General features: G+C 40.5%; 2 protein-coding genes and 1 long non-coding RNA gene across 3 annotated transcripts; all 3 read right to left on the reverse strand.

Moving 5' to 3' along the window:
- Positions 1-2,820: 2,820 nt before the first annotated feature.
- Positions 2,821-25,797, reverse strand: LOC121184801. Its single transcript, XR_005894317.1, has 10 exons — positions 25,375-25,797; positions 23,249-23,460; positions 20,135-20,212; positions 19,702-19,776; positions 14,928-15,089; positions 13,938-14,072; positions 10,363-10,467; positions 8,754-8,841; positions 6,175-6,359; positions 2,821-2,900 (listed from the first exon to the last, which is right to left on the reverse strand). It is a non-coding gene; the product is annotated as an uncharacterized LOC121184801 (long non-coding RNA).
- Positions 25,798-31,749: 5,952 nt separating this feature from the next.
- Positions 31,750-41,369, reverse strand: hspb8 (heat shock protein b8). The gene is made up of 3 exons (XM_041042873.1): positions 40,730-41,369; positions 37,400-37,463; positions 31,750-32,915 (listed from the first exon to the last, which is right to left on the reverse strand). Exons 1-3 carry the CDS (start codon positions 41,154-41,156, stop codon positions 32,741-32,743), a joined length of 666 nt encoding a protein of 221 aa, XP_040898807.1. The 5' UTR covers positions 41,157-41,369; the 3' UTR covers positions 31,750-32,740.
- A 3,615-nt stretch (positions 41,370-44,984) lies between these two features.
- On the reverse strand, positions 44,985-93,189 carry srrm4 (serine/arginine repetitive matrix 4). The gene is made up of 13 exons (XM_041042792.1): positions 92,987-93,189; positions 60,157-60,291; positions 52,995-53,078; positions 52,775-52,855; positions 52,657-52,683; positions 52,390-52,440; positions 51,497-51,580; positions 50,459-50,624; positions 46,714-47,036; positions 46,304-46,498; positions 46,058-46,159; positions 45,795-45,950; positions 44,985-45,327 (listed from the first exon to the last, which is right to left on the reverse strand). Exons 1-13 carry the CDS (start codon positions 93,187-93,189, stop codon positions 45,033-45,035), a joined length of 1,902 nt encoding a protein of 633 aa, XP_040898726.1. The 3' UTR covers positions 44,985-45,032.
- Between the last annotated feature and the right edge of the window lie 50,990 nt (positions 93,190-144,179).

The raw sequence follows: 144,179 nt of genomic DNA on the forward strand, positions 1-144,179 counted from the left end.
CATATTGTTGCTGTGCTTGTTTTTATTGTTGCTGTTTGGAGCCTCTGTCTCCGGGGACTTGCAGGTCACATGATGAGGAGGGTAGTGGGAGTCTGTCATGTGACACAGAGCTCGATACCTCCGGAGACCACTGTTTAACCTCTCCCTGGATGGGAGGAAAAAAGAGCTCACATTCAGCATATGTTTATACTGCACTGGCACACTGCCTGTATTTAACTTGTATTTAAACGTGTATTAAGCACACAGGCTGATATAACAGAGCAAACGTGGTTGTTACATAACTTGCAGCACCACTAAGGAGGATGTTTGGGACGTTAGCCCTTGGAGTCAAAGTAAAGCAGTTACTCAGTGGGTTAAATGATATAACAAATATGATGAGATCCCTCTAGTTAATGACACCGAATCCAGTTTATAATAAAACATTCTCACCTGGCTTTGAGCTCCAGGACATCCATGTAGCTCTGAGCCATCTCCTCAGCCCTCTCATCAGACGCAGCTCTCAGCTCCTGCAGCATGGAGGCTTTACTGCTGATTAAAGGGCTGGTGGTTGACGGCGGCTTGGCAGGACAGCTGGATGTAAAAGATAAGACACAAAGATAAACTATACTTATTGTTAGATTTAGTGTTGTGATTTATTTTTGTATGTCTTTCTCAGTTTTTGAAAAAGTTCTAAAAAAAAAAAAAGAACTTTAAAAAAAAAGTTCATCCTATAGTATATGCAGTGAGAGAATTAAGACAGTGACACATTACGTGTTGTGTTGGCTCTGGACTCCAGATCGTTAGCTTTAAAATGAAACAGTGACTGTGAGATTAAAGTCGCAACTCTCATTATCAAAATAAGGGATGTCTGCACATACATCAGCTTACTTCTGTGTAGGAAGTGTAACTATTTTAATAAATGGTCCCCTGGTTTTAGTGGACCAAAATTTATGAGAAATCTTATGAGTCAAATCTTTTGCAGTCACTGACTGCCCTGTCCAATTTTTCCGCAGCCTTGTTAAATTTTTGCTCATTTTCAGGGTTTTTTACTCTTCACTTCATCAACGAATGAATTAGTCAAGAACATTCGCTTATACTCCTTGGTTGTGCTTGACTTGCTCATCTGCACATTGATAATGACATTATCCTTAATGGATTTTATTTGAAATCTAGTGTGACAGAGCCAAAGTGTAAAGTGTAAACCCTTTGTGTATATATAATACTTAAGAGTACTTTTGAATCCATGTAGAAAATTTCCTTAATCATGAATTTACAGTTTTGTATCCCACACACATTCAAACTAACTGATCCTAACAGAATATAAAAACCAAAAAGTCGCATACTGGTGGTTATTTAAGCAATTTTCTGTCCTTTACTGACACATATGAATTATGGGTGCGGTTGCAGTTGCACCTGTTGGGTTGAAAACTCTTTCCCTTGGACTTGGAGCCGGTATTTTCGCTTGTCTTCTGAGGTAAAGGACATGTTTTGGACTCAAGTGCTGTCAAACTGGAACAGAGGACGGTTATAACAAGTAAGACTTGTTTAGAGAAGACACTGTGAAAATAGGGATAGGTCATATGGGGTAAAAGTGTCACGTCTATTAAAACTAAGATGGGACATAAGCCTGAGATATTTACCTTTGATACAGAATAAACCCTGTTTCCCAAAAGCACTTTTTAGTTCCAATATCTATGGGCTAAGGTCACATTAGCCTTAAGGTGCTTTTGTGACATGGAACCTATGTTTGTTGCTCTATAAGGAGTTGCATTTAGTGAGACTGGTTCTAATGGAGTCTTTTGTTGGTTTTCTATTTAATAATGTAGCAATTAACAGGCAGAACATTTTCACGTGTGCTCGTGATCTTTTGACATGTTTGATGTGAATTTGTGCCCAAAAATATCCATCTGTGGATAAACTAATGAAGGCTAATCCTCCATTTGTTGTGCTGTTTGTTATAATGTTATGTGCTGTTATATATATTACATGCATTTGGCTGCATGTAAACAAATTGAATTCAACTGAAGTGCATATAAACATGTACCAAAAATACAGTCTTTTTTTTTATGTTTTGTTTTTTTTTGTTAAATTTTGCACATCAACTATTTAAGGTCAAGTTACAAATACTGATGCAGACCTTTCTGGCACAAACTCATAATTACTGAAAGCACCACTGCCTAAGAGAAAACAGTCACCTGGCACATGTAATCAGTCACTCAATGGTGGTAATCATGTGATCACAACTTTAACAGCCAAGTAAATATCAGGTAGTAGAAAGCACCAATGAAATGTCCTTGACAACACTTTACGACATGCCCTTTAGTACCTCATCCACAACACTATTCCACCGATGCTTTACAGCAAATTCCTAACATAGCCTTTCATATCTCTGACTTAAAAGCAGTGAATAGGCCAGAGAAGGAATGAAGATGAAAGGGACTAAAAATAGAAACGCAAATTGAAAGGTTGTCACCACAGAATGAGAAGAGTGCAGGTTGAGCCGACACTGCAGCTTTCTTTTCCCTGATCTTTTAACACAAACATGCCAGGGTCACACAATATCGTCCTGGCCATGATCGCGTGGACCTTTGTCCTCTTTACGATTAGCTGGTGATGATCTGGGAAATAAAGCCTTTGCTACTGTTCCAGTTATTACAAAAGCCTGAATTGAGGAAGAGGAAGAACAACAGTCAGGGGTAGAATTTAAGGATTTATGGCAGTAGGCTGGAACTGATACTAGGCCATAACCTTTGTTATGTGTTTGCCTGTTTCTACAGTATTGCTAGTCAGGTTCAGGCTGCTCTCACACAAGTCACAAGCTAAAGGGCCAGCAGAACTTACCTGTCTGTCACACTGCTGGTGTGGGGGCTTTTGGCGCTCTTTCTTGAATCTCTGGTGGACACGCAGCAGTGTGCAAAGACCTAGAGATAAAAAAAAATAAAAATCTAATTCCTTTTGTCTGTTCTCTTTCTCCTCTTCTCTTGTAGCAGTGCAGGTATTATTAATATTTAACCTTCTCTAGCTCTCTGGTTTGCACAACCTAAAGACATAATTTTTCATTTGATGTGGATTGCGTAGGTTTGCTGGGGCAGGAGTGACACTTCTACACTATCATTCAAGAAATCACAGTGTTGCGCTTATTCCAAACACTCCCTCCATACAGAGCATTTCTCTGTCGTTGAAAGGCAATTCCACACTCAATGTGTGTCATTCTCTTCTTTGGTTCCCTGACAACCTGATGTTTGTTCAGATCCTCACTTCTTTTACAAAAAGCCTTGCAACATTTCTTTTTCTGTTACATTTCAATAATGAGCATTACATGTTATGTAACTTAATAACTGAAGCGCCTTCCCACTTGAATTGTTCATTCCTTTTTAACTTCCATCTGAAGCCCAATGAGTGTTCTTGCCCAAATATAAATAAAGATTTTGGCTTCATTTAGGCCTGATAGAGTTCATGTTCTGTGTTGGGGTCTGGAGATAATTCAGGGGGCTAGCAACATGAGTAGAACAGCCATATGTAAGAGGTTATAGAAATAATAGTAATGGAAATAGTTAAAAAAAAATAGTAAAAGTAAAAAAAAAACAAAACAGTATAAGTATTACAGCCACACTCAAGTGTCCACCAAATAAAATAAAGTTGCAATATGAGCTCAACATGTCTTACTGTGACTGATGCGTTTCCATGTATAATCTCATAGCTCCCCCTAGTGCTCACATGTTGTTACTACACCATGAAAATGCTTGAGAAAAGTTGATCCCAATGTGTGCTCGCACTGAAGCAGCAGCAAGTAGTTTATACATAGATGTCACACCCTGTGATGACACAATAAATCTTCATGAGGCTTCCCGAGAGTATAAAGCATTCATTAAAATGTTAAATACCAGCCTAAATGATTCAACTTCTCTATGAGCTGTGACAAAATTAATCACAGTGTGGCAAATCAGGGAGATGAGGCGCTTATTAAAATGTATGGCATGATTTCTCACGAGGAATAGCTATAAAAACCTGCAGCCAAAACTGTAATAGCCAATAACTTTTGCAAATTGGCTGGCTTTAGACTGAATAAATAGAGTTCTTTTTTTAATTATCCCAAATGAATGCATCGGATTAACTATCTGCTAAAAAAACTACTGGGGGAGACATAGAAATGCAAAGATAAACCCCCTAATTATTCAAAGTTTTACAATTCCTTTTTTCATCAAAGAGTTTGAAAAACTACTTTTTTTTTTTCTCAAAGTAAAGAACTCTTCTTTCAACTTCATTTACCAGGAAAAACAATGTAGAGTGGGCAGAGCTGCACATCTCCAGTGGCCAATTTCTGGATTTGAGACATAACTCTGGGGATTAGCTGGAAGAGCAGTTAATTGCTTTAAAGCAATGACGCTGAATTAATCCTTTGATTTTTGGACTCCTTTTATGATTAGAGGGAGAATGCGGGAAGAAGGGAGGGAGGAGGGAGAGGGGAAAAAAATGTGAGAAAGAGAGAGGAGAGAAAAAAAAAAAGAAACAAAAACCTGACAATGACTCCGGCAGCGACGGCTAGCTGAACACTCTTTCATCAGGAGGTAATGATATGAAACCTGTAATCTGCAGGAGGCGGGTATGGCGAGGGGGGGATCAGATAACTAATTATACTCCATTCTGAAGCCTGAAGCAGTGCACTCTGGGAAGCAGTGCAGGGCATAGGAGGGCTGAGCCCTCGTGGAAAGGCTCTGATCACCCAGCTGAGTAGTGTATCGAACAAACCCAACTCTTATTTTGGTTTCCATTTCTGACTCAGCAGGTGGTGGGTAAGTGTGTGTGTGTGTGTGTGCAGGAATTCAGGTGCCATCATGTTTTTTTTTTTTTCTACAAGGCTGTCTCTCCTTCACTCTCTCTATTCGCAAGGATAAAGTGACTTTTAAAGGCTTTCTGATCATTAGTTCATGTCAAAGAGCTGTTTCTATGACAACAGAGCAGAATTTTCTATGAAACAATTTTGAGAGACTGTACCCTCAGAGTGAGTGTTTTCACAAAGAGAGGTTTTTCAGCTAATTCTTTTTTTTTTTCTTCTAGCTCCTGTTCAGATTTAAGTTGGGTTTAGGGTTGAATCCAGATTAATGCTAACTAGCAAAACTTGTGAGATCATATTCTGACATGTTAAGTATACCAGACACTTGGCGTTCTAGTTGTTTAACTCATGGAAACACAGTTGCTGAGTGACAGACAATAACAATGATTAATGATTTTGTGTTTTCTGCATTACAGTGTCACTCAGGATGCCCCAGTTCTTGTGCACAAGCACAGAAATAATTTACCCAAAATAAAAATGTTACTGTTCTACAACCCTTTTGATTACAGTCATAACTCTGGTCTCTTTTCAAAGGTACGTCATTGTTTTTCACAACAACTGCTGTAGCCAAAAAACATTTTTTTTGGCATAAACAGGGAATATATAGGGCCTGTACTTGTACCATTTGTGTGGAAAGCTCTTTGGAGCCATAGCCACAAGTCTGGTACAGTTCTGTATCAACAATTACAACATGACCTGCCTTGAGGGCAGCTCTATGGAAGGGTTAAGATCAGGATTAGAATTAGATTAGTGTACAACACACTGAGGTGAAGATGGAAAGAAGGTAAAATTCATGCAGACATTAATACTGTAAGATAAGGATTAAGATGTAGTACTGATGACAACAGTTTGGTATTATTGGGAGAGGAACACAGTCAATGGAAAGTCCATATGTGCTTGTGTGTGTCTTTCACTCATGTCTCAGCAAAGTGACAGTGCTGATGGGAAATAGACAGGGTCTATTCCATGGCCTTCAACACGTAGCTGTGTCAGTGCATGCAGACCCTGGCCCTGCATACCATTCAGACTAAAAGAGCCCTATTTGCATTTATTTAAGTATTAAAATGTGTCTCGTAGTCAGACTACATTAATATTTATCAGCAGCACTGCAAACTAACATTTTTTTTTTATGTTGCTCTTGTCTCAGAGAACAATTTTCACAATTACATTACTCTTTGAGCTGTCCGTGTCGGTTTTATGAGCAGCTGGGTCAGTAGGGAAAGTGCTGGGGGTCAAAATATTCACCTCTAATGTGGCCTTTCACTCCACCCATTAATGTTTAATGCCAGTATAGTGATTTATTTATTTCTCTTTATGTCTGCTTCCCAAATAATAATTTAGCCAAATTTTCGACAACTTACACTCTGAGGAAGGCTGGTCTGTTTCCTCTGCTGCTCCCGGATACTCCGTGTCCTCCTGAGGGCCTGGGACCAGAGAGGACATACTGCTGCTCGCAGTGGTGAAGGTGAGGGCTGAGAGAGAGGCCGCAGCCATGAAAGAATACTTCCTGTGGGTGTGGAGGTGAACAGAGGAGCTGGGAGGACTCCTTGGATGGAGGGAAATGAGGGAGGGAAAAACATTTTGGCTTGAGCTGTGGTCAATACTCATACATATGTGTGATTCAAATGTACATTCATAGTTTTTTTTATAGAAGTGACATATGTGTTTACTGATCAGGACACAGAGGCACCCAAACACAAACACATAGGAGTGACAAACTGTTTGTTGTGGTCCCAAGTGCAGCAGACTTCAGACTTTCATCCCATAGAGGTCAGTACAACAAAGCTTTTCAGCCATTACAGATTTACTAAGGAGGTGCTATTCAGTAGTTACTTCTTTGGTCGCACCCTGATCTTTATTCCAATCTTCAAATCAACCTTCAAAGGGAAATCGATCTTTTATCACTGTTATTATGTTAAACAATTCAATGCTAAGTTAGACATCATCCATTTGTGGTGTGAAATGTATTTTACTTAGTTTAGTCGCCTTCTACATTTCCCCAGGTTGCCTTTTGAAACTCAAGCCATGAGAATGGTTACAAACATATGTCATCTAAACACAGTATAGCTGGCTACACAGGCATGTGTCAGTAATTGCTACCACACCCCTTCATCAAAACAAGCCGCCTCTACTGGCTGTGTTGTGTTTTTGCTCATGGAGGACAGTGTTAACAGAGAATTTCATCAGCTATAATTGTCTCTTTTCTCCATGTGGAACTGCTCTTGGTGTCAGTTCTGAGGGACCGACCAAAACCTGGCATTCACCAGTGCCGGTTTAGATCTTTCAAAGTTCTGTTTTTGCATCAAGATCCATTTTCACCATGCTAGAAATATCTCAGTGTGATGTCTAGCCATCTGTGTTTGGACAGTTATTCATAAGAAAAAGAAAGGAAGAAACAACATAAAACCCAGAAATGTTTTTTTTTTTTGTTTAAATAAAAATCTATTTTACTTAAAGCCAAAAGCAAAGACTTAAAATTCCAATCAGCTCCTCATGGGGACATCTGATCCTCATAAGGGCAGAAATATGCAAACACACAGTCATGCACACACAGACATGCTGCCACGCAGCAGCTTGGCACACACCCATAGGTACACCCATCTCTCAAATGAGGACGGCATATGATCAACAGAAAGGAGCCAGACACGTCTCTCCCCCCACCGTCTCTCCCCTATGCCCTTCCCTCTCTCCCACCTGTCTGTCAGAAAAGACCCGAGACTTAAGTGTGTGTGATGCTCCCATCAGCCTAATTATCAGGGTGGAAGGAAGCACTGCACTTCAGCAGCAGTAGAAACAGCTCTCCAAATGTCCTTTACTGCCAGAGACTGCCATCCCCTAAGGAACATGAAGACGTGTGTGTATGTGTCTGTACATGTGTGTGTGTGTGTACAAAGATGCATTTTGCTTGTTGAGTCAGTCTGTGGGTGTAAGCATGCTTGTTTGACTGTTTATGTAAGTGTGCCTGCGCATCAAGATTCAGATTTAGAGTTTTATTAAGTGTAATGCTCAAGCATGCGTGAGTAAAAGTTTTTCTTTTTTTCTCTGTGTGCATGTAGGTGTCACAGCTCAGGATTTCTCTCTTTCTGCAGACGCTGGCATGTAGAGGTCTTTGAAAGATAAGTTCTGGGCAAACTCTGACCTCCTGCTGAGATCAGAGTTTGACCAGAACTCAAGAGACTCAGGAGGGGGGGGGGCAGGCAGGGATGATTAAAAAGTATGTGGAAACCTGAACATTACACCAAAATGTGATTGTTGAATATTTTATTCCATAACCATGGGCAGTAATCTGCTTCCAATTTTCCGGACAGGCGTTCCACACTAAAGAAAGAGTGAGGTCCACCACCGATGTTGGGTGATAAAGCCTGGCTCACAGACGGACTGATGTCAGGGCTCTGTACAGGCCAGTCAGGTAGGGGGCACTGGCACGCTGAAACAGGAAAGGACCTTCCCCAAACTGCATGCTGCTAATTTACTAAATTATTGTTATTGTCAACGAATCCCATGGGGAAAAAAAAGTCAAGCAAAAAAACATAATCTCTCAATACTTTCCTTTTCCGTCTGGGACTATTTTCAGCTGCAGATTAATACAAATTTGGTGCTCTGGTGAATATTTATAGGAGCAGGACGGTATATGTGGGACAGACTAAAATAAACTACAGTGCCTGTGTTAATGGCAATGACGAGACGCGACACACAGTACAACAGTCTGGCTCAGTGATGTGTTTTAATAGTTTGTAGAAAACCATGGAGTCAGGTAACAATACTTGCTGGATTTGGACTTACCACAGAACTTGTTGACAATAAGGGGATCAAAAAAAAAAGAATAGCACGAGACTTATCCTTTAATTGGAACTAAAGGTGTTAGCCCAAAATGTAGTTGTTTTGAAAAACAACAGTGTGCAAAAGTAAAAGCAAGAGTGTAAGTAAGAGTGAGGAATACCTTGGTTGAAACAAACTGCTCCCATTTGCTCTCAATGGCTCTCTCCGTTTTCAGTGTCTTCATCGTGATCCTGCCTCGGCCAGGGTCTCTGCGAATGGAAAATAATAGCCGCCGATGTGATACATTGATCACTCCGGTGACCTTCTGCGACTCAGCGCTCGTCGAAACCGGCCTTCGAGGCAGAGACAGCTCAAGAGTCGCTCCAGCCATTATCAAAATCATAATTCATCTTGTAAAACTGTACGGTTTTTCAGATTGATGCTCAACATCAGAGCCTGGTCGAGGGCCCAGCAGTGGCGTAACCTTGTGATAATGTTTCATTTCATCCTCTCCTTGTCTTACTGTACAGTAATACCTCAGCTGGATCATTTGGCCCATAAAGCTTAAGACTTTCTGGGAAATTGGATTTGAAGCTGAGTGAAGGCCCCAGAGGCTGTAACATGACGACGTTTGGGTCCAAAAAAAAAAAATCTTTTTGTAGCTCTTTTTCCTCCCTTTACTTCTGTTCTTTTTCATTTTCCTATCAATTATTCAAGGCTTACAGTGGTGTGCAATAATATTTCTGTACTCTACAAGGAGCCATTGTGACTGAATGTGGCACAGTCGCCTTTAAACTTTATGAATTCATCTATTCTCCCAGTCCAGGTCTCCTCTGACACCTGAAGAAGCTGCAGCTTTAAAACATTATACCTTCTGTCTGTCTTATTACCATTAAAAGCAATAGAAAAAGGAACATGACAGAATGAGTGGAATGATCATAAAAATCATCACAAGTCAATATCAAGGCAAGAAAATCTAAGAAATGTAAAGAGGGAACGTTGGAGACTGTCTTTGAGGAATGAAAGTGGGCTACAGGTGCAATGTAACAGCACTCCTGTGGGTCAAACATATGAGTATGACCACCACACAGCTGCTACTTCTGCTCTTTCTCTCCACTTCCTCACTCTCGACTCCCTGTGGTGGGTCAATATCATGGGAGCTGGAACCTGAGGGGAAGGGGGGCGAAGATGGAAGAATGCAATCTCCTCGCAAAGCCTTGGACCCCCTCCGGAGCTCTGGACTTTATATTTCATCTAGCACTGTCAGCTGGTGCCCGCAGCTCCTGATCACCACCACCCTTCATCACCGGCCCTCTACAGTACGGATACAACATCTCTTCAGGTGGCTCGCTTAAAACAGCAGAGTGGATTTGACTGAAGTTACTCATCGGTCACCGTGCAGCGGTCAGCGCCAAAAATGAGCCAGTGGCTGATGGATATGTGACGTACGCTGCTGTGTTTTAGCCTCTGGACTTAGACTCCAAGCGCTGGTATCACTCTTTAATGGTAAATGACAGTTCATGTATTATGTTTGGTGCTTTTTGAGTGTATGAAACAGTCAGTGTCAAAATCCTAACGCTCCGTGTGCTTTTGCCTCTCATTGCTAACTGCGAATGCACTCTTCAGTCTGTATGTTTTAAACAAGACTCGAGACAGATTAGGTGTATTCTTGCACAGAAATCTAAGGCAGCTTTAAAAGTCAACATCTTATCCATGTATTCGCTCTAACCGATCACCGGTAAGTTGTGTGTGTGTGGGTGATGATAACCTTTGACCTCAGAATAACTTACTTGGGGTCCCAGCAGGCGGTGAGGGGGCCGATTCTGCTGGAACAATCCAGGGTCAAGGCCTCCAGCAGCCAATTCAGAGAGCAGAGCTGGCGGTAGATGACCTCCCTGTTATAGCACACAAAGACATGAACTTCAACATGTATCTGACATTTGTCTGCCTGTGAAAGTCCATCATTGTGGCTTTAAAATGACAAGGAGGGTTTAAATACTAAGCATGAATGCTAATTTTACTTGTAAAGAACTACTGACTTGATTGATAGTGGAATAAACCCGTTGGTTCATACATAAAAAATCATGAAAAGGTGAGTCTTTGAAGATGTGTTAATTTCATTAATGATAAAGACAGTCAGGCCAAAGTCAGCATCACTGCAGCTGAAGTACTGAGTGATAGACAGAGCTCTGGGCTCTTGTTGGCTTATTACTCATGCTGGATTTTGAAAGGAGTTTCTTCTCCTGATGTGCACTGATTAGAATAATGTCAGACTTTGTACTTTCTGTACATCGCTGCTGTAGCCTCTGAACAGCTCACTCAGGTTACTATGGAGGCGTCACGACTCCTGTTGGTAGCTTTGAAGACACTGACAAAGGAGGAAAGTTAATTATAATATATGAAATTATAATCTAATAGAATTATTTTTCTATGCGAAACATATTTTTTTGTTTTCCAAGAGTTCTGGCTCACTGCTCAAATTAAAGACCATATTGACTTATGATTCTTCTTCCTCTAACTGTGGTTCTTATCAATTTGTTGTGTTGCTTTATTGTTGGATGTCTGATTTTGGTTTATATGTTTAACTGCGGTCAGTTTGTTCTATGGTGACTGTGTGTTTGTGTGTTAGGCCTCACTGTAAAAGATTCTCTTGGTTCTCGGGTGTTGATCTTGAATAAAACTTGCTGATTAAATAAAATTAAATAATAATAAATAATCCTTCTGAAGCTCTGCATCAGTGCCACCAACAAAAATCCCTGCAGAGTTATTGTGTTTTATGAAATGTCTCTGATTCTGAACAGTACTGCATCAGTCAGCTGTGTAGTGCCCGCACCAATGTCCACTGAAAAAGCAATTATGCCCAGCATCTTTCATTTCCAGTCGAGGCGTCTACTGAAGGTAAAATAAGTGGATGAAAACAATGACAAGAGGCCCAACTCTTCAATACAAGAGATGCTGCAGCAGGAACAAATGCAAAACATGCCATCTCTCTGAAAGCTTGGTTATACTGTCACCTGCAGTCAAGCGGTGCCGTCCGTCACCCCGACACTTTCACGCTTCGAGGCTTTATGACCACATCCATTCCCATGATCTCTCCTAACACATCAAACACAATATGAATTCCGCCTCCTTTTCTGCCTCGCTCCCCCCCTGTGCACAAATGTTGCTGCCCCGGGTCGCTCCAAGCTCTTTTCATTATCAGCGAGGCCATTTGTCTGCCAGGCGGATAGTCTGCTAGATTAGGATCTGTCAGATGTCAGGTAACAGCCTTCGTACAGGGTTGTTATTTTCCACAGGTCTTGCCAGAAAACAAGGCTGTGTTCTGGTAGTGGCAATAACGCAGTGTCAGAGGAAATGCACGTTGAGATGGAGTTGATGTATAATAAACACAGGCTGTGGAGTGAAAATTTGTCCCTGTGGAACAATGCACAGACAAATGTAACGTAGGGAGGACGATTCCGGCATCTGTGAGGATGAATCCCCACTCTCATATTCAGCATTTATTTTTTTAGTATATAACTTATTACTAAAATGTTAACAACACACTATAATACAGAATAATTTCAATGTCCAACAACAAACTCCTGGAAGCTCAACCTGAAACTAAAACTATGAATTACTTTCCAGTTTGTTGTTTGTTTGTTTAACAATATTGTACTATGCTGTTAAGCATTCAGACAGTTTACGCACCTGTAATGGGTGTTTCATGGGCAGCATCAAAGTTATCGACAAAAACTTTAAGCCCCTAATATCTGCTTACATTTACATTATATTGTGCTATAAGCCAAATTAAAGTTTTATATCCTACTTATAAATGCAAGCCTTGTTCCAGACACCCACTTTGCTGCTCGTATTTCTTTCATTGATTCAAACAGTGTAAAGTATAATGAAAATTTGTAATTAAGTGACAGAAATTCAGTTAAATGATCACACAGTATATAAATGCTAAATGGGGTAACAAGTGTTGCCCGTTTGGGCAAGAGAAGTGCAAACATATCTTGGCTTTTTTAGCAGGCTATAGAAAAGTTGTGTCTTGTGTCTATATACTTTATAATTTGTTCAAAAGCTAGTCCTGGTAGATTGTAGGTAGCATTGCCATCAAATAATACAAAACACTAGATCAAAGAAATGCATAACACTCACAGAGCAGAAAAACCCTAAATGGTGTTTTTGTGAGCCTCGGTTCGGAGTGTTTTTTTTATTGTCAGCCAACACCTGAGTTTCTAACAAGGCAGATTTGTCAGAGAAAACTTTTTCTGACATGATTTTCAGAAAGGTTAGCTCTGGTTCACGCAGCATCAAAGGAGCCCGGTGTATGAAAGAAACACAAAATGAAAGCATCAGGAGTATCTGTCACTGTCAGATGTTTTGCATTAAATATTCAACTTTGGATGTGCCTGTTTGTTTTTCTTTGTTTGATGTTTGCTGAAGTGTAGTAACACATCTGTTTGACATGAATCAAACAGATGAACACTGACTGAGAGAAAAGGGTGGAATAAGTGCAGTGACACCTTGAAATCAAATGCTTTTCATACAGCTCACCTTCTTCTTCACGGTGATACAGGATTTGGTGATTCTTTTAAAAAAAAAGACATAAGCATATACCTGTGCCCTCATGCAAACAAGGAGTGAATAATTTGATTGTGATAAAAGGAGCAAACATTGATAAACAATTGAAACAAGAGGCACCACCTTCTTAGCCCTGATGTCTAAACTTGTGTTTATTTCATTCTCTGATTCCATAAACACTTCATTTTGAAGGTTAAAGTCTTGAAATTTTCTCTCTGGCCACCTTTAAGACCCTCCTGAATGAAGTGTTTTGCAGAGGAAATACAGGACTAAAGCTCAGATTGGTGAAGTAGAAAACACATACAATGTGTATACGCACTGTAAGTTTGAAGATTATATACTGAGCTTGACAGGCTGAAGGTCAAAGCAAAGCTGCTGCATTTCTCGTGTCACTGAAAGTAATGACAACACTGGTGCTTTCTAGCTGCTCTGGTAGAGGATGTGGTTTTGCACAAATTCATCCGCTGACAAGGAAGATCATTTAGTGGAACAGTGTTTCCGTACAATTGATGAACAAAATATTAAAATGCATGAACTGACTTAAGCCACCTCAGCAAGAAAAATCACTGAGATATGTTGTGGTATGTGAATGCATCACCAAGGGCAAGCTCAGCCTCTTCAGGGTCTGTGTTACCCAGAGTGCAATGTAATTCCTCTTAAAACAGCATTTTGTTAACAATACAATCAACCGAAAACACAACCCAGCTCTTACACAGCCTCTCATGAATGCTCATTCACAGGCTGCCATCTTAAATAATGTTAAAGGAATGGGGTATACAATATATTCCTCCCTTACCTCGGTGCTTCACTCAGCAGAGGGGAGGTTAGACAGTGATGGATGGGGGTGAAAGGTCGTGCTGACTGGGTCTTCTTCCTGTATGGCCTTGCTTCATTCCCACCTGACCAACTGGTTCCTGCTGGCAGAGGCCACCTGAAGGATAAGGATGGTGTTACTGTTGGAATTAGCACTGATTTGTAGGCACGATGGGAACATTAACTAAGTATGACTATATCCAAACCATATTAGGTTACATGTAGGTTTGACTAGGGTTCAAAATTTTTTGATCATTGATGTTAATTCTCTTTATTTGTATAAAGCTTCAAATGTTTGTGCCTATTTTTAACCATCTAATCTACAGCATTGTCATTTATAAATTATAGACTATTGCAAATAAATGTTAGAGGAATTTATGTAATACATTAAACTGTAGAAGAAACGTGTAAAAAAAATACTAACTTACAACTATAAGAGTCTATATTATATTTACAACATATAACACTCTCTATCCTTAGAAGAACCGTTCCATACAGGGTGAACAAAGATAGTAGTCGCACAATGTTTGAATTCCCAGACACAAGTTTATAGACATACTATGCTTGACATGGATCTATGACTACAACTGTTTTCTGAATATTTTCAGGGCATTTAATGCCTTTATTGGATAGCTGGTAGAGAAATGACAGGATGAGATGGGGAAAGACACAAAACAGCAAAACGCTGCAGTTCATAGCCAACACTGTAACCTTTTAACTGTCACGTTGCTCAGTGTTGGCAGGAATTTAAGCAAAAAAAAAAAAAAATGTAAGTAAAGTACTTAAAGTATAATATTAGGGAATAGTTCTTGCAAAGACCCTAGTTCCTGTGGGAATCTAACTGTACACCATAACAAGAGTATACAGTATACATCAAACACTACACGCATCATGCAACCAAGATGATAATCTAAGCCAGAGGGAGACACTGCAAGGTGAAATGAAACTGAGCTGATCTGAGTTGTTGCCTCACCCTTCTGAATCGCTGTCTGAGTCAGAGGAGAAACTTGGAGGTCGTGGCTCTGTCCTTAGCTGCTCCTCCCGCCTCACCCGCCGCCTCTCCTGCTCCTCCCGTTCCTTTTACTGCAGGAGGTGGAAGTAGCTCTGGCCCCGCTTAATTGCTGACGCCAAATGCCTGAAAAGCAAGGATATACGAGTGAGAGCCATAATTACAGGGCGTCACCCAGTGCTTTAATAATGATATATGTTCACTTTCCAACAACCCAAATGATTGAAATGAAAAAAAAAAAACCCAAACAAAAATAAAATGCACATAAACCACAAATGTCATGCCAACACATTAATCTCCTGCTTTTGTCAGACACATAAAAATACCATCAAAGCCAATGAGTTATGGTCAAAAGTACTCGCATGTCATTAGAATAATCCCTCGCAACCACGCACACGCCCACAAGCACACTGTAAATCATCCAAATCAGAGCACACTAAAGCAGCAGGCGGGCACAAATGACACCTAACTAGAGCATTATGGGAGAAACGTGTTACGTCTGGCCAGATTAATGACTTAATTATGGCGGTTTAGTTTCCAACCGTAACCTTTCCTCACATACTGTTTGCTTGTTTTTCTCATAGTGTACGCGTAATTACCTTTGCATTAATGCTGCTCCAGAAAATTAAAAGACGCATGCACAGAGGCAAGTGTTGAGGTGACATTGCCAAGAGACCTGCTGAGGTAACACACCTCTGTGTTTCTTAATCATTTCATATGAGTGGCTTTACTTCTTGTGAGTGGAGAAGGCAGAGAAAAGCAGGCCAAAGTGCTGGCTGCTGTGAAGCGCAAAGTGAGGAGTCAAAGTGGCGTGCACTGCACCTGCTGTATCACCTCTTATTTTTTTTTTTTTTGGAACAGACTGGGATTCAAAAGAGAATATTAAAAGGGCTGTATGTGCTTTAAAATGAAATGAAGGTTGTGGTTCAGCTTATACACAACCTGGCGGTGGAGGAAGCTCAGCATTCAACAGGATTTCCAATATGCCTGTGGCTCTAAGATAAGCAGACATCAAATCACAAAGACAATATCCAGGGAATAATGTAGGGTTGGGAAATAATTCAATATTAATGTACCTTTAGCACTTTGAGTGAAACAGTTTCGAGATGAGATGAAAATTGTGTTATCTTTTCCAACATCCTGATGTGTAAATGAATGTAATTAAGATCCCACTGATCAACAGTTGGTGGCAGTAATGAGTAAAGGAACATAGTAAAACCACCCAGAAAAGAATTTTCAGTCCAATAAAAATTGGCAGGAGGTACCAGTAAAATCCCTCATGCCATTCACCTGTGAGGGGAGCTAACAGAAAGTCAACTGGCTCGGCCAAAGAAGGACGCCAGTGCACGTGTGGAGCATGTGCTCAGTGAGCAGTTTACTTTAGAATCAATGGGGTATTATCTTGGAAGACGTTATACAGTTTTCTCATTAAAATCATGATATAAATTCTGCAGGTCCTAACATTTAAACATCAGCCTTGCAAATGCTTTATGTGGAGGAAATGCATTCATTATGTTTATTAGACCTAATCTGGCAACCCCAGTTGTCCAGAGCAACTTGTGAGCGTAACAAGAAGAAGCTTCAATTTCCTGATTATAAACACTGCAAGACACCAACAAGAACCGTGAGGGTCAGAGCTACTGTGACCTTACAATATTTTCATGACCTTTCCTTTCCAGGCAAACTAGAATTTCTGCCAGGGTGAAACCAGACAAGCAAAGACACAAACGCCTGCATATGTTCCAACCTTCTGCTGTTCCAGCTCTTATTTGTTATCTAGCGAGCAGCTGGCTGGTAATATTTCGCCCACAAGTGGAGCCAAGCACTTCAGCCTAGGAGGGGGGGCACCGAGCACTTGTGTTCCAGCATGCTAATTTGGCTCCATTCGGCGATACACCGAGTGCACACAGTTTAGCTCGGAGGCATGTCTGTTCCATTTGCATACCACCACACCCCTGATATTACTTATTAATCTTCAGATGTGACATCTAAGTCCAAAATGCAGCAGTCTTAATTAAAGTGTGGTTCTATCAGCATCGCTAATGACTCGTAGCTTCAAATGTGCCAAAAGTTTTTCCTTGGAGTAGCTGCTGGCTGCCACTAGTGTGGGAGGTGGCTCAGTGACCTTGCCTCAGACGTGACTAATTTTGTTAGCTCTTTGTGCTAAAGTGACTCACTTCACTGTAGTTCAGCTAATGCTTTTTTTAAAATTGGTTAATATCTTCAAACTGGCAGGCAAGTGGGTGTCTTTCTGCTTGTGTTTGATGCACCACATGTCACAAGTGTTTGTGACAACAGCACTAGTTGTGCCTGAGTTTAGCATGAAAGCCAAACAACAATATGCTGAAGGGAAACTTTGTGGGGTGGCGGGGGGGGGGGGGGGGGGGGGGTGGGTTTGGAAGTGGGAGACAGAAGAAAGCTGCCAAGTCAGACAGGCTGCAGTATTTGGTGTGACAAGAAAATAAAAGGCATTGAGAAGAAGAAATGTATCATCAATACAAACACATAACAAGTTATTCTTCTTTGTGAGAGCGAATCATGACCACAAATTGGAGGCTGTCTTGAAAAAGCTCATTAACGATGGCAATGCTTGGAAGGGGGATTTGATGAGTGGTTAAAAATTGATTGCAATGTAAAAAATGTAGACATTTGTGCACAGGGGAAGGGTGGTGTTGGTGGAGGGGGACAGATTTTAACAGATCAGATCATGGGAGCCCTTGGGTGGCAGCTTGTTGCCAGGCAACAAAAAGAGATAGGGTTCGTGGTAGGTGAGTAATCTCTTCAGCGATCAGACCGACTAAGATACTGTGACTCTACTTTGAATCTACCCATTGCTTCCACTCTCACATGATCATAAATTTCTGTGTGGATTTTAAGGCATCAGCATGGTGAATTTTGCAGGGTATGATACGCAAGCCACTGCAATGTGACGTGATCGACTTAAAAAACATTTCAGAATCAAATCGTAATTATAAATCTAGAGTAAGAATGTAACTTGGGAAACATTATCTGTCAGCTACAAGGTGATGAGAAACGGTGCTCGCAGTAGTGCTGACAAGACAGCGTGGGATGTTTCATGTCAACATCGCCAGAGACAAATGGCAGACCGCAACAACACAAGCTGGTGCAGTCATAAATGACGGAGTATCACAGGCAACGGTTAGAGCCAAAACACTCTCATTAAGCTTTGCAGTATCTACTGAGACAAAGCAGGAAGAAAACAGCAGCACATTCCAAACTGGACTCTCAATATAGCTGCACGCCAGATAATTTCATGGAGCATCACAGTTTGCCTCCAATATTGTGTGCCAGAAGCGAGTTACTGCATGCTCAGAGTGCAAATGGATTGGTAAAACCCATAAAATCAGAGGGATGCAAAGAAAGTTAAACAAAAAATCTGTTACGTAGCTGCACAAGATGTAAATAATATGATGGCTGTGGAGCAGGAACTAATCAAATTCAGCGGAATGTCTTTAAATTTGTGTCCTAATTTCAACCTCATCTTTAAATGGAAGAAAAAGAGCCAATTACTACAGCTGTGTCTGGGTTTTTGGGATTTTCTTAAATTATGTGACAAATCCCTGTCCTACAGAGGAGGATTAGGGTCATTTGAAATACATTGTTTGACATTATGTAATATTATTATCCCATTTTTATGCTTTTATCTTTTTTATGCATTCTGACTGTAATCAAAGAATTAAAATAATTTATTTTCACAATTTATTTTCTTTCTTAGGACAACATACATTTTATTGCTCTTATGTATCTTGGTCACTTAGAAACAACGACTGTGTTCAAATATTCTGATTTCCATCATGGTTTTATAAGTATTATTACCACAGAGTTAAATATAACTTACAAACTGATGGTTGCATATTAATTTAACCCAGTGGTTCTCAAACTTTTTAATCAATTTCTCTCAGTCATTAACAATGATAGGATACTAACTAAAAAAGGATCCAAGCTGAATCTGCATCAGCAAACCCTGCTTGTGTATTTTCCCTTCATAAATCATGTTCACTCAACTTAGTTTCACTCCTCTGCAGTGGCTCTATGCCCTATAACTTTTTGCTCTGGCCAAAGAAGCAGTGAGATGTATGAGCTTTTAACATGTGAACTGACAGAGAATGCGCTGCCATTTGGTCTAAAAGCCATCGCAGCCCCAGATAATTACTCCTGTATTCAATTGCAGGGATAAACAGCCACAATTCATCTGGGGGTTAGTTTCTCCTGTGAAAATGGCAACCTTTCCCCATAACACCTGTATGAATAATTCAGCACTCTGGGCTCTATCAGAGGCTGTCAGAAATGTCAGACGGTTGGAAGTACCCTTGGCTGCCCCCAGAGGATGTTGTCTCTACACCCTGTGTTGGGGTTAGGGGGTTGCACGCACGCTCACGCACGCACGCATGCACACACACACACACACTCAATGCACATACATACACACACTCTGGACCAAATGCCACAGCTTTTCAGTGCCAGGACTCCACTGCCTGCAGAACTCAGAAGCACTGAAAGCTGAGCATACCTGCAGTGAGCAAACTGCTGCAGTTTCCTTTTTTTCGTATATGTTATTGTTAAATGTGGCTTTTTCCATAAATAGGTGCTCCTGCAGTCCCCATCGGGAAAAAGCAGCGAGACACCACATATTTATATCAACAATGTTTCCTGAAAAAAGAAAACAGGGATTCGTTTTTTTCCATATTTGCGAACCACCCACAGATGTAACTCTCACCTGGCGTGGTCCAGATGCTTCCTCAAGGAAATGATATCTTCTCTTTTTCCTGCCTGCTTACGACAAACTGGCAAACTGAAAAGAAAGTGCATAACAACAAAGAAATAAAAACAAAAGGACAAGCAGCTATCATCCCTTTGTCTTCTGTGTTGCTCTGGAGCTCAGAGCACCTCTTCACCCATGAAAGACTCTGCCACATCCCCATGTGACCTCTGCAGAGACAAATCGGGCAGCAGGCCAAGAGTAAAAATTGTCTCTAATATGACAGTGCTTACGGAAATGACAGATAACCAGGCAATTAATCTCTACGTAATTAACTGCTATGAGTAAAAAAAAAACCTTATGCAAGATAAACTGATGTTTTCTACAGTGTAAATTAGATAACAGGGTGTGAGAAGAGTATAAATGTGGGCTCAGTGATTAACAGTCACACCTTGCTTCCTCCTGTGGAATCTGGAAGATTGCTGTAAATGGACTGGTCGCCTATCATCGGTGGGTCATCTGTAGTCGCCTATGAATAGACCATCAGAGAGAAAACAAAGAGGCATTAGCTGGATATTCTAGAGCATTTTTAATATTCAGATTTTTTCATTTTATTTACCTGAAACAGTGTAATGTTTGCCAAACACATCAGTCCTCACCCTCAAAGCCTTTCTCACTAATATAAAAACACTAATATGAAAACATTCAATTTACAAACAGGCTAAATCAGAATGACGCATTGATAGCAGCAGCAGACCTAATATCTAAGTCCATCTGTTTTTTTTAAGAACAGAAATTCCTCAGGGAAGTGTTCCTTAATTTACAATAAAACCTTAAACTATATAGTTGAGTAGTTCTACTGGGGTATCTAAAGTATTGGCAAGTTAAATAAAATGGTTCTCTCTTGGCAGCATTTACTGCACCATCAACAAGAACACTGTGTCGTCTACACAGGGGAGTCTTTCCTCCCTCACAATAGCAACTGGCACAACTTTTAATCGAGCTGCGGCTCAAACTTTGACCATGGATCAATGACTAAAAAGTGAGCCAAAGATCATCTGTTGTTCCCAATCAGTCTTGTGTCTACTTAATTTTACTCAAACCTCAACAGATTCATTTTAAGCTCCAGAAACCAAAGGATCATTGCAGAGTAATAGCCTTCACAGTTCAGATTAACGGTTCAAGTGTTTCTGGCCATGCATAATTAATCCCTTAAACTTCACTGACCCTGTGGTAGAGCAGGTATGCTGTGGAGCCAAACTTACAACTCAGATCTGCATACATTTATATCAAATTCTAATGAGGCTCCTAAAGTTTCCAAAAGTACTAAATATGTGCTGAATTGCAGGGGAATGTGTATAAAATGATTCAAAACGCATTTAGAATATTTCCATTTAGCTGAGAGGTATAGTCATAAAAAACACGGAGTGTAAGGTTTGAATATTTCTGTCAGTATAAACATGATTCATGTTGTAGATGGAACAAAGTGATACAGACCTTAAAGTTGGGATAAAAGTAAAAAAAAACGTATGTTAAAGGGTTTTAACCCATCACGTCAGCAGAAAATTGAGTTCCAGAGAGTTAACACTGAATTGTTGGTGGTTAAATGCTAAACAAATGCTACTCCCCTAAATGTCACAGCTTTTTAGACACATGGCAAAGCTACAGATGAACTGGACAAGGACCAAGCGGAGTTCAACTCTTCCTCTGCAACTTCCAAAGGACAAGAGAAGGTGTCAGAGAGCACGGAAATGCCACAGCCATCATATTTCACTGTGAGGTTTCTCTGAGCAGTCCTGCCTCCGCTCGGCCTGTGCTCCACCCCACCGTCTCTCTTCATCTTCCTCCACACCCTCCTTCCTCCTCATCATCTCCTTGTCCCCACACGCTTCTGCTGATGGATGAGCTCATTTGCTGCAAATCTCTTTCGAGTCAAACCGGGACACTGTTGTTTCCTTTATGCCACTTCAGTGGACACAGAGAACAGAGGCCTCGCCATATGAATAAATACTGTATGTGCCCATATGAGCACGCCTGTTCCATTCTTACATGTAATGGGAAACCTGATTACTTTAGAGACAGTCTCTTAGATTGTGTATTTCCAGCAAGACCCAGGAGTAAAACACAAACAGCAGACAGTGTTGTTAGTATTGCATTTGTCTTAACAGCACCACAGAGGGTTGAATCAAAAGCGTTGTAAATGCTTAACATAGTGCACGAAACAGCAGAAGATGAGATTGCCTTGTTTTCCCTCCTTGGTGATTTACACTGTATTCGGGGCCATTCATGTTCACTGTAGTCATAGAGACAATGGATTGGCAACAGGCATGGGTAAACCAATTCAGCGAATAAATTTCTTCAAGCAGTAGCATCGTTTTATGTTAGATCGAAGTTCAAGCGTCGCTCTGTATTATTCGTGACTCATTGCTGGCTGCAATAACTTATAAAACGGCTCTCCAAAAATATATTTCCATAGATAAACCAGTCCATTCTGATATGTCAGTTCTGATACGGACTACGTCTCTCTATTCGCCGGCCAGCCGGCCTGCCTCAGCGGCTGAGCCAGCCTCACAATAACTATGATGAATGCAGTGTCCACAGGAACAAACCAGCCATTTGACACTTCATCCCCCTTGATGCATTAGCTGCTAATATCCCATGGATACATGGCGGGCTGTTTGAAGCCTTGTGATTTGCTATGACTGGCCTCTGCAGAGTCCTCCCCTGAGCACAGGTGAGTGCAATCATCTTACAAATGGCAATGTCTTACTTCAAATGCATTTGTTAGGGGGAGCAGAATTTGGGGGATCAGACACAGCATCTGTGTAACTGATTAGGAAAACTGACTCTGCAGAGCCCACCGGGCCTTCAAAACTATCTCTGAGATCCTCTCCAACTCGAATCACACGGAGGCCTATTAAAGTAAACTGGGTCATGGGGGTGTGTTACCCGTCCACTGAGTGCGAGTCCGAAATATGTTTTCATCTGGACAAGAAAATTTGATTTGCAACACACTTGATGTGCTTGAGAGCAGAGAAAGATCAGTGTCCATTAAAAGTACTTGAAGTGACTGGTCTTGGAAGGGACTACTTCGTGTAGCCCGGGGGGAGGGGCTGGGGTGACTGATGAATGAGAGCTAGAAACCATGCCATGAAATGAGAGGGATCACACACACATACACAGAAAGATATGAAAATGTCACTTGAGAAGGGCATTAGCAGTTCAAGGGAGGAAAAGCAGGAGGGACCATGAAGACTTTCAGATCTTTAGCAGCTGCCAGATGGGATAGGATGAATCAGAAATCAGAGAGGAAAAAAAGATAGTGGGGAGAAAAAGTGAGTTTGGGTTTCTTTTTGCTTTTTTATTTTGGGTGAAATGAATAAACCACCAGTGATCTTTGAAGTTAATCCTAATTCAAGACATCAAAATGATTTGGTGATGATGTGCTTTCAGGGGGTGGAGAAACTCACCTGAGAGAGTATCTTCTGAAGTCTCTCATTCTCCTTTATTCTCACATACACAAACAGAGTGCACTCAATTTGACTGAAGTCAGTAACTGAAATACCTTTGCCACATGGTGTTGTCCCACATTCAGGATCACTGAGTTGGTGTCCAGATGTGAGGGGTGTGTGGACGCTTCACTTGATCTCCGGGGAGTTTGTCGTTTGCAGTGGCGGCTCCTGACAAATCTCTCAGGGGGGGCCAATTGTTGCGATGATGGCTAAGATGACCCGATCAATGGGTAAAATAACCAAAGTCACTTTCTCATTTCTACCTCTGAAAGTGAAAAAAGACATGCATTACAATTAATTACAATTAATCACAATAATCCCATTGTCCATCTGACCACATTTTATTTTTGGTAGCAGTTGTTGGCTTAACCTACTATTTGGCAATACACTTAAGAGACTGATGCCATATTGAAAATCAAATCAAATTATACTAAAATGAAATCATTACAAAGCATATTCAGTATATACAGTGATATTAAGCTGACAATGTGCAATCAATACAACTATTTACAATTCAACATTTAGAGAGTACAAAAAACAAGGCCGTTTTTAAGTGCTCCTCAAACACCTCATCTAGTGACGCCACCATAGACTGTATAAGACATGGACGTAGCACCCGTGACGTCACCCATTGGTTTCGGGGGTCGTTTTTTTGACCAAACCATTTGAGCTGCGCCATCTTGGATTTTAGTGGGAGTGTACTTCCCCTATTTGGCGGAAAGGCGGTTACTCTATGGGTCAGCCGGGGTCAGCCGGCCGAGAACCCGGCCACTTAGCTCGGAACAACCGAGCTAGCCTAAGGCTAATCATCTAAGCTAACAAGCTAAGCGGCAGCTACACGCAGCTACATCCACCACATGACTGTCCCCGAGTCCGACCCGACTAACTCGACCGCGACACAGAGTATACAACAGAGATCATAATGTTGCTGCTGTGTTTTAAACATGACTGTTTCAGATAGAGAGGTTTTAGGTGGAGCTGCAGGGTTTGGTGGAGTTGTGGGGGGAAATTTATTTCTAGCCTATTATTTAACTGTGAAACAAAAAATATGATTTCATATTAATAAAATATTAAAACGTTATGTGTATAACATATATTAAAACATTATTATTAATAATAACCACCCTATTAATGATAATAATAATAATATTTAAATGTTTAATATTTAATATTCACCGGCTTTCACCGCTGCCTCCGCCCACTATCCACGTACAGTTACAGCAGCACACAAACAACAGCAGCCGCTTACTGACAGAGCTGCTATGTCCATGCAATGTCAGACTTTTTAAACAGAAAAATAAGACGAAATAAAATTGTTGCCTAGTACTCCCACAATAAACGGACTCTGAGAGCACGGAACACACCGCAACAGCGTTCCCAACATCAGCTGCTCCGGTCCTCTATCTGTATCAGCAGCGACCATAAATCGGCAATGAGGTCATAAGATAGCTGCAAAATATGCTAATACATGCTAATTAGTCCAAACATCCAGGTAAAATAGTGAGAAATTTACTTACCGAAAAAACTGCAACACAGACTCCTTCGACGGTCGGTTAGTACAGTCTACACTACAACAAGCCATACTGTCACAAAAACCTTGGCAAACAAACACGGACACTGCAGCCCCCGTCAACCGCTGGAGGTAGCCGGAGGCCTCTGGATGTAGCCGCCTAGCCCAGCCGATGCTTTAGCAAAGAGCTAACTACCAGTGCCTGTCTATGGGGCTGTCACTCAACATAACCACGTCCTACTTTATGTAAGAATTTTAAGCCTAAATAACACTGAAACGGTTGTGGTACAAAAAAAATCACCCCCCTCACAGTGTTCACGGAGGTGGAAACTATCAATGGAGATCAAAAACAAAAGATGTACCAGGTTGTAAATATGTTTTTTTAGGCTGTAAATTTGGCTATTTTAACATGGGCGTCAATGGAGAATTGCTCACTTCTGGAGCCAGCCCCCAGTGGCAGCCTAGGAACTGCAGCTTTTTGAACGCGGAAGTGATCCTCACTGCTGGAACCTACAACTGCCCCCTTGGACGCCACTAAGTCGACCAGTCCACGAAAAATCCCTGGGTTGCTAGACCCCTCGAATCCATCCTTGCCTTACAAGGCTAACTCATGCCACGGAATCGGACACAGTCACTATGGCGGCCTACAATATGTTGGTTGTTGCTCACCTCATCGTTGTGACGACACACAGCTATGGTGTAGCTCTCATCCAACTGGGTGGCGATGTTAACTCTTCCAAAAGACGAAAGTTTCAGGCAGCTGTCCATATGCTTCACGTTTTCTCACCTTCTCCGAGAGATGGTGCATGTCGGTGTCTGTGTTTCCATCCCGGTGAATCAGAAGGCAGGGCTAGCAAAACAGCACGTTAGCTACTTCGCATCCAGCTAGCCACCTTTTCCGCTCATACCAGCTCCGTGAAAATCCGCGGCTGTAGGTTTTCCCCGCCTTTGTAGTCACCTGCTTGATATTTAAATTTGGTCTGAGTGATCCTAATTCTTTGATAGGCAATTTATCTTGGTTACTCCGACGACAAAATGGTAATTCCCGCAATGACACGATGGCGTTGCTCGTTGAAGTTGCAATGCTAGCCATGTTGATCTTGAACGTGAACGCTGAGCGCATGCGCGCGTGACTTCATCAGTGCGTATGACGAAAGCACGTTGGGGCAAGCCCGCCCCCCCCTCGAGCCCATAGAAATGCATTGCAGGGTCTACATTAAAAAAAAAAGTTAACATGTAAGTCTATGAGAGCGCCTGGGGCTATAAGCTTGTCAGCTGAAGTTGCACAGGAGCAGCTGACATGTCCCCTGCGTGAATAAACGGTGTTAACGACTTAAAAGTGCAAACACATTTTTCCCAGTGACCCCGTCTCCCATGGCTACGGTACGTGAAGCTCAGCCTACGAGGAAGTGAAAGTCACACCGTGTGGCCAAAAGTATGTGGACACGCCTGCTAGTATGATGTACCCTACGGTGAAAATTCCTAATCAGCCAAACCTTCGCAGTTATGAATATTTGAGGCCCCTCGTCTGGGGATGATGACTAGTTAAGAGCCATTTACAGTCAAACCTGTTCATCATGAGGGATTTTAACAGGTGGATGAAAGTTATGTATTACTGTATTTAGAAAGGTGTCGGTCTAAATTTTAGTGTGCCTTTTCAATCATTTTATAATGGATAATTATTTTTTAAAAAAGTGTACACAAACCAAGTACCTTAATAAAGTGGGTCTCAGACTTTTACTGGCATGTAAAAGTCTTCAGAAGACTGAATCAGCGGACATGCTGCAAACATACTTGACTATTGAGCCACATGGACAGTGAACGCCTGTGCTTGGCTACATTAACTTGTCTTCCTCAAAGATTTTATCAACCACCTCTCAGATTATAGATGTTGTGAAACCAACAATCCCAATCAAAATATTGTCAATCTACTGATATTACCTGCAGTAAGCTTGTGTGATATTTGGTTTTGTCAAAATCGCTGCATGCTCTCAAGCCAAGTTAATAAAGCAAGAAATCTACCTTTTCATGGTTCATCTCTTCAGTCAATGCAGCTGTGAGACCAACCTGAAAAGCTCTTGACCTGCTAATTGTAAAAATTACAGAATCACCTTGTGACCAATAATCTATTTTATGATGTAGAAAAAGAAAAGTCTGGAAAAGTCAGGAAAGACAGATACCAGAGTTTACTCTGCTGAGCTGGATTGACTCGACCCTCTGCCACTAATTAACAAGCAGACAAGAGGAACTAATCAGGGGAATCAGCTGCCGGTGTTTGCCTGGAAATCTGCATGTGAATGGCAGAAAAGTGTTTAAATGCTGTTTGCTGTTACTTACAGTGAGAAACCTGCACACACACATTTCACCAGGACATTTCACCTCACTGAGCACCAAGAAAAGCTGAGATTAGAGGAAATGAGGTCTCTGAAAATTAAGGGTGACAATCCAATTTAAAAAACACAATTTGCTAGTTTAACCGTTAATTGGGATATTATTTACTTGATAATCAACAGCGTTTCCCACGATCTTCTCGCCACTTTCTATTTCTGGAAGCATGTGCAGAGCTGTCCTTGTATCAGAATGTCCTTACTTTCTATATACAGTGGTGAAGAGTTACAGCTTTTAATAGAAGGAAACACAACTACTGTTACATATGGTCGTATATAAACTCTGATTGGAAAGTAGTTTTTTTTTCTTACCTAACCAAAAATATACTAATTTGTATATAAGTTGGGGAATAAGCAACACTCAAGTATTGGAGAGGACCTGGCATAATGCAAAATATTTTGCTTGTACGATTGTACCTAAATAATTTAAATTTCTCCAAGTATCATGTTTGTATGCAACTAAAGGTGTAAATAAAGGTGAACGGGGTGGAAGTTTCTAATGATGGTTGAAAGGAAAGCAATTTTTCAGGCAACTCCAGGAGCAGTAGCAGCAGAGAATCCCAATTTAACCTCTCACAGCGTATCCTACAGAAAAAATCTGCGGGTGAGGCATCACACAAAGTGTCAGAAACATCTGCTCAATCTGTTTTGTGCTCCAATGGACAATATGCCAAGATCTCAGGGCACATGGCCCTAAAAATGAAACACTGACAAGTCTGTCACACTTGATAAAAGAGGGAACAATAATAATCCTGTTGAAGCTGCCAAGTGAAAGAAAAATGGAGTGGAAGGGAGCTTTGTACACTCAATAGACACATGCCACTGAAACGTTTCAGATAACACAAAAAAGGCAGCGTTTTCTGTCCTCCTCAGCTTCTAGCAGAGGTATTTCATGCTCCATACAAACTGTTGCCACTCTGTGTCCTCTGAGGGGTGAAACACAAGGGGAGGAGACACTATCACTGACTCATGACAAGACTGAGGAGCCCAGTCACCTCTGACAGAATAGAGTTCACTGGGATGTGAGAAGAACAGTCTTCAGGCAACAGATGCAGCAGTTCAGACACAAACTAGTCTCAGCCAACTGCTCGCTATTTGCCATCATGCCCTTAAAAGTTATAAATACAACTAATTAGTCTGCCGCCTTCATCAGGCCAGCGAGAGGTAGCGGCCTTCCCTCCACACCCATCACCTCATGCCCACACACCCTTCTCATGGGACTGGCATGAGTGCTTAATAAGTGCTAAAACAGACAGGGGCGTTATATAAAGCCCCTCTGAGATTTCTCTGTCTCACCACACTTAGCTTTGGCGAATCTTTCTTTTATCATTCCCTCACTCATTAAGGCAATTTTAATCGCTGAAATTTCAGTGAGTCAACCCTGAGAGTCCAAAGTTACTTGCTCACTGTCATCACAAAAAGGGCTGCCAGTTTTCGTCTTCTCCCTGGGCTTTTTCCTGCATGATTTAATTTCTTGAAACATGAGTGAACAGGCCAAAACAGAGCTGTCATGTGGGGAGTATGGCAGGGGTGGCCCCTGGTACCCCTTGAGAAAATGGTGGCAGTCCAGCCGGCTTTTCAATCAGGATGTTGGCCTGCCTCCTTTCCTGGAGCCAGGGGACCCTCGGTGGATGAACGTGGACTGGCTCCAGAGGAGTTTGGCAGCCTCTGCTTGGCCAGGGTACATACCCGCTCCGCTGTTTGTGCCCTACATCTCTGGGTCGATGCATCATCCCAGCCAGAAGATTAGCGAGGAGCAGTACAAGTGGAGGGTCAGCCTGGATGTGGCTCACTTCTCCCCCTCAGAGATTTCTCTCTGCGTCAAAGATGGATTCCTGGAGGTCGGAGGTATAGAACATTGGCTTAGAGCACTGTTAATTAAACATCTCTGAAAGTTCACTTCACTCACAACATTGCCAATTATGTTTACACACAGGATAGTTTTTACTCTTATAAATAAATATTAATAATGTTATGTATCTAATATTATTAAATCACAGAGTAACAGTGTCATCTAGATAGAGTTCTGTCACAGTTCACAGAATAAACCCCTTAAAACTTAACACTGATAGAAAAGACGCTGAATTTAACAAAATTAGAAAGCTGCTTAAATAATGTGCCCGGGGAAATTAAAATCATGACTCTGTGGCAGAAATTAATTTCTGTGTTGAGTGGTTTCTCTGTGTTGCTCGATTCCTCTGCGTGTCCTCACATTCTCCCCCGTAAACGGTAATCCATCCCCAGGGAAACACGAGGAGAGGCCAGACGAGCATGGATTTATTGCCAGATGTTTTACAAGGAAATACAGGTAAACACTCATGTCAACCTGCAGACGATGAAATATGCACAGTTTAAACTATGTTAAACACCAGTCAGCAGCCACGAATGCAGCACGGAGGGTCTGTTTTCAACAGTATCAGATCTCCAAAATGCTCACTGAACTGAGAAATTAAATGCTACATACACCAGTTTCAGCATTTTCTGCACTGGCACATTGTTTGTAGTGGCATTGTAAACATGACCCTGTCACTTTCAGGCTGCTGGCTGAGGTTGACGCTACCAAAATCACGTCCACACTTTCCGTTGATGGTATCCTGACTGTGGAAGCCCCAGTTCCTGAAACCTCTGTCCCCACTGCCAGTATCATTCCCATAAAGGTGATTACAACTAGGAAGTTTATTTACATTTAAAGCAGTAGTTTGACATCTTGGTTTACATATGCACCATATCACCACTCGCACTTGCATCCGGTAAATGCAAGTCTAAAGCCAGCAGCTGTTTGCTCAGCTTAGCATGGCAGAAACACTGGAAACTGGGGGAAACAGCTGACACACATCCTGAAACAAAACCTGTCTTGTTATTTCTGATCAGTCAGAGTCAGATTAGTTGTTTCCCCCTGCTTTTTCAGCAAGGCAGTAAAAAAGTGCATTTCGTAAAATGTCAAGCCTTTCCTTTAAACTGGATATTTTTGTGACAAGCTCAGAACAATATCGCCTGATTGCATCCAGTTCCATATTCCTCTTGAGTTTCCACTTATGATAGGACCTGGCATTCAGATTTACTATTAAGGTGGGGCATGAAAGCTGAGCTACCTCACATTCAATCGTAACCACTCATTTCGTTTCAGTGCTGACATTTTATACATAATTATGCACAAATGCAGGTGGAGATGGAGGCTGCTGGAGAACAGGTAGAAAAACATGAGAAAGAAGAGACCTCTGAAATAGACCCAGATGGTAGCAAAGCAACAGAGGCCCCAGAGTTTCTGTCTGCAGAGGATCATGGGGAAGAGTCTCCACTAGAGGTCCACGGTGATCAGGCCCACCCTGGTAGTGCCACTGCTACACTTCAGAAGCATGAAGAGAGGAGGGAACAGGAGGAGGAGACCGATGAAAAGCCAGTTGGAGAGTCCCACCCTTCAGCAACTGCAGATGGCAAAGGCACAGAGAGTCCTCAAGATTCTTCTAAGCACCATGAAGCCCTGGAAGGCCAAGAAAGCCCAGATAGAGACACGTCCAAAGAGCCAGAACACAAAGAACCAGCCATGGATGGAGAGATCCAGGTAATGGCAGGCTCAGGGGAGGCTGCTGAGGAGATCACCCAGCCTGAGGAGGCGGAGCTGGGCAAAAGTCCACTGAGCGAGGTCCCGAGCCAGGAGCTGGAGGTGCCCGACATAAAACAAGAACACACAGAGTAGGCAGATTCACAGTATCACCAAAGTGTTGTGCACACCACATATTGACAAAACACTCAAACAGCCCGCATAGCTTCCTTTGCATCACGTCTACAGATGCATTTTAGTCAGATGATGTAGATGTAACAGCCACATAACCGTACTGCCTTTGGAGCTCCAATAAAGCAATAGCATGTGAAAATGTAATATACTGTGTTGGTGTCATTATGCCTACACGCTTTTAAGTTCTCTCAGCTTTGACATGAATTCTAGACTATCCACATGTGAATTTGCACGTGTTATAATACACACATTTGGTCACATTTATGAGCATCACATTCACATTTACCTCTCAAAATATGAATGCAAAATTTAAGAAGTGATTAATTATCATGCTGTTTCAGCAAAGATGTTTTGTCATTAATCAGATACTGTACGTTTGCACAGCTGCGCATTAGTCACTTCCACACGAGTAACTTGCCAAAGGAGAAACTGGCGTGATTCCAATTATGCTGTTGCCATGGCAGCACAAGTCCACACATATCGTCTAATACCAATAAATACAACAATTTATGAGAGCTGGCACATCACACAAAGCAGCACGTTGGCGCAGCCACGACTACGGAGGCCTTTTGTTGATTCCACAGTGTGGTTCCAGTTTGGAAACTTTTTAAATTCAAACTGATCATCCCTCTTGATTCCAATACACAGAGAAGATTACATTATTTTGCATCACACAACATGCAGTGGAACTGCCCCAATTTTTGCACTCGCGTTCAAAAGCTCTGGCAGCGCTGCCTGAGTGTGTTCGGCCCATTCTGCAGTACACAGCAGTGCCACTCTCACCCAGCGCTAAGCTCTCCGCTAATCTGCTGCCCAGTTCCTTTTGTTATCCAACAATAACACCACAGACTCCCCAGATCCCTGGAAGCAGGCCCGTGAGTGGCACGGTTCTAAATGAAAGACACAGATGTTAAGACACACTGAGAGATTGGCTGGACATTTTTATTGCATCAGCCAATAAAAAGGCATCAACAGAAAAGAAGGCCGGAAACAAACATCTTTGGCAAACACGTCAGTCCGTCCGCTCCAACAATCATGCAGCCATCTTTCTGAATGCTCAAATAGAAAAGATAAATTCACACCATATTGCAAAACCTGGAACACTTCAGTTTAATATTTATAATGAATTGGTACATATTTACAATACACTTTGGTAGAATACAGTATTAATGCACACAATTCACCCTCTACTGAAGCCACAAACCTTGCGTTTCTTGTCAGTTTAGTTGACATTCATTAACTAAAGGGATAAACAGCAGTATAAATGAAGGAAGTCAAGGCACCCGAGTAAATAAAGGCACGTTTGCCATTTTTTTAAACCAAAGAAATCACATGTGTATGTAATGTTATGTTAATATAAATACAAATATAAACTGATTCTTTCACATATATTAACTTACTGATAATAATAGTGTTAAAAAATGCCAAAAATGCACCAGTTTTATTTTCTCTTTGTGAATCTTTGTTTGCATCTTCTGTAGCAGTAAATGAAATATCTTTTTGCACAGTTCGCCTCACCAAAAAAAAGGTATATGAAGATGTGACCTCAGGCTTTGGGAAGAAGTAATGGTACTTTTTAAAACAATTAACTGAAAAAATAATCAGCGCTTAATCAGTAAGGAAAATAACTGTTAGCTGCAGCCCTAACGAGAAGTGAATCAGAATTTAATTTAGGCAAATCTCTGGTGTCTCCATAAGTGGAAAGATGAGGTTCTTCATTGTTAACGTTTGTAAAAATGTGTATTTACTACATAAAAAAGTTGTGCTTGGTGCAGCTTTAACATAAACAATGAGACTTACCTATCTCCTAGTGTATTTTGAACAATTTAATTCCAGGTTTGTAACAACATGAAGCTGAAATCAAACTTGTAACTGATTGTGTAGGGTGATCTGTTAGTCAGAAGGTTGGGATTTAGACCATGGGTGCCTCTTGGGGTTTGGGGACCTCCACCTCCTGCGTTTCGCCACCCTGGGAGCCCTCATCGCTGAACAGGTAATATGGAGGCGTCTGCCGAGCTTCGATGATGAGGACGCCTTCGGGGGACAAGGATGCGAAGACTGTCAGAGGGTCCACATCTATCGGGATCCTGATCAAACAAAAAAGAAGGAAGCTGAGAAAGAGTATATGGCTCAAGCGTTTTTTATGCAAGGACAGAAGTTTACATAATGGAAAATCTGTAAGTTGCTATGTGCATTCAACATAAAAGCACAAGTGGGAGGAACAAAATAAGGAGAGCAGTGTGGAGAAACAGGTATGTTACTTCATGGAGGTCATGAAAAACACTGTGATATTTCCCTCCATAAGAGCTTCTGTGCAAACACGGTTAAATGTAGGGATGTTTTTTATAGTCAAAGAGCCTCCAGTCGAATGATTTCAACGCTGTAAGTCTAGGAGAGAAAAAAAACGACTTGGCTCAGGATTTAGACTGTTATTAAATATGTTCACCCTGTCCTTCTTGGCTAGCACTCATTGCACAAAAACTATCTCACACCCAGGACTGAAAGACATCAGGAGTTTTCATTTAAAAATTCTCCAGCGCTGCAACAAAGAGGAGAGGAAGAAAACACACTGTCGATTCAGGTGTGAGGTTTGCAAAAATGAAGTCCAACTCAAATTAATAAGAGCGTCTGCATATACTTAATCTGCTGTTCTCATCTGTCATATAGGCAACACCTAATTTTGTGTCAGGGATTCTTTGCCTCCTCACTCCATTTTTTGACATTTCTCATGCTGAAAATGTTATGTTTTCCAGAGCAGAGTGGGATAACGGGCTCCCAGAACTTTCAGGAAAATACAAAATGTTGATGGAAAATCAGCCAGGGCTGCAGCCTGTTATTGCTTCATTTCATTAAACTGTATATACACTTTAGGAACAACAATATTTTATGATCTAAAATTACCATGCATATTTAAAAAAAAAATAATACACATGACATTTTGGAATGAAAGTCCTCCGAAACCTGCTGTAGAGGCACACACAGAGATCCAGGCAAACTCTGTTCTTTGTCAGAGAGAGCGGCCAAATATGGGTATTGTGGGTTTTCTGTGAGAGCAGCCAAGTGTCTTTGGGAGTTAATATAAACACCAGGCTGTCCTGTTCAGAGAAGGAGACTGTGGGTCTGCTGTCCATTTAATTAGCGAGGACTCTCAACTGGCTTCCCAGTCTACTGAGAAATACCCTAAGCCAGAAGGGACTATAGACGTCACCTTGCCGAAACAGACAGAAATAAAAGGTCAAGTCAGGTCTATTTGTGTGGTCAAATATCAGATACAATGTCTCAATGAGCTTTAAAGGTCCACTTCGTCAACAACTTCCAGACCTAGCACAACACCACAAAGAAGACAAGGAAAAACTTCCCCCTAAAAACTAAGGAATACACGGAAAAAACAAAAAATGGATAAAAACTTGGGACAGGAAAATTAAATAGAGACCCCCCCTTCTCCTCAAATGGCCAGGGGCGCTATAGGAGGCATAGGCTGGAAAAAGGCAATTACAAAAAAAGGACAAAGCTGTAACAATAATAGAAATACAGGGTCCAACTGTTGGATTATAGTAAACCCAATTTAGATAGAACAAGACCAATACACTACATCCAAAAAGATAAGCTGCAAGAAGTTTGTCCCTGAAAATGTCTTTGCATTGTTTCGAGGCTGTGGGCAGGTATGTAGGTGTGGGGTTGGGTGGGAGGCTATGTTGACAGGGCAGCTCAGAGGAGGGCAGAGAGTTGTTTAAATGACAGAGGCACAAGAGTACAACATATAAACATAAATATTACTGTAGATGCAGTCTAGACCCCAAAGCAATTTCTTAATTTAAGTGGTCTGATGTTTTTGAAAACAATTTCTGTCATCAACTTTTGGATGGCAAGAATATGAGTCTGCAGCTATGCTAGCAGTTCTGGACTTCATATCCATAATCAAAGTGATGTTTTTAGCAAAATGCTTACTAACCTTTAATTCTCCTGATGCCACAAATATGAAATCTCACGGTGCCACTAGAGGAAATTACAGGGGATCACAAGTCAGTGGGATCCATCCCCTGGGAACCAGATATTTCACTACATTTGCAAAAACTTTTACTCAGCAGTTCACAAGCTATATCAGCGTGAACCACAAAATTCAACCTCAATGTGATGCTAGATGAAAAGTGAGGGAAACACTGTGTTATGAAAATTCACCCTGAGGAGGCCATTAATGTGTTTACCAAATTTTAATAACAGACCATTTAAAATTTGCTGAGACAGTTACATAATTTCAATCCACCAAATAGTTGTTGGGATATTTCAGGCTGGACCGACCTACTGACACTGCCATACACAGAGCCACGACGCCAACATGGCTGATACTAATCTGCTGTTCAGTGTAACTTATACTTGGTCAACATACTGAGTAAAAAATGAATTTAAAGCTAGTTGGTGTAAGCCAGTAGCAGCCACATCGCCTACACGTTTCACTATCTACGCCCCACCCCCACCATCTTCCTTCAAGGAGCCAACTGCTGCAAAGCAAAGTTGCTCCTTCTGACAAAGTCAAATCACTCAGCTGGGCCCATTATGCAGGACTCCAGCGGAAACCTTATCTGTCCAGCTTGGTGAGTTTATTTACCTCTAGCAAGCGCACATTTTTATCTGAGACATTGATTTTGTACAGCTGCCAAAACACTGTCCAATATGCTTTTCCCCTGGAGAGGTGGTGAAGCAGAGAGAGACAGGACAGTGAGGCCAAACACGGTGTGTGTGTGTCCATGGAGAGTGTGTAGTCTGCAAAAGACACAGTACACATGTGGACTGTGTCAGTCCAGCTACAACATATGTCTCATGAAAGCAGAAACAGAGGCAGAACATGAGATTCCCACGCACCAACAGATAGGGCACATTGTGTTGCAGCTGCACTACGTGACCTGAGGTTAGAAAGCTACCTTTGCCCCCAGACCTGATTAAAAAACAACATATTTGGTTAATAAACGACATAATCTCACTTGTTTGCATCACAGAGTTCAACAGAAAAATGTTCTCCTGGACTCTGTTGCACTGTTTACTGTATCAGTCTATTAAGATCTACAATGATTCTTCTACATACCAAGGTGACGTCTGCCTTAAATTTATGTTACAGGTGGTTATTAAGTGTGATTGCTGTTGTTACGCTCTCTGTGAGTTTTTTAAAAAGGGATTTACAAATAAAGTTTATTCACATTACATGTGAAAAGAAGAAACAGAATATAAAAAAGTAGAAGACCTTCAATTAAAAGCTCACACTAAGCATGTAAAATAATGTCCACTCCTAGTCTACTGCATCTCTATCTTCGTCTCTCTTTCATATAGCCAGAGGATTTGTGTCTCCAGGGCAGTTATTTATATATGACCCCCCCCCCACACACACACAGACACACACACACACACACACTGCTCCCCCATCATATATTCAATCTGTCATTGGTCTTAGGTTTTGCTTTGCTGAGGTCCACAGGTCTGATCTGAGGGCTTTCCAATTAAAAGGATTGTGATATGCACGGTGCGGGGCTAGCACAACGGCTCACTAATTAGCCAACTGAAAATTAGCAAAACCGGAGTGACGCTCCAGCGAGACAGCGATTTGCACCAGTGATCAGCGCTGCTGTTTGAAGTCTTCCCAATGTCCAATTAAACGGGCTGAGGCAGGGAGACGAGCAGGTTGTGGAAACTTCTGTGGCCCGTTTAGCTCGGATGACTTACAACACGAATGCTGCTCTACACACCGGTACTTATCCATGTAGCGCCTGCTTCAGTTTTCCAGTCTTCGTAAGTGTGTTTTTTGTCAGCGGCAACTGTTTGTCGCTGACACGTTTTGATTGGGGAGCTGTTTGTCCACTCAGAGCTGATATGACTCTGAAGCAGCTGTTCAAAACTATTTTAAGTAAGAGGTGTGTACGTAGTATTGACTTTTACATTCTTAAGAGATAAATAAACATCAGGGATTCATGTAGGCTTTTGTCATATTGCTGAGTAAGAAAATTTAACATAAAACCTGCCCTTCTTCCAGGTTTGCTGCTGATAATAATAAGTTAAAATGAAAAGTTAAAATGTCAAGAAAACAAGACTGCATCCTCTAAACCTTGGTCCTGGTTGGGAACCACAGCCCTATAGCATTCTCATGTATAATAAGTGCAGTGGCTTAAGACAAAAAATTCAAGATATGATGATAAATATGTAACGTCATTACAGTGGTACAAAGTAAGATGGCCAGTTTAATTTGACACTGCCACCATATAAACCTCAACTCGGGTAACATTTCTATTAGTTACAGTTTATAGAGATAATTCAACAGTTGTCATCGTTCTCAAAAGCCACATCAGAGTCATATAAGCTGAATGAATGGACAAACAGTCAATATTATTCTAACAAAAAAAAAAAGAATGCTAAATGATTATACATGTTTAGATCTGGATCATGTGGTCATATATATTTTTGATGAAAACTGAAGCCCTTTGTGTAAATAATGTGCAGACATCCAGTGGGGAAAACAAGAGGAAAAGCAGAGTGCACACAGCTATCATTCACTGTGATACACTGAGTTCACTGGAATTATACTCACTGTATCTTCTTTGTGAAATTCTTTGTCACTATGCCTCCTTCTTCCTGCTTCTCTTCATGTTTCCCTGTTTGGAGATTAAAAAAAAAAAAACATCAGCATATAAGTGGGTGAGGTGAGTAACCTCGCATGACTGTAGCAATGATGACAACAAACTGAATTGCGCAATAGTTTACTGAGGTCATGGATCATTAATGGACATGCTTAAATAGGACACAGATCACATATAACAAAGATGAAAACAAATTTCATGCGGCACACACAATCCCAGCTGTGTTCTTGCTTTGAGACATCTAGGGTGTGTTGCAAAGAACATACTGAAATGATGAAACACCCATTCATTCCCTTTAGTTGATTCCAAGAATGGGTTTCCTGTAGAAAGACACTCACACATGTTGGTCTGAAGTCGGAGAGAACAGCCAGGCCTGGAAAGCCCCCCCTCCCCCCAGCCAAACTCTGTTTATGGCCGTTCTATCTCTCGGGCTTGCTAGCAGCTGCTCTGGGGCTGCTAAATGTCAACGCCGCTGCCAGCAGCATGGCCTGCCCCACCCCAGCTCGCTCGACTATGCGCTACCTTATACCCCCACAGTGACGCCTCTGCCTGCTGCAAGCGCTGGACTCCACCAGAGATCGAGGCTGGAACTAAAACTCCAGAGAGAACTCAGATAGGATCAGCAGTGAAGTCATGAGATGAGAGAGATATGATGAAAACCTCATCATGACTTCAGACGTCCCTCGGGTTGTATCCCTAAGTTATTTCATGAATAACAGTTTTGGTTAGAGACTCGTCAAAACAAGGCACTGCTTCTCCTTGTTTTCAGGTCTCTTACGACAGAGATGCCAAATTCCAGATGCTCTGTGTAATACTGTATGTTCTGGGAGGAGAGATGGCAGATGGTGCCTTATTGTTATGGATGAGGTTTTCTGTCAGTACAAGTATTAAGGACAGACTTGTAGTTTTCATATCTGCAGATGGAGAATGCAGGTTTTTGATACTTATATCACTGTGACATGGGGGAGGTACGCACTGTGTTTTCCTTCTATTAGTGCAGAGAGCCGAAAATAGCAGTTGAAATTATGAATCACTTTGCTGATTCAAAACATTTGGTTGAGAAAGGCTTAGGTTATGTTCATAGAAAACAACACTGTCGGTGGATGATGGGATGCTTTGATGACCCAATCATCCAGCCCCAGCTTGCTCGCTAAGAGGTTTCCGTCGTTCCTCATGACAGTCAACAGTCATCATTTGCATGGCTGGTTTAGAAAATCTAAACTATATCATTTTATATATTTGAACAAATGACCAATGTCGTCATTGTTCTTGTGAGAACAGTCCCTGTTCAAACTCAACCACCTATCTGCTAAATAGGCAGTGACAGCCCCATATTCATTGCATGTCAGCTTGTTTGTGTTAATTTGATCAACTGCAAATTTGCCTGGAGATATACACCGCTAAAGAGTGTCAAATGAAATGATCGGGGCCTTAAAGAGCAACTTAACACCCCATTTAAGCTTGAACACAACCTCTTTAGACACTGAAAAAACACAGAGTCCATTGTCAAAACTGACATGTCCTTGATATTTAAAAGTAAATTTGAATTTAACCATTAAGAGCACTCAGATAATTTACATTAATCATTAACAGGGTTAATCCAGCTGTTGCTACCTGCGGCAGAGTTGTCACATTATGATCGTCACTGTATATTTAAGCATCTTTCAGTAAGAATTTAACCAGACAGCAACGTGTTCACACACAGCTGTGCTGAATGCCTCTTTGTTAAAGATTTGTTAATTCTTGTACCAAACACCTCATACATGTTTGTATCGCACTCCCTATCACACTTTTAGAACAAGGGTCGGGTCACTGTGGCAGGCAGGCCCAACATGGCGCTGACCAACTGGCATACCAACAATGTGTTTATAAAAAACTCAGAGTACGGGGGCCTGCTGTCCTCTGTGCCCTCCTCAGTCCCCGGGTACCCCTGGAATTCGTCTTCGTCTTTTGAGGAAGTGACTTCTACAACTTACACCCAAAATAAATGACTGAGCAAGAACGTGGCCCCAACAGAGACAAAAGCTGCACGTGGACTTCTTCTGGGTCCTATTTCCAGAACATTCTCTCCAGTGTTTAAAGGCAGCAAACGGCTTGTCTTATTGTAAACAGAGACTGTTGTCACGGGCCTTGCTTTAAATCTAAATCGAGCTCATGGGTGACTGAGGGAATGATTCTCCCGGAATCTGAAACAGGTGTCTAAGCTTGAGGATCTGCTGACCAATGTGCGAGTCCCAGTCCCCAAAATCTGTCCAGCTCTTCCATATCAAGACTCATTAATGGTGAGACCATGTTACACCACAGAGGCTTTAACTGTGCTTCAAAGTGAAAGAGACAATATCTCTTGGCCAGATCAGTATGAAGATCCTGAGATTCTTACCTAATGAGGTGTTGGTTTGTTGTACATTTGACACTGTACAACAACATTTTGTGATTTTAAATGTATTTTACTTGTGCACAGGGATGAATGCAGTTCTTTTCTAAAGTTCTGTGTCTCACATGACGTTTTGTCTTTGCCTGTTTAAGATATTTTGTCTAAATGTGACTGATGAAACATTTGATGAAAATACAGAAGATATTGAAGGGGTAAACAGTGCTGTAGTCAGAAGCTTTAGAAACATTGAGGTCAGGAGTCCAATTCCCTCAATGAAATCCTACCTTGCTGGACTTTAGCCACCAAAAATGTATGTAACATTTCCCATTATATAATTGTTTCATTAAAATAAACTGTAAGCAATTATAAAATAAACAGTTATATTTTCTGTGACATTTTATCTGGCTAAATTTAGGCCTAGGTGCTGTTTACACAAGACCAAAAATATGCTTCTTATGGAGAAAACAATATGCTGATGTTTTTTGCTTTAAAAGTCATAGCTAAAGATACTAAATCTAAGGAATAGCAGAATATACCCAGATAAAATATTCCATGTGCCACTTCAATTTAATTAAATTCTGTAAACCTTCAAATTCTTACAAACAATATAAAGGACATGACCCCAGTGTGTTCGATTGCACACCCGTTTAAATGCGCTTTGGATAGCAGATGTTCTTTTTAAATGTGCTCTATAAATAAAACTGAACTATTTCTCATTTCAATATGAACTAATGGTTGTCAGTGATTAACGACTGGGCTCAACTCGACCTCCAGTCATCGATCATACGACATCACAGCTGTCACAAGTAACAAAAGTAAAGTTGTCCTTCCCTCTCAGGTCCCTGTCATGTGTCCACCTGAAAAAGTGGTTAAACCGAGTTCAGATCTCTGCAGCTTCTCAACTCACCTGACACTTCTACAAACCCGTCTCTCGTTTTGACGTGTAATTCCTCTGGTTTGAAGCTGTGGACGTTCACGCAAACTTTCCAGGGCTCCCCGCCGGTGGTGGTGGGGGAGCTCCGGGAGGAGGGCTCCCCGTACCTGCTGGTGTAGAGCGTGGGGCCTCCCGTGGACTGGCGCGGGGGGAAACCTGAGCGTAAAGTGCTGCTGAAAGGCGAGGGGCTGAGGCGCGTACTTAGCCTGCCCGGCCTCGCCCAGCCCGGCCAGTCCATCGCCAGATCATCGGGGAAAGGTGGCATCCCAAAGTCTTCGTCCATAAACCGAGATGTGAGCTGATCTCTGAACGGAGACTGATCCCTGAACGGCGATTCTCCAAACGGATCCCTGGGAAACCTCTGCCGGCTTCCCATAGTGTAGAAGTCTCCTTCTGCCATGTCCAACTGAGTTCAAAACAAGAAAACAAAAAAAAAGTTTTGTTCCAAAAACAACCTTCAACCAAAAACTTTTTTTTTCTCTTTTAATCAGCAATTTCCTGCGTCTGTGTGATAAAACTTTGTCTCTTTGGGATTAAGCGCATCACCGGTACAAAGCCACCTGCTGATCCAGCGACAAACAAACAAACTTCCACCTTCAAGTGAACTGGTCTAAATCCTGCTGGCTGTGGGTTTTATACTGGACCCGATTTCCCAGACGGTGAGTCGTCACAGAGCAAGTGTCGGGAAAGTGCTGGGAGGATCTGGAGAGCACTCACACTGCAAAAAACATCCACTCAAGAAGCGGGCTAATACTTAGTCTTTAGAACTTTATAGTAGCAGAAATGAGATAAAAGACCGGCGTGGTCCAGTCTAAATATAATAAATGATCAGCTGTGTAAAACACACGAAAAGACTTAAATCAAGATTGAATGACTTTTTGAGGCGGATATTTTTTGCAGTGTAGGCGCAGCAGCTGACCAAAGACCAGCCTCCCTTTTACCAAATTAAGTCACTGTCCACATGTCACTCACACACAGTTGGAGGCCCGTCCTCTTGGTGACTCACCGTCTTTTTAATAGCAGATAACGCAGAGCTTCGTGTCAAACACGCTGATGTCACAGTACGGATAAAACAGGACGGCTAAAGAGTCAGCTTTGTGAAGATGGCCTCCGTTTCCTGTGGTAAATAAGTTTGTTTTCACCTGTTTTCAGAACATAAAACAAGACCGCCTTGGCGTTTTATTCAGAACATGATTTTATATAGCTTATTCTGAACACGCAGGGGGAAAGGGGAAGTTGATTTCATGGGGTTATGGCAGAGACAATTCAATTTCCAGGTGACACATTATTACAACGTGGAGTTCACACTGACACAAGATAAAATGTGACAGTATGAAAAGCATATTCTTTTGCAATATGCGCCTTCATATGGAAAAAGAGGAGAATATGCATAATTTAACACTGAAACACTGGGTCACTATTGCTATATGACTTTGTTACTGGGGTTTTTGAAATAACAAAATATGTGATCAGAGGGATCTTATACACAAAGACATCTAGAGTCCACAGACTGATGCTCAGCTGGCACATTGCCTTATTTTCCTACTTCACTGGTCAATGCATCATGTCCATACCAACATTTTAACATCCAACAAGGCCCAGATCACATTCTGTAAATCAAATAATCACACTTTTTGTATAATTTATACAATTCAGATGCATATTTACACCACAGTAATTACATATTCAAAATTATTTTGCACAAGAACTGATGTAAACTTTACATTGTGAGGTGGGGGAGAGGGGACATTGGCCTGGGTGCCCATCTTGAAAGATTATCAACATGACTGCACAAATCATACACTGGCACCTAGTCAACACCGGGCTGACACAAGTCATCATCAGTTTATAGTTTATGGAGGACTTTTGTGCCAAGTTCTTTCCTCTTCCTCCAGCGTCATATTTCCCTCATTCATCCAATTTAGTTGACATTCAGGGAAATAAGCTGAGAGTAGTGAATGCATAGAGAGCAGTCTGTCAGGCCTGGAGCAGTTACACAGACAGGATGATGGATTTGAAATGATTGAGAAATATAACTCTCTTAATTATATGGAAAGGCAGTTTCAAACTTTTTGCAGATTCAAACTCTGGAGTCGAAATTAAGTTTACAGAAGTACTTTGACATTTTGGGAAATATGCCTGCTTGCTTCCTTGCAGAACTGAATGAGGAGATCAATGCCAATCTCCTGTCTGTGTGATAAATATGAAGCTATGATCAGCACCTGGTTAACTTAGGTTAGCAAAAAGGATGGAAACAGTGGTGACAAAATGAGCCCAGCGGCACCTCAGGACTTCACTAATTAACATATAATGCCTGGTTTGTTCAATGCACATCAAACCTGAAGAGTAAAAACATCATGCTGTGGTTTTACAAAGGTTATGTTTCAGACAGATAACCCCTGCAGAACCACAACTTGGTTTAAACCAAATATAAGGGCAGAGTTTTTCACCTTCACCTTGAAATAGCTGTTTCCAAACTTTATGCTAAGCTAAGCTAACAGGCTGCTTAGCTTAACATGATTATAGCCTCATATTTAACAAACGGACATGTGAGTGGCATTAACTCTTTTATCTACTGGCAAGAAAGCAAATGAAGATATTTCCCAAAATGTCAAACTTTTGGTTGACCAAAACAAAACAAAAACAAACCAAACAAAAAACAAATGCAAAGGTTAGACTGTTTTTTTTCTGCTACTCCAGTTTTTGCTCCTCCATCTTTTGAACATCTGCTTCTACTTTGAGGTTTATGCGCGAGTCAGGTGCCAAAACCAAAGGAATAATTTATAACAAACCAAAAATAAATTACAGCAGTGTCATACTAACGATAAATTGACAGTGTTGCATAGAAAGATTGACCACTACTGAGAGGGACAACAAACCAATAAATATTAAATAAGTAATAAATATGTATGGCGCTGCACAATTCAAAACTTGACCTTCCAGTGTGATATAACTCACAAAAACACAATTGATATATGTGTTTGGTTCCAGCGTTGTAACAAGAAAATATTATTCAAGTAAACTAAGACTCAATGCTGTTCAAAGGTTTAGGCTTATTTTCAACATGTTGCAACTAAATGAGGTACAGATTTTTCTTCCTGTGCTTCAGCAGAATCAAATAAACAAAAATCAAACCGATACATACAGTATAATAACTACAGCCCAAGATGTTAATTTAAGCTTTGAAATAGATAAATGTATATTATCTTTACACTTTCCCCAAAACAAATTCATTACATTTTATTTGCTTGTCAAGAAAACATACCTCCTCTGACTCCATGAACATTTTGTCAGGAGAAATCCCGCCCCCCGTCCCAGCCCACTGTTTTCTATCGCTTTCTCTTGTATTACGTGGACTGACATTTCAATTGTTTTCCACTTGATCAGAGGCAAATTTGACATTTGATCTGACAGGCAGTTTGCTCGCCGTCAGGCCACCCTCTCCGCTTCATTTTTCTGAGGAAACCCATTTTTTTCTCCACCTTGTGAAGTGCAGACATCAGAGCAATAAACCTTTCCCTCATTCCTGATAACGATCCCTCTGAAGCCATTTGTAAACAGTTGCATCAAACGGCTCAAACGTTACCTCAATTCCTCACCTCTCGGTGCAAAATCTAAGACATACATACCTGATATGGGACAGTCAATGTCTGATGTCCTGTTAAGCTCTGCCTCTCATTTGTTAAGTATTTAACTGGTGCATCTGCATTTGCATACGGCCAAAACATGTACTGCAAGAAAAAAATGAGTATGTGATTTAAGCCAATTAAACCCTTATTGGAACACTCATTACACTCATTACCCCTCATTAGGTAACATTTAAAAGAACCATCAATTCTAAAATAAATATCAAGTTTATAATTTTAAAGCATTAATTAAAAGAATAATTTAATGGGAAGTATACAAGCATAAAAAAAAATGGAGCAGAGATTTTGGCTGACTAATACAGGAATAGTGTTTGTTGTTATTTGCAGTTTCTACTGTAAATATCTAAGAGCTGAACAGTCACAGGCCATTGTGAGTGCCGATGCAAGAGGATGTGGAACAAGAACAAAACAAACTAACAAACAAAAAGACATTCAGCCTCCAGTGATCTCTGCGGGCAGAGAGAACAAGACGGCCACAATAAAAGTCGTGGCCCCCGCTGGGACATTTCCACTTAAGCGTCAAAGCGGAGCACGGAGACGAACACAGTCGATTGCTCCAACAATCACTGTCCTCGCTCTCAAGTGGAAACCCGACTGGCGCTTCAGTCCCTTAATGTTCTCTGTGAAACCTAATGTCTGGTTTTGTTGCGTTTGCTCAATGAGCCGCGGCTCCGGCTGCGACTGCGGGCCCCAAAGATTGAGTTCCAGGATGAACTGCGGCTGTAGCTCCTGTAGGAGGAGTAACTGTGGCTCCGGCTCCGGCTCCGGCTCCGACTCCTGCTCCTGCTCCTGCTCCGGCTAATGCTATGGATCGGGCTGCGACTGCGGCTGCGTGTGAAGAGGCTGCTCCAGGATGACACACTGGTGGACCGGCTGCTAGAAGAAGGACTGGGTCGGAAGTAAGGGATGGGTCGCTTCCTGGCACTGTGGAGAGTAAACAAAAGAACTGAGTGCTGTGACACTGACAAACACCAGTGTAAGAGAATTAAAGCAGCATTAAAGGAGCAACAACTGTATAAAATCTGCTATTGTAATCTCTCTCTTTTGTGCATATTTCATGGTGTACATCATTTTTCTTTTTCAAAGATAAGTGTGAAATAACAGGAAAGTGAAGCTAAGTGTGTGTGACAAGTTCTGTTCTTGTTATTTTTCTTTCATTTTAGATTGCCTGTGCTTGCCATCTGTTTCTGCAGCACCTGTGGTGGCTTTAAAGATGACGATTATCTCATCCCTGGGCTGAATGCCATTTCAAAGTACATAGCTCATCAACACAAGAGAAAGATTTCAGGCTGGGGACCTGACCAAATTGGTGGGAGGGGGGGCATTTTTTTCTGCCTTTAGGCAAAAAATGTATATTGTAGCTATAAATAACCAGGCGAGAAAAGCTGTACCTTGTGATTCGGCGTGCTTCCAGATGGCTTGGCGAGTCTCTCCTCCGTTTCTTCATAGGAGAGTAGGATTTACGTCTTCGTCTCTTCCCACTAACCTTATGTGCATGCTTCACATCTGCTTCTCTGTAGCTAGGTGCTCTCTTTCTGTCTCGTAGTCTGTGAAGCAGACATAACACTGTGAAAATGTCATCACCGACAATGTAAATATATATGTTCTTGTGCCCTAAGACGGATACATTAGCAGAACATTTCATAAAGTTCACCTGTCAGCACTGTATCTAGAGTAGCTTCCCCTGGAGCTCAGGCTGGCCACGCTACCTCGTCGCCTCAGGTCAGCTGAGTAACTCGAAGAGCGCGAGTATGAGCTGGCAACAAAAAAAAATAAAAAATAAAGACAGTTAGCCCCATGGAATTGAGCAAAGCAGCAGCCATTGTCATCCCACAAAATGTTGCATAGTTTTTTATGCAAATCCCTACTTATATGTACAACACGTAAGTAGTTAACCCACCTGCAAGATGATAGCGACGGGCTTCGACAGTAGCGTCCGGAGTATCTGGAACTCCCCGAAGATCTGCTCCTGCTCCTGCTGCTGGATGACCGGGTTTTCAGTCGCCTTCGAGATGACTCACTCGTCCTCTGTGAACAGCTGGAAGTTTTTGGAGGTCTCACAACTTCTACCCGACACCCCAAGGTTATCTGCTCTCTGCAAAGAAAACACATTAAGACGCTTCACTGCTTTGAGTGATAAAGCCCAAACTGTATCCTGGGTCGTTTTTAAGAAATGCTCTGCCTTATTCTCCCTCACAAGATGAATATTTCAAAAGAGGAAACAGAGCGTGGAAACACAAGATAAACAGCCTGCTATTTTCCTAGGAAACATTCATTGAGTTGGATTATTTATCGTGAACACAATATTACCTCTTTCCGTTTCCACTGAAAAGAGTTGCAGACAAACTGTCTTCCCCGTAAGGTTTGCATAAGGACGCGTAGCTGGTTACAGAGTTTCCTGAATCTGATGCATTGTCTCTGTCAGTGAACTTTAGCTTCTCTGGAGAGGCCAGACGTTGACAGTGGTTCCTCTTGCTGTCAGTGACACTTGCCCGGGAAACACCAGTTTTGCTCGATGGCGGTGAGGAGGTGTCATTCCCAGAATCGTAATTGTGCGGACCTTCGATCTGACTCGATAAATGCTGAGACCTTTTTCCTTGTAAAAGCTCGCTTCCAGGTTTTGATGACGAAATCTGCAAACAGACAAACAGGCTGCAGCTTAAAACGAAGCATGTGTCGATAAATGGAACCTGCTACCTGTTTTGATGCACTGTGAATACTCTAGTACAAAGGCACATATTCCCTTGAAAACACAGAGAAAAGATTTCTTTTTTTTTTTTTCTCGGGACAGAAAACTTTGAAAGATAAAGACATCATGCAAATTTGAAGCATGCGATTAACCTCAAAAGAAAGTCAGAACTCAACTAAAGTCAAAGAAATCAACAAGAAACAAATTTAGATAAAGTAAGTCTAAACTAAAATAATTATATGAAAGGAACAACAAAAGAGCAGAGAAGAAAGAAAAACTATGCGTGGAAGAATCTACCGGCTCTAACTCGAGTGAAGAGAAAAAGAGTAAACAATAGCCCCATTGAAAAGCCTCATTTAAAGAACATTGAACAAACATCACAAAAATGGGTATTATGTAGAAATGAAAAGGATTGCAGACAAAGAGAGATCCATCAGTCTAACTAAGAAAGCCCTCAGAATAGGACAGATGACTGTGCTCTTTCTCCTGTGAAAACTAAATAATTAGCCTGCACCGACCTACAAGTAAATCCCTAAATCTGCGGATAGCATCGACTTACCAATCAAGATTTCCTCCTTAAGTAGGTAAGGTGTAAGAAAAAGGGAAGAGCGGGCAACATAAGTGCATCATTAGAGTCGTAAATTGCAAGAAAAAGACAATAACCCTCTCTTCAAACCCAGAGCCAGTTAGACTTGTATTGGCATGTTCCCTTTTCTTTCCTTAATGGTGCATTGTTTTGGAGTTTTTTGGGAGCGAAAGTACTTCAGAGGTGTGCTTGTATGCGAGTACAACCACGGTACACGGAATTTAGACAGTTTTTTTGTACTGCAAAAGTCCACAGATGAACAAAGACACTGACTCTCCAAGGTTATAGTTGACTAATCTCATAAAGTTGTGATCTCTCTTTACTTATTGATTACGAGACACTCTACAACGAGAGGTATATCCAGTCGGTCCTCCCGAAGATTTTCCATTATCAAGTCTACAGTCGACACAACAGACCAACCCTGAGGGAAATTAAACAAAATCTTTGTACTTCTACCATCCTCTTTACCAGTCGAATCTACACACAATCTGTGTGTACTCAGGAGTAAAAGATTTCACTTACATTTTTTAAATTGAGGCATTCTTCATTGTTACCTCGAGATATTTTGACAAGGCTGCCTTCAAATAAACATTTCATCTCTGCCCTGCAAATGATTTTTGTGTGCGCTTTCTTTCCAGCACAAAAGAAATTCACCAATTCACCGTTTATATTAACAGGAAAATTGACATATTTTATAATCAACCACATTTCTGTTGATTATTCATGTTTTGAGGGTTTTTCTGTCCAGTCATACCTACCTTTCCCTTTATGGTTTGCTTTTTTGGGGGAAAGAAATATTAAGCAAAGATCATTCTGCATTACTTTTTAAATTATGTGCTGTTATTCACCAAATCAGAACCCATAAAGAAATGCAATCACCACTGAATAATTCTGATAAAAAGCTGACCCCTCAGTAACCAACAGTGAAGTCCTCCTGGAAGACTTTGGGATATTGAATGCCAGGCATGATTCAAAATATGGATTAATTTATTGAATTTCAATTAAAACCCTGTGGTGTGTAATTAAAAACATCTGTCTGGGCAGTTAGCATAATTTAATAATTGCTGGAGAGGAATTAAATACTTTTTATGCTCCAATAAGCATGAGACAATGAGTTTAAGGCCAGAGCTGTATTTACAAAGCTTTTTAGGAGAACATCACTTAAAGAAAACGGAAAACCAACCTGTAATAAACAGCATAACTCTTAAAATTCAACGTCTGTCGTCTAGAAATTGTCATTCACACTTTAAAGATGTTTGTTTCAGCTTCTACAATCTGAACAATAGAAACTGTCTGCTAGAAGAATAACATAAAACAGAAGCAATGACCGGAGGGGACAGAGAAGGGGCCAGATTGAAAAGGAAATGTTTTTTTTCCGGTTTCTGTATCATGTCCAAGCAGGGTTCTGAAAAAATTTTATTCTGTGTATTTAGAGCTCATAGACAAGGTAAGGTAAAAATATAATCTTTGTGCACTAGCAGGACAAGATGCGCCTGAGCCTCATTCACTGCTTTAAACACGAGGGTTTCATTAGGTCGGACTGTGTACGTAAATATAAAGAATCCAACCTATTCACAACTCTACAGCTTCCTATTTGCCTTTTTACTGTTGTTTTGGTCCAAAGGGGCAATTAAAACAAGTAAAAACTACTAATTACTCATTCAAAGTGGATATTGTTGATTTTCTTCCCCTAGTTCAACACAGTCTCCCTAAGGATTATGTTTATATTGGACAAATATGTGATTTGTACCCAGTGCCAATGTTGGTTGCCAATAAAGGAAACGGTTTGCCATTTTTGTAGTGTGGCAGAAAGTGATGATTTATGTTCCTTCTCTAACTGTCCCTAAACTAAAAGACAACAGAACTGCAGTCTGATACGCTTTTGATGACTTACACTAAAGTGCTGGCTGCCTGCTGCTTGCAGATCATGGATTTGACAAAAAAAATGGCAATAACAGTTTTTTTTTTTTTTTTTTAATCATTTCTGTTAATTAAAAACAAAAATTGCATCACTTTCTGTGCAGCATTACAGTTTACACCACAGATAAAAATAGGCAATTCTGAATGGTCTTAAACTAAACTACAGGCTTTGGTACATCCCAAGTGTTTTATTTTCCTCATCTTGACTTTGGTTGTGAAGCACAGAGTTTGTTAAAATAATTAATTCATTCATCAAAAAAACAAAAAATAAAAAAAAATTTCTCTTGAAAGTAACGTATTTTTGTTGTTGGTGTCAATTTTCATTTGAATTTTAAATTTCATTTCTCAAGAGGAGGAAAAATAAGCTTTCAAAAGACAGTATTCATACTGCTGTAATTTAGTGAATGACAGTGGTATCGTTATTATTATGGGAAGACTTCTCTACCAAGTACTGGGTGCTGTTAGTTTTAAAAACAGAAAAATAAGAATTGACAAAATTACAGGAAAACAAAGAATTCATTAAATGAGGTCAGAGTCAGGCCATGTAGAGTTTTTTTGACTTTGTAAACATTCATCCCTTGGAGAATAGCTCAGTGGGTTTAGACACAATTGTCTGAAAAATATTGTATTTTCTTCTTGACTATTTGAGTTTGAGTTTGCGTATTCAAGATTTTTTATCAAAACACCAGGATGCGAAATTGAAATATTTTTTCTTTTTGTTGCTGAGAATGATTTTCCAAACCCAACCGCCACACTGTGGGCATTTTATTCTGACAGACAATGAGCTATTTTACATGGCCATAACTGAGAAATCAAGCTGAGCCGCTGGCAGCATTGTCAGAGTCCTGAGGAGTACTTACGGTGCCGGTTGAGAGGATGGAGCGATATTTTGGAGCCGTTTTACACACTGATTTGGTTGCAGGTCTCCACTTCATGTCCGTGTGGTGGAGCACTCCATCAGTTTCCTCTCCTACAGCTGCCAGGTCTCCTAATGCCTGATGTACCACAGATTTTTGCAGATGGTTTCTGTGGGAAAATGCTGAATTTAGTTTTCATAACACCACATTATGACATAAAAGCTTATTTTCTATTGCACCTGAGAGTAAAGTGGCACTTATGCTCATTTAATGTCGGTGAAGCATCTGAATTTACATCAGCAACATTTTCTTCTTCATTGTGGTGTTTTGACATCCTTGGAAAATTGATCACTTTCTGTTGTATAACCACTGAAAAATTGTTCAGGAATGCTTTCTTGAGTGTTATTCTAGCTGCGGAGATCCGCTGACTGGATTTCAGCTGTGCAAAGCCGCTGGAAAAATGGATTTTAATCATTATTTTCTCTGATTAATATCTCAGGCAAACTCACAGTAATTAGTTTTAAAAAAAGCTAAAAATGGCAATTCAATACAGCAATTTCAGAATTTTTTTTACACGATTTCAGTTTGAAAATTGGACCTCAGTTTTAGTTCAACCTTTACTAATTGAGCTGTTCCTGAGGACGCAATTCTGACTCTAAATGCAATACTTTGCGATCAATGATTAGTCCAGCATTAATCATCACCAGTAGAAGTATCCACTTATTCTACCAGCTACTTGAGACCATCATGCTATCAGTTCTGTACAGTATAATCCATTAAAAAAAAACTGTCTTTCATATCATCACACATCCAAAATTTTTCAATATGTCATTATAATTGAGTACATCGACCTGTGGACTGAATTTGGGGCCATTTCCTGTGAAGCACTGATAAGGCCCAGTCGTGCCTGAGATCAGGAAGTCACCTCTGCCTTATCAGTCATCGCTGTGGTGTGACCAAGAACTCGGCAGACACCTCGGGCTGATAAGATAAACCGAAGGGGTAGGGGTGGGTGATGAGGGGGGCGGATGAGTCCCTTACCTGTCCTCTGTGGAAGACTGCCAGGAAGAACTGTCCGACTCTGACCTCCGATAGCGGCGTCTCCGTCGTGAGTGAGTCCGGGAACTGAAGGAGGTGACGAGGAGAGGAGAGGAGAGGAGAAAAGACACAAGTGGATAAGGAGCTACGAGTACTGTGATGAGTGAATTGACGGAAATGAATATGCCCAAGACTTTTATAATATGTTATTATTATTATTTTAAGGATGTATAATTCATATCATTTTTTTTCAAGAGCATCATCTTTTCACCTCCAAAAGCCCTGAAAACCTATGTTGTCAGCCAGCTTCTTTCTATGTGCTGGGGTCCTGTATTTATACGAACCGTGTTTGAAAAAAAGTAGCGCGCATCAGAGAGGGTGAGAGTATAAAGCAACAGCAAAGGCATGGAGGGAACAAAAGAAGAGAGAGGAGAGAGTTGTAGTAAGCTGGAAAGCAGCGGTTTCTGTTGAAGTAAGCAGTGACTGAACTTGGCTCTGTGCTTACAAACAACGGCCCACTCATCCAAAGTCAAATTATAAAATGTTGCAAGATCACAGCATGAAATTGGTTTCTCTTACCCTCTTTCACCCCTTTTTTTCCCTCTTTTTGTGGCTCAAGCTTTCAGTCTGTTTTCCTCTTTGAAAAGGTTTTTTTTTCCCACCACTTCACACTGAAAAAAATAAAAGCTGCACGTTTCTGAATTCACCCATCGTGCTCCTTACACACGAGCATTTTGGAGGATCCTCTCTCTTTCTTCCTCAGCAGTGGGTGTTCTGAAAAGGGTGGATGGGCTTACCATGAGGGAGGAGGAGGAGGACGTAGAAAGGTCGGGGGGGTCAGAAAAGGTGTAGGATTTGGAGAGTACATGATTCTGATGCAACAGTCACAGACTGACCTTTTCTTGGGCTTGCGATCATCCTTCCTCTTGTGTTTTAAACTTGAAGAGCTGGTGAGATGAAAGAGAATAGAATCATGAGTGAGGAGCATTAACACCGACAAAGCCTGATCCAGAAATCTTACTGGAAGCAGGGGCTAAATGTTACACCATAGAAAAGTATCCAGGTGAAAACTGTTCGCAGTTTAAGTTTACTCCTTCAATAAAACATCAAAAGAGCCGAATCCACAAGACAAGCACAAAGTCTTTCAATTATCATATACATACCTGTGTTTGGACTTCTTGGAGGTATACCTGGAATAAATAAATAAAAAAAAAAGATTTAGGTCACATAAAAATAAATGTCATGCCATTTTCGACTGTTGTTATAGTATGCAAGAACTACCTATGCCGCTTGCTTTTCTTGGAGCTCTTCTTCTTCTTCTTTTTCTTCTTCCTCAGTGGCGACAGGCTGTGGGAAGGAGACCTAAAGCAGGAATAAACATTAACTCCACAGAGCACCAAGAATTCTCCCGTACTCCTCACAGTTTATTTATTTCAGGGAACATGACAAAGGCGCCCAACAATACACCTCACTGCAGAGTCATCTCATTTTGGGAACTGACCTTTTCCTTTTCCTCTTCCGATCAGACTTTCTCTTCTTCTTCTTCCCCTTGGGCCGAGGAGAGACTTCCTCATCAAAGGAGGGGCTACAAGCAGAGACAGAGCACAGGGGACACTTCTATATTAATTCTAGTGAGGGGCATATGAGATGTGAAATCTCAGCTGCAAGAATTCAGCAGGGTGAGAAGCAAAGTTTTGGAGTATGGGTTACATTTTCTGAATCCCAGTGTCCGGACTTCAGATTTTTATTATTACATTTTTGTTTGCTGAAAACCTGTTGTCTGTTGTGATCAAAAACAACACAACAAGAGCAGTGAGAGCAAATTAAAGGAGTTGCAGTAAGTTGCAGCAACACAACTAAACAATGAGCTGAAACTTGGCTATAAAGCTCCACATCAATGTTGGGTCATCTCTACAGGCAACTACAGGCAAGTCCTTTCACATTGTCACATGGTTTTCACACTGTCATTTGATATAATTGTTGTTATAAAAACATCAGTTACAATGACATTAACCATACTTCAATCATTTGCCATAACCATGATCTGCCATGCACAGATATGGCAGAAAGCAGAGAATTGAACGATTAGCACTGGATATAAAAAACAAAGCAGAAAAACAACAACAACAAAAAAATGTGGTCACTGAATGAAAATCATCCAGCTTTGATGTGCTAGTCTGGAGATAGGGTGGAGTTTCAGTGGTGGTGTGCAAAAATGGCTAAATTGAACCAGTTTCTGCTGAAAAACGAGGCCTTATGAAAATGATTCATAAAAAAGCATTGTTCAGTGTAATGAGCACAACTAATGAAATTCCATTCAAGTGAGAAAAGATGTTTTCTCCTCCGCTGTTTGGGTGAACTGACCCTCTAACACAGGACATAAATTGCTCATGTTAACGGTCTTGAAGTACTAACTGGTGAATGAGCACACCCATCACGCAGTCCAGAAAACTCCCACAGGTTGTATTAATAGCTGCATTAATACATGATTCTGCAGTGTGAGAACCGAACACTTTCTCTGCCTCCTTTTATTCATCTGATAGAGACGTTTTGCTTATGGTTTTTTTTTTCTCTGTGCAAGTGTGAAACTCCCTTTACAAAAATCTACAGGGTCTTAAAATCTACATCTAATACCGCTGGACTTGGATCCAAAAGTTTAGCATATTTGCAAGTTCAAAATGGGACTTATTTAGGCTGGAGATATTCTTTTTTCAGAAAGCCACAAAGCATTATCAAAAATATATTGTACTGGGGTTTGCTGTAATGTTTTCCCTGAACTCTCTGCAAGCAAAATAACCCTAACAGAATGGGTGGGGAGAAAATAATCCACATGACTCATCACTGGAATCATATAACTGCACATAAATGCATCCTGATTCCCCCTCACAACAATCATAAGCAAGATTATCTGTGAGCCAAATGTCCCGTATGAGATGATCCCATCACAGCAGAATGATGAAATCCTATCCAGACTGGTACGAAGCACAAAACAGATCGCATGCCAGGGAGCCTCACTCGAGTCAAGACTGGTGACAACATAGCTTTACTCAGAGAGGGAGATGTGTGCTGCATCCTATCCGCCGCCAGGTATTCTCTTAGCTAACTTCACAGGAGTTCCTGTTGGATTGAGAGTCCTCTCCATTTAGCCTCAGAATCCTCGAACCCTCAGTTCAGCAGCAGTGCCTGTGAGTAGCTGACTGCCTATATAAATGTGTAAATTTGGTTCATCGTGTTAATTTTGTTTGACTGACTAGGTATGTTAAGAAAAGTGCTTAAGAAGTAAGAAGAGAGTTTTTAATCCTAAAAGAGCGCTCCAGCGATTTCACTCATTTAGGGGGCTTGTATGAGACTCTTTTTCTTAAATGTTTGTGAAAGAAGCAAAACATTCCCGGCACTGTCGATTAGTTCTCACTTTCTTATGCTCATAAAGTCGGTCACAGAAAACACTGAATCCTATGCTTCCCATACTGAAATTCGTTCTGGGAAATGTCTTTCAAGCTCCATGCTTCCAGTTTCTAATGCAGGCTTTCTGTTAAATAAAACTGTGGTCTCCGAGCCCGAGTCAAGATTAATCAACTAATGTCACTTAAGGAATTTTATTAGACTTGACAAAGCTCCTTCAGAGCCAAAGAGGGCATTAACAGGAAGCTTTGTACGCTGAGCAGTACTCCTTATGACTAGTAAATTGACTTTGATGTGAAAAAAATTGATGGAGCATCCCTTTAACGTTAAATAGGTTTGAAATAAACACGCAGTAGCCAGTTTATTAGGCACGCCTAGCTAAAGCCAATACAGTCTAATTATTAGATTTTGATATTTAGCTATTTTATTACAGGACTGTTGTATCAGACTCTTAATACAACAGCCCTGTAATAAATCCTGACTTAAATTGTTCCACTTTTGTTGACACTGTTGTTGACAGGTGTTGATTCAACTGTATGATCGCTTTGCAGGACGTAGTTTGAAGAGCTGCTGTAAAAAACATGTTTTACTTGGGTTCTCTTAGCTTTAAAATAGATTATAGCACCCAGACACTGCACGCCTGCACACATATTCACACACTCATGCTAGCCTGAGATATTCTTGTCTTCTACCCATTCTTCCCTGAAAGTGTGAATTTATCAGTATAGAGAAAAGACATGTCAGATTCCATCTGTTGACCGGCTTGATTGCTGTCCAGAGGTCCACTTCATTGCTCTTTGAAAATGTCTGATGTGAAAAAGGAAATTAAGGCTCATCGAATGGGCCTTTCAAGAACAGGCTGACTGGAATTCATAAGAAGCAAAGGCAGGAAGGAGCAAGCGAGCATGTAGGGCGATGCAGAGTAAAGAAGAGATGCGCAAGGAGATGTGCTTGACTGCAAATCACTCGAGCCTCCTCACCTTGGCTTTAATGAAGAGGTGTAAAATAATCTTTATTGGGAAAACTGGAAAGGCTGTGCAGGTTGAATCAGAGTTGATGTGAATATCATGTAGGAGCGATGGAGTGCTCACATTATTAATGGCAGGGCAGAGTGAGCTGGCATGGAGACATGAGGCACTTTGTTCTTATGCCAACAAACCCATGTACTCGCATACAGACAGAGAACTATATGGGTAAGTGCACTGAATCAAAGAGCTGATGACGTGAATGATGTATGAGTCCACTCTACAGGCAGCTATCTGAGAGTTTATCACAGCCATGAAAGTAACATCTGATTTCCGCTGTGTGCTCTAATCTGAAGTCAAAACAAACCTCTTATTATTTTACCTGATCCTTCACCAGGACGATGAAGAGAGAAAGAACTGAGCTTTGAATCTTTTTTATTAAACTTCATCCAGTGGAAAAAAAATCACAAACATCACTGATTTCTGGCACCTTTCTTATTGAAAGAGAAATTACTTCAGTGATTAGTGTTGTTCTGATTTAGGAGCTTTTTTTCTGTTTAGCATAGAGATGAAATTATTAGTCGGTTGACAGAAAATGAATCAGCGACTAACTTGATAATTTATTAATTGTTTTGGTCATCTTTTTCAAGCAATTTCCTGTCATCTTTTAGGCCAAAGAATTCAGTGTAATCTTCAGATTAACTGATAACCTTAATTCAGTCCATTTGATCTTCTCAACCTTAGTCCTGCATGTGCAAAGTCTCTGATTGGCTTTTACAAGATCAAGACTAGACTTATGAATTTGAGGTAAAGAACTTTAATATGGTGTTTAGACTTATGGAGATGCCTTCCACTGTAACTTAAATCTCTAAATTCTGGTGCTGCCCACTGTGACTCAAAGACGTGAAGAATTTCAGAAAGAAATTTTCTCCAATGTGTAAGAACAACAACCAGTTGTGCTTTTTTTTTTTTAATTCCTCATGAAATGAAAGCACAGAAAATTTCTACTACACCTCCAAAACAAGAACTTCAAACAAATCACAAGAAAAACAAAGTGTTGTAACCAACAAGTTCCCGATTCTTTACAATACAGCTTTAACCAATTACTGGGACTTGGATGAGAAAAACAATGCATGGAAACTGAATTATGCACTTTATGCAGTCCCACCCACAAGCTCATGAGAGGCACGAGAGAGCCTGCCACTATGAATCTGTCTGCGTCAATGAGATGTGAAATGTCGTCCTTTAAAATTAAATTTTCTCCGTATTAATGGCAAAGTTGGGTAAATCAGCAGCCTCCGCAGAGATAAGACTGTGATCAGAAATTTGGAATAATATAAAAATCTAAAACCGGAATATACTATGAGAGATAACAGATTTTGTACGCTTCGTGGTTTCACTGAGAATAGAGCAAAGCATTAAAGACGAACTCATTTTCTGAATAACATCATCAATATCCAGATCATTTTTTTTCATAGCACAGAATTAGGCTTGGCTGAGCTCTGGGCAGAATTCATCAAAATGCCTGCAAACAGCAGACGTATAATAAGACACACTTTTAAGCACTTTCATGCATTCTGCAGGGTAATTGTTTATACCGCTGCCATTTATACGTCAAATTCTAGGAAATGTACCTCCATGTAACACAAGCAACGGGTCATGCACACAGGTGAGTGTGATCAGAACTGATCCAGACAGTGACAAACTGAGCAGCTCCTTGATATATGCGATCACAGAGCTCTGGGGACTACGTGCCTGTTTCTTTGGATGCAGAAAGACTGTCTTGCTATAATAAATGGCCTTGCTTGGTGTAGTCGGCAGTTTGGGAGCATTAGGAACTGAAATGCATTAGGGCTGATTAGACAGACCAAGCCCAAGTACCCTCTCCTGGTAATGAGAACGCTTTGTCACTCATTAACACCTCTACCAGTCTGGCCTTGTAGAAAAAGAGCACAAGGCAAGCATTTGCATTTTTTCTTGCAAGCAGAAACTGTTTCTTTCGATGAGGTGGAGAGAATGAAAGGGAGAATGAGGGAGCAGTCAATTGCCAGCTACACTGGAAGCGGTGATTGTGCGGAACAATGGTGCTTGAAAAAGGGATTTGGGGACATCTGATGAGACTATGCTCAATGCTGAACGCAGCCTATTTTCCTGAAGAGCGTGCTCCCTTTCTTCCCTGCCGCAATCATGCGCGAACACCATAAATACCTAGATATGTCATCATATAAAAAAATACATCACTTGCATGGTGTCCTGGTTTGTGTTTGCATCCACTGCTTTGTGTTTAGTACAGTCACGATCAGGTGGATTTCTCATGTTTTCAGGCAGGATTTTCAGGTAATTAAACAGGTTTGTTGACACCTACTTTCTAAAAGTCGCTCATTGTGGCTAACATACTTTTCCTAGAGGGAAGCCAGTGTTGGTGTCTTGTGGTTTCATGTTCTAATTAACATGGGTTGCTCTGCTCAATTGGGCTGATGCTGGCCAATTAGCAAGATAACAATCCAGGGAAGATTCCTCTCAGGCAGCAACTTGAAGCGCTTTGTAACTGATACAAAGAATGTGGAAATGAATCTAGCTCATTAGCCACTTTTCCTAAATGTAAATGAACAAACAGAAACAAGTTCTTTTTTTCATGCACCTCTGCTTCTCATCAAGCTCAGTGATACCACAGCACTGGCACGTCATGGGTCCTGGAGCAGAGAGCTCCAGTAGAAAAAAACAAAGAATCATCTGGAGATAAAATTCCACCTGACTTAATTATTAATGAAACATCATCTGGTTAGTCGCACTCATTCAAGGGCACATTCCTGGTAGATTACTTTGCAGCATGAACGACATGACGGTACAGTTGTAAACTGTACTGTTTTGTAGAATTACACATTGATGTGCAGTGTTCTGGTGTCTGATAAACCTTCAAACCCTCATGGATTCAAACTGGATTTCCTGGATTGTATTTCATCATCTGAGAACAACAATACCACGCCAGCGCAGCCCCTTGCATTTGTTTTCATTGTTTTCAATCTGAGTGAAGCCTCAGTATTAAAGGTGTATTTTATATGATTGATGATGTCTGTAAAACTGTGCCTGTCTTAGTCTAAATCAGAGAAGTGCTGTGATTGAATAAATGTGTGGTTTCCCACCAGCGTCTCTAGCTACTTTAGACAAAATTAATACACTTTCATGAAACATAACATTGAGCTTCTAGGTTTAGAAGCAGAGTTGCAACATAAAGCAGGAAAGGCAACGTATTTAATGAGCATGGTGATAAACTAGTAACTGCTTTCATAAATAGGCATGTTGCCCCATTTCTGTATGCTTCCCTTGGAATGAAAGTGGGTAAACATGAATGCGCTGTGTCCTGAGTACTGAGGAATCTTCTGTGATTCCTCAGTACATAAGTTTCAAAAAACTTTGTATGTCTCGCTGAACAGATAAGTCCTCTTGTGTAGATTCAACTCACAAAAAGAAACCTGTCAGTTTCAAGGATAACAAACACTATAAATCTTTCTCGCTGTGCTTTTTTTTTTCTATCTGATGTCTTTTCTTGCACGTACAAACCAGAAAAATGATTATCAGAAGCCTGCATGCCCGTGTGTTCTCAGTGCTCGTTGCTAAATTCAAAACCAAAGAGAAGCTGCCGCCGGGTAAAGTTCATCCAAAAAGAAGTGATTCATGTTTATGATCCTCTCTAACACTTCAAATGCGGCTTCAGTCGTGTTTTACATATCACTGGCTGCTTCCCCGCTGTGTAACCGCAAAGGCTTTGAAGGTGTCATGTTAATTAAGAATTTCTAAAAAAAAAAAAAAAAAAAAAAAAATCAGATTCTCTTTCCCACCTCAGAATAAGAAGACTGAGAAGTATTCTCAGTGTGAGAAGGAGACTTCTGGTTCAAGGTGTTGGTGAAAGGGAAGATCTGAATGACACAGTGCAGAATTCCTCACAACATCTTTGTATTTCTCCACTGGGCCCGACCTGATAAGACTGTTTACATTCCCCACAACAGAATATAGAGATTAGCTCTGTTTTCTCACCGAGAGTCAAGCCCTGAAGGAGTCTTGGTGTACTGTTAAAAGACTTTATCATCAGCACTGTAATCTACAAAAACACCTCCAAAAATAAAAAACCATTCATCATCAGAAATGTTTCACTCTGATCTACAAACCTGCAACTTTAAAGAATATCGATTTCTTGGCTTTTCTTCACAAGCATTTGTTCTTTGTGCTCTTAAAACCTTTTGGATGGTTTTCAAGTGCTGCTGCTTGGTATTTGCGAAAGCACAAAGACTAACTCACCTCCTGACCCTGCGATGACTGTGATGTTTGCGTCCTTTTCCTTTGATGCAGCCATTTCTGTCAGCGGTGTCCACCCTGGTGTCCGCCAATTTCCTTTCATCGGTCTTAAGCGGCTGGCAGGCCGTTGTTTCTGAGCTGTGAAGAAAGAAAAAAACAGAAAAAGCAAAAGGATTTAGTTTTTGTTCTTGAGCCTTCTCATGAGAACTTTTCCAAGTGATTTTTCTAGTTGTCCCCACAGTTAACGCTTCCATCATACAATAGAGGCGGAGGGGGGGTTTAACATGCTTGGTTAGCCTTATTCCCTCTGGTCTACTGGGCATGTGTTTTATTCCCCTCCATTTCTCCCTGCCGGCCATTCTCCGGGAAAATTGGAGGCTGGCCATTTACCATTCAAATCGAGGTGTCAATTGAAATGTAGTTATTTACATGCTTCACTTGCCCTGACATTTTGGGAAATGGTGTTTTCTATCTCGTGCTGGGCAGACGCGGCCACGGGAGATGCATGGTCATAAGAAAAGTTTTTTTTTTCTTTTTTCTTTTTTTCCCTATTTCTGATAAATCAGAATACAATTACTTTTTTTTTTTAGTCATCCACACGCAGGCATTAAAGCAAAATCAATTAAAAAAAAAAAAAAATAGAAGCCACATACTCAGCCACTTGTTTAAACACATTTTAAAATTGAGGCAAATTATTTCTGGCTTTCAAAAAAAAATGCCACAATAAGTCAGGTGTTTACTAATTCAACTGCTTCCACCTGAACCTCCAAAAAATCTCCATCCATAAATGCGGCTGCAGAACGAATGACTAAATAGACTGAATGATTAGATGTGAGCACACAGTTCTAGCCCTCCTTATTATCCTCTGTTTTAGTCATGGGAGATTTGAGCGTAATTGCACATTCTCCTCTTCTTTGAGTGGCTCCTGTCTGATTGTAATGAGAAGATAATCAGAGCCAGAGATTAGGCCGTCAACGTTCCTCCTCCTCCTCTTCCCCCTGCGACGAGCAGGCAGGAGCCGTCGCTTTCTATCTTCCTCACCTTCGTTTTCCTCTGCTTCTCTGCATAAGAGGGAGTGCCCCCGGCAGGAAACTAATAATGCAAAACGGCAGACTGGGTGCTCCAACATGACCGAGTCTTTGAAAGGTGATAGGGGAGATAAAGACAGCCACCGGAAGGATAATTAGTCTGATCAAGGAGGCTGATGGGAGAGGAACCTTTGAATATCCTGGTGATTTGTCTAAAGTTCTCCTGGCGCTGTTGATGTCTGCCCATATTGTTTGCTGAATTGTTTTTGAAAGTTTTTGAGATGACAAACCAAGACAACCGATTATCTGATCACGCTGATCCTTGAACTTGATCATTAAGGCTGATGTTTGAAACTGATGGAGCACATTTTGTATCATCTGACCTCATCTTATTCTGAGACTTTGCAAAAATCACAGTTGATTCACAGTTAAACAGCAGACTTTTCCAGCTCATTATACAAATATATAATTATGTGACACTGTACAGTAAGAAACCAGTTTGCCATTGAACCTGCCTGCTCTAATGGTAATTTATCTGACCTTAATTTAAACATAGAGGTCTTTGGATGCTGCACATGTTTAGTGTGACAAAAGATATTGATGTTCCAGCCAGTGGTAATACAAGTGCCTCACTTCCTGCGAAGATCGGAGCAATATATACAATTTACTCGACACAGGAAAACAACGCGCTGAAACATTTGCACCGTTGGACGCTCCGCTCTGTGTCCCAAAGCTCCTTTTGCTGGCCTCCTCTCTGCTTCCTTGTTATTTGCTGTCACTCTGAGAGCCGCAGTTGATGAGTTCTAAATGAAATCGATTTCGCTATCAGGGATGCACATTCCCTTGATCCGGCTCTGCAATTTCTGTCCGAAACTTTCCAAGCTATAAGAACCGGGATTTATTGTGGGTTGTTTGTATCTGTCAAATACTCCTGGCTCTCCCTCTCTCTCTCTCTCTCTCTCTCACACACATACACATACATACACTCCCACTCTGAAGCATGGTAGATCCTTTTGTGGTAGTAATTCATAGCCAGGCAGTGGCTGTAGATATTTAAAGGGACAATTCAAAGCAACAAACTGAATGAATGCAAATACTGAGCGGATTAAGTTCGAGTACTTGATGATGAGGAATTAGGTGGACACTCATCCTTCTAAGTCCTGACTGGATTTGTTTACCATAAAACAGGTAAAATGGAGTCATAAGCTTGGATCAGCACAACTATAATCCCTACTGGAATATGGAGTGATGGAATGAAGGCTATGTACAGCAACTGCGCAGCTACAGGTATCATCCCTCTTGACTTTTCGACCTCTCTCTCATCATATGTGCATTACTGTACATGTGTGCGTTTAGCACAGCTCCTTTGCTGATGAGTGATGCTGTCATTGGAGGCTGAGGGAAGTGACCAAGCTGTGACAAGCTCTTGTTTCTGTCTTTGTCACAGAGGGAGCGTCTCACTCCTCTGCTTTGTCATACACCGCTGCTGTTCACCGTCTCGTGGATGGGTAACATTTACTGACAGATGGTGCACAAAAACACGCTGCAAATAGCAAGACAGCACTTGAGCTGGATGCAGTGCTGGGTCTGTGTGTGTTTACATGTTACTACTTTGCCAAATACATCTGAGAGGAAATTGTATTGCTGTCTGGAGTAATTAAATCAATACTCTTACACAGGGCTGCTAAAACTAAACAAAATAACGGAAACGAACAGTGAAGTTATTCTACTAACACGTAATGTCTCTTGTACTGAACAACATGCTCCTTCATTACTGTGAAAAAGCCACTGTAGGTCATTTTGAGTCAATCCCAAATATTTTATACCAGTTTAATCCACAGCAAAAAGTCTTTGTCCCCACAAATACAGTATTTACTTCTGTTTGAATGATGATTTCTAACAGCTACAGCGCCCAGTTGTTTTAAAGTTGTTGTTTTTTTTTGCCTTTTAATAAAAATATAAAGTTACTAGTAGTTAGTTACAGCCATAAATTTGTTTTATGTACGTTGAATTTTTATGAGACCGGGTTGATTTATATGTGTGTACAGGACTGCAGATGTGTCACATTATCAACAGGTCTATTTGGCCCAATAGATCAAAACCCGTCAAACCTTGTCTGTTTTTTTTTTCTACCTAGTCAGTTGCTTTGTCTGTTGAACCTCCAGCTCTGTGCTAAGATATTCATAAAACATCATTGACAGACCGAGCCACAGGAGGATCATCATAGTTTGTGTACAGTTTCATTGTCCACACCCCATTTACGATGCAAAATTGAGATAAACTGCTCCAATATCTGCCAAGAGCTGCTCAGTAATCTGCCAGCTGCTTTACAGAACACCGGGAGGGCTCCGACTCACAACATCAGCTGACACTGTACAGGTGTGCAACAAGCATGCAGGCAGCCAATAAACCAACCAGCGAAACAGTGCTGCGCAGCTCCAGTGTTTGCATTAAGAATGTGTCAAAATCGCACCAGCTATTAACAGAGATTGCATTCTCAGCTGCCCCAATTACATTCTGCTAGACATGTTTCCTATTTCAAATCAAGTGTTTACTCAAAGCGTGTGAAGAAAACTGCCTGACTGTTTGCTTCAGCAGGCCTTCTGGGGTGGTTGAGTGGTGCGTTGACTGAATCTAGTGAATCTGGGTTAGGGTTAGGGTTGTAAAAACATACAGCACTTGAATTTGCAGAGGCAAGGGGGGTGGGGGTGGGGTGCAGCACATCTCCTTCACCACCACCCATATCCATTGTGTTTGGTCGAAGAACTGAACCAGCAACCCTCCGATCTCTGGATGGTCTAAAGTCGCACTCTTAACTCGCTGCGCCACGTATGAATCCGTTCAAATATAAAGACACTGAATATCAATAAAAATATGTGACTTTATTTTTTATTTTCATTGCCTTCACTTTAAAAACACAGATTTGGTTTCAAGCCTCAAAAAAATCCATACTGGTTGACCCTTTGTCCTTTTGGTTGCCATGCCATCCTCACAGGTGCTCTGTCCTGTTGAGTGCCAAGGAGACTCACGCCTAATAGAGCAAGTGAATAACAAACTGGCCAGCGAGCTAGAGGATACACATGGACGGATCAATACGGCTAACCCTACAGCAACAACAACAGGAAAACAACATCGGGGGATCGATGGATGGTACGTCACTTTGAGAAGTCCTAACAAGGAGATGGAGAATTTAAAGCCAAAGAAAATTTACTAGTCAATATTTTCCTTCTAGACCTATAAGGCACGTATGATTTCAAAGATAATGAAGGAGTCATGTTGAAAATACAGATCAAAGTTTGGTCACTTTCATGCTAGTAATCATTTTATAATGACTGTCATTAAGTGCAGAACTCGAAAAAGAAACTTTACTTCGACTTTAATTATATTGGAAAAAAAGATTTCCTCAGAGTGTCATTACTCTCTACAGTGGAGTGACCCTCAGTCTAACAATCCAAACATCCTGATTATTCAAAGTGGAGGGTTGCCAAATTGTTCAAATTAGCACTTGAGGAGCTCTGCTCTAAGATAAAAGCTTGTAAACATGTCAAACCTTTCTGGAGCTGATAATGGAGACTGAGGGAGCACTTGCATGACCTTCATTCTCTCAGGTATCAGGAGAAATTTGTGTAAGTGACAGTAAAGTGTGCACAGCTGGGACGTTTTTTTTATTTTTTTCTATCCCGTTTCTGCAGATGATTTAAGACTTCCCCAGCCACTCGTGAGGTTCAGGGAGGCTAATAAATTTTTCATTATCCCTGTCAGAGCGACCAGGAACAATTGATTGTTGTTATTATAGGAATGATGATAGTTGAGATAATTACGAGGGAAAGAGATGATCTACTACCACAATTAAAACCCAAACAAGGTGGTCCCAAGGCACTTTGCTTTAATTTACACAGAGAGTGTTTATCCAAGTTTCAGACTCAAGTCAAGAACAACTGTATCACCACCCAAAGGACACAAGCAAGCAATTAAACCCACACGCGGTGGGTAAAACACATCCCTCACAAGGCTGACTCTCAAGTCACTCAAAATCTGTTCTAACTTTTCAATGCAAAGCGGATACTTTTAGGTGAAGTGTTATTGATTAAATGTTAAGAGATTTTGAGGCAATCATTCAGACCCACACCAACACAGGCTTGCAGTCAAGCGGTCACAGTCAATTGGGCACAAGAGCAAAAAAAATCCAGCCACCTCATCACCAAAGCTGCCTTCAGAACGTCACCAGGCCTCTGTATAAAAGCTTCAGATTCATGACAAGACATTTGGAAATTTAGGAAGCGCTTAAATTTAAATGAGGTTCTGAATTAGCTGCCGTTTTTAGTAGAGTGTAATCTAAGACATTAGTCTACAGAACACAATGTTGCCATGAAATGATTCCAGTTTCCATTGCTGCTTTTGCAGAGAGCGATCTGGGCACTGTCATGTCCCCTGGAACAAGTCTGTTCATGCTAAAGTGCTGTTTCTTTTCTTATGGGTAAGAAAATCACTTCATGTATTCCCTTCGCAGCGGAGGTGATTTCGCTCCCAAACGTGCACAGATGGGTAATAGATTTTTGGTGACATTCCTCCTGCCAGAATAAATTGCAAGGATGGATGCAAATCCTTCTGGGTGGCTGAGATCGGCCCCAAATTGGCCGCCTCTTCTTCCTGACAATGTATGATGGGAAATCCGAATGATAGAAGTGAACATCAAAGAATTAATGGCTGTTCAGTCCCTGTTAGGAGGTGTCGGTGGCTTCAGGCAATTTTCCATCGTCAAACTTCAGAACAAGGCTTTGATGGTACATTAGGCTGTAATTATGTAATAATGGGAGTAAGTTTTCTGTTTTTCTGTTTTAATTTCAAGGTTCATGATTTATCTATAATGAATTCAACAACAACTTTCAACAGCTGTCACTTAGAGCCTGATGAATTGCATCAACAAAGAGTGATGGAAAGTTACAACTGTAAGTAAATTTACCCAAGTACTGTGCCTAATTTCACTTTTTAATGGTACTTTACTTAGTTTTTATATTTTTACTTCCACTTTATGAATTCTCCACAGAAAACAGATATGATAAGATAATTGAAGAATGTGTTATTCATCATTTAAGCATTACCTTTTTGGCTTGTAACCACTTACAAAAGGGGCCTCATCTCAGATGTCCAAAATTTAACATTTTCCCTCCAGATTTCTTCCACAGTTTCCTTTTTAGAATTGTTCGAGGCCAAATGTAGTGAAATTATTCAACACTTCACAAGGAAAAACTTGAATTTTAAATGTAAGTCTTTTACTTGTAAAAAAGTATTTTTATACTGTGGTATTTATACTTTTACTTCTGTAAATTAATTTGTGCTTTCATCCCCCTTGGTCACTGAGGTAAATGTTATTTGTTGAAAGCAAGGTGGATTACTTGGTTGCACACCGTATGTATGGTTGATAATGTGGCTTTGTGATTAAATTCGGAGAACAACTGGCCCTGATTATTCCAATCAGAATGACTACATCGTCTTTGACTATGGAATAAGCTGAACATCCTCACTTCACTATCAACCAATCAGCAATAGCGAGCCCTTTACCCTTCCGACGGGTGAGTACGCTGCGAGCCAGAGTGACTTTGAAGACAAGTGAGGTTGGTTTATTCAATTATTGTGTCCTGATGATAAAATGGGAGCAACATAATGGCTTGATTAATTTCCTTATCATGGTGAGCACAAAGAGTAATTACAACCAAATCCACCGCTTGGTGAACCACACATCAATCAAATTAAAGCAGTCTCCACTCGGCAGCAATCACTTTCAAACAGAACAAATGAGTCGATTGGCTAAGACCTCTGCCTCCAGCCAGGGAAGTGTTTACCTAAGAACTGTAACTTCAAGCAAAGGTTAGTCAGGGTGATTAGAAAGCTCTGAACATGTCAGAAAGCTTAATAGAAATTGTGTATGAACAATTATAATGTCAGTGTGAGGGAAGCCTGTGCAGGACCTGGGTGAATTTATTTGCCTAAAGCGGTCATTAAAGCTAAGGAAAACTTTGACGACTGGCTACTTCAAACCAGCAGGAATTATGTGAGGCTGCCATCAAAAGTCAGCGCATAATAACACAGGAGCAACTCCATGACCTCAAATCACATCCACGACCGCTTTCCACACAAAGATGTATTCACAATGCTTATTTCCTAACAGCAACTATTACATGAAACTTAATTAATGGTGTAGTCAGAGTGAAAGATTTAGCCTCATTGGCAGTTGTTGTAATGAGGTGAAATTGGTTAGCAGGGACTAGACGAAGATCACCTAACTGATTTGGAATAAATGACCTGCGTCCAAGTTAAATTAAAATCAAAATTACGAAGCTACAGCATGTTCACAAATCTGAGGTGTTTAAAAGCTGGTAAGGACTCGGACAGAAAGTCATGCTGTATGTCTTAGTAAATACAGTAAGTCAAAAAGTTACTCAGTATTGTCAGTATTGTAACTGTCGGCTAAGTCTGAACAAAGCACTCACACACACAGTCCTGATAAAACAAATTAGCTGAGTTTTTGAGAGTTAAACCCTTAATAAGCCAAATCATCAGATTTTTGGTCTTAAAACACTGCAAAACAACAAAATCCTGCACACTGTCTAGCTAATGGGGATGAATTTATTTATTTTTCAGCGCAAGACGTTCATCGGGTGAAAAGAAAAAAAAACCTAACTAATTTTTGGATTCCTGACAGATCCATTTATCCCTTTCCGATGCACTTGTCTCATGAAATAGATGTGCAAACTGTTACTTCATTCTACGTCTTAAAATACTGCACATTAAGAAAAGAATATGCTAGAATATGCACTTCCTCAAACCAGGGCAAGTCCTGGTTTGAGGAAGTGATTCTTTTTAACTTTAGAAAAAGTAACTGGAAAAAAAAATTCAGACAGCTTGATCCCCAACGCTGGTCTCTGAGTTAAAGTACTAAAGTCAGAACATCTCATTAAAATTAAAATATCTCTAGATGTTCCTCTCCAGAGTTATGTAAATGAGAACTGTAATGTCAACTGGAGAATGAACCCTGTTGGAAAGTAAATTCGTTTTTTTTTTTTTTTTTCCACCGGTGAATCATAGCCTAAAGGCTTCATTTGACTTGGGTAAACCTGCTGGATTTCATTGGCAGCACTTTCTATTTGCCGTCTCTCTGCAGAGAGCTAAAATCAAATCAAATCACAGTGCTAGCGCTAAGATTCACAAGAGCTGTTAGCACCGAGGTTCATTATAGGAGCCACTACAGGCTGAGAGGTAGGGAGGACTTGTTGGGAGGAGTGTTGAGGGTGTTAACATTTGAAAAACGTCTTCATGCTGCTGCTTCTGCTGCACAGTGTGAGATTTGTGTACAAAATGCCTTAGTGGATGGTGGCATGTCAAATATGGTCGTGTGTGTGTCATGTTATGATGTCTGCGTGGTAATATTTTTGCCACAGTGAGTTGATGTCAGCACTTCCCTGTAAATCGGAGGCTGAAGCCCACGGCTCTGAAAGAGATGAAACCGTTCCCTGTAGCTGCTGCTGTACATCTCATTCCTGTTACAAGCCGCTTTGGCCTGAGAAGCAGAATGTGAGGCAAAGTTTATTTCAGTGTGCAGCAAGGAGCCAAGTCCAGGGGAGAAATCAGCACTGGTTCAGTTCCAATAGAAGAACAAAAGGATTTTCACACAGGCGTAAAGACTGCACCCCCAGCAATCAGCTGTATGCACAACAAAGCTCGCCCGACTCTTGATTATCCCGAGACCTCGTGTGAATGCCAACACTGTGGCGCTGCCATCATCATCATCATGCTACCATCATCGTTGCTGTCATAACTGTTGTTATGCCCCTTGTGGTCACAATCAACAATGCTATTTCAGAAGCATTTAAAAGAATAACTCTGGCATCATGTGATCCTCTTACACCAGGCTGTTAATATCTAAACTGGTAGTGTATTCCTCTTTCACGCATCATAAACCTGACGTGTGCATCAATTACTTGCTTCCAAATCGAGTTAGAAGTGATTAGAGGGTTTTTTGTGTGGCAGCGGAGAGAGGGAAGCAGGCATAGTTGGGTTTAATTAGCAGCTTGTGAGGCACACTTCCTCATTGCACTTCTTCCTGTGTGAAGGAGATTACTGAAGAGCCTTCTGCAGATGCTAATGTATGTGGAGTGCAGCGAGCAGTAATCATTGCGCACCCTGTGTTTAATTAGCACAACTATGACACCAGAGATGAACAACGTGGCAAGAAGAAGCGCCAGAAGAAAAAGCTGCTGGATGATTGGCAGGAGGTGTTCCGGCAGAGTTTGACCAAAGAAGAAGACAAAAAGTCTTCAAACTTTCAAGAGAAGTTGGATCAGGGAAATGGGCCTGTGAGTCCATGCTGTGAAAGGGGATTTGTTTTTATCCAGTGATGTTTAATTTGCTCACTGAAACGGGCAGCTGACAGATGGGTTCAAGATCGGACCTTTTAAATGTGAATTTTGGGCCTGTTTGAACAAACTACATTTTTGTGAAAAACTAAACAAATGTTATCGACTTCTGCAGCACACCTCTCCCAATTAATAGAGAGAACAGACAGAAAATAAAACTGCCATCTGGCTGAAACTTAATCAGCCAATTAAACAAGTAATATTTACCAGCGACTGCAAAGAAAACCGTAAATAACTTTTTCCGTGACACTGAAGCTAATTTAAAATCAGCTTTGACAGACCAGCAGCCATAGCTCTGTGCATTAAGGACCTTCTGAGCTGCCTTTTCCCACCTCTGCCTCCAATTATCCACCATCACGTTCCCTTGAAGTTGCTCTGTGGGAATAATTCCCAGCCTTAACTTAAGAGTTTCCCCACACACCTGTCTGGATGCACGCACCTTGATGGGCGAACAGACTGGGACCCTGCGTTTTGCTATTTCAATCTCACCCCTCTGCCTTAATGAGCTGCTAGAGTTCCACACTAATTTGTGTCAGTAAACATATCAGGTTTGCAGCCGGCCATGACAGGCAGAATGAAACTCAATGGGCCAATCGACACTTTGGTGTGGGAGGGAGAGTGAGGGAACTCTGACAAGATCTAGATACGCTGGTAATTAGAGAACAGGTTCAGAATGGGCCAACATGTTCAATTGCTTTTCGACTTCCCATCTCTTTTTCTTTTTCTACAACTGCATCGTTTGCCGCGACGCCCCCTTCTTATGCAAAATAGCCATGTGAATTATTCACGACGCCCTGCTTATGGCCACGTTTCACAAGATCTTGCTCCCTCGTTAAATAGTAAATGTCAAGAGAATAGAAACCGGACCAGAATTTTGCCATCCTGGGGATTGATGTTCCTCATACTGTAGAAGCAGTGCAATCTGGTAAAGGGTGGGGCGAGCCTTAAAAATGATGTCAAGTATCATTTGCATCCCCAGACAGTTATGTGCTATGTGTTAACACACATTAGTTATGTGTGTCTTCTCATGTCAGTTTCCACAGTAATAGGCAAGTGGATCATTAATTACCTCTCGGCTGGAAAATATCAAACAGTGAGGTTGATGACTGGATTCATGGAATTCGATTTATTCTAAATTACACCTAAAAGTAAGCTGCTTGCTTAAGACAGGGAAATGCAAAGACAACTTTTCAAAATCAAAAATCTCATTCACAAAGTAGAGAATCACCAAAAACCAAAAGTTAAATGTACAGCACCATCACCGAGATTAGCACCGAACCTGAAGACATAAATAGAATCATAAACCTTGAATTACCCGACATCTGTCCTTTTTCCCCTCACCTGTGCTCATTACAGTTTTCAAACTGTGCGCTCTGTCTTATCATGCTGGTTTTGGCGTGGAGACACAAACACATAACCTATCCCCATGATCCTTCCTCCTGTTCTCAACTCTGCTCTGTCTTTGCCACCTACCAGGTGTGGCGCACAGGCAGATGGAGGCGCAGCATCGAAACATATCCAGCAGATCTACCACCATTTTGATTCTATAAATGTGCCTGAGTGGATGCCATCATATGCGGTCTCCAGCCAACTAACTAACACACTTCCCACTTTCCTCATATGCTTGTATCAGACCTCCAGGCTTGTTCGGCTTCGTTTCTGAGCTGCTTTAACCTTCTGTCTCTGTCTATTTGAGTCTCGTCCAAGAAGATGAGTCTCAGTTTTGTAAGTAGAGCGCCACAGTCCCACAACACCCGCTGTCTGTGGAGTATCAACGTCAGGACCTCCTCCCACGTCCGCTGCTACACCCTGTAGGCTGTTACATGGGCCATGGGTGTCATATCCTTGGTGTAATCTGTATTTCTCCATGTCTCTCTCTGCTTTTTTTTTTTTTCTCAGTTTTGCTTTTCTGTTCACTGGCTTGCATTCTTTGTGGCACAAGCGTTACTATGCTACCCACTCTACTTCAGTGTGCATGTATGTGTATGTACGCAGGAGCATGTGTCTGTTACAAGCGTCACATTTCAGTTTTGGCTCATGAGGAGACTTACATTAGTTATGCAGCCTGACATTCACATGTAAAATAATCATCTTAAAAACAGAGCAGGTCATGCAGAGTGTGTCGACTACAGAGAGCAATCAAGACACCCGCTGGCTTCCCCTTCCTCCACACACCTCTCCGAACGATGCTAATCAGAGTGGGTGCTGCTGGCTGGCTGTCTGGAAGACTTGATCTGATTTTGAGACAGAAATGTTGTTAGCCCGTCAAAGATAAGCAGAGCAACCTACACAACATACTACAATCAGAGGAGGCACGGTGATCAAAGAGCATCTAAATTGCTGTTCAAGTATCTGCTCATCCCTACAGTCTACGAACAAGAAAAAAAAAAACCCCTCCCTATCAGCTGCAGTGGTGTTGACCTTTGACCTCTTCTTGGGAGATGGGCCCTTATAAGCACTCTCTGGAATTCAGAAAAGTTTAATTTTGTCAGTGCCTGTGTTTCTAGGTTGTCTGCTTTAGATTGTTTAACTACTTGCCTGCAAGAAAGGACACAGTAAAGTTCACCTGGACCCTTAGTCTGGCTGGAGATCAGACAAGTCCTAATTTTCTCAGATAAAATTGAACTTTATTTATTTATTTATTTAATCATTATTACTATGTTTTATTTGTTTTTTCCCTGCAGGTTATGGTTGAAAGTCTTGCATGAAATTTTAATTTAAATTTGAGATAAGACGATTAATCTAACTATCTGATTTTTCAATTAACTGGGGAATTTGAGTTGCAGTCCAAAATCCTACTTAGGTTGGTGAGACTGCGTTTGCATTACAAGCATGTTGAGAGCAGGATTTTCATGACCTCTTGTACATTTGAAACATATGCAATAGTAGGCCAAATGTGGAGTCAGCAGCTTTGAAATATTACTCAGTAAGCAAAGATTTAATTAAAAGATTTTCAGCTAAAAGATTCTACTTTAAGCTCTCAAACTTTGAATGGTTTTCTTGCACTGCATGAGAAATCATTTGGAATAAGAGTGTGAAAAAATGCTGCTACTACATCTTAAATGTGCTACAATTTACTTTTTACACCTGAAATTTTTAATGGAATATTTTAGCATTTTCTCCACCGATTTTCTATCAAACGATTCTAAATGAATGCCACACTCTTCGCAATAATTTCTGCAGACTTTACACATTTGTTCATCAAAGATCTTCATGTCATGGTAGAACCAAACAAATGCAGTGACAGACGGCAGTTTTAATCTATGCTAAAACAACAGTGCTCCACCTCCTCCCTGGAGGGTTTCTAACCTGCTCCAGGTGATGGCTGGAGGTGACCTCGGTCCATGTTGGTACACATAATTATCATTTCCCTACGGGGAGAAGCAGTGATCAATGAGCATGTGACCTTCCCCTCTGTACGCACCTCCTTCAAAGTCAGATAATAAATTGGTTCATTTCACCTCCCCTATCGTCCATGTTATTTAGAGGGCTATCTGAGGGAGTCCATTACCTTTTTATGGAAAGGAGGTTCATTCAATTTGCAGGCGACCCAATAAGAAGTTCTGTATGGATGCATGGTGAGGGGACTCAAGGGCAAGTGAATTATTCCATTATCTTTAATGTTTGGGAAGGCAAAAGCCGTCAAGGTCCTGAGGGGATTTATTTAGCTATGTAACCTCTGCTCCTCAAGAGGAAACAATGAGAGTAAATGAAAAGTGACAAATAGGCTCCATTATGCTTATTCGTGGCCGTTTTAATTAAATGTAAGAATGGATGCCACTTTTTTTTAAATACCGAGAAAATGTTCCTGTGGGTTTAATGTCATCAAAAGGTATTTTACCTTTTTACATCACAATAATAATCAATATTACATTCATTGACATGTTTGCAACCAAATTAACATACATAACTTATTTTAAAGCAGTTATTGATGTTACTTTGATACAAATGCTCTCTGTCCTTCCACTTGTTTGTTGAAAATAAAATTTAAAAAAAATAAAATACTTAAAACAAACAACATGCTGCACTCCTAGTGATATTTTTATCCTGTAATGCAAACAGCATCACAGCTCTGTCCTAATAGTCTTTTAATTCCAGGTTGGTGACGAACAGAAAACTGTAATGACATTTAATTGAAAGGCATCACAGCCACATGGCTTAATTAAAGAGTCTTCTTATATTTAGTTTAAACCTTATTAAAGGATAATCCCCCTCAAAGTCAAAGGTGGTGTTTGAAGGATTCATGGTGCAGCATAGTCAGGTTTCATGTACAGTACTGTATTAATGTGGATATAATGAGAGGCATAAACTTCAAAGCCACATGGACATATGGTCTTAGTATTGCCACTTATTAGATGTAGTTTGTGTACAACCCAAATGAATGTAGTTTGCACTGTTCACAGCTGTCCGGCCATTATATGCGATGGTTACAGAACTAACATCAGCCACTGTGGGAAGGTTTTATCAGTAAAGATAGATCAGTATTTTCACAAGTGAAACATCTATCCTTGAACACTATAAGGCTGTTATAAAAAAATTCTGGACAGATTCTTTTCATGGTTTATGTCGGTAAGGTTTATGTTTCTTATTTTCAAGGTTTCCCCCAAGTTTTGTTTTGACAAGGTCGTAAGCCACCCAAGTGTAGGGTCATCCCGCCTTGTGTTCAATTTACTTATCAGATTTTGGCCCAAACAAGAGCCACATTTTAAAGAAAACTACTCTTATGTCCGTCTGTTGTACATGAAGCAACAGTCAGCAGTTGATTGTCTTTAGCTTGGCATATGAACTGGACACAGGGGGAAACAAATAGCTTGTCTCTGTCCAGAAGAAAAGATATCCACCACCTCTACAACTCATGAAGGAACATTTCTCTGTTGAACAAAAGCAGGAGGGTAAAAGGACAAGTTGTGGTTTTACAGACAGTTTTGTTATGTATCATTCACAAACTAATTACCTCTGGCAAGTTAGCATTAAGCTCTCATTTAATCTATTTGGACTGTTGAAGGCAGAATGTAGGAGCCCTCTATGCTCTATAAAATAAATAAAAATGTACATTTTCCTTTATCATAACCAAATGATCAAAAGTCCTGCCAGCTAAGGTACAATATTTCTAATGCAATAACTTTCAAGGTGAAAGCAGATTCAATCAGTGCAACAGGACGTACAGTGCGCTGGAGTATTGAGCATATTGAATCCTGATCTATTTTGAGAGCTCTCTGAAAGCATTGCTTCTTCATAACATAGGTAAACAGGCGTAATGTTATTAATTTCATACTTCATATCAGTTTCCAATGTGCAGGACATATTGGGAAATAAGATTTGTTCAAAAATAATCCCTTAAGGCATGTATGAGGCATCTGGTGCAAAGCCTGTCAGGTTCCTCAAACGTCGTCGGTGTCTTGACAGCATGTTTTTTTGTCACCTTGCTGGCAAACGCAGCCATTCCCTGAGTGAACTGAAGAGAAGCGGCGTCTCAGAAGTGTGTATAGATGTAAACCTGAATCTCCCCCTTTTGTCACAGAAATCCTATAAGAACATTTTCCGGAGACGAAATAAAAGCGAGGAAAGGGCGCCGTAAAAGTGAGTCAGGAGTGGGGAGTCCACTCTGTGTTCTCAGGGGAACTGGTAGGGACTGAGTTTAAAAGAAGGTGAGTCTGGTCCTGCAGTGTTTTGAGTGGAAGCAGATTATGAAAAACAGAAGGGGCCTGATGAAAAGTGACTTAAGCTGTATTCACATGGGGCCACTGCAGCACAGTATGTTGTGAACTTCATGCAATTAATAAATAACCCTGTCAACCCCTGTATCACTGACTACAAAAATTAAAACCAGTTATTATTGTTTGCTGTTCAATTCAATATTATTAAAACTTTATATTACTTGTACTTTAACTATGTTTACATACACACAAGGAACCAATTTATCAGGTTATTATCTGGTTACAGCAGAAATTTGGAGGCTCTTTCTACACAGCAGTAACCTTGATAAGGTAAATATATATATATATATATGCAGCAGGTCAGTAATGAGATTTCTCTCCTCATATACAAACATATTTTGAAGGCTGCAGTAGTTTAAATGTAATAGTTTTAAAAGATGATGCTTTCAGATTGTTTGCTTTTGGTATATAATTTACTCTGATGGCAGGGTGGTAGGAGATGCAGTGAGAGAGAATAAAGTTTGCTCAGATGTGTCAGAATTTTACAGATATTCTACTGTTCAGACGTAGAAATTGACTCATTCAGACTGTTAGAAGATGACATTTTTTATATTTTTTGTCAGTTTCAGTTTTAACAAGCAGTCTGCACCATGACTAACAAGGTTTCCTATTGCCACTTTGATGCTTTCTCTAGTTAAAGAATTTGCGATGCACACATGCTCTTGTAAAAATCATGTTAGAAGAAACCTGGTTATGTGTATACATTAAAAAAAAAAAAGTTTCCCTAACCCCTTACCCTGAGTGAAGAATCTGGGTTTCTCATTTACATGACATTTAAGAAGTCAAGCAGCTAATGAAGATTAAATGTATCCTGCCTCCTCAAATGCACACACACTAAATTACTGTTTCCACCTCTGCCTCCATTTTTCATGACACTGGCAACAGACAATGAAATAAGTCGTGTCTGCGCCTGGACATCATAGGTGGTGGATGAACAAAGTGCAGGACAGTTTTATGCAGAAAGATCTTGGTCTCGGTTGAGTGTTAATAAAGCAAACGCCCTGTTTTGTGCTTCACCGCACTGCTGACTTTTTTCTCTGTTTAAGCAGGACCAGTAAGAACATTTTGCAACTTGGCAGATTCACATTCATTAAAAACTTTTCCTCATTATGTTGATTAAAAGGAAGTTATATGGGTTGCATTGCATGAAACATATTTGCTTTTGCAAATTAGTTTTAAAAGGAGAAAAAAACTGCAAAGCTCCACTTACTTCTCGGTACCTCTGACTTGTTCTAAATACAGTCAGAAAAATTTCTCTGAAACTTAGACTTTACAAATTGTAGATGTGGTAGATATGCAGAGAATTAGGATCACCATAAACCATTTCACATCGCAAAGCAGTGCTGGTCCCGTGGGAATGGGGAACGGGGCTTTAGGCCGGGATTAGCGCTGATAGCACAGGCAGCCATCCATGATGGTGACCTGAGGGCTAAGACGGTAAGTTGCAAACTGGCTTTTAAATTTGACTGCTCCAATCTGACATACCCCAACCTTGGCGGCTGTCAGTCAATCAGCGCACCAGTCTGGCAGCTAGGCTGGAGGACTGTCCTCTCGCCTCAGAGTTTATGAGAAAAGATAGGGTGCCTGGGAGATTATTCGTCCTTTCCAATACCATATTAGCCCCTAATCTCCTGCCTCTCTCGGCCCATTCTCAACAGGATGAGGTGTTGTTAAGGGCAGCGACAGATGGAAAGAGGGACGGTGGAGGACTTTGCTGGAGAAGGAGTAAATATGTCAATCACTCTAAGCGCTGAGAGGTTTTCTTGAAGAGGAGAAGAGGAAAGTCAACAAGCCAACTGCCTCTCTTCCTCTCCAGTGTCTCTACATCCAAAGCATTCAGATGTATTAGTACGCCAGAACACACCTGTGATGGACAGTTACTCTGCAGAATAAGTTTAAATAAAATGTTTTCTTATCAACACAGACACAGACAGTGATTTTCAATCATGTGCACCACCTGTATTAAAAAAAAAAAAAAAACATTTCAAAAAGATTTTTCATCAGGTTGAATAATGAGGAAAACGTGCAGAAATTCAAGCGGATTAGAAATGCTCTATCTCGCTCTTTGACTTTGACATTGATATCACTGTGCATTAAATTTGCCCTTCGGCCATCATGAGAAGGATTATGCCACCAGTCAGGATCTATTTGTTTACGCAAATCACTTGATATGCCAACCACCCCCCCATCCCCACCACGGCTGAGTATATCAAACAGAATGAAGGCGTCCTGTAGTCAAACTGTATCTGGCAGCTCGATGTCCATCACGATATGATGCATCGTGCTGTATTCTACTGCAGTAAGTTCTGAAATAATATGCAGATATAGACAATGTAGGTTAATGTGGAAGTTGATTAGATTAGGCAGATGTTCCGTAACTACGGTTTATGAGGCATCATGATTATTGCAAATGTGGTTCAGATTCATTCTATTTTAAACCTTTCTTTGAATGATTTGCCAAAGGTTCCCTTGGCGCAATGCAAGAAAAGGAAAATCAAAAGTCAAACTTCTAGCACAGCTTTAATAATTTAGCAGTCTTCCACAGAGCTAGAAACTCATTTAGATGAGGACAAAAGGCACTCATGCATCGCCCTGGTCGGATCAAAGGCAAATCATTAATTGGGAGCCTCCCGTTGTAGTCAGATCTGGTGTTTTACTGCGACCAGATTTCCTTAAACTGTCTTCAGAGCCAAAGAGAGTGCTGAGACAAAGCAATTCTATGTCTCCTACAAGGGCACTGCTGAGCCCAAGTTTAAATTGAATGCCCCAAAATAACCGTTTAATTATGGGGCTATCGGAGAGGCTTTCATGTTTTCAAAATGAATCAGGCAGAGTGCGATAACCAATTCTTTCATCGATGCAAAACTGAAAAAAAAAAATCCCCACCCCTTCTATCAAAAATGATATGAAGCCACTGAAATTAGCTCATATGCCAGAGACATTAATTATATTTCTTATAATTAGGTAGAATATCCCCAGATCACCCCGATCACTGACAGATAAATTTAATTAGTGGACAAATTCGACTGCACATGCAGTGTCTGTGTCTTTATTAGGCAATCCCTCTGAGGCTGGAAGGTGTGTTAGTTTTTAATGTTTTACTGTCAAGGTGTGGTCAAAGGCAGCACATACAAAAGCTGTACTCAACTATAGGTTTCATCACATGGTGGCAACGATCGATTCATTCTGAAGGACAGTTTAAATTGACTACATCCAAATCAAAAATGCATCAATAGCAGTATGTATAGGATATGTATGTATACGTATATGTGATTATCAGTCACTGACAAAGCCTCAGATGTTTTCATTTTTAAACCTTCACAGAACTCCACCACAGCACCCGGTGACTTCTACTTGAACCGTGCTTGTCAGAGCAAATCTGTCATTGAGTGAATGAGCCTGTGATTCATTTCATGACGGCTGCTTATAGCTAATGAATTCCTGGCACTGAATATATAACAGATTACCTCTCCAGGATGAGGAATAGGTCCGACTTTGAAGGCTGAAAAGTTAATTAAAATTGTACTGTGGAGGACTTGCCTGGCTAATGAAACGGATACATCGATTGTTTATGGATTTACAAAACAAACAAAGCCCACGTGTTACAGTAAATTGAGGGAACTTCACAAACACGGTCACAAATTGCTGAAATCCAAGACAAAGAATACAGAATTACACAAGGAAAAGGCAATTTTATACCTAAACAAGTCAACAGCCATGTTAATGTAACATAAGTATTGGACAAATTAAAATTTTGACTTGATGACATGCTAGAGGACCAGATAAGGGACTGTCAGCGTTCTTACAGTTCATTGTGAGGAGAACATGAGTGTACCGGCTTTCAAGGCAATGCTTTTAATAGTTGTCAAGACCTTTCACTCTAAACTACAAACATGAACCTCATGATGGCGCCGGAGGAAAAGTCAAGTGATCATGAAAGTTAGTATAGAATTTTATAGTCTGGGAAAACAATTGGCTGCACAAAGTTTCACTCCATAGTCGTTGAGACATTTCAGTCTGGACAAAAGCAGTGGCCCATCATCAAACTCTTAAACTACTTCAACCAGTTTAAAAAAAAAAAACAAAGAAAGAAAAGAAAACGAAAGGTCACTGAGGGAATGAATTAGAAATGCTGTTGCTATTTCCTCAATCACGACATCCACAGGAACCAAACTGCTTACACTGACCACATTTAACATATGTCAAATGACCGAGCAGTTCATGTGGCTGCCACTAAACTTAATTGAGGAAAGAAATGAGCCACAGAAACCAGAGCTACAGCACCAGTCTTGTGGTCTTTTGCTGATGTCAAGTAAAAATGATAACTTTCTTTAACAATTTTCTGTAGTCTGCAAATACAAAATTGCACAGTAGACCTATACTTTGCTGTAGTTGTTACAATTTGAGAGTCTGCCCACTTATTGATGACAAAGAGGTTTGTTGTTAGTCATTTGGGGCTGTGATGAGGTAGTAATAGCTAAGAAATTCTCTGTTTTTCTGACTATAGAAAAAAAAAGTTCTTTCAAACAGTCTCAAAGAAGCGATCTGAGTTTTCTAAAAGGATCATAACCCCTATCTCTTCTCTGTGTGATACGGCCTGACAGAACAGGAGATTTCTACTCTACTTCCTTCTCACTCTGGGAACAACGACAAACCTGTCAGCTCCGTTTGTCCTAATCAGTTCTCAGTGGGATGTGCGGGCTACTAGAATGTCAGTGGGAATAACACTCACACTGGGAAGTAGGACTGGGAAGATGAGGCTTTAAACAACACGTCTGTGCCCTCTGCACAGCTCTGTGCGCGGCTACACTGCCACTCTCTGACCTTGATGTTGACCTTCACATTGAAGCATTTTCCTCTGCTCAGAATCAGCTTCTTGCCTGTACCTGATCTGGCATTATGGAGTGTGCGCCTCTAAAACTTGACTTAAAGCTCTACTAAGTCTAACCAATTCATCCCTTTTTGTAAATAGAAAAGTTTCCATAACAACACCAAAATAAGGTTTAGGAAAACTGGAAAACTGAATTTACTTCATCAAAGCCCAACTTCATTATGTGGACATAAAAGAAAGGAATTGTTTTAATTCAGATCAGAAAGAGGCACATCTTCTTCAGCCAGTGCTAGAGGTTTGGTTGGTAACTGCTGAAGCTGGAGAACTACGATAACGGCTAACACATTAGCAAGCTGGGAACACGGTACCGTACACTAATGCACAAATTCACATGTTGAAGTTCACCAAAGCTGAGCTCCACAAAAGAGATATGTGCAGATTTACTCTGGCCCCGTCAGCAAATACACTGATAATGACAAGTGCTTTGAAATAAACTGATTTGGCCACAAACCATTCTTACGTTTACCTGAACTAATCTGGTTTTAATTCGAGAAAACAGGCATATTTACTGTAACAGATTTTCTGAAGTGACAGAAAACAGACTGAACCCGGGATAATTCCCATACCTCCCCTCTGCGGCAGTGCTAAACTGTAAAGGGTGCTTCACTGTCTATGACGCTGTGTGTCCTTGTTACATTAAAATCGTCCCTCGAGCCGCTATAACTGCACTAATGAATGACTGTTATATGCTGGGAGTATCTTAAAATTGGGAGACACCAGTATTGATCAACAACCCTGTCAACCCCTCTGATATAATACGGCCATTTTACTGCTAAGAGGCAGTAAAAATTATATTATAGTTTTAAAAAAGCATGCAGCAGAAATGAATCGTGGCCGGTGGGTCCATTTTTATGCTCGTATAAGAACGGTAAAGCACAGGGCAACAAAATTGATTCATTATTTATAACTGAACATTGAAACCAGGGATAATAACATAATGAGGCTAAATTCTAGGACTACTTAACTGGAATCATAAGAGGTTTAGTGGCATAAATTCTTAATGTAGACATTTCGTGGCTGTGAATGTTCCCATTCATTGACTGAAAAGGGCAAACGCAGCTAAAAACAAACATCTTAGACTTTCAACAAAGCCTCCGCTCTCTGATGCAACTTCACCAGAAACTTTTGTAAGCACCGAATGCAAAGCAAACCCGTCTTTCCCCTGGAGTAAACCTAAAAGGTGTCATAGTTTGGAATCGCTTGTCATTGTGTGACATTTCGTGTCAAGCAGCGACAGCAGAGGTGAGAACGAGGCGGAAGGGAGTAATGCGGCGGGCCAATTAATTCCTCCGCTCCGACTGCATTTGTGACATCAACACCGCCACAGTTTGCGCCCTCACCCCTGCATCAGTTATGCAAATGGCGGCAATTTCACATGAATGGCAGATCGTCTTCCTGAAATGAGGATGGGCAAGAAGTGAAGATGAAAAATGGAGGAGGAGGCTGAGACGTGGGAGCCACTCAGCCTTGAAATGATTTAATTTAAGTGATGAGGAGTTGACTTTGATAAGTTTGCATTTTAATAATGAATATCTTGACCGCTTCAGGGGTCCAGTTACAAAGAAGTAGCATACTTTGCAAAAAAAAAACAAAAAACAGAGGACCAACAAAGCTGCCAGTCAGTCACTGTAAGACAAAACTAAAGCTTATTGTCTAAATATGTGTTAGTGTGCGTTTGTCTGGACCACTGGTAAATAAGATGCTACAGGGAGTTTTTTGACTCCAGAGTTAATTTTGCTGCAAGGGGGAAAAGGCTTCAGCCTATTATGTAGGATTTTTCAGTTTTTCCAATATGCCAACTCTAGGGTATGTATTGCATATTTAATGAGGCCTTTGCCTCGGTGCGATTTGAGACTGCGAAGGATTTCAGCCTTCTGTCATTATGAGTGATTGTACTATCTCATAGCACATTCCAGTTGGATGTGGCAATAACTATCTGTCTATCCCCCAAAGCACCACTGATCTTATTATGATTATGACTTTTTCAGCCACTGTATATTCAAAATCTGTCGCATTATATCATTTACACTGAGCTGGGAGTCGTCACACGGGAGTATATGGTTATTTTGTGTTGTATGTTCTCTTTAGAAAATGAAAAACCAATTCAAGTAACAGTAGGAAAAATTTTAATCTCCAATTCCCATCCTTCATTTGGGCAAAGTGAAAGATATTTTTTTTGCATAGCTGGCAGTAAGAGCATGTTCTATGATCTGCTGCCTCTATGGCTCAGGTATGATTACATTTAGACACCTGAAATTATCCAGTTAAGCTGTTTGTTAAGTGGGCTAAGGAATATGTGCTAAGCAGTTGTGTTAAGTTAAAATCTGGTGCATTTTTTGTGCCATATACCAATAGCAAGCCAGCGAGTGTGACTTTTGAGGGAACAAAGAGTTGGAGCATTCAAAACAGGGGTCACCATCACCGTACTGTTGATGGTATAAATATGTCTCTTAAATAAACTGTGTGAACTTATCGACCACGAAAGTTAGTTTGCCAAATGACAGTTACTAAGCCAGCTCGCTCTGAGAGCTATCGTACAGTAACTGACTCGCCCTGACATGTTCGTGGCTGGACAGCGAGTCACTATAGCTTGTGAACTGGCGAGTGTCACCTTGTCACCTTTTTTCCCAGTGGGACCAGGGCACTGAATGCATTTTTAATGTTGTTGAAAGGTTGGTTTAAATCTATTTTTGTTGCAAAGAGAACAAGCCTGTCTTTCCAGTTATAATGAGCTGATTCAGATTTTTACCTAAGTCAAAGTCTATAGCATTTATGTGAATAGACTTTACAAATTTAAAGAAAATTACCAACCAAATATCATCATATATCACATTATGAAGTCTGCTTTGGCTTTCTTACAATTCATGTCTGTTTTTCTTTCTCCTTCAGGGTCGTTCTTTTATTTTCCCGCAGGTCAGATGGTTAGCAGTTAAAGTTGAGAGTTGGCTCATATCTTTTTCATGTCCAGGGACACTCCTGGTTTGTGAATATCTAATAGGTTGTAATGAGTGAGCCGTCCCTCTCTCGTCCACCAATGGCTCAAAGGAATAGGTCATCTCTGACTGTCTGTAAGATTTACTACTGTCCATTTCATGTAGTGTCAGTAGAGGACAAAGGAGTGTTTCACCGTCTCTCTCATCATCTATTAAGGGTTTATTCAATGCTGTACATTATGTGCCTACATATAATTCAATTTCCTTTAGTCAAGACCCAAGAAAGGATTTCTATTCACGGGCTGGAATATGATATTCAGTAAAATGTAATAACCTTGGCTTCTCCACTGTCCTGAAATGGACAATCTTAAAATGTCACTCAGTCTTCCTTCTTACTTCTTAATTTCCTTCCTTCTTTCATTCATTCCTCTTTCCTTTGCTCATTTTTTTCGTGCTCTCTCTTCTTTTTCAGACAGATATTACAGTCATTCTTTGCACTGCTGTTATATTGATTTCCACCCTAACTCTTTATTGAAAATAATACCAATTTCTCCTTTTCATTTCTCATTTTCCTTTCCCCCCTCTCTCTTTCTCTCTGTCACCCTGTTTCTTTCACAAAATAGAGAAGGCAATTATATAAAGCTGCTTGTTGGACACACTCCTGTCAACCCACACTAAGCGTTTCTCACACAACCTTGTACATTTTTATGTGTAAGACAAAATGCAAGGACCTAAAGCAAGTTTGTGTTCTTTGTCTTTTTTTTTTTTTTTTTAAACCTATTCACTTGAGCTTATCCTTGTTGTGTACTGGTTCTTCAGTGTCAAGGAAGTACGGAATATGTTCTTCTAAACTCTTTGAACAAGGTTAAACTATGCAGCAGCCACAGGAAACAAAAGTTTATTGAAGTACTTGAGACGTCTGTCTGTATGTGTTACTCACGACGTCAAATGATAGGGCCAAAGTTCATATAGACAAGAAACCCTTAATAGTGTTTGAAAGATTAAAGCTAGTAGTTCTTGACAGTTTCAGAAAAACAAAAAAAAAAAAAATACACAGCTTCAGAGTCTGTATCAACCAAAGTACTGAGAAAATATTTCACATTTTACATGAGAAATCAGTCTTTACATTTCAGAGATGTTTTACACATTGATAGCGATTCTTGCCTTTGTGTCTCCATCTGTTATATTTATTCTTGCAGAGTGTGCATATGGCAGACTGACAAAATGACAGGCATTCACACACACACACACACACACACACACACACACACACACACACACACACACACACACACACACACACACACGCACACACACACACACACATTGTGAACAAGCAACACAATTTACTATGTTAATGGACTTAAATGCCATGAGTCTTTTTAAATGTCAGTGCACTCGATTTTAACATAAAGTAAGTGCAACCAGGTGCAGAATAGACCCATACTGCTCTAGTTTCCAATTCCAATGAACAAGACAGTAACTTTAAAACAGGAGTTTTAAAGTTTTTTTTCTTTTTTTTTCTGTTGTGACTGTGGAATTAAGTTAATTCAGGCGTAAAAACAAAATCATTTCCCCCCTCCTCTGCCATTGGAGCAGAAAATTTGTCTTTACAGCATGATAAATTACATTCTTGCCCCATGTTTTACTGATGCTCACTGAACATCTACATGTTTGCTCTGCACACAGATTTAATAAAATATTTCTTATTGTCTCAGTGTCATTGTCAGTGTTCAGATTTGGAAAGCAGGCTTACTGAACTATTTTATAATTAAGATTCACTGATAGTGAGTTTATATCTTTTGTGTGTGTCCTGCGGCATCTCAGAGGGAGTTATTCTGCTCTTTACTCCACCGCAGAAAGGCTTTACATTTACATTTACATTTGGTGCCAAACTCGTACTTACAAAAAGCATGACAAGCTTATAAAATATGATGCATAGATAAATGTTTAAATTAGTGACAGAATTTTATGGCTTTTTTTTCCCTTTCTTTTTTTTTTTTTTGTTCTTTTACTATGGTAAAATTCTGAGTGTGAGAGTTTTGAAGATTAGTCTAGAGATTGTAGACATAATTTAAAGTTTTCTCTCAGATGATGATTTTCGTATAGCACACAATTTATATTATATAAAATACCATAGCACATTAATAAATTTATATAGTAGGGGACTAGAGACTGGAGCTGTACTCCAGGTTATTATTTACATTTTATTTCATCTTTTTTAATGCAGTATCTTTTTCTATGCAATGTCAAACATTAAATAAGTGTGCACTGTAAGGTATATTAATAAGTAAAAAATCAAGAAAAACCTGATCAGGACATCCCTAATTGAAAGTTGGACACTTGTAGCACTTGTACCTCAGTAAAGAAAAGAAAGACTGCCTGGGATGTGAAGGATATGCTCTAAGATATACCTGTGCAGATGATCAGGTACCTGAATAATATTAGAACCTTACAGGTATATAAATAGCCAGGTAATAATGCCATATGTTTACATGTAAACATCATATTCTATACTACTGTACAGAAAGTGGACCTGTTAAACAACGTAAAATGTTGCACATGAAAAATGTACCACTCAGGATGTGAGACTTCACAGTGGCCAGCAGCTGCAGGAGGAAGGCAGTGTACTATATGTGCCATTTTCCTCACAGAGGTGGACCACAGGCTGCAAACTGTGATCCTGGAGGGGAAATTTCACAGCAGCTTTGAGCTGCGGTTTGAAGGAAAGGGTTAAACCTCAGCTCTTTGCTTTCATCTTCAAAAATGCTGCTGTTGCTGTTCAGCTCTGGAGGAATTATCATGTTGAAACCCCCTATGGCGCAATGTGTGTCAGTCTCCATATGTTATGTTGTATGTGTGTTTCCCTTCATGTGTGCATAGGTAGACAGTAGGAAATGCAAGCAGTTTGTGCACGCATGCATTCTGCTGTATTTGTTCCTACAAAGGACCGAATACAGAGGAAAATCCTTCACTTCCTCTAGGTTTGTTATTATTATTATTGTTATTAGAATACAGCATATTACAGTGAGGGTTAAGGTTCAGGTTAAGGCGACAGCATACTTGCTGCCAATACCAAGATAAATAAATATTGGCAGGCTTAAATAGACCAAAGGGCACGTTAGGAGAAAAAATGTGCTGCAACGAGTCTTTGCAGCATAAACATGAAATGTTCTCCCTTGTGATTCAGTGTCTCTATTTACTTTTTAGTCCAGTGGTTTTGTTTCTGCACTAACATTTCATAATCAACTCTTCAAAGTGTCTTGCTGAACAAATGAAATGTGGTCTTTGTGTTTGTGATGGCTTCAAACTGCTTTTAATTTGTCACATTTGCCCAAGATATCTTTGTCACTCTTTCTCCGCAGCCGTTGTTGTTTTTTCTCTGAGTTTGTCATTTCTATTTATGTTTTTTTTTCTAGGTTACAGCTTCTTTTTCATATTGTCTTCATGCCGTCCTCCTGGCATGAGAAGAAAAACAATGAACGGTATGAAACTGCAATGATTGCACATAGACTTGTATGAGTTGATTCTATTTAGGCATGTTCCTCTTCATTGCTAGCATTTGATGCCTTTAGGCGTTTTCATGCACTCCACCAATGAATGCAGTAATAATCATGTATCATGTATATATGTGTGTATGTGGGTGTACACAGAGGGAGTCAGAGCAATTCTATCCTATGATTCATAACCCTAAACCAACACACAACCTCACATCTTTTCATAAGTGTGTGTGTGTATAAGAACAAGACGGAGAGATTGTCTGGATTCAAATATCAAAGACTCTTTTGAGGTCTCCATTCACAGGCACTTGCTGCTTTCAGGGACAGCCACTAATACCCATCATGCTTAGGCTATATTAAACATCTATCACAAGTTAGCGCTCAAGTACATCATATCATCTCCCAGAATCAATAGGTGTGTCATTAAAGCAAAACTCATTTCTCACAGTGCCAGCTTGTGCCTTTTTGACGCTGACAAGAGTGAAATTTGGAAATGTCAAAGTGAGCTTTAAAAGCAAGAAATATCACCCTTTGAAGTAATTGTTGAGTCATTGGCATTTATCAATAACACCTCAAACATCCCCCCTCTCTGATATATTACGGTCATCTTGTGCTACAGGCCAGTGAATGTCTTTTTTATTCTGCCTTTTATGTGTTGCCTTTCTAGCTGTCTGTTTTTTGGGCTGATTGATAAAGTGAACAAATGTTTCCATTGGATCTTCTACTGAATCACTCACATTTGTTATAGATTAAAACAAAATAAGATCACAACATTAAAAAAACAAAAAAAAAACAAAATATTTTTAACCCTGTGGTCTATAGCGCAGCAGTAATTTCATGGTATTAGTGCAATAGTACCCTGCAGGTAAAAAAAAAAAAAATATGGACAATCAGTGTTGCTAACTGGATCTGTAGAAACAGTCTGACTGGTTGGCCTCTGCAGGCTGCCATCATGTTAACTACATGACAGAATCGTGTAATTTCCACTAAAAACAGCTCAAAGTATTTAAGAGAGCCTGTCTTGTGAGTTAAAATGATGGAGACATAATATTTTTCCTTTTACTCATTGAACCTATGTGAGAATCACAGTGCAGCACCGTTTAAACTAGTTCAGCATTGAAATAAGAAATTATACAATTTTCCTTTTACAAATGAAAAGTTAGACTCTTACGCAAAATGCACCCTCAACTCAACACTCAGGGGTTGCAGTGCTACAGCCTTACTTAGTCTATTTTAAGAACTATTAGGAAAATACCATTGCATAAAAGACATAACTGAATAAATTCACTGAGTTTATGAATCTTTTCTACTTTTGCTGCTGTTACAATAGGATTTTGCATTTAGTATTGTGTGATAATTCTCACTTGTGGATGCACTGGCTGCTGTTTAGCAAAAGTTTCAACATTTCATGTTTAACAGGTCTCATAAAAGTCCTCCGCCCCGGAACAATAGTACAGCAGCAGCAGCAGCAAATGCAGCCTTTTAATTTTCTGACAACAGGTCCTAAATGCAGAGCACCCAAAGAGAATCATATCATGGCTGCATTCTAAAACATTCATGTACTTTATGACTGAAAATAGGATATAATTAAAATTTACTGAATCATTCCTGCCACAGTGCAGAAATATAGCACATAATGGAAACTGGAGATGTTCTACAGATCTTAGTGCTTATGCAAACCCTTCCAAACCCCACTGGACAAACTCAAAAATGCTTGATCTTTAAGCAATAAACAGCTCTCTCTAAGTTACTTAAAAATTCTTTTTTTTTCCACAAGAGGTCTTCACCCAAACAACAAATTAGCAGTCTTAGCTTCTGTATCACACTGTCCTTCTTCCAACAACACCAAGCCCTCTGCCAAAAATCTATGTGTATTGTTAGATTTGAATTGCATATTAGCAAGAAATGTTGTCAAAATCTGTTCATTTTGGAACTCCAGAGACACTGAATCCATCATGCATAATATTACTTTCTAACATTTGCGATTACAGTAAGGGTCTCCTAGCAGGCACAAACCAGAAAACAATGTGCGAACTGTTCACAATGCAGCAGCTATACAACTAACAAAAACCACGAGAAGCTAACACATAACTTCCCGTTAACGTCTTTACATTAACGACCAGTTAAGCCAGCTACATGCAGCTGCAGTGTATCAGGTGTTCATCAGTGCTTAGACACTGGTTTGATTCAAATTGATTTGCTGTGCAGAAATCAATATTAAACATAAATCCAGTCCACCAATTAACTTCTCTGCTACAGCTCCAGTTCCTGTGACATACAAAATGCATCCTGCTGTAAAACACGCTGGAACAGTGCAACGGTGCTTGTGTTAAGCCACAGTCAGGGGTTTGATCCAAATGGACTGGCAATGGGGGGATCAATACAAATGTGAATCCATTTAGGTGATAAGTCCAATTCCTGCCTGGGGAGTCGGTATCATCCTCTACCCTTCTGTCAGGATGCCTCAGCAGCTGTATCCTGCGCACTCCCAGTAAAATGACACAGACACAGAGAAGGCGAGTTAACGAACACGGAAAAGATACTGGGAGACAGGAGGAGCGAGATATTGATGCTAGGAGAGGGAGAGAAGTCGAGTAAAGATACTCAGCGACGAAGGGAGCAGAGGCACAGACAGAGAGATGTATAACAGCAGACAAACCCCTCGTCCATCACTAAATGATGTTTGGCATTCTTGCAGAGAGTGAAAGAGAGAGAGAGAGATGCATTGTCCCAGGGGGAGCTCTGACTGCTACTGCTTGATGTTTTTGAGACTCTATATCCTGCATTCATTTATTCCCACTCTCGGACCATCTTTATATGCCTGTACTGATGTGTGTGTGTGAGGGAGCTGTATGTTTTATCATGCTTTAGAAGAGGTTTTGTTGCGATTATTCAGTGTGGAGAGTTTCGTGTCCATCCAAGAACTTCAACTGTGAGTCAACTAACTGCAAAAACGATGTGACTGTGAATGTACTATCCATTGAAAGTAGTTGTTTACAGTGGTTTTCGACTACATCCTCAGTTTCGCACACTGACCATACGTGGTCCACCCATGTGCTAAAAACGACTGCAAAAATTAATTGATTTTTAAAACAGTTTCTGATTATCTTTCACTAACTGATTAATTATTTCAGCTCAGTTCTGAGGCTGCAGTTGGATCGTGCTACTTTCTTTTCCTGAAGTGTTCCTGTTATTTTGTCCACGCAGCTGTATATTCCCTCTGGTGCTGTCAGTGTACAAGCCCCTCCAAACCCTCTTCCACTCCTCCTCTTTAAACCAGCATCTGCTGAGGTAAGAGGCCTGAAACCCCCTCCCCTACCACACACACACACACACAAACACACACACACACACACACACACACACACACACACACACACACACACACACACACACACACACACACACACACGCTCACACACTCACACCCCATCCCTCCTCCCTTGCACTGCACTCTCTGGAGCCTGCCATCTGCCACAGAGTTGGACGAGGCCCCACTAACACGGCAGGAACACACACATACACACACACACACACAAACACGCACACACACACACACACACACACACACACACACACACGCACACACACACACACACACACCCTAATTTCAAACCCTCGCAATTGCTGGAAAACATCTCCAGTACAGATACACAAGAATGCACACAAATACAGACACACTCACATACACACTCTTCACAAGCCAAAGTTAGCCAGGCTGCATTTTTAATGAGGAGCCCCCCCATGAACAAAACAGCTTGCAGGGTTATAATGGTTTCAAGAGAACCCCCACCCCGCTGCACAAAGCCAGTGAACTCCTCCCCTCCTCTGTGTGACTGGCCTGAAGAAGAGGAGACAGGGAGGACAGAGGGAGAACAACAAACTCTAATTACTCCTCTGTGGCTCTCGGGCCCCTCCAGCATTTTTATTTCAGGAGTAGGAGAGAGAGCAGGAGGAGAATGGGAAGGAAAGGTGAGGACGGTGCAAACAGAAAAAAGACCTGTGCTGATTGAACATGAAACATCTCCCCGTGGCTCTCCTTCTGTCTCCTCTCGTCTTTCCCTCTATGCTTGTTGGACATAATGCCCCCTCGCTTTCACTGCAATTGTTTATCACCCCTCAGTTATCCACAGTGAATAATGATGTTTCCTCTTGGAGAGAAAGAGGCAAAGGAGCAAGCCTAAGGCCATGCATTCTGATGGTCTAAGCATTCCCCAGTCACATTCTGCTCGGGCAAAATCAACAGCGCAGCAAGGAAGGAGGGAGGGGAGGATGCCTGATCCTCCTCCTGCATCCGTATTCTCTGGGTGTTCTGTTTGTTTGTTGTGTTTTACTCATTATGTACAATCTGTATCACCCAAAAGTCCCCCCTGATTTGCTCCCTCCTGCATATATACACAGAGGTGGGGCGAGAGAGGAACAGTGGACAACGGGGAAGCCGCTGTTGTCTTTCACAAACAGACCCCGGCAAATTAGCAACATTATGTCTGCTCTCTGGGGACGTTTGTTCTCGCCTGCCCCTGCCACGCTGCCATCATCATCGTCACTGTCACTGGACGGTGCCCGTGGAGGGGTAAAGCCACTTGAGGAGAGCTTCCTTCCCGCAGAAGCTGAAGCTGAAGAGACAGCTGGGCCCCGCTCCAGAGTCTCCGGCTATTTCAAAAAGGCTGCTCAGATCATGGCAGTCAGCCATATTGCATTTCATTTTTTCGTGGGTCCATTTGCTTTGTTTCAGTTTCCTTTTTTTTTTTGCCAGTTTTCTCATGATTTGAATGGTTGACTGACGAGAAAATTAGAAGTGCAGTAATTTGGTTAGATCAGTGAGCTGGCGCACAGCGAAGTGAAGGCATATTTGGTAACGTTCTTGCTATAAAAAACTTGTTTTTTATCATATCCCACAAGCTAATAAAAACCTTTATAACCAGGCCATTTGCAGCATTATGGTCCTGCTATAATAGAAGCCATTAAAGACACATTATCTGGTTCAGTGTGTCTTTCTGCTGCCTGTGCTGATGTAGGATGAAATGGGCCATTCTAATCCTAATTAACATAGCTAATTTCACATGAGAAAGTTGATAGTGGGTGTCAAAACCATTCAAAGGTCACCCAAGCAAGCTACATCATTTGTTATGTAAGTACGCGTGCACAAATGTGCATCTGTGCAAGTGTGGTCACATAAATCTTCCACCTGCTTGAACATTAGCGTAGCTGCTGTTACATATATACAGAAAGGCTTTGTCAAAGACAAGGCAGTGTCACTGCTGCTGATGTGTGGTGTTTGAATAACAGGCACAACAGACAGAGCAGTGCAGGATAAAATGGATAAAGTTGTCAAAGCCAGCAGATGACGGTTGATCACGCAGACAGGAGCAAAGACGGGATAAAAAGAAGGGAAGAGGGATGAGGAAGGGAAAGGGCAACAAGCGTTCATCTTTCCCTCTCCTCCCCTTTGTGGCTGTTCGTGCTGCAGCTAACCTTTGGTCGGGCGGATGAAAGTGGAGGAACAAACACGTGACATGTTGCTCCTTCAGCGGAGACACTGGCACAAAGCCATGTCACAGGGAGAAGAGGGGACACGTCTGGCATTAGAGGCATGAAGACGCTGCTACATGACCTTTAAAGGGGACAATTAACTGAACCTCACACTCTTCACGCCAGCTGTGTTTGGCTGTATATGTCACATGTGTCCTGCTGCACACATAAGCGGATAGAGATCATACAAACATGTACGAATGTCCAGGCACCTTGGTCAAAACTGGGCTAATATTGGACATAGACAATTTAACGTATGAACGTAATCTATATGTTGACAACTGCTGGAACAGTGGTTTCACAGAAAACAGAAAAAACATCTTTCAATCAAATTTAGCCCAGTTTTCAACAAGACGACAACATGTCTTTTGAAGTGCAAATGCTCACTGGGACTGGACTGACTTTTCCGGGAGGTTTTGTCAACTTGCTCTTATTGTGATGAGAAAATCAGCAGGAAAATCACACGAGAGCCAAATCTGGATTTGTCAAAGAAAAGTGTTATGTTAAAAAGCAGTAATGTTTTGAAACAGAAGATTCTGTGCCCTCATGTCTCAGCATGAGCACCCACAATGACATCTACGTGATGGAAGGGATAATTCTGCTGGTTTCAGTTTCAGTAAATATCATTCTCAGCAATCACCCCACAACCACTTGCTGATGTTTTGCATCGGTTGAGTCGCTTGCTCAAAAACAAGAGCTTGACAGTCCTCGACAACACTCACTAAGGCAGCTGGACAGCAAATACATTTCAAATCAGGGAAGACAAAAACACAAGATGTCTTTGTTCTGTGGTTGTAATCAGAAAGTAGAGAACTCACTCAGTCACCCTCCTGCGAGCCGTGATGCTGGCAACAATGACGCTCTCTGGTCTTGGGGTGGCCACAGCCTTGAAAGTGCCCTTCCAAAACTTCTCAAAGAGCTGCTTTTCTCCCAGGTGCTGGAGGCTGGCCGTGCTGCCCTGCGATCCCAGGGAGGGAGAGGGACCGCAGGGGCCGAGCTGCAGCGAACACGGGGGCTGCATCTGTAGTTCTCGGTCTCCAGACCAAATTGGGTCCAGTCCCTCGCCAGAGAAGTGAGTCTCTACTCACTCATGGAAACACAGCGGTCCCACTGGTTGTTGCTCAGGAGCTGTCCAAGTACTGAATCAAACCGCGCAGTATGCAGCGTCAGTTAAACACCGTCCTCTCCTCTCACAACAGCGGGTCAATGTGTCAGCGCGTCTGTCTGCTCTTCGCTCTTGAGCGGGAGCGTGGAGAGAGGGACAAAAGCTGACCCTCTCCAACTGGAGGCTGGGTATTGTTCTCCCAGATGAGGGAAGGAGGGGTGGGGGAGATTGTGTTTCTCTCGCTCTCTTTCTTTCTTTATGCCTCTCCTCTTCTATCACATCTGCTGCTTTTGTGGGATGGGGTCTGAGTCGGGGTTGGGAGTCGGAGCGCTCCAGTCCCCCACCCCAATCCCTCCCCTCCCTGTGTGCTCCCTTCGGCAGCTTCACACGGAATTAGGAGGCATCACTCAGATAAGAGTCGCAGCATGTTTCGGTCCTGAGGAGTGAGAGACCAGGTGGCGGTCTTGTTGCCAGAGCGCAGTGTCTTTGGCGTAGAGATGACTGCGCGCCCGCGCACCGTGGCTGAGGACTGAGCGGGTACCGAGGCAAGTGTTGTGGCGTGTCTGAGGATGAATGTGCGATGGAGGGTGTGTGTGTGTGTGTGTGAGAGAGAGAGAGTGAGAGAGAGAGAGAGAGAGAGAGAGAGAGAGAATAGAGTGAGGAGCTCAGCTGAGAGCCGCTTGTTTTTTGTCTCTCAGCCTCTGACGTCAAAGTTGGGGGCTGGACGTTGGGGAGAGGGACACCTTCGGTCATCCTCTCTCTCTCTTTCTCTGTGTCTCACCCTACTATACCACTGACTGGGTTCACTTCTCATCCTGACTTGTGCCAGCATCAGTTTCTCTCTCTCTCTTTCTTTCTTTCTTTCTGTCCTCGTTTTCTTTCTTTTTCCCTTCTTCCCTTTACTCCTGCCCTCGTCTCGCTCCCATCCGTGTCTCCTGTAACTAACTCCTTCCTCTCATCATTTCTTTGTTTCAGTGATGTGCTAGAGCTGGAAATATTATCCAATTAACCGATTACTTAATCAACAGACAATTAACTGGCAGCTATTTTGATAATCCTTTATTCATTTGAGCAAAAACTCCAAACATTCTCTGATTAGAGCTTCTCCAGTGTGAGGATTTGCTGCCTTTGGACGATAGATGGGCTCTGGAAAACATTTTAAAGCCCAAACAATTAATCGAGACAATAATTAGTTGTTTTTTAAATGTTGACTGAATAAAGTTAAAACTTTTATTTTGGTGTTTTCAATAATAATTTTGCAATATGAGGAGACAGAGGATAGACAAAATTATGTTAAGGTTATAATTTCATGAAAGTTCATTGAACAAAGTAGTAATTCCAGGAAACAGACAAAGTATCTTAGTATAGTTGTCTAAAGGTTGTTTTAGCTTAGTATTTAGAAATAACTGGAAGTGTAATTAACTGATCACTCTCTCTTTTACTTAGAATTAGCCCCAAATTATATGGTTCAAGTAAACTTCTGAGATTAAATTGGTTCATAAATTAGAATTTATGGACCAATAAAAAATAAAGCGCTAGTAAATTAAGTGGTAGTGACAGAAGCCAGGCCTCTCTGCTTCCTTTGGTTTTTCCTTGGTGTGTTTCCCCAGTGAAAGTTTCTGAAATGTGCTATGTTGCTGTTCATCACTGCTTTGTGATCTATTGCCTTTTTTGGCTGTAACATTGAACCTTCTGTCACCGCCTTGTGACTCATGTTGATGGTGAGCAAGTGTTTTCACAAATGTTCCCATCATCATTTTGCTGTATGTGATCACATCTCTTTACAGCTGCTGCACGGGGGGCAAGGTTATAGCATACTGAATGTTAAAGGTATAAAAAGTTGATCAAATAATCTTACATGTTGTATAATTCAAAACAACAAAACCGCAAAACGTCATCTTGAAAAAATGCCTTCGATCAAAAACTTTCTCATGCAGTCTCATCGATAGCTCAACATTTTCAGTTATTATATAGGATACAAAGCTAATGTCATTATGTGTGATTGTCTACATGTAGTCTGCAATATGCTGTAAACTAAGTCTTCTGTTCTTTCACACGCACGCGCACACACTCCATCAGTGTCTTGGACAAAAGGCCGAGTAAATCAGCATAACAAAAGGCCCGGCTCAGTGAGGACCAGCCAGAGCATGTGGCTGACACAAACCTACCTCCCCCGGGGGTTTCAGCTTTTTCCTGTCGTCAGATACCTCCTCCTCCTCTTCTTCTCCCCACCCGGCTTCTACACGACACATAACACACAGCAACGGCTTAACAATCCCCTCCCCGGCCCTGCCTCCTTTTTCTCTCTGCTCTTCTTCTCGCTGTCTCTAATGCTTCACATCATCCTCTGCTGTAACGCGTGGGACTCTGCTCGGAAATCTTGGGAGGGATTATTGATGCGGGTAAAACTACTACAGGGTTTTCCACCCCATTTAGGCTACAACAGAAAAGTCTGTGTAATACTGTAAAGGATAAATACTATTTATAGACTTTTGGACTTGCATTTAAGCCATCACGTGAGGCAGCAAATTTAGATGATGCTGCAGAGTGGCAGCCATCATGTACAGTCTCACTTGTTACTATATGGTGTCCAAGGAATTTGACTGCTCTCCAAACTACTGATCTGTGATGTACATAGATGTCTGTTCTGCCTCTGTATCACTGACTGCAACAACAAGTTGTTTTTACACAATGTTTCTAAAGCTTTTACGCTTACGTCTGTTTTACGCTCCGGTTCAGAGACAGCAGCTTACAAGACGACGTATACCTGTGGTTCTTCACGCTTTAACCCATTAGCTCTGAGCATAATTGCCAAGCGTTTTCCAAAGCATACCATATATTTTTAGATTGATTTCCAATTTTCTAGGAGGGTAGGCTTTGATAAATTTCAGGATGCTATGAAAATCAATCTTCAGAGTCTCAATCACAATAAACAAAAAACTTTCTTATTTTATGGCCACTGTGCAGCAGAAGATCTCTGTGGCATCCAGGAAGAGGCTGCTGTCAGCCGGAAAGCTGTGCATTGATCAGAGATTTAGGGCTGTAAGCACGTTAACAATTATTTTCATTACTGATTTGTTTGACTCACTCTTATAATTCTTTGTTTGATTAGTCTCAGTAAACATAAAGTAAATAAAATGCCTCTCTTGCACAGTTCAAACAACTAACAGAAACTGTAAAGTGCTGCTGTTTCGTTACTTGAGGGACTCTTGGATGTGCCTTGAACAAAACAACACAGAGTGTTTCCCATAAAGTCTCCACCAACAACTGCATTATCACATGATAACAGTAACACAGTGTTCATTGAGATGGATTACTCGTCTCGAGCACGTTTCGGTTCTCTGCAGGTTAAATTTCATGGAATATTAAAATAAATTCACACCACTGGCTGCCTGTGAGATGTGGTATTAGAGTGGATTTAAGCTTTTGCCTTAGGAGTTTCAGCACTGCACACAGCCTCCATAACTATAGGCTGCTGTGCACCACCCCATAAAAATGTAAGCATTTATCAGGGCCACAGATAAACCAGGGCAATACCAAAAGTCAGTCACTGGTCAGCTCAGGCTTTTAATTTCTCATACATGTTGCCGACAATGGCAGAGACTGTTGATGACAAAGAAATCAAGCAGGTTAGAGAAACGCTCTGTGACATTTTGACAAGCAGTTTCCACTAGAAACCTTCTGCTTGCTGCAATTGTCAGAAACATCAGCCACAAGTACTTTGAATGACAGTGTGGCAGCAGTCTCCTTTTCAGTAGTGAATTATTTGTGAGCTGACTGGTCACCAATGATTTTAATAATCCATGAATCATTGAGGTCATTTATCAAATGAAACATTGATTGATTCCATCTATTGTAAGGTTTTGCTGGTTTTCTCTATATGCTGTCACTGTCAGCATCTGAACATGTTCACGTTGGGTTAGGATTACAGAAACTGTTTTTTGTTTTGACACTTTTGAAATAAACCATTTGATCGATTGATAAAAAAAAAATCAATGGATTATTAGACAAAGAAATAACTGTTACAGCCCGACTTCAGCTCAAATAGTGAATGTAAATGATTTAAAATTACTTTGAAATGCAGAACTGTAGCAGGATACAACCATAATAAGCACACATTCATCAGGTGATGCGGTGGTACAGTGACAGTCAGTGGGTGAAACAGGGGCTTTATGTAAATCATCTGGAAATCAGTTTCTACTTTAAAATGCATACGGCAGGACTAATGTAGAACTTGACGCCAATGTATAATCCAGCTTTGATCTAAAAAGTTAAAGCCTGAAAACTGGTCCGCGTGATACAAACCACATATTCTGTAGATGAAATCATGCATAATGTACAAAATCTGTCATGCACACGTATCGACTGCAGATTACGGATGTCGATTCCAAAATCCTGAAAAAGGGATAGTTGTTTTCCTATAGTACTGTAGGTATCAAAGGTACTGCAGAGGTCACTGGTACTGGAGATGTGATTCTTCCTGGACTGACAGGGGCAGCATAATAACCCTATATGTTCTAGTCTGGTGTGAAAATGGAAGACATACACAAACAATAACAATACGTGGAATAGCAGCATCAAGTGAAAATAACAGGTCTGCCATAACTTGCAGCAAGAATCCTAACTTTAATCTGTCAAAATATAACTGACTTTTCAAATTAATGTTTTCGCACCGTTGGTCTGTCCCCCATGTTAGTCAATTTATATCAAATTTGGTGAGAATCATGAAATTTCAGTGGTGTTAGTACTGACTACCACAATAACCACAGATCTGTCCTGGATGACTTTGACTGGACATTTCTATATGAGAGCATCTGAGCACAATTTTTGTTTTCATGCAGGATAAACCTGGATAGTAAAACCACAACTTCCCCTAGCTGTGAGTGTAAATAAGGTGCCATAAACAAAAGGTTTCACACACTTTACTGACAACATCGTCATGTGAACTTGTCTTTCCCCTGATGAGGAGTTGTAGGCGTGGGTGGGGAATTAACATCTCTGCCCTCTAATAGGTATGCATAAAGACATAGCGCTGTACCTCGTCTGGAGTAATAATGCATATATTAGCTGATAACATGAAACCTTGATGTATAACAACGCCAGCCACTTAATGATAAGTGGCTGCTTCATCAGTGTGCTTTGCATAAAGATGTAGCAGAGGCACTCTCAAATCAAACCACGGGGCAGAGACGAGCCGGTCCAGCAAAACACAGAATATGTTTCATTTATGGTGGGGAATATCAAACAGCCGTTTCTGCCGTGAGATGAGTCGAGGTTATATTGGAGGGCTGTGCCGGGGGCAGTGGGGCAGACTTCCTCCTGCTGAGTGTTTTTATGAAGTGCTTTTGCAAGCAGTGGTTTTATATGGAAAGTTGAGCTGAAGGACACAAAGCTGTTGTGGAAAAAGTAATTAAACTGTGGAGAGACAATCATTTCATGCCTTAGCCTAGGTGTTTTCATGGAGAGGATTGCACCTTGTGACGGTAATTGGTTTTGAAGTGATACACGGCAGCACATGCATGTAGTACAACAGACTAAATACTGATCACCACAACTGGTACTATTAATGTGTCCGTGGTAAAGACATCACATCAATATAACATCAAGAGCTGAAATCATTTCGGATTGAGCTATTTTGCATCTAGCTCCGCACATCATCAACAACCTGAAGCCTGTTAACAAAGCAACTGAACTGTCCTCTGTAATTTTCACAGAGCGTGAAGTGCATCCTTTCAAAGTAAATCACAAATTACTTGATTTTTTTTTTCAGAGAAGCAGAGGGAATATATGAAAAGTTGTTGGTGGGGCTCAATAGCTTTGCACTGTTACATCTCAAGCTGACAGTAATTGCAGTTGTTAGAGCAGATGGATTCATCTTTATGGATTTTTTTAAAGTCGCGAATCCATACAACAAGAAAGGGAAAAGGCAGATTGTTCAGAAATGTAATGTTCCTTTCTCTTTACCAATGAGAGTTCAAGTCAATACTTCTGCCACTGACGCACAATTTGAAAGTTATATTTGTTCTGGTGAAAGTCACAAAAAAAAAATCTTTTCATAGCATTGTTCATTTCTTTTTCATTTTCATGTTCAGCATGCACACCTCCACATAACTTCAAGAGAACTCAGCCACTGGTATTATCTGGGGATGAGCTGTCACCACAGCATTCAGGACAGCCAAGCTCACTTTTTGAAAAGTTTTGACAGTAATAATGTTTCTCGGCTCCGTATGTTTAGTTACAAGTTTAGGATGGAGTTGTGAACTTTATAGTTCGGCTAATTATCCCTAAAAACTCAAAGAAATGTGAAACTTGGAGGAATGTTTGGTCTCCATAGTTGACAATTTCTGGTTTTCTGGACATTTGTGATTCATGTTGTTGTCACAGAATGATTCATCAAATGCTCCCCCCCCCACGTGGACACCTGTCCAAGTTTGGGTGGTGCCTTTGGAAGTCCTGTACAAACACATCTCAGCTTAAGCCGGATCTGTATTACTTTTTGCCTCATCATTCAGAGAAAAGGTTACATATTAGTAGGTGTAGTAGACGTAAGCTGCGGTGTTGGCTTCTGTACAAGAGAAACTGCCTTAAAGGGTAAAGGAGCCACCAGATCAGGAGGAGAGCCAGAGAAAGATTGATCAGAGTTGGAATATAGAAATGTGAAAAAAGGGAAAAAAAATTGTCATGCTCGCTATTCAGCAATAGATGATTATAGTATATTATTATTATATAATTATGATATGAATTGATAAACTGACAAATGATCTCTAACATGACAAATTCAAAATGATGCTGTAGCAAGCTCACAGATGTTTGTAGTTTCACAAACATATGACCCAGTAAAATCAGCTATGTGGTTCTGTGCATTTCAATAGGTTTTGAGTGATTGTGTATTTGTGTGTAGCATCAAAGATAAAAAAAAAAAAAAAATCTCTCTGTTCACAATTGATTCCAACAATGGAACAGCAATTTGTTTTTTTCCATTCCTGTAGTCTTTCAAAAAAAAAAAAAAAAAACATTTGACAGATGAAACGTTTTGAACCGCTTTAATCAATATCTTGTCCACCCTGTATTTGCCAGGCAGAGCTGTTGTTCGTAAAGTGGTTTACATCAATAAAAAGTTTATCTGTGGCCCATTTTTCTCTGTGTTAGCACCCTTCTCACGGCTCCTTGACTTTAAGCAAAGTAAGACAACTTGTGCTCACTCACGGAAGAAGTTCAGATTATTTTACTTATTTTGCTTAATCTGCAACATCTCTGGTAACTGAAGTTATCAAATAAATGCAATTAAGCAAAAAGTTCACTATTTGCCTCTGCACTGTGGTGGAGTAGAGGTATAAAGCAGTAAGAAAACAGAAATACTTAAATATGAGTACCTCAAAACTGTACTTAAGTACACTACTTGAGTAAATATCCTTAGTTACTGTGACATGTGCTGGCTATCCAGGGGTTAATCACGTCTTGCCAGTCCGCCTAAGTGAAGATGATTGGTGGTTAAAGTCCCTAAACTTGCTGGTGATGTAACTGTGCACTCAGGTAATAAATGCATATGCAGTCATAAAGGTCGTCCCTCACCTCCAGGTGACACTGACAGTTTTAAAATGTTTGACAGGACTAAAATAAATCTCTCTCTGCAGTAAAACTTTGAAGCTCCTCTTTCAATTATAAACTACATACAAATGACTTCTTAAAGGAGAAGCAACACATTACAGAATAAAGCCAGGCATGCTCTGCCACTGCGCTGCCAAGAAAGACACAGGCTTCTTGATTGGTTTACTCAGAATCCCCTCATTAACATGTAAACCCCAAATTCTGGTGCTTTTGCTCGTGCTGCTCAAACCTGATAAGATATTTCATTCTCAGGCTACTGCAGTTTTGGAATGACTGCCATGAAAATTACATTTTGATCATTTCCCCAGTATCTGAAAGTAAATAGACCTGGTCAGAGTCTGGCTGTTGTGTGCTGGAGAATGAAGGGGGGAGTTGGGGGGGGTGGGGTGGCAGGTATGAAGAGGATGTCTGACAAAAGTAGAGTTAACAAAGCGAGGAGTTTTACAGACCAATGCACAGTGAACAGTGCAGCTCAAGGAGCTAATACTGTTGGTGTGTTTGTTAAACTGAACATTGTGCTGTATCATCCAAACACAGCGGCAGCTCTAGTATCACAACGACTGATTTATCTTTACAAAACAATCAGTGCAGACTGACTGGAAACGTAAGTGGGACATGCTGCTTTCCTGAATATTTCTATCAGTATATCATTCAGAATATAAATGGAGTCTCATCTGCCTATCAGTGCTGTGTGTGTGAGAGAGAGGGGTGGATGCATGTAGGAAAGTGACTCAGCTTTAGAAAACATTGGATAAAACCAGCACAGCAGTCAGTCTCTCACTGTAACTACCCATCATGCTGTAGCTCATAGCTCTCCTTCCTCCCTCTAGGTGCAGAGATAAAATATAGATAATTCCTCACGCCTAGCCTGACTCTACATTGCAGGCTTGGCTGTCACCATAGAAACTTGGAGCTTAATGCATGTTCAGGGTAATATAAAGGTGAGAATTGTCCAGTTTGATCTGTATGTTAACCAAAGAGCAAATAACAAAAAGGCTGGAATCACACAGAGAAAGTGAGAAGTTGAAAGGCTGCTCTTTGCTTATATGATGGTAGATAGAAAAAAAATTATTCTGCTTTTCTAGTGTTAAACAAAACAATTATAGAAAGGTTTGAATGAAAAACAGCCTCATATAAAATAAGTCTATACAGATACCACAAACATGATGGACCTGTAAAATAAGGCTACAGAATTTACACCATGTACACAAATGTTTTAATTTTTCTTTTTGCAAAACAACAGCTCAATAAAACACCTCAGGAAGACTCCTCTTTTCTCACGGTAGTATCTCTCCTCCTTGTATGACTGACATCTGCCCACATTCTATCAGTAATCAATACATCTTATTGCCCTGATAAGCAAAGACTGCCGTCAAGGTAAACAAATCTGATGTCTCCCTGCAGTCACTGAAAAGACATGACCAGGGTGATTGATTGATTTATTTATTTTAAATTTGATTTTCTCAGAGCTAACATCAGCAAGCCCATGACTTTGGAATGAAAACCACTCAGTATCATCTGTTTTTAATGATCATCAGCAGCAAGATGGGAAACTATTACCAACAATCAAAAAGCCTTTCAGGTGAACTCGGAGCAGCCTGATCACGCTTGTCTGCAGCAGTGGACATTTAGCATAACTGACACTAATTTAGTTCGTTTTGTTGAAGGAGGCCTTATCACTGTAGAAAATATGAACCTCAGAGTTAGGATATAATTTCATCTCACTCACAAATGTAGGAAAACAGATTTGGTTATGCCGCTAAACATGACAGAATGTAAACAATAAACAACTTGAGCTTGGAGCCCAACCGACAAATCAGCTGATACAATCTTATCATAGATCTATACTAATTTAATACATACCTATGAAAAATGCTTATGTGTTTAAGAATGGCAACAAATATTTCATTATTGGATCTTTTTTTTTAAAGTCTCAAATACAAACAACCTGATCAGCCTCAAAAGTCCAGTAACAATCACGTTATGTTTGGATTTAATCCTGCACTAAAAGACTGAGAGACAAAGTTTAAAAAAGAATCATGTTTACATTTCCTTTCTTGATGAAGCAACAGCATCAGGTAACTGCAGTGGTTGTTTGTTGAGTTAAACAAAACAAAAAACAAAACTATGTTTACATCATTTTTCTGACCTGTTCTTTTGTGTAAATGCGAGTCATGACTACTTTCTCTCAGAAGCAAAGGCAGAGGTTGAATGACACTGTTATATCTCCCAAAACCTTCTTAGGGAGGAGGCCAAAGCACAGAGGTGGACGGCAGGTCAAACAAAACATATGACTTTGACAGCAGGAGACCATAGTCTGTATGCTTGTATTACACAGCAGTGAAGCTAAATAAAGAAATAAAGAAATAAAAATAAAAATGCCCAGATGTTTTCTTGCACCACAAACTATAAATATAGCAACGTTAGCAATGTTTTGTCCTGTGCTTGATGACTTCGCCCTTATTGCTTAGATGAACACAGGTGCACTGGTTAGTGATGAAATAATTTGTTCAGCTTTCCAAAATTAAAAACACGACTGTGCAATTTTCACTCATGACACGTTTCAAGATTTCTGGGATGAAGCAGAAACGTTTTGAGGCGTTTCCTCACTCTGCTGTTTAAACCACTTTGATATATGAGAAGAGAAATAGTCAAGAGCTGCCAAATTTTCATTGTTATAACATAAGAAAGTCATGCATCTATTAAGAAATTCTCTTTTCAGCATAACTAATTCTGAAAAACACTCCCATGGGCGAAATGTGATATCATTCAGATGTAACCCTTTGTAAAATCTCATGGTGAAAAAACAACAGCAACAACCATGCGAAAAGTCCGTCCCTGTCTCCAACCAATAAATACAGACTAAAATATTTTGTTTTGTGACTCAGCACAATGAGGGCAAGCCAGGCAGGTGAAGAGGCCGGGAGAGCTGTGTGAAGGAGAGACCCAGCTGCACAGGGCAAGGGTAAGAGGACACTCCCATCTTGCCAAATTAAATCATGAGTCCGCATCAGGGTAAATAAGCTGCAGGCTTGGGGGACGACTCTGTGCATCAGATCTGCTTTTCCTGGGCCCCGAGGTTACGCAATAATGCTCATCCATGGTGATTGTCATGCTGGGCCATGGAACGTTACACAGAGCCCCTAAAGACAAGCTGAGGGTCACCTCGTGAGCCGCTATGTGAGAGGACAGCAGTCATGTTGTGAGGCTCACACAGAATTTAAAGACTTCTGGCACAAAGAGAGGAAATTATTAGTGTCTCTTTTGTGGTAAAAAAAAAATAAAAAAAATCTGATTTTAAATTTTCAAGCATTTGAACAGATGCTTTTTAAAGGGCCTGTCACAATTTTCAGTAGTTAAATCCCTGATTTATCAAGTTTGCCGACTAACCCGAAACCTCTGTGGTCTTGTATATCTGTTGTTGATTGCACACATTTATAATTTATCACAGCATATTGGCAGGTTACAAATGAGAATCTACAAACAGCCAAATTAGCTGAGTATGACTGGATAACATTTTTAGCAGTTTCTGTACCTATATATAAACAAGCTACTCTAACTGTAACTCTGAAAACTGGCCTATACAACAGATGGCAAAGACCCGGCCGATGATGTTGCTGCTCCACTCAACCTGCAGCGCTGCCTTCCAGCCCCAGGACTCATGGCTGAGTCCTTTATCTATAAATACAGCTGGCAATTAAGAGAAGGTGGTAGGTGATGCCACATGTCTTATGTTCGTTTGCAGTGAGACTTTCTGCTGCCCCGAGCGAACCTGCTGTGACACAGGCCAGGACTCTGTCAGTCGCAGTGTCAGTATTTCTATTATGTACTGCAGGAAATGGGAAGCCTTTGAATATAAAAAGATGTTTAACTGTTGTTTTTAAAGCTTTCGCATTAAGAAATACTTAGAGACTAAGCATGTCCATTCTTGCTGCTTTTGTTAATAAGATACAGAGGATACAAATTACAGGTCAAGTAATTATTATCACGTATGAACACTAGACAGCAGTAAAGACTGACCAATATGAACCCAAAAACAGATATAACAGTCAAAGATTTGACAACTACAGATCCATCCTGATATTCTGCATGACATTTTTTAGGGGAAAAAAAAAAATCAATCTTTTCCAGGAACCTCCCTCAGCACTCCCTTCCCTTTGCTGTGATCTTTTCTTAGTCACACATAGAAGTTCTTTAAGACCTCAACAACCAAAACAAATGTCAGAACCACTGTGTTAACCACTGCCTGACATTTACAGTGCATCAGCAGTCTTCATGATGTGAAGCAGTATCATAAAACGCGCTGGTGGCACCACAAGCTCAAACTTTTTGTTTTTCGTGCACTGACAGTAATTTAACGAGACAAGGCGAGTAATGTCACCGTCAGCAGCTAATGCTACTGCAAACTGGTCCAACTCCTCTCAGTTAATGAAGCCATGTAGTCATTTATTTACTGTTGCATGCAGGGCTGCAACTAACGTTTATTTTCATGATCAATTAATCTCTGATTTCTCTGATTAATCATCTAGAAAACAACATGAAACAGTGGATAATGCCTGACATTATCCTACAGCACAAAACAACTTGTTTGGTCCAACCATCTTTTCCAGGAATATTCACTTTCATGTCATTTAATACCAAGAAAAAAAAAAAAGCAAATTCTCACAATTGACACCGTAGAAACATCAAATGTTTGGTATTTGTGCTGAAAAACAACTCTGATTATTAAAATAGTTGCTGAATAATTAAAACACTGGCTGAACATTGCAGTAATCACAGTGTGTTGTACTGTCAAAGATTTTTCCAAATTGATTTTCATGGACTGTATAGCTAGATATGCAACAAATAATCTGACAGGGAGAGAAACACGTCCTCACTAGTTTCCTTATTTTTTGGATTGTTTAATTGCAGGAGTGTTGTATCTGTGACAAGCCAACTTCTCTGAAACATACACCACACAGCCCTACACTGCCTATAACCCTCAGTAATTCACACAAGAGATCCTGCTGTATCGCTGTTAGGGAGACCTGTCATTATGCTTGCTTTGCTTGTTCACACTGAACCAAACAAACCGTCATAATGGCGTCATAGTGTGTGATTTTAGATAGCATGCAGGTGACATGTAACGTAAAAGTGTCGGCATCTATCCTGTAATGCCAACTCTCAGTTTTACACGATCCGGCTCTGTGACCAGCTCTGCTGCCGGAACAACAACAACAACAACAACGCTTCCCAATTCCATGTTCGTACCTTTTATACAGAGCAGCGAGGCAGAATAAAAACACAACACTCCCACCTTGAACAGACTGTATAGAAAGGATTACTGTCTCTCATGGAGTTCAGTTTCGTAACAGCTGTGTTTGTAAGATTGCTATAATTCTTGTTTATTTTATTTAAAATTGCTCATCCGCATAGAATAGAATATGTGGATGGGAGATAATGAGAGAGGGAAATACAGAACAGTGACAGTGATGGTGAGAAACCAGACAGAGGCAGAGAGAGTAAAATTCAAGGCAAACAGAGGAGCAGGCAGAGACAGGGAAAAAGAAATTCCTCCAGGCTATGCCTTTTTCAAATCACTCCTGCTGGCATTCAGACTCTGCCCTGTTTGCCACTGTCTTTATAAACAGCAAAATCAATATGGCCACTGCTCTGACCCCAGTGCTAGAGGAGCCCATCAGTGGATTCACTTACAAAACGGGTTGCTCAGGAAGGGCACAGCTCGGCGCAGGACAAACAAAGTCCAGAAAGCTATTTTTTAAAAGCAATGTACTGTGTGTTCAAACCTGATGTGGTCATCCTGCATAAAAATGGCTTGAATATGAATAAAGTAGTCTCCACAGAAGTCATGCAGCTGAATACAAATGATTTCCACTGCTGCAATTTTTTTTTTTTTTAAGAGTGAAACAAGAATATTAGTCCCAAGTCTAAAGAAATATTTCCTGTAAATACTCTCCACTTAAACCACAAGTTCTGTTTATGTACAGATTAAACAGGGAAGGTACAACTTGTTAATTAGTGAGTTTCACAAGACTTTTTTTTTATAAATTAAACTTTGGACAGACAAAGACAAGCCGTTTCCCCCTTCTTCCAGTCTTTATGGTAAGCTATTCTAACCATGTCCTGGCTTCAGCTCTGCACTTAACACACAAAGTTGTATTGATGTTTTAGTCTCAATCGCAAAAAGAAAGCAAATTAGCTTTATTTCTCAAAAACAATGAACTCTGGCTTTAATGGCTCAGTAAGCAAGTGGTAAAGGTTTGAGAAAGAAATCTGAACACATTCAACTGCATTCATTCCCAGAGCTGTTCTGCTCCACAACTCCCTACCATCCCATAGACTGTACCGGACACAGGAATATAACATGAAAACAGCAAACTGCACTCTCTCACTGATGAGACACACACACACACTGACTCACAAGGTGAAAACAATACCATCCACGCTGTTACGGCTGTTAATAAACTCTGGATGCTCATCACAGTGGTACACAAGCTTGTAAACGGTGAATAGGACTTGAAATCAAAGACAGCTGTGGGAGGGTGCAGTGTGTGTGTGTGTGTGTGTGTGTGCCTTGTGCCCAGCATCTTCCTATGATGACATCTGACAGCACAAGGTAAACGTAGCTCCCTGACGAGCACAACAGCCTTCGTCTCCAGGACAGCGAACAGCGGAGGTACAAAGGGAAACAGAAACCAGGAGACAAACACAGTGTGATGGCCTCAGCTTCATTCTGCCAATATTTTCTCCCCAAAATACTCTGCTGACTTTCACACCTTCCCTCCTTGACACAAAACAAGATCCATTCCCAATACACAGACTGAATCTGGGATTTATTTTTGCTTACATGTCTATAAAATAGACTCTTATGCAAGTGCTCCAGATTAGAAGCGCTCAGAGGGGTTGAGAGACCGTATTGTGCCAGTTCCGTGCTCTGAGGAGGGAAAAAAAAGGAAAGAAGACGAAGATGATGATGACTTGACTGAACCCACTCTAATTGATGGGTCCCTTGGCCTGAGGCATGAGTGTGTGTGTGCGCTTTTGTGTGTGTGCGTGCGTGCACGGGCTTTCACTCAAGTGCACGCTTGTTCTGTGCAGACTAAATCATTGTAATGGAGCTCTCACGCCAGAAGAACTCAACGAGAGAGGACACTCACAGAAGATGGCCCCGTAAGAAAAATCATTTGAAGGCAAATCGCTTTTATGTGTGGTTTCTCTTTGAAATGCATCATGGCCAATGAGGTATTTTGTCCCTCTCTGTTCAAATGGCCTTTCCCCGCCAGACATCACTAATCGCTGTACCGCTTGACAGAAAGTACTGACGGTGTGTTCTCCACTATTTCTTGGGGAAAATCTGATTTGGGAGCCCACTGGCGTTCTCCAGCAGGGTTAAGTTGGTTTTCTGCTTAATAATATTTGATTTTAGAAATGTTGATGAAGGAAAATGTCTTTTATCTTGCCTCAAGCACCACTTCAAAGGCAAGATTTAATACTTTGTGTATCAGTCTGCATTTTCCTTCACACAAGCAACACAGAGGGATGCTATCCACCAGCTTGTGTTCCACATCGGGAAAAATAAAAAATAAGGTCTAAAAGTTATAGTTAAATTTTTTTTTTTTTTTTTTTAAAGCAGATGCAGTGACTAATAGCAATGATAAACAAATATAATATATAAAAACATTCCTAGAACCTCTAACATGTCACCTAAACACACCCCACAAACAACTTTAAGTTGTTTGTCATCAAAGACCTGCTTTTCCCTGTAGTGATTATCCAACATAGAGTTTGGTTGCATTCATTTTTTATTAAGTGAATGCAACCACACTCTGTGTTGGATAATGAGAGCAGCTCATCAGTGCTCATCTTGTTTGATGAGGTCTAAGATTTCTTTATCACTTCCTCCATCACATTATTGGAAAACACTGTATGTACTTGTAACTCCAACACATTGGTTTTTTTTTTTTGGCACCCACATATTTGCGCAATACCATTTTATTTTTATTGCCATCTCCAACAAGGTGATATGATTCAGAAGCAGATGAAAACCTCTAAATACATTCTATTGTATTAAAAAAAAACAAAAAAAAACGGAAAACCAATTCAAGTTTTACTGCTTCGAAAATTATTAACTGCAGAAAGCGACATACCGAACACTGAAAGTTTGGCTCCTATGATCGGAATCTGAGGACATTGTGTAATCGTGTGTGTTTATTTGGCCATTAGACTCAGCATGAGTTGACACTCTTCTAAATTACGGTATGAAACACAAACACCTCACAATATGAAACAATTCAGAACAACAACACTGCAAACTACAGCCTCAGAAATTATAATGTAGTGGAATCAGCACGTCTGTGGTATTATTAGGCCTCATTCACACTCACTCTTGGGGCATTTGCCAGCTGGGGGAGACAAACAAACAAGCATATGCAATCATGATGAAGAGGATTTTTTTTCCTTCTCATAGCTAAGTACCGTGGGGTTGTATAAGTGAGTTTGAAAGCCGTAATGGTGAAGTAAAGCTGAAGGAGGGAAGGGGTGGAAGCTGCTCTTCGAAGGCAAAGTAGCATGTTTATATACCACATGGATCACTCAGGAATCCCTGGCTGCTCTTTCAGGGCTATGATAAATGAAAGCAATATTAAGAGAATGCAGCAATTTCCCTTCTCTCTTGAAAATGGTATTTCTTTAGCAAAGGCAATAGTCTACACAAGCTATAGACTCAAAGGAAAAAAAATGGAAAAATCGCAGAATCATAAACAATTTGCCAATTTCCAATCGACTTGGCAACTGCCAGTTGGCATTTTATTTAATAATTTCTAATCTAAAGCACTGTAGGCTAATTCTCAAGTCAAATTGCTTGTAAGTGCCACTTCTTGCATGAGGCCCAAAGTTTCATTATTTTATTAAGACATACATGCAGTACTGTGCTGTATGTGACTGTATGAAGTTGAGAAACTTAACTTTTCTTGCTGGTCGTGCCAATAAGTGATTCATTTGCGTTCAACTGTTGTGCTATGATTGGTTCAGAGACGTAAGTGGGGACCTGCTGTGCCTCACAATGACGCTGCATCGGTTGCCATGGGATTAATGATATGCTGTAGCTCCCCAGGAAAAAAAAAAAAAAAAAGAAAAAAAAGGAAAAACCTCTAATGCTATTGTTGCATGCTGTTCATTATAATTAGCTTTAGATTGCCTCTCTGTTCTCGGAGGGCATGAAAGAATTGGAGTGTTTTTCAGCTGCTTCTGAGTTTTTCTTCACTGATGGATAGCTCTGTTGTTAACTGCTTTTCATGTCAGTGGAATTTAAAGCAACAATATAAAGTCTTGAATATAATGTATACCAAAGTGCTGCAACAACAAACACACAATAAAGAGTGGGTTTACTCACAAATGTATTGCAACAGTGACTCAAGGTGACACAGAAGTCACTTTCTTTCATGCAAAGCAAAAGCACAAATTATTAATGAGCACTGTCTATCTGCTCCTCACAGACTTCAGACTATGGCACATGAATATGCTACGCCGTCAGAGTAGCTGAGCTTGCAATGCTGTAAAAACATGTTACAGTCAAGAATGTGCAACATGTAAGGAAGAGTATTGCTTGTCAAGGCATATATTTATGGAAGACTCTGTTCTCCCAGCCCTCACACTTGTTAGCTGTGACCAGTGACACATACAGCTGTCATTAGGTTTAATTAAAAAAAAAAAAAACATACATGGGTTTTGAAGATGTGAAAAGGCAGCATGAAGAGATAAATATACTGATCATTAGATTCAGTAATGGACTTAACTCTGTATTCTTCCTGAAACAAGATAAACCAAAGAAAATGGGACAAAATTTTACCTTTTTTTTCAATTCTTAATGTGTTGTGCCTGCTATCATTCTGCCTGCGTCTGTGATGTGATCTTACCACGCTGTCATCAGGATGTTGCAAAATGCTCCAGAGATTTTTGCTTCTTTAACCAAAAACACTATTGAATTAACAGGGTCCATGCACTGTGGAGCACTACTGTACATGCACCATACAGTATTTCAGCTGATTGGTAGATAAAGATGTTGGATCAAGAAAATTGGCTTAGTTATGAATACTTGAGTGCTGCAGCACCACCAAGGAGCAAAAGCTGGTCTGCTGGGCGGGACAGCAAAGGCTTAAGTGTGCACTGGATCTGGCATTTATGAGACTTCACTTGATAATTCTGGCACTTCAGTGCACATTTACTTCATCTAAGAGTTAAAGTCAGCAATATAACCTGCAAATGAGATATAGTAGAAATAGAATGTTTTACATAGAAACCTGAGAGCACAAGCAGTTCACATTAATTAGTAATTCAAATGCTTGATTAACAGTGGCAGCCGTTCAGGCATCTGATTGGATCAGGTGATGGACAGGAGCAATGGCAGCTAATAGACAGGTGAGGAATGGTAGATTTTCAATGACAGAAGCAGATGAAACCACCAGCTGCCGACCATGTTGAGTTGTTTTCATCGGAGCAAAATGAAAATTAAGAATGAGGATTTCATTCTCCTGCATAGCTTGAAAGCTACAGTACCGTGCTACAGCCACAAAAAAAATAAAAAAATAAATAAGGGCACAACAACGGCCAGAAAAACAATTTTTGCTTGACAATACTATTAACATAAAAGAGCAAATTCATGCCTGTATACTTCCTATGCCATTTATACCATCCACCCCTATCCTTCATACAACGTTTAGTACCATGCATCGTTCAGCAGTCAGGCTGCTTGTGTTGTTCAGGTCACAGCAACTGAAGTCTGAAGGAGTAGTTATTGTCAGCACTGGCAAACCAAGGAGAGTCATTTATCTAAAGAGGATCCAACACATTTCCAATAATTCTAGTGTGCAGAAATAACCTTCCTCGGCGGGGGAAAAAAAAAAAAATAGACAAAGACATTTCCTTCTTGCTCGGCTCATTATAATCTACATGGATAATTGCACTTCTTGAGGTCTAAATACAGATAAAGCAGGCTAGCAGGGTGCCCATTCTTCTCATAGATAATAACAGTCTGCATATAAATATTCTTATCCCAAGCGCTCATCACATTTCACAGAGACTGGGCCGATGTGGAAGCAAAGGTACGTACAACAAAAGATGATGTTTGTTGTTGTAAATTGTGCTATTTACTTCTCTGCAGAACCAAGGAGAAAATCCATGGTGTAATTTGTTCTGGGATTAGAGGGGCATTAAGTGATCCATAACTCCTATCCTATTTACCCACGACTTGTTGAAACTGCAACAGAAGTGCGACGTTGGGCAATTTCCCCCCCTCTGCGGCCTCACTTCATTTGCAGGTTTTACTTTAGCTAGGGCTGCAACCACCGAATTATTATTTTTTAAATCATAAGTCAATTTTCAAATACAGGTTAAATTTCTGTTGACTGACTAGTTGATTGACTGTTTCAGCTCTAGCAACAACCAAAGCAACAAACTGTTATGCTGGCAGCGGACATAGACATGAAGGTAAGAATTCTCACACACTGTCAGCGCTAAATTTATTAAAATCTCACTCACAATATGAACAAGCAAACCCAGCAACAGTGTACAGAGTAAAGACATTGCTAAGAATTTGTCCCATTCATCAAAATGAAACTCTCCCGGGTAAATCCCCTGTCCAAATGATTAACAACTCTCACAAAATAGCTAGCTAAAAAAAAAAAAGGTACAAACTACAGTTTTTGTCAGTGAAGTTAACTACCACTCCCAAGCTGCATTTCAGCAAGAAACATCCAATCACCAAGCAACCAAACTCGCCAAGAATGACATTGCTAAAAAAAAAAAAAAAAAAAAAAAAAAAAAAAAAGACGTAAACATAGTCTGCAGCTTAATTGCTTCCCGTTTTGCTCAGAGCCAGGCAATGACCAAGGAGGAGGCGGAAAGACCTTGTAATGTGGACCATTTAAATCCAGCCTATACTATTTTCAACTGCAATTTCTGTAAAGCAATTTCACACTGGAGAGAGAGCAGAGCAGAGCTTCTGTCTGGAAACGGAGCAATGTTGCAGATCTCCGACAACTCCAGAAACTTTACTACAGCTAAAGTGGTTGGTCCCACCTCCGCACACCATCGACCCCCACCCCCTAACCCTTTTTGGCTGCAGTCTTGAGCCAATGATGTGAAACAATGTGTAGTTTCTTTAATAGAAGCCTTAATGGTCTCTGTATGTCATACAGGTGGAGGTACATGGTGCTTCCCTGAAGCAAGTCCCCAACTGTGGTGCACTAAATGGCTTTGAAGTGCTTCCAGTAATTGTTCCCACGTCACACAGAGAAGGAAAAGCAAACATTTGTAAGATTTGTCCCTTGAAAGGCATCTTTCAGCTGTCGTCTTTTCACATCCTGTGTTTCTTAAAAATATAAAAATTAAAGATATAAAAATTTGCCTGGATACTGTGGCCTTGTCTTTAAGGCCAGCTGTACATGAATCAACCCTGGAAAGTCTGCAGTCATACAGATAGTCTGCTATTCATCAAACACCTTGTTTATGATACTATTTTCTGTGCCCGTTTGTCCTCACACAGCAAGGCAGAAATTAATGAGTCAGTCCTTTCACTCTCTGGCACTTATCATCTCAGTGACACGCGGCAATAAAAGACAACTCTGCAAGAACATAACTGTTCACATGAAAGCTACGGAGGAAAAAATGGAAGCACAAACTAACTCATCTCGTGTGTTTTAACTGAAAAGGTATTGACATGTCTTTTGCTATTTGCTGTATAACAAATGACATACAATAAAAAATAATTCCAAAGTGGTTTGTACACAATGAGGAGTTCCTGACAGAGCATTTGAGAGACTGCCAACCACACTGATAATTAATTATTAAGGACATTCAGCACTTTCCTTCTTATTTACTGTGCTTTGCAGAAACCTCTCAAGAGGCTCCTGTAACTAACAGTGGATTTTTCATTTTATTTTCAACTCATGTTCAAACAGTAATGGTACATCCAATTGCTCTGGGTCATAGTATGTATAAAATGTGGCTTTCACTTTGAGATTTGTGACTTTCCATCCACAGAAAGAATTTCTACCCCTAACTAAACCAGTCCCATAATTTATTTTGGACAAATCAAATAAATCTACCTGTATCTACCAGCCCGATCATCATGATTTATTTGTTGTCCCTTTGGTTTCTCTCTTTTCTACATTAATTTCCTTGGGTATGACCCCCCTCCCCCTCCCCCTCCCCCACCCATCTCATTTTTCTTTTTATCATTTAATTCTATCACTGTGTTTTCTATTTCCGCACCTAAACTTTTCCTAAAATAAAACTTTATTTGTGTAAAACATTTACAACAAGACTACAAAAGTGATGCAGCAAGAAATTTACCAGCTCAGTGTCTCATCCTCCTCAACTGGAGTAGATCTGTGCCACCATCTCATACAAGATGATTTAGTTCATGATCTAACTTCACTTCTTCTTGATTTGGAGCAACACAATTTTGGAGCACAAATAAATAAAACACGCTTAGCAAAGAGAATAAACAGTTTAACAAGGAAATAAAAGCTCATTAATGCAAATCACCTGAAAGCAAGATCATCCAACACAGACCCAAATCAACACTCAGATGCACAGCTCAGATTTCTATAGATTCTGTGTGTGCATTTTGAATACATACATACTATATACACATAAAAGAACTAAACATCAGAATTCAATTGCTGCTGTACAATAAAGTATCCCTTCAGGGTGCAGATAAAAATGTGGCTACTGTTGGCTTTGAAGTGTCAGAGAGTCTGAAAAAGCAGCCCTAGATAAGGTGAAAAAGTCAAACCAGTTGGTTCACCATCAAACTTTACTCTAGAGGCTGAAACATCATCATTATCATTCAACGCATGCAGCACATTTCTGTTGACAGCACCCACAACTTTTCATTCTATGTTTCATGAAACAAAAAAAAGCCCCAGTTCAGAGAAGAGGATTATATTCCATGTGTGGGTCATGCTGTGGGTTTGATGTTTGCTATGAACCTATTTCAGCAATTTAAACCACTAGGACCAGAATAAGGCTGTGTTGTAACAGTTCTTTTAGCAGGGCCAATTTAAATAATATATTTAGTAAACCATAGACTTACACAGAGACAACAGATTGATAGAAAAAAAATAAAAAATCATCCACAATGGAGAAAACTTTCATAAACAGAAACTCAAAGTCTTAGACTTACCAGTGGGTGGACAAAGCAGCAGAGGAAATCCAAAGGGAGACAAATCCAGGAGGTAACACAGGCAGGAAAACAGGGAAGACCAGGACTCCACAACATGAACAGCAGGTGCAAACACGGATAGGTATGCGGACAAACAGAGTCAGAGGGCCAACAAGACTTATATACATGGGGGTAATGGGCAACAGGTAAAAACATTTAGGGCGGGGCAAACATTCAAAAAAGGAGGGAAACCAGACAAAGACAGGAAGTAGACTGAGAAGAGATACACAAGGGACAAGGCTTCAAAATAAAACAGGAAGTACAAAACCAAATTAGGAGTGGGTACACAAGACTAAGGATTTCACACTAAAACAAGAAATACTGAATAAAACTCAACCAGAGAGAGACATAATTACCAAAATGATACAGGAATATGATGCAAAACTCAGGAAACCAAACAAGAGTGCTCAAAAGTCAAAAAAATATTCAAACTCACCAAGGGGTTGAACCAACAAAGACTCCACAAAAGTCCCAAAGAAAACACGGAGTCCAGAAAGAGTTCAGAAAACAGCAACTTAGGGGACAAGAGCTTATAGTGACAACGTCCATGTAAAGCAGGCACTTAGACAATATAACCTTGATAATTCCAACTAACCTAGACAGCAAGTACATTCACAAAGCCATGGCAAGCTACACAGCCTGCACATGGAGACAGGCAGACAGAGACAAGATGCGTTTCACTCATTATTTGAAGTGATCAATACTCACTTCACACACTGAACAACTAGCTTAATTAACAATATTTTTGTGACGTGTGTCCTGTAACCAGCTACATTAACTAAGTTAACAGTTTAAACAGTTAACAATAAGCTCATATCCTGAATATAAAATTCTGACTATAATGACTATGATGTGAAGTGAAGTCTGCATTCATGGAGGTCTTTCTATGTTGGGAAATCCTCTCCTTTAGTTGTGCCTTGAACTGTCACTGTGACGTTTCCCTGGCTTGACGCCTGTTGAACTGGCAGAGGCAGTTCATTGTTGTCCCAGTGTAAATCCCAGATAATGGAAAATAAGCATTTACCAGTTTGCTTTGCAATTCTCCCCTTGGTCATGTGTTTGATGAAGCAGGGACAGCAGGTGAAAAGAGACTCTGGAGCCTGACTATTTAACATTTTATGGACTATGATGACTTCTCTTTAATTTATCCTCTGTGCCCACCAGCACCAAAGGCTTTGTACTTTGTAATATCCTCTTGGTGACCTGCCATTGTAGACTGCTTTAAATTCAACACTTAACTTTTCTTTCATATTTGCATTCCATGGCTTTAGCTTTTTTTTCTCATTTTCATATAAACAAATATTTATTTTTAAATAAATATTTTTTTGCCATTCCTGACTGATAAAACAGTGATGACTCAGCGCGTAAACAGTTCCTGAAAGCGTTTACTTCTGGTGTTTCAAGCATGCAGTGTCTGCAAGAAAGCCCTCTGGTGTGTTGCATCCAGGCAGCGTTGTAATAAATAGAGGAAATTCTAAACAGAAAGTTAGTCTGGCAAGATTCATCCACATCTTTCTTTGGGAGGAATAAGCAGATGACTATTGATCAGTTTTTCGAAAAACAACTCTCTAAGAAAGCTTTTCAGAGTCAGATTAGGCAAATATTTGCATCCACAATATCAACGGTCCACCTCCCCGACTGCTACCTTTGCCAGTGGTGTGCATCACATTTGTGTCCCACATTGAACAATCCTACCTTTTAATATTCACAAGGAATCCTCACAGTAGCTGCTTGGAAATAACTTAATTTAGACTCCAACTGCTGTATAATTCTGAATCTCAAAATGCAATTAACACAGGGGCCAGCCCTATTATTCGCTGGCAGTCGTAAAGTATTTCTCCGAAATTAGAAGATTGGCTGATATGAGGAGCTATAAGATATCCTGCGTATATTAGGTGCGGTATTTACTGCATGCACCTGTAACTGTGACTGTAGGAGGATGAGGGGGGGCAACATTCCTGCTACAATCAGTTGTGGTGGATTCATCTTCCTCCCTGAAAGGTCATGTGGTTGTCACTGAAGAGGAAATTATTATTGAGTTATCAGTTATCATTATTGAGTCTTAATTTAATGGTATAATGCTGCTGAGCAGTGGTGATGATGAGGACCAGAGAAGCATACAATATGTTTGCTATATATAGGTAGACCGCGCATCTAATTTTGCAGCAGTGGTTTTATCCACCGATAAAATATTTATTTGCAATTTCAATCATGTTAAAAATGTCATTCTCACTCACCTAAACCAGAAACCTCCACTGCAGCCGAGACAAATGTCCCAGCCCCACTAAATGAAACTGGTTAATTCCTCTTTTGTTTGTGAATGAAATTATCGTTTTGTGTGTTTACGGCTCTCCAGAGAAACAAGGAGAAATACTGTCTCCTCAACAGCAGAGAGGGGGTGTTCACCTGTCTCAGATCTACTGCTACTCTGATACTCTCATCTCTTTGGAGTAAAGTGATCACAGACTGAGAGGTTGCTAAACATGAAAGTGTTATAGCAGCTATTGACGTTCTCCTACTGGTCTTGGAGAAGTTGCTCTGGACAAAGACCACAAGCATTTGTAAGCACGAACTGATTTATAACACAAAGAAAAAACATACTTCAAATACCTGAATAACAGCAAGAACAGTCAGTGTTGACAAATGCCTGGTATGTTTTTATGAGCCACGCTAATGACATGTCAGTGTCTGTTAGGGTCAGGGTCCACTCTTGTCCTCATCTGCTGGATGAACTGCCATGAAATTTGGTTCACACATTCATATTCCCCAAGGGATGAACTGTATTGAATTTTGGAGAGCTCCTGAATTTTCATTCCCATCAGCTTCAGGCGTGCCTTGTGTTAAATGCTAATCAGCAAATGCTGGCATGCGAACGTGCCACACAAAGAACAAAAATAAGCAGAGTTCTGCCTAAATACAGCGTCACAAAGCTTCCAGCACGGCTACAGACTCCAAGTTGTTTATGTATGTTTTGTAAAAATTCTGTGCATCAAAGCAACAAAGATACATTTACGTGAGATGTAAAATGTTGAACCCAGTTCAGATAGTTAGGTACAGAATGCAAAAATCTTTTTTGCAGTTGTTTTAATTCCATATCTTGAAACATAAGAATGAAATCTTACTGTAACAACAAAATAATTTTCTCATAATGACAGTTTGATTTTCTTGTTAATCTAAGTAAACAAAATTAGGTTCCTGTCAAGATAACAGATCAATAGAATATTTGCTCATTACCTCAAGAAAGGGTATTTTGTTATCTGAGGTTGAAAGAATAATTTAAAAACTGTTATGTATGAACAAAACATGATCGTCACATCAGCATGCACTCGGCCGGTGTAGTGCCTGATATGAGCTGAAAGTATCAAATCTATTATCGGCCCATGATTGATTAGAGCATTTGATGTATAAAATATTAATTTAAAAGATAAAAAGATAATTAAATTGTGATTCTAAGATAACATGGGTAAAAAAAGAAAGTTACAAGAACTATAAATAACTTCCAGACTGTATGCTGTGTGTAAAAGTGAAAATATTAACTATATAAACACACAGTTTTTTCAAAGTGGATGTGCAACATTTTGGAAAAGAAACGATTTTTGCCTTTAGTATCTGATGGCGGGGAAACATTTACCATAAACAGCCACAGAGTTTGAAAGGAAAGTATAAGTGGACGAGGATGAGTGGTCTGTTTTATTATTTTATCACAGAAGCACGTATCACATATCACACACATGGCTACACACACACACCCACACCCACACACACACGTCGTATTTTGATTCTGCAGTGCAGAAACTGTGGTCTTTCCTATTAATTAGAACAGAGATAAGATGTCTCCCTGTCCTTAATTAAAATTGCAGCATGGTGAATTTCAAATTCTTGAGAGAGTTATAACCCTCATGAATTTGCTCGACTCTCTGCTAACTTTTTAAGTTAATAACTTCAACCCTAATGAACAACGGAGGCACTCGTCGTTTAGCTATAAATTCAATCTCACAAAGCTCTTGAGGAGACTGGGATCTAATGAAAAGATGTAACACGGGTTATGACATTTAAAATAGACTACATCTGGTGCCAAAAATGAACATTTGGAATTCAAACTTCAAACACATAAACTTACCTTGCTTAGTGCTTTCCAACCAGGAATGGCAAAGTCATACATTTTCAGTTCAAATCAGTTTTATTTATAAAACGCCAAATCATAACAGACGTTATCTCAAGGCACTTTCCATATAGAGCAGGTCGAGACCATACTCTTTATAATATTATCTACATTTCTCTTCACTACCGAAGATATGTAAGCCAGTTCAATAAAACTCATGTGCCACTTATCCGAACAACCTTCTGAGGTTTCCATCAGCCTCTTTTTGATAAATAAGAAAAACCTGTATGTATGTCTAAGTGCTTTTTCCTCTGGCTACAGAATATGAATGGACATGCACCACGGCATGCACGCAACAAAAAGCATTCACCAGTGTTTCTGCTTTGTTCCGTTGCACTGGGGTGGAAAGTCAGCACCAGTAAGTAACCATCCTGCTTCTTAAGGGTATGAACTTTCAGAGGGACAAGATGGGCTGTTCACATTTCAGCCTCCTTGTACACAAACAGGGGCTGAAATCACAGAGAAGAAATTGAACACTATAGCTTCCACTGAGGAAAGTTTTTTATGCACATTACAGAAGGTTTGGCTGAGCAGTTATTGGACCCATTGCTGTTTTTTGCTTGAATTCTGTTGTGTTAATGTGGTGGAAATTTCACTGAGTATACCTCATCTCTGTGCAGACAGTCTAAACTATATGCATATGTTGGTACACGCTCTTTGCAATTTCATTTTATTGCAGAGTTTCCACAACAGTTAACCACGCACTCAGTAATGCATCTTTTATTCCTCTGTGAATCTTCTCTCTATGGCCACTCCAGGGCTCCATGGACAGGTGAAACACAGAAAACAGGGTCAGAGAGGAAAGAACAAGAAGGCTTTGGCTTGCACAGCATCAAATACAACAAGAACTCTCATTTCTGCTCTTTCATTTTCGTCACCTGTGAGGTTGGCATTGCTCTCTCCACATTCACAGGTAAATGAGTCCTGTTGCATTATGTTTCTCAACATTTTAGAGTGAGAATTTGATTTTATTCTGTAGCCGTTTGAGCTGAATGCAAACATCTGCATGCTAACATGCTGATTACCATTCCCATTTTCTTAGTGTGTAAACTAAGTGTGTTAACATTTCAGAATTAGTTTTGCAGGTATGTAGACATAAATTAATGTATTGGTCAGAATAAAATGTTGATTTGATTATGGATCGCTAAAGTCATTGCAATTCATACCGTGGGTGGGCAAGACTCTTTACCAAATTTTATTCCAGTTCATCTTCTAGCAGTCCTAAGTTTTATTTTCTGGGTATGAAACAATCGTGTGTAGTTCTTGTAAAATGATTTCTAGATGTTCCAGCTGACAGTGTTTTCTCCGAAGAGTTCCCACGAATCCCAGGATGCTGGTCAGCACTGGACTCTGTGTTTACACCACAGATGTCATAGACTCTGGTTATTAATAATTCACCCGGATCACAAGGAGTAAACAGGAGCTGCCTTCCTTCACACTCAATTTGTTCTAGTGAAGGGCAAAGTTGACAAGGGGGTCAACATCAAAATCAATCACAGGGCAGCAACTGATCGATCCGCCCCCCTCCCACCTCCAGAGACACAGTAACTCATACAGGAGTATAGATAAGCTGTCATCAGCTGGATTTGTGATCTTCTGTTTCTGTCCTTCTTGCAACCATAATCAGTGAAAGCATGAGGGCAGTATATTTTTCATGAGAACTGCAAGATGGTGGCCAGCTTTCTTCCATATCCACCCTCTATGTATCCACCCTAATAGATATCGATTTTATTTTGCATCTCAGTTTTTTCTTTTTTTTTTCTAGCAATTTGACTAATAAATCCCAGAAGCCTCATGTGTGTCCATGCTGTGCACTGTGTTCCACTGTCTTCCACGTTTGTCCAAAACAGGAGTTGTAAAATGAACTGTGTCCTGTTTAGCAGATCTGCTTTTCCTCAGAAACACCTCCTATAATGAATTTAATTTCCATACAGCACACCAGCCACCATATTCAGTACTAAAATTGTTCATTGAAAAATATCAGTCATGAGGCTCAAGCTTTGATTCATGTACACTGCAGTGAAATGACTGAAATGAGCGCTACGCCGAGTCTCATCATTTACTCAATTTTCTAACCTCGGATACAGATTAGTTTCTCCATGTTCTTCCACCAACCACTGTGAGCTCAACAGGGCTTTGGGATGTCTGCTGCACTTAAGAAGATATTGCAAACAGGGGGAAAAAAAAGAAAAAGATTTTCTTTACAATGTCATTGACAATTTTTTCCAAGCAGAAGAAGCACTCCAGGAGTCAAAAAGCCAAAGATTATTCTTAAAGCGACTCAGGGTTGCAAGTTAGTCGAATCTTCAGCAGGAGTTCTTCATGGAGGAGATAAGAAGTGTTACGCTTTCCATCACCTCGTCTCCGACAGGACCTCAGTATCACTGGAGTCATATCTCAATCAGTCCTGCTGGCTGCCTGGAAATACCTTGGGAGAGAAAGAAAAATCAGTGCCTGGCTCGGTTCCCCGTACACCTTAGAGAGAATAAGGGTACACCCTTATGCCAAAAAGGTGATTTATGACCCTAATTTATGATAAGTAATAAGTGACAGAGTTTCAGATCAAAAAGTCAATATGCAATGTTGTAGACTCTAAGGCGTCTCCTGACGAGGCATTTGTTGATTCGAGCGCGTCACAAAGGTGAGAAATAATGTCTCCTTCCTCCGTTTGCTACAACCCGCTTTCACCCCCCCAATTTGCTTCCGACGCTTCTATCCCTGGGAAACCCCCTCCCCACATCATCACACCTCTCCAGCAATTTTCTGCAGGACGATGTAAATATATATATAAAAGCGTTTATAAAAGTTCTGAAAATACAAACCTTCAAAGTTGCACAATAAAATACGAATTTATCAGCTTGATCCTACGGCTTTTAAAAAATACAAAAAGAAAAAAAAAGCAAATAAAAGTTTGTTTTTTCTTAGAGGTTACCGTTTGTGCCGAAATCAAGAATCAAGAATCAAGAATCAAGAATCTTTATTGTCATTATGCAAGGCACAATGAAATTTTGTACAGCAGCTCTTTGGCACAAATAGTAACATAAAAGGCATATTTAAAATCTATCTAAATAAGTATAAAATAGAATAAAATATAAAATAAAATAGGGATAAAGAATATGGTGAACAGTGCAACAATATATAAAGTGACTGGTGATACACTCTCCTCCGCGAGAAAACTTGTTTACCGGTAGGTCTCCTCAGAACAGCTATTCATTTAAACGTCTTATTTTTAAAATTATTTAACGAGGGTTTCTCTTGTTAAAAGTGACTCCAGAGGAGCTGGAAGGCCTCAACTTGACGCAGTCAGACTACAGTAAGAGATTATCTGAATCATAAAAAACAGCTGTTGACAACAAAGAGTTGTATGCAGGTCACTCACTATAAATAGTGTACCCTTATTCTCTCTCACCTTCAAGGTTTTTCATTTGATCTCTATCACTTCTCATTAACTTCAAAATATGTTTCAGGAACTTAATGTTGCAGAGGAACCATCCTCAGGCGTCTCCTCATTGAATGCGTCTGAATGTGTTGCCACTTGGAAGTGCCGAAATCCAAAGAGGTTTTAAAGTTTCCTCGACTGTGCAGCTCCAGCATCTCTGCCTTTGTCTCCTTCTCTGCTTCATCAGTGGTCTTTAAATTTTCAAATACTCATACATTCTTGACCAATGACCCAAAAAGCTGCTGACGACAGGCACATCTCCATCAGTCAGTTTTGCTTGACAAGCATATCACCAGCATTACAGAGACACAGAACTGTGGGATGAATTCCTCTGTGAAAAGGAAGTAATGCTGCTGAACAGGAACACAGATGTTCCAAAAGTGCCATCCAGCTGTGACAAGAAAGTTTTTTTAATGGCTTTTGTAGTAAACAAGGTGGTATGTGTGTTGTGTGAGGGACTAAGACATACTAATGTGCATGTGAATGCAGATTTTTTTTAAAAAGCGCAAACACCTGGAAATTTGCATTTTAGGTTCTGTCATAAAAGCGGCACCCTCGATTTGAATACTACCTTCAACAGAAGTGTGCTCCAGTAAAGTGTTGGAATATGCAGATAGACACACGTGGTGATGTCCAACTGTGTGGAAATTTTACAATGTGAAGCAGCTTAACGTGATAAAATACAGCACTGGGGCTCAAATGCAATATTTTGGAGGACATCTTTTTGCTGAGCCCGAATCCCACCACTACCAGCTTTATAGACTGAAGCAGGTGTGCGTAGCTGCCAAAATATCAACTTCTAAAATAGTTTCAGAAAACTGACACTGGAAAGAAATTTAGGTCTGAATTTCATAAAGTGGACAGGTCGGTATGTTTTCTCACCTTTTAACATGTTCGGATAGCAACCACGCACATACACTGTTCACACATAAAGTAAATAGGTGCCAGTGTGAAATCTGTGACTTTCTTCAGAACTCAAAATTGCTCAAATGCCATTTATGAGTCTAGTTTTCTTCCAGGTACGTTATGATTAATTCCCAGAATGTTCTAATCTGCTTCGACGCTGCAGATGTATTTAGCTCTTTGCCACTGGTCAGGATTGTTCCCGACAGAGCCAGAGGAGGTAACAGTAAAATCGAGTCATGGCAGGGAATGGTAATGAGGCATTTACTCACATAATGTTTTTTTTTTTTTTTCTAAAATCCAGCACCACACTTTATGAAAATGACGTGTAAAAGGACACTTTAGAGTCAAATAAAAAAATGTCTGGAATAAATCTTTAAATAACTGAATAAAGTCTTGTGAAGTGAGGGCAATAAAGCTGTTTGTGTGTTAGTGTGTATTTGTGTTTGGGGGCGTAGGGGGTGGTTGTGTCCTCAGCACCAAACAAACACTCACTGCAACACACAGAGCTGAGTTAGACTCTATGGTAAAACTAATCCTGTTACATTGTCTGGAAATGTGTCTCCTCTCGCACACTGTAACCTTGATTTCGCTCAGAGTCACCACGGTTACAAAATCTTTTTTTTTTTTTTAACTTTCCCTGTTTTTTTTCTCTCTTTCTTTTGTCCTCTCATTTTATCTACAAGTGGCATACGGCTCTTGTCACTGGGCTTCCTTATCAATGGTTGTCCAGAGCTCCACACCCCCTAACCCTCCATGGCCCCGGAAGCGAGTGTAGTGGATGTTGCATGCAGTCATACAGTATACACACAAAAACACAGCCAACTTCCATGGCTTTATGTGTATGAGAGACTCAGGGTTGAAATAAATAAGTGCTGGAAAGATTTTGTTGTACAAGGTTTTGTCCCAGTTCTCAGCTCAGCCCTTCACCTCATTTCATTATGACCCGCAGCCGCAACAAAAACAGAGTCAAAGGAGGTTGTGATGAAGTAATATCACATCCAGTTTTGAATTGGAAACCCTCCATGTATCTGAACATGCAATCAGGCAGAAGGGGCGAGAGCAAGGGCGCAAGGAGGAAATGGGAGACAGCAGCGTCCATTAGTGCATGTATGTAATACATGTAATGTACAGTTGCATTACAGTTCAGAGTGCGTGCAGCTGTGTAGGCATGTCTATTCATATTCCAGCATGGAAAAACCTGACATGTGTCAGTCAGCTCCATCACCTCTGGCACAGACCTCTTGATCCCCCATTCGCCCTCCAGTCCTCTGAGTGACAGCTCCCATCTGTCCTCAGAGACAGACAGTGATGTATGTGGAACGCAAAAAGACAAGCAACCAGTCTAATTACGTAACTGCAATAATATCCCCTGTTTTTACAACAGTTTTTATATCACAGCCACAAATTTTTTTTTATTGTTCATGATGATTTCTGTTTTTAATGAGTTTGAAAAGTTTCGCTAAGAAAATTAAGAATTTAGCATCACTGGGTGGTGAAATTTGTTTGGTGGTAAAAGTTTTTGCACTCCCACTGTAGCTATGATAGAAACATGAAAATCTTTAGTTGCACTGTTTTTATTTGAGATTAAAATTTGACAGGTAAATGAATGAAGAGCAGTGTTTTGATCCATTTTGACCTCACTGGAGACTTTTAATTAGGAATATAACATTTTACTATGACAACCTTTGAAGCACATTTTCTACGTTTCCTGAGATGAGTTAAAAGATTTGTGAAATGGTGTTTGAAACATGTAATTTTAATCAAGGCTTAATAACAAAGCCAAGGTCTCAGAGATTGTGCTGTACATCCTCAGTGGATATTACATTACAGAAATTGCGAAGTCACCCCCCTGCTCCTGCTTGTCCTCTAGCTGTATGAAATGACCTTTATGTGACACCCCTGTTGGAAACACAGGTTACTGAAAGATCAACTGGAAGCTGACCAGCAGTATTTTCAAGCACCCTGTCACCCCGATGTCAAGGAGGCCTTAATGAGAGTGTAACTCCTTGCCCCTGCCAACAGCCTTCACTTCCACCTGTACTGTGAATCTCAGCAAACGGAAGTCGAGAGGAAATTGATCTTTACCACAAAGGATCAAAGAATAATGGGTTTAAAATGGTATATAAAAAGGACTGTATTTTCCAGTGTTCATGGGGTTATATATCTACTTAAGACATTTGTGAGAGAGCCTGGAAAATCATTCAGTCAGTCCATTGCATCGCAGGAAATTAGAAGACAGCAGTCTGAAGCCTAACTCCATAGAAAAGGCTGGTACCACACAATTAGCACTTAAAGAAAAATCCAAAAATCCATCCATATTTGTGTGTGTGTTTAGACTAATGCTAGCCACTCTCTGCTGTTCTTTCTTGGAGTTTTTACTCCAGCGAGATAGCATTAAGTTACCAGTTTATCATTTGTCCTCAACCTGGAAGGCTTTTCTGTCATTAAAAGTGAATACTCTTTGAAAATACAAAGAAGTATGTAAGCCATGGTAACATATTTGGGTTATTAGAACATGAAAGTCCGATCTTACAGTTTTCTTCATCGTCCTTGCAGACTGATTAGCTCCACACTGCAATACAAGAAGAGTGTTATGTGGTTTTTTTACATGTGTTCTATGTGAAATACTAACTGGAGATACTGACTTTTTGCCTGGAACATGCAGCTTTAGCCTCAGTCTTTTAGAACAATTTTGTGTACTGGTCTGTCATTTTAAAACGAATCAGCTGGAAAATAGAGAAAAGAAATCTTCCAACTCATGGAACAAATGTTGGCTCAACTGGCCAGCTAGCTGCAGCTTGTACTGCGGCTGGGTCAGTACATCTGTTCCTCAGTAGAGATTTTGTGTTGAGAAAAAGCTGGAATTCTTCTGTTCTCTCTTTAATAAAATCACATTCTCTGTGCCACTGAGAATGAGTCAGTGCTGATGAAGAGCGCAGCACCTTCCTCTGTTAAAGATATCAGTGAAGAGCACACGCCATTATCAGAGCCCAGTGAAGGATGCCTGTTTCCAGTGGATACCAAATTGAAATCAAGTGAAGCAGACAGGGGGGGGATGTTTGATTCGTCTTATACCCTCAACCTTCCCACTCCTTATCTTCCTATTCCAGCGTGACATTGTCAGAGAAAAGCCATGCAGACGGAAACAAAAACTCGACTCGCTTAGACATCAGACATCCGAGAGGGGTCAAGATTCGGTATGAAAAACAATTTATTTCCTGCAGAGATTAGAGGAGGACATTTGCATTGGTTCTGATGATGAAGAGACACGGTTTTCTTTTTAAGTACCATTGTGTAGAGGTCCTTGAAAGTGATGGTGAAAAAGTTTGAATAGACTAATATTTAGAAACTGTAAAGAGATGACATTACATGTATTTATATCATGGTCACCCGTTTTTTCAAATCTCAAGCAAATATTGAATTTTGCTTATCATTTCCAAGTACATTTCTCCTTGAATCTGTTTAAAGCCTCCAGTTTTGTAAATAAAGATTCAAATGAGATCATGTTAGTGCCTTTTTGGACTGAAAAGGCAGAAATGCCACTCTTTTTTAGCAGTGGCCTAATTCATGTTCATAGATAGATTAAAATATCACTTCCACTCTCCTCCACATTCTCCCTTTAAGACCTGCCATTTTTCATCCACCCACCAGATGTCCCCTGACTTTCTTCCCGTTCCAGTTGCTCACCTGTTCCACATCTGCAATCACCTGAGCCTTTCTACTCACAGGCACACACACCTGAACTCAGTTTCCTCGTCATTTCACCAGACATTAAAAAATGAGGAGAAATATTATTTTCATTTGATAAGAAATGTGTCTTGCAGCTTTTTGAAACTTGTGTATTTTATTGATCTGGAATCGTTTCCAAAATGAAACTATATATTGAAACCTGACCAGAGAAAACATGTTTCTGTTTGGATATGTGACATTTTAGAAAACCACTATGCTCAACAAGTAATTGAACAAAATCATTATATCAGGCAATATATGACCATCAGGACATATCAATGTTTAAACAGTAATAGACAAGATTATCTAAAAAAAAAAAAAAAGCCCCTTCATAAATAAAAACATTCATACTTTTTTTTCCCACTGTAATTCAGCTCCCTCAGAAAGCCTCAGTCAGCCTCTTTGTTTATCACTTAAATATCTGAGAAGGCATTACACCGGCTTCTTCTGCCTTCATGTGATTGATGGGCGCACATTCCGCTCCACTGTCAGTACTGTTGCATGTGTTTGCTTCGGATGAATCTCACTCTGGGCAGTGGTGATGAATGCTGATGAATGTTGGAAGGAATGGAGGACGACAGCCGGAGTGGCCCTTCAGCGAGATGAGTCAGGGAACCTGGCAGTCTCTTCCCAAATAATGACATTTGATTTTGTCTGGTGCTTTTTCTTTCAGTATGGCAGGTGCAGAGGCGACAATCAATAGCTCTCTCTTGTTCTCACTTTCTCCTCTTGCTGTCCCTTCACCCCCCCATCTTTCCTCCCTCCCTGTCTTTTTTTCCTCCTCGCCATCCCTTCGTTCTATCATCCTTGACTTTCAGAGGCACATTTCTGTGGAAAACTAATGATAATGGACTTTGCTCCCTGATGTGGGAATTCTGCAATCAGCCACTCTACATGACACATGTGCTGATGGCCTTAATTTTCTCAGACTTGAATGCCCCTGAAGATCATCAACAGTGAGGAGACAGAGCACACAAATAAACTCTGCTAACAAAGAAAGAATGATTAATTCTGCCAGCGATAATGCACTATGTTGATGTCTTAGTGATTCAGACTGCTAAGGCAAATACTCTGCATATACTACACCATGTAATCCAACTTATGACCTTCACTGCACGGCTTCTCTGATTTCTCTCGCCTGTCTTTGCTGATTTTACAAACAGATGCCAGTAAAAAGAAAAAAAAAAGTAGATTTAGTCACCAAGGCATGACTCGATCATGACACATTTCAGTGTGATTTTCTCCTCAAAGCATAATTCATTAACGTGTCTATTGCAGATAACTCGCGGTGACTCACACACTTCTACAGGGACAGAGTATAAATTTATCAAGCACTGATATTTTACATGTCGTATCCATCTTTGGCACATGCATAGAAGCATTTAGTCATCTCGACAAGCTCATCGTGCACTTAATAAATAACAGAGTAAACACACTAATGTAGAAACCAAACATAGAGAAATATCCCTTCCCACTTTTATAACGTAGTTTAGTTTTTGTCCGTTTGTCTTAATTTTCAGACTCTGAAATAATCTTCAGGTATTTTTTTAGTAATACAGAAATTCTTCAGCATTATGGAAGCATATTCAAATACAAATGATATATCATGGCTTTTTAATTTAAGTTATTTAAGGTTTAGAAATAGGATATCAGTGTTGTAATCTGATCAGTATCAAAAATTCACGCCATCCGTATTTTTTTCTACGCGATCACACTGCTATCAGGTTTTTTAAAGCAAAAATACCAGAGTTTTTTTTTTTCCACACCTACACCGTGCAGGAGCAGTTTTGCTGTTCAATGTCTTTCTTGCTCAAGGACACTTTACCTATAGACAGGAGAAGTGAATGATCAAACCACCAACCCTACAGCTAATGGCCTGCCTGCTCTTTCATCTGAGCAACAGGCACTTAATTTAATTCAGTCTACTTTCATTAATTTCATTTTCTTTGACGTGTTTTAAACTGTTGTTTCAATGCATATTAAAGCCTTAAGCATTTTGAACGACCTCTGAAAATGGGCCTTTCCTTACCTTGAGAATCATCACATCAACATCAATTCAGCATCAAAATGTTATGTTTGAGTTCATTTATATAAAATGGCTCCATCTCAGGCAGGTGTTTTTATTTCAATAGGACTTCTTCTGACAGTTGCTTTTGTTCAGCCTATCTCTGGTACCAGGCTCTGATGAGGAACATGAGTGCAAGATGAGTGCTGGCTCTGCGTCCAAACCATGGAAGAGCTGCAGGGAAAAGAAGCTTGAGTACTGGGCAGAACAACAGTCCAGCTCTCCATCCCACTCCACCCCAGTTACCACAGAGCGGAGCCAGCATCAAAGCCCAGCTGTCCCGCTTTAATCTCCTGGACTGGTCTTGCGAGGATCCTGTCTGCCTGACCAGCCTGATGGTGCCATCCAACCTGAATTTGTCCCAGTGGACAGAGAGGAAGTGTGAGAGCTGTGGTTGAATGCCTCTCCAGTCTCCTGTCACACAGACTTCTTTCTCTGTCATGCATCTTCAATCTCATTGTCCCATTGTCTTTAATCTCCCTGTTTATCACTGTCTGACACACACACACACACACACACACACACACACACACACTCATGCACATCACTGGCAGAAGATAATGTTGGACCTGCGACTGCCCATGGGAGGAAGCAGGAATATGTTTGTGTGACGCCACACAGGAGTAATGGCAGCTAATCAGAGGCATCTGCTCCTTCATGGTGCCAAAATCATCTCAACACAAGACAAGCCAAACTGGTGGACGAGTGAAAAATTAAAGATATTTTTTCACTCGTCCACCAGTCCTCCAGAAAATAGAACCAGCACATGGTCATTTTTGGCTTTTCCATCGCTGTACTTTTTTTTTTTTTTTTTTCCCCGTCGTTATCAAGTAGGGCTTGCTTCTCCCCTGCTGCCATCAAATCTAAAAACAAAACAAGAAGCCTCGGGCAGGATGTTATTTCTCTCTGCGACACTGAAAACACACATCCAGCTACTGACAGCTTATGTTTTGTGAATGTTGTTGTCACCGTGCTGTTTGTGACTTAGCTACTTTTTGTGAAAGCTACAATCCTCCCCCTCAGTCCTCTCCCACTGCAGAAAAACATGTTGCCTGCGATCAAGGTTGAGAAGTGGAAATGAGAGATGAATGAAAGGGGCGCTGGGAAAACAAGAAGCAATTTGCTTGCCTCCCTGAGTCGGATAAGCAAAAGTGAGACGAACCTTTCGAAGAGTCTCAGGTGCTGCTGTTTATATTTTTTAAACTAGTTTAGTCACAGGCACTTAAGTCAAGGAAATGACCATTTATTGCAAATGTTTAGACACATTTAGTAAAGGCTCTTCAGTAACAAGGATTCTGCTGGGAGAACTAACCCATTGTGTTGAAGTTTAGTTGTGAGGAAATGGAATTTCTAGCTGCTCTAACACACAGTGACACACAAACAAGGTCAACATAGACAAACATTAGACCACAAGACAACAGAACCAAAGTTTCAGTCGCATCACAAGGACTTTTGAGCAGCCATTTCTTAAACTTGTACACTTATGAATGTGACTGAATGTCTTTTTTATTTTGTTTTATTGTGATGTTGTCTAGAGAGAGACATGAAACAAGGGCAGAGAGAGAGACAGGGAAGTACGACATGCACCATGGATGTTGTGGTAATGTGGTAACCGTCAGTTGTAATAAGATATAAGAGTAAATTGGGTTAAAATCATATTGTGAACATAGTAAAACCCACTCGTATCTTTATATCATTTTAAAAATATGTATACTTATAAACCATCTACTAAAATGTTATTGTGAATAAATAGGTCATAAAAGTAAACCTTACTATTGTAAGGTAACTTTTTGAAGTGTGTTGCAACAAACAGCCAAATATGAGTGAAAACAGCACCTCCATCCAATTTCACTAGCAGAGGCAAAACATGGCTTCAAGCTTGGATCAGCAGCACATATGCAGGGTGCAGAGGAGCTGTGTCTCTACAACCGAACAGTGTTTGAAGTGTGCTTTGGGGTTCCTGCCAGGCTTTGGCTGCGACTGGGTAACACAGCTGTCCCGCAGCTGATAGCTCCAGAGGAACACAGCGGTTACTGGACGACCGTTTATTTCTGTAATCTGTAGGGGCAGGTGCAGGCAGAGTGCCAGCAGGTATCACAGGTAAATTAGGGTGCAGAATAGGAGGCGAAAGGGGGGAAGACACCAAAGACACCAAGAGTTAAGGTTGGTAGACTGAGCTTCGACTGTAAACGCATTCAGTTTAATGACCTAATAATTCATTAAGCTTTGCTGCAGTGTCACATCGCAGAGCACAGATGGTGGTGAGCCTGGAACAGTGTCTTCCCTGCAGTTTTATGTTTTAATCTGGTAGGAAACCAATTATGCCTGACAGATTTAATATTACGAGATTGAGTCGGGTGAGGCACAATATAGCTGCTCCCTGTGCGTTTTGACATGCCATATTTGTCATCGCATCCAAACTGTTCCCCACACAACAGTCAATATTTTCAGTGTTCATGATATTGGATGGTGCACATTAGTTAAAATGGTCCTTCTACTGAGAAACACCATAAAATGTTTACACTAGAAAATAAATGAAAAGTGAGATACCACCTTTTTTTTTTTTTTTTTTTTTTAAAGCAGTAGCATTTAGACAAGTCAAACACATGATTAGCTGCACTGAGGTCAGTCACAAACATTTCACTATTTGGCCATTAGGGTTCTTTTATTCTTATTACATGAGGCCGTTGTCCGGCTGCATTGTGCTAAAACTGGAGGACTACTTTAAAAGGGTTATGAGTCCTGCTCATTGTTCATCCAATATAAATGTGAACACACTTATTGTGAAGCTGAGAGTCAGCACTTTAACCTGTACTTATTGTTTCATTTCAAATCCAGCGTGCCGGTGTATGGAGCCAGAACAAAACTGCACCGTTGAGTGTCTGTATCGGGAGAAAAAAGACTGTAATAAACCTCATATCTTTACACCAATGAGAATCCTGGACAGAAACTAAAGCTGAGTGCTTTATCTTAAAGGGTGGTCCAGAATGGCTGACGGCGACTATACTTTAATTTAGAAACCGTCAGATGCTTACTCAGTGAAATGCCCCATATGCTTTCAGATGTCTTCTCATGGTAATAGCTCATATACTTCGCTGTTTGACTGTCCGAGGCAGGCATTGCATTGTGTAATCCTGTTTGGTGATAAGCCATCGTGTTCTATCAGCATCAAAAACAGCAAAGCCAACAAGCTCAGCCTTTAGAATTCCAGCGCTTCTGAAGATGTGATGGATAAAAACATTTAGAATGAGTAGTTTCTGTGAGAGAGAGTCGTCACAGGAACAGCATCAGGGCGGTTGGCATCAGGCAGCCGATACTGATACCATGAGAGGAAACATTCAGTTCTTTTTCACGTAACTGTATGATTTGTGGTGTAGTATATATTGGTAAAATTGTGCATTTAGCAGTTCATTCATACAGTTAAAGGTTTAAATTCAAGTTGAATTTCTCTGCTGTTCAGTCAGACCTCAGAAGAAAGACAGACTCGATGGCCTTTGACGACTGAGTTTTGAGCAACTAAAGGGAATCCTTTAAGAGCATGATTTTTACAAGCCCTCAGAAGTAAACGTATCAGCAAGAAGAAATCGATAAATTAGAGGAAAATTAAACTTCTTTTCTTATCCTTTCAATCATTTTGTGAGTCCTCAGAGTTATCTTGGGAGCCTCTGGGGGGGGGTCCTGACCCTCATGTTGGGAACCACTGCAAGTAAAAAGTACAGTAGTTCCCTCAAATGTAATGAAGGAAAAGCAAAAAGTATAACAACTACGAAAATAGCAACAGAAAGTACCAGTATTTTGAAATGGAGTGAATGTACATTCCACCACCATTTGGAGCTCCTGTTTGCAAAGTTGCTTAAGGAACATTTAATAAGCAGCATGGTAATGATTAGTAACAGTTGTAAATTTCATGGACCGCTCTATCAGAGTAATTGCTTGGAAAGAACAAGGAGGCTATTTCCCAGAAGTGGACAGCCATAAATTTCTATTGATGGATTATGGCCTCATTTGGACAAGAAAGGTCTAAGTGACTTGTTAGTGAGGAAACTGAAAGAGAACCTGAGAACAGCAATGGCCGAATGATCTTAATTTATATTCTGCAAACTGTTACCGTTTTTTAAATTGCGTGAACCTGATTTTTTGCTATTTAATTTAATTTAAGACCTAGGCAGTTGTACATTTTTGTGTTTTGACAGTTGACAGTTCTCTTGCTAAGAAATGCAAATATATAAAATAAAATAAACAAATATATAAATTATTGGTTTAAAGTGACACAAATGCTAATGAAAAAAAGTGAGCAATGCTCTCTTCTCAACTTAAGGTCAGACCCAACTGTCAAACATACATACATGCCTAATGATTCCATTCAAGCCATCAAACTTGTCAGTGTGGCCACCATCAAGGACGAGATGGTGGTTATGATCTCCTTGCCCTTTCACCTCCCCCTCCGTCTCCTTGAGACAGTGCAAAAGATCATTAATCTGAGTGTGTGCGCTTTTGACTGAGCTGCAAATAGGCCCTAACTGCCTCCCTGCAGTTCCTGCCACAGATGATTATCATTGCAACGATTAAAGCACTGAGTAATGCGTCCCCCAGGGGCCGGCACTGCCTGTCTCCTCCATCACTGCCACTGACCCTCTTGTTAGCCCAGTCCTGCCCAGTGGTTGGAAGAAAGAGGAAGTGCCGCTGGTGCTCTCCTTGCCAAGAGGTGGTTGACTCTTATGTGATGTGAGTGTGTTAACAAGCCTCGTGGATTTGTTTCATCTTTGTCACAGTCCAGTGTCTCTTGTTGTTTGAATTAGGCTTCAAATGTGTTTGTTTTCTTTATCTTGTTTCATATTGTTGATTTGATTCAATTAATTAAAATGGTGTGATGCTGAGCCTCAGTATCCCATTTCTTGCTTTCTCAATAGCTCACACAAAATGTTTTCATGAGCTTCACCCACTGACTAACTTCTCAAACTGTCTCATTAACGGGATACTTGAGAAGTTTATCATTACTCAGCAGCACACTTAATCATTTTTTTCCCTCCAAATCTGTGAGTGTGTTTTTTGGAGTGTGAAATCGCTCAAATGAATTGACTCTCATTTTTTATTTCTGCAACGCAATCGCCGCATAATGGGCTCAGAGCTGAAGGCGTGGATGCTAATTTCACATCAATTAATGCTATTCAGGGAGAACTCAATAATTGATTGATGCTACACTAACACAACCCAACCATATTGCTTTCATTTTCAGTGCAATTAAGGGCTGGTGATTGTAGATCTCATCATAAATCTTAATCAGGAAACCTTGCGTGTATAAATGGAAAATGAACTCCTGTATGTATTTATATACCCTTTAATTCTGCTTCTTGAAAATAGGGAATGACAACAGAGTTATACTCTATGGGAAAAGCGATGAAACTGCACTTGGTACCAGACAAAACAGAACTTTCACCATGCTTAAGTCAGAGCCTTTCAAGATGAAGAATGAGGAATACCCCCACTTAATCTATTAGATAATGTATAAAATACATTTTGAACAATACTATTCAGCAGACCTACATGAATATATTTTTGTAATCATTCTTCTATGAACTCATTAGTAAAGCGAATGTCCTTTGTCCTCTCTGGACTGTAATGTAGCAGCACCTAGAGACTTCAAGCATGCGTTACTCACTAGGTGGAGTCCTTGATTTCCAACAGAGGTAGACAAAGGTTGATTCTTATTCAAGTACCATCAGCTTTGCTGGTCAAGGTATCTTGAGTGTAACCTTTCCCAAATCCAATGCAGAACAGAGATTCTATCCTAAATTACCCTAAATACCCTAAATGATAACTTACAACCCTGCAAAATATATGAAGCTAATGAGCCTCATCCCTAGAAGCAACAAGAGGTTTCTACTGAAAGTAGAAGGCTAGTTAGTGCATGCAGTTTAATCCATTATACTTATTCTTTGGCTCATGACTTTTTGGTTTTACAAAGGCTCTTAAAAAAAAAAAAGGACATGACCTCCCCCCCAAACTGTTTGGATTGGCTGCCAGGTATCTTGACAGGCCTGCTGTGCCTAGTTCTGGTCACTAGGCTATGATTGGAAAATCACTATTTGGGGGAGGGGTTTAATGAACTGTGAAATGTGGTTGCTTTTACCCCATTTGTTTTGAGCTATTCACAGTTCCAATGTGAAAATGTGTAGACAGCCACCTCCACGACTAAATGACACAATCCCACATGCTGCTCTTCAGCAGACTGCATTCACCCACATGGCTGTCATCAGTGCTCTGTTTTCATCAGCGTGACCATTTGTGAGGGCCATCCCGATGAAACTGTGCTGCAGAGTACATGAGAGTGGTCCTCCTTCTTTCTCATTTGTGAGGTGTCTGCTTTTGAAAATTGGTCTTGAATGTGAAACTGTACAATATGTGAGCTCCATACAGTCTGCAGCAAGAATGAGTTGGATAAACTTTCCAGACCAAATGTCTTGGACATGCCCCTGAATGACAGTGTGCTTGTGTTGAGCTTAAACAGCACTTGAACAAGTCACAGTGAATTGACCATGTGGGCGAGTCAAGAGTTACATTTCATCATGAAATGTCTAAGTTTAAAATGTTTTCAAAGAACCTTGGCTCTTTGTCTGCATTCACGAATCAATTTGTTAAAAGGTAAAACTCTCCAGTGTCTGTTTAATATTCTCCAGGCTGAATGAAAAACTGGACAAAATCGTTTCTTTGTTCTTCAATAGCCCCTCCTCTAAGGACTGATGAATGGACAAAGCAACGAATGGAGAAACAGCATTTATGACAGATAGTCGACCTGTAATGATTCCTGCTCAGATGTTCTCCACCTGCCTTCGTTTGTGATCCGTGGCCGTGGGTTTCACACCTCACCCTGATGGCCTGCATTCCTCATCGCCATCTGATGTTTTTTTTTCATAAATGGCATACTTTTGTTTATGATTTAATGCAACTTTATCATGTTTCCTACATGACATGGATTTACAAAGTGAAAGGTCAATGTAAGGAGCTTTTTCTCAGTCACATAGTTGATTTACAGCCGCAATAAGCTTGCTCCCCCATTCCTTCGCAGATCGATAACTGGCATTGACCCTAAATGCAGTGTTTGGTCTTTACAAATTGGCATCATAATACATGCACACAGTGTGGAAAGTGCTGGCTGGTTGCAAATCTTGCAAACTAAGGGAAGGGAAAACATCTTTAATACTGAGTAATAAAAGAAAATTAACAGACAGGCATTGTCTGCTTTCCCTGCTTGTGGCGAGCTTTTCATCAGGACAGATCAAACGTGATGACAGAACTGTGTGGAATACAATACAGGCACCGGGTGACGGGTAGATTTGTTGAGGAAACCTTGTTCAGCAGACTGTTTCAAAGTCATGGGCAGAGACCCTGAAGGACAGATTTAACACCTAGGAAGAAGAATGGGCATCTCTGGTGCATTCACTAACTGGGTGATGAATGAATTACAGCTCCTAAATTTAGCCAGGCAGTCTACCTTGAAATTGGGCTAGACTTCCATCTTAGAAGCATAGACAGGCTGCATATTACGTCAGAAGCCATGACCTCTATTTCTGCATTAAGGAAAAAGAAAGATTGATGTCTGACCAAACATTTCATGGTTGCCAGAATAATATGTTTGAGATGGCGTGTTGCTCAGACATTTGTCTGACTGGTCAGGGTGTCCTGGCAGCATCATTTTGTCTGAGAGGAAATCAAGAATCAGATGCCAATAATGTGTGCAAATAGAGTTTTAGACAAGCAAACATTTCTTGCAGGCTGTGCTGCTCTGGAAATAATTGTGTAAATGACCTCGTTTAATTACGGGTCATTTGTCCCTAGCCTGTGACCTGTAGGGGCATTTCCTGCATTAGTGCCTCTACAGCACCAAAGGAAATGCCACAGAGAAACTGTTAAATTCACTGTTGAAAAATAAACTGAATTGTAATAACTACTGTTTTTTATGTGTTTAACAACTTTGTTAGGCTTAGATTGTAAGTTTATGCTATTTGAGGTTAGGGAAATGTTATGATCATGTTTAAATATTTAGATCCTGACATTTTCCTTAAACACTGTGACTGTTTTCAAAAGTGAACCATCTCTAAATCATATCAGTTCAGTGCCTCCCTGGATCACATTCAAACGTTCTTGCAATCTGAGAGACAGGCTGATTCATTCTGACAGTGGAAAACCACCGTCCCCTGGCTGTCTAACCTGCAGGCTTGTTCCTCTGCGGACACTGTGCACAGTGTTCTACCTTGTCAGACACCATATACTTTACACATCCCCGTACCGGTAGGATCCCTCACCAGCTGCAGAGCAAACCATGGCTCTTCAGTGTCATTACAGTTCTGGAGAATACAAAAAAATTCACACTCTCCTAGAGGAGGTAACATAATCACTGTTCTGCAGAGACACTTGTTAGATTCACAGGCTTAACACAGTCGAGAATTTAGTCCTAAATGACCCAATGAATTTGTCATGTTTCCTTTTATTTATCATACTTACTTGCAGAATCTGAAATCTGTATTGTTTTGTCTCTGATGTGATTATAGTGCATGAGGTGTGACATTTGGGGACTGGCGATGGCAACCCACTATCCAATAGATCTGAGATCCTCCTGTCCAAAATCCTGTCCATAAACTCTCACAGGATTTGGAAAATATTCTTCATCATATTCATGTTCACCAGCTCAATTTATCAGAGACGCTTCCTTCATCGATTTCTACTTTCCAAGAGGAAAATTACATGCTGAAGAGGCCACCTTGATAAATGACTGAACCTATTCCTACCATGCCTCATCTCTCTCAAATCCATCCCATTCTACTATAAGTCCCCAGGGAAAAACAGTTTGGATGATTGACAGCAGAGAAGAGGACCGATGGGTCATCTTTTGAAGTAAGAGAGAATTTAATTACTGTGCAAAAACTGCAGTGGTGAGAGAACCTGATTAGGATGATCCACGGCTTTCACGTAGGAGAGGGGACATGGAACAAAATGTAATTTTAAATGCTGATTGGCACTTAACAGTGAGGGATGTGTGACAAAAGCTGGAGGCAATTGAGGACACGCACACACACACACATTAAGAAAAAAAAAAATCAATTTAACATAGAATGAGTGCCACACACAGCATGCCAGAGTGGAGAAATTACCCAAAAATGGTTTGTTTAACTTTTATTTGCTGCTGTCTTATTAAGCAGAGGGTGAGAAGCTGCTGCGCTGCTAGAGGCTCCTGAAATCAGGAAACAAAATAGTCGGCACTTTGCCTTCCTGTTAATTTAGATTCAAACAAACTAGCTTGAACTATAACTGCATGTGTTATACAGTTTCGTGTCTTTATGTGGAATCTGATTGGCATAGTGCTTTAGGGTTTTTTCCCCCTCATAAGCATTTAACATGCTGTGCCCATGCCTCGTGTTGTGTTACCCAGACTAACCAGCAAACACTGAGAAATACAGACACAACTGATATCATGTGTTGCCTTCGATCATGTTTCCTTTCACATCAACTCATAAATTCTCTTAGACTGTCTGACATCTGTTCCACTGAGGTAATGTTGTTGCTGTACATTCAAATGCAAATAAATTGTAATTTTCATGCTCAACCCTGAGGATGTGATGATATGAAGAGACAAAAACAAGAGGCGCTGAGCGAGCAAAGGTGCTCCACTCCCGGAGAAACGTTTCCATCTATTTATTCCTGTTTCCATTAAAGTCAGTCAATGCAGCAATAAGGTGAGAGGGAGCAATCCCAAAGATATGTGCTGAGAATATAATGTGTAATGCTGGGATTTCACACACATCCGCACTTTATTGTAAGGCGATTATATTTCTATAATTGTTCTAAAAAGAGCCACAGACGCTACAGAAGCGATTTGGAAACCACTATGGAAACTCCAATTTCGAAAATCCAACTTAATGCTCTGAACTTCTGCTTATCTTTCCTTTCTTACAGCTAAAATACAAAGCGGTCCAGCCAATGAACGAGACTTTGATGACTTCAATCATATTTTAAGGCTGAAGAGGATTAAGAAAAACATTTAGAGCAGATTACTAACAGCTCTTCATCTGGATCCATTTTCTCACATGTCAATAATTGTCATCTTAAGAGTCCAGGCCGGGGTGACAGCATGTCACATGGGAGGTTTTTAAATTGGCCAAATCACAGAATTTAAGAGGAAATCTCTTCTATTAATCTGTCGTTCTTCACAGAGAAAGCTAAAACTGATTTTCTATCTTTACATGAGTTGGGAAAGACTTAGGTTTAGATTACCATGCCATTTAGTTTAATCTGTCAGAAGATAACAGTCAATTCAGTTTTATCCGTTGCCCTTTCCCGTGACATTGGAGCACTGCTGCAGGATCTTTTGAAAGTGCAAAAAGCTTGTGAGTGGAAGAAATGACAGAATGTTAACCCTAACCCCTGAAAAACATGCAGAGGTAAACACGCAGAGGTTAATGAACGTACACCTAAATCGATCATCAGGATACAGTGACAGAGTCTATAGCTGTGCTAGCAGCACAGTGAGGCTGTACTCAGACAACGTTTACATGTTCACCATCTTTATTTAGCAGTAATTTGCTGTACAACAGAGGCTGATGGGAATGATTTTACTTTTGCATAAACCAAAGTGCTGGTGCTAGATGAAAAGTCAAGTCATTACAGGTTTTTAAAGTGAGTACCAGATTTCATGGCAATCTTTCCAGTAGCTGATCAGATATTTCACTCAGAAACCCTAATGTCAGCATCATGGTGGTGCGAGAAAAAAAGTCAAAGGTTCACTGAAGTCAGCAGGATTCATCTTCTTGTAACTGTACAAAAATGACAAGACATCAAATGGTTTTTGAGATATTTCAGTCTTTGCCAGAATGGTGGACTGACTGACATGCACCAAACATGGCTAAAAAGTCACATTTATTAACACAACACTAAAAGAGTTTCTAGGAAATTTAGTTTGTTTACTACTTCACATTTTGCTTATGTCACTATGAGAAATAGACGGACAGAGAGCCTCAACTTCACTACCTCCTCCAGAATCCAATTTGCTCCTTCTCGCTGTATCAGTGTGTTTTCCTTTTGAAATGGACAAAAAGCCAAACCATGAAAGAGAATCTCTGCCTTTGGATCACCACGTGAAATAGAGATGGACTCGACCAGCACTTAAAAAAAAAAAAATCTACTTTCACACTTTGTTTTATCTCTCCTCTTTCTTCTTCTTCTTGTCATGAAATGGGGGGAAAGCAACCTTTTCTGTCTTTTCACTGCTTGTTGGTGTGTCAAGCATTCAAACCTGAAGATAAAAAGAAAAAAAAAAACATGGCTGTCTATGAATCAGCAATGTGTCAGTATGTGAGTGGACAAGACAGCCTGTTCATGCTTGGTTAGGTTTTCACTCTCATACTCAGTAGGGCAGAAGGTTATACCCACAGGCCTTAAATCACATTGGAAGGGTCCTTCTTGCTCAGCAAGGTATTGTCTTTATGTTGTAAAGTTTTCTTTTTGTCCTTGAAAAGGAAAATATTAAATGATATGAGACAATCAAAGAAAACAAAAATGACAAAAAGAAGAGCAGCTCAGGGCGGTTAATCCTGGTTGTGGGCACATCAGCAGCACCAAACAAATGTATAATGAAGAAAAGATGAGCTGGTAGTCCTTGTTCCTTTTGGTGCTTTGGGAAGTGCCATACTCGATTAGGCCCTACATGTCTGCCTGGGTATTACGGCTGACATTAAGAATGCTGTTCTCCGTCTCTATCACTGCTTCCACACAGCCGTGACTCATCAGCACCCCCACAATGCATTGTGACCGAGCCCCGAACACTCCCCCAAGAAAATCCCTCCACTGGCCTGCAGCGACAGCAAGTACAGAGACAGGATTTATCCAGTTTGTGCCCTCAAAGCTCCACTCGCAGCGTTTATAGGACGTGCACTGTCGGTCGCAACTGAAGGCGAGAGGACGGTTCCTCTTGTGTTTGGCAACCGTTCTGAGAGGGGAATGTGCTTTGCTATGACACATTTACGCTTGATTAGGTTACTGTGTTCTCTACAGATGTGTGTTCTTAGTACTGATTTGGTGTTGAAGCCTCTACAGGGCGCTTTTCACAAGCTCTTTATATGTTGCCAAGAAGATTTTAAGACATTGATGTGTAAAACATGCTTTGGCAAAGGATCCTTTCCTTCTGCTGAACGGGAGCTCAGAATGAATAAGTGCACATGGTAGAAGTCTTTAGTACTTTTGATGAAGTGATGGGATTATCCCCCCCAGAGGACTTGTTTGAAATTCAGACAAACCAGAGGCAGAGGAAACATCTCAGTGTGCGAAAACAATGAGTCTGAAATTGTATATCAAAATGAATGATGCAGTTATGAGCACAGAGCTGATGATTACAAGAAGTGAAACCATCGCTTAGTGCACACAGAGGAGGCTTAGACGAGCATTTTTGCTTCTCATAATGATCCTATGTGATGCTTTTCTACTTCAGTATTTCAGTATTATGATTCATCTACATGAATAGATGACATATAGTGACATGTTAAGGGAAAAACTTGAATAAATGAAGAGAAACAACAAATGCAGATGCTTCCATACAGAGTAAATGGCTTGAATATCAGTCATATGCTATGGTTTTCACAGACACAAGATCTCAGCCCAGCTGACCATCTGTGGTTTTGAACCAATGAGATAAAACATCGCTCCCAACTAGAGGTCATCGTGGGTCCACTCAGTTACAAGTAACCAAAGATCCAACCCCATACTCAACTTTTGATTAGACTGTGCATCATAATTATCACATGAAAAGAAAAGCGTGGTTTTTGAGGCAAGATAGAGAGCGAGACTTTTTTTTCCTATTGGTCTATTGGGGTCTGTTTGGGTCAGCTGCATTTTATTTTGAGTTTAATTTTCATCGGGTTTATTTCAGAGCAGTTCTGGCAGCCTCCGTCTCTTTATTTCAAAAAAATGAATTTGTGCATGTCAAGTTCAAGAAGGATTTTGTATTTTTCAAAAGGATCTGAAATTTTGGACATCCATCCTCATCATAAAGACACCAGATCAGAAAATATCTTTCAGTCTGTGTTAAAAAGGTCAGGATGTGCTTGAAAAAAAAAAAAGAAACTAGTCCATACAAAGTGTTTTTTGACATTGTCTATACACATAAAAGGACTTGAACCCAAACACAAAAAACCCCAAAGACGGGAAGAATGGGAGAACTAAAAGTCTTTTAATAAACCAAAAATCACTGGAAGAGTCCAGGGCAGAGGAACAAAACTCAAACAACCAAAAATCATCCGCATGGGAGAAAAAACACTAAGGAACAAAACTAAAGAAAAATACAAAAGTTCCAACTTGAAAACAGGAAACCAAGGTAAGTCCATGAGGTGGGGGAAAATGCAAGACACAGGAACATGAACAAACACAGGGACTTGACGTGGTGCAGACTCAAGCATGGACACAGACGAACTGACAAGAACACAGGGCAACAACGAGACTTAAATACACAAGGGAAAGGACAACAGGTGAAACCAATTAGGGCGGGGGCAGACAATCACAAAGGCGGGAAGCAAGACAAAGACAGGAAGTAGAACAAGACAAGATACACAAGGGCCATGATTTCAAAATAAAACAGGAACTATGAACAAAACTTAAACTAAACAAGAGTCCAAAAGTCCACAAAAGGGTTCCAAACAAAGCAAGGGCTCAGAAAACACGACACACCTGACTAATCTCTGCTTAAAGTGTTTCATAAATGTGCGATGCCACTTCCCCCAGTTCAGCTCTGCCATTGTGTTCATGTTAACCACTTTCTGTTTGGCGGGGCTTATTTTTCCCTAACATGAATAAAAAGTGACAGATAAACAGAGAAGCTACAGTAGCACTTACTTGAAGCTGTTACCTGTTTTACAGTATTATGCTAACCTGTGTCATTCTCATTCACACTCGTTTCCACTACTGTTGTGACAGTTCTCTGTTGTCGTTTTTCTGGCCCAGGCACAGGATGATGAGAGTGACTCAGTTGTTTCTCCAACCAGGGAAACAGCACAACACTACCTATATGAACTGCTGAAACCATAATCTTTTGTGAATCATGATATACAAGGTACAAATCTGTCGAGCCTGCCTGGGCAGACAGTACCCACCAAAAGGACCAACAAATGTGTTAGGGTCATTGTCTGCATTCTCGGATTAAAGTTGTATGAACCTTCCCCAGTAAATGAGAGGGAGCCCATTGATTTATTTCTACCCAATTACCCAGACAAACAAAACCAACTGGCACACAATCAACTTCGTCCTCTTCTGCAATCGATTTCTGGATACAGAGACAAACATGCATGCTGTGTTCTCCTTCCATGGGAGTGTGTTTATGTTTGTGTGTTTAAATTACAGCAAAGGTTTTGAATCAGCACAACAGCATCTCCCTGTTTGCCTTTTACTGGGGATTTTTTTTAAAAAACAGTTCTGTACTGTTTTCACTGTTTTCTGTTTTCTGAAGCACCAGTTTTAAATGCATACTGTGTCTGTTTCATCTGAAAAACAGATGCAATGAGTAATTCAGCAAATGGTCAACAAATTATCTGAGCAGTACAACTTGGCCAGGAAACCCTAAAAATTTTGAACAAGGATAAAACAAATTATCTAACCATGATAATATTCTGTCTGTCAATAGACCGAAAGGGAGTTTATATTTTTAAAAATGCCATTTTCTTTTTTGTTCAGGATTAGCATTTGGATGACAGTAAGTAATGGGATTTTTTTTCTCTCTCTCTTTTTTTTTCTTGTT

Source organism: Toxotes jaculatrix, chromosome 7 (assembly GCF_017976425.1).
Source record: "Toxotes jaculatrix isolate fToxJac2 chromosome 7, fToxJac2.pri, whole genome shotgun sequence".
NCBI classification, from domain to species: Eukaryota; Metazoa; Chordata; class Actinopteri; family Toxotidae; genus Toxotes; species Toxotes jaculatrix.

Bases quoted from the DNA above. Each gene is read 5' to 3' on its own strand.
- hspb8 (XM_041042873.1), bottom strand. From the start codon at position 41,156: ATGGCAGAAGGAGACTTCTACACTATGGGAAGCCGGCAGAGGTTTCCC. The intron at 37,464-40,729 runs GTGAGTTGAGAA...ATCTCCAAACAG, and splicing joins CGGGTTTGTAGAAGTGTCAG to GGAAACATGAAGAGAAGCAG. The intron at 32,916-37,399 runs GTGAGTATAATT...TTGTTTGATCAG, and splicing joins AATTTCACAAAGAAGATACA to GATCCCGATAGATGTGGACC.
- srrm4 (XM_041042792.1), bottom strand. From the start codon at position 93,189: ATGCAGCCCCCGTGTTCGCTGCAGCTCGGCCCCTGCGGTCCCTCTCCC. The intron at 60,292-92,986 runs GTGAGTTCTCTA...CTTTCTTCACAG, and splicing joins GCTCGCAGGAGGGTGACTGA to CTCAGAAACAACGGCCTGCC. The intron at 51,581-52,389 runs GTCAGTCTGTGA...CACCTCCTTCAG, and splicing joins GATCGCAAGCCCAAGAAAAG to TTCCCGGACTCACTCACGAC.